Source organism: Podarcis gaigeae, assembly GCF_964106915.1.
Source record: "Podarcis gaigeae genome assembly, chromosome: 11".
Lineage (NCBI taxonomy): Eukaryota > Metazoa > Chordata > Lepidosauria > Squamata > Lacertidae > Podarcis > Podarcis gaigeae.
Window position 1 is genome coordinate 26,501,859 of NC_139687.1, and position 144,179 is coordinate 26,646,037.

At 41.6% G+C, this 144,179-nt stretch overlaps 1 protein-coding gene across 1 annotated transcript; it reads left to right on the forward strand.

Moving 5' to 3' along the window:
• The first annotated feature begins 15,082 nt into the window (after positions 1-15,082).
• ST8SIA4 (ST8 alpha-N-acetyl-neuraminide alpha-2,8-sialyltransferase 4) lies at positions 15,083-99,745 on the forward strand. Its single transcript, XM_083702427.1, has 5 exons — positions 15,083-15,478; positions 25,991-26,122; positions 37,664-37,921; positions 48,787-49,080; positions 92,745-99,745. The coding sequence occupies exons 1-5, from the start codon at positions 15,366-15,368 to the stop codon at positions 93,022-93,024; spliced, it is 1,077 nt and encodes a 358-aa protein (XP_083558553.1). The 5' UTR covers positions 15,083-15,365; the 3' UTR covers positions 93,025-99,745.
• Positions 99,746-144,179: the final 44,434 nt, after the last annotated feature.

Consider the following 144,179-nt stretch of genomic DNA (forward strand, 5'->3'; position numbering starts at 1 on the left):
TGAATGGGGCAAGGCCCTGAGGGGAAAATGCAAGCTCCTTTTCTCATCTGTTGCATCTTAGCACTTCTGCTGGAGACCAGAAGTAGGAGGCTAAACGTCTGAAACTTCAGACTGAACCTGGAGACCTGGCAACCCTTGGAAGGAATAGCATAGAGATATTACCCTAGATGTGAGACTCTTCCTCCAGCAAAGTTGGACTAGAGAATTAATGGTAGCAAATCTAAGGGAAATGGTTCAGGCTTAAATAAATAAAAGTTATATGTAATGAAGATTCCCCCCCCCCAAAAAAAAAATTCAATTTAAAAAATGTGGAGGTAGATTATGGTATTTTTATTCAGACATCTGAGGCCCTGGGCCACTATCCTTCACTTAGCATTCTTCAGGTTCGTCCAAATCTGACTTGTATCTACTGAGTAAAATAGCAACAGTTTAATCTCTTTTGATTAGTAACTGAACACAGCTACTAACTGCAAAGCAAGATGCTTCAAGGCTGGGAGAACTGCCACCATTTTATTTCTTCTAGGTGGAGTAGAGGGTAATGTTGGAGGTCACAGTGGCAGGGTGAGCAATTCCCTAGCTTAAATGGGATTTTGATAAGCTTATAACCTTCCACTAAAATAACATATCATGTGGCTCATTTTTCTTTCTTTCATGTTACACCAAACACTAGGCAGGAATTGGTAATAATGCCCCCCCCCCATTGCACACCCTTCCAGTATTGATTAGCATGGTTCCACACTCAACAAAGATCCCTGAAAGGCCCCATCTGTCTGGCAAGCAGTGTTTCACCCCATGATTCGTATCAGTTTGTGCAAAGCTGGGTAAAGATTGGAAAGGTTGGATACCTTGTACAGTGGTACCTCGGGTTACATATGCTTCAGGTTACAGACACTTTAGGTTAAAGACTCCGCTAACCCAGAAATAGTACCTCAGGTTAAGAACTTTGCTTCAGGTTGAGAACAGAAATCGTGCTCCGGTGGCACAGCGACAGTGGGAGGCCCCATTAGCTAAAGTGGTACTTCAGGTTAAGAACAGTTTCAGGTTAAGAACAGACCTCCAGAACGAATTAAGTTCTTAACCCGAGGTACCACTGTATGCACAATAAGCCCTGAAAAGTCTGTTTATACTGCTCATGACTTAGTTTATTATCATTTCCTGTTGTAGCAACACCTTCCACCCTGGCCTAGTTATACCTGGCCTTCCTCATTGGGTGCCCGGTGGGTTTATAAGTCATCTGATTATTTAGCAAAAATTATATACTGCTTATATGAATATATTCTAGGGGCAGATTTATGGCTGTGTGAGCAGTTTGCATGCACTAGGTGCTGAGCTGAGGGGACGCCATCTCAAAACCCAGTGAGTGAGGCACTGAGCTTTGAGAAGGAGGCATGAGGCTCTTACACAGTCCCCTGCTTTCCTAAAGCCCTATATATTGCTTTCCCAGCTTTGGGAAGGAGGTGGGAGGTTTCTAGGACCCTGCCGGAGCCCTCGTACCTTCTTCCCAAAGCCGGACACCTCCTTACTCACCTTTGGGAAGGCAGTGCGAGGACCAGGGGGGAAGGGACAACCAAATTTTGGCTTTGCACAGGACACCATAGTACCACCACTGTCACTTCCCGGTGGTGTTTTAAAGGAATGAATGCAGAACCGAAACAAATGGCCGCTACTATGAATTTTCCCATTTAGTTCTCTAGCCAAGTTATGTGTGCAAAAGAAGGGCATCTACTTGGGTAAAGTGTGTGTAAAATGCACATATTAGTGAAAAAATAATACCAAATGTCTTAGGAATACAAAATGTGTATACGGGATTGTGCAAAATTGCATGCAGAAATGTGTATATTCTGCTTATGAACTTTCATCAGGACTTTTCAAACTGAAGAGGAAATGGTGGGAACCAACCTTGAGATTGGAAAAATGAGAAAGTGAGGAAAAACCCCCAGATGACAGATTCATCCATCTCTAGTAGGCAGGTAAACTGCATCATTCCTCCTGGTAGGACTCACTTGCTAGGAAATTAGCATAGTGACAATGTCCCACCCAAAGATCTGATTCTGGTGGCATGTGACCAATGTTCTCAGCAGTCCCTAATTTGTGGACTGTCACAGTGTCTCTGTAGATGCTGGCCTTATCTTTTTGCTATGTTCATATTTTCTGCTTGTGTTCCTCCCCAACCTTCTACCCCAGCTAAGCACACATAGGATTTGGTGGGATATCTCAGGACCTGGTATTAGGTAACTATAGGATTGCTTGGCTTAACAATTAAATTCAGGACACTACTAGACTACAAGAATATTAGCATATTCCTCATTGGTCATTTCATCAACTGTGTTTGTAAGAAGAAAGAGTCAAACATGGATTTTAAGGACTGATATTTCAAAAGTCAAAGTTCAAATTACGCTGCCAATTTGTTAAGTCGTGTTAGCTTCAAAAAGGACTACTGCGTTCAGCTATAACTGCTTCTAATATTATGCCTTCCTCCATCAAAGGAAGTATTTATATGTGACAGGCATAATTATGCTAAGAAATAAGCAAAAATATTTTTTAATTTTTTTAAAAAGATAAATGTTCTTTATAAAGGAAGAAAGTACAACCTTCCCTAGTTGTACTTAATAAAAGGGTATTTGAAAAGTTATAAAAGTGCTCTGAAGATGATACAGTATTTATTTTTCTCTGACGGGGAAAAAAAATATTTCAGTACTGAATAGCTTCTAAAAGACTTTGATACCTCTTTTATCACTGTGGCCAGTTTAAACATTTCCATGCTTTAAGTTAACAGGATATTTTAAAATACAGTCTCCATTTCACTGGGGGAGATTGAAAATAATAGGATTAAGATTCTGATTGAAACTTTTCCAGTCATGGGATACGTTGGTGATTAATTCACTTTTGTTGGAAACTTCTGGCAGCCAAAAGATAATATTCAGTACAACTAACCCTGGTTGTGTGCATTAAAACTCTGAATGCAACCCTATGTGTTTGAGACCTAGAACTGGGTTTTTCACTCTTTAGGGATCTGGCTCATTAACTGCACATCTTGAAGGCCTAGTTCTAGTATAACCAACAGAAAAATATAGCCGTATCTCTTTGTTGTTATTATTTTGCTAAAGTTAAGCCAACACAATTCCTGCCATTCCTTCTCATTTTTAGAAACCACTAAATCGTTTCTTCTTCTTTTCTTTCTTTAATCGGGATTGTGTGTTTTAAATGTGGCAATTCATAACCTCCTACAGCACCTCAGTTGCTTCATCTTCCTATCACCCCTTTCTCCCACTGACATAGGGTGTACTGACATAGGGTGGGGAAACTCTGGCTCCGGCTCCAAATGCAACCCTCCATGTCTTTCTATCTGCCCTGGGGACATTTCTCAGACTATAACCTTCCTCAGAGGGACATGGGTGGCACTGTGGTGTAAACCACTGAGCCTCTGGGCTTGCCGATCAGAAGGTCGACGGTTCAAATCCCCGTGGTGGGGTGAGCCCCCGTTACTGGGTCCCTGTTCATAATAATAATAATAATAATAATAATAATAATAATAATAATTTATTATTTGTACCCCGCCCATCTGGCTGGGTTTCCCCAGCCACTCTGGACGGCTTCCAACAGAGATGAAAAATACACTAAAATGTCACATATTAAAAACTTCCCTGAACAGGGCTGCCTTCAGATGTCTTCTGAATGTCAGGTAGTTGTTTATCGCTTTGACATCTGATGGGAGGGCATTCCACAGGGCGGGCTCCTGCCAACCTAGCAGTTCAAAAGCACATCAAAGTGTGAGTAGATAAATAGGTACCACTCCAGTGGGAAGGTAAACAGCATTTCCATGCTCTGCTCTGGTTTTGCCAGAAGTGGCTTAGTCGTGCTATCCACATGACCCAGAAAAACTGTCTGCTGACAATTGTTGGCTCCCTTGGCCAGTAAAGCGAGATGAGCACCACAACTCCAGAGTCGTCCGCGACTGGACTTAATTGTCAGGGGTCCTTTACCTTTTTAACCCTCCTCAGACTATACCCATCCATGTCCACAGCAAAACACTGAAAGGAGACAATAGTGTGTGAGAGAAATAAGAACATTGCCCTATATCTCAGATTCTGCAAGTGCTAGAAACCTGTCTCTTTTCAATGAAAGGTAGGAATCTGGGAATTTACCCCATGTGGATATCCATGGTCATCACCACCCTACTTCTCCTGTTCCATGTCCTCCTATAATACTGGTTGGAATATGTCCTTGAGCTGTGGTAATACCTTCAGCTTGCCTAGATGGATTGTGGATTATTATTTTTTGTACGGAGCAGGAAAAAGGATGCAGAAACTTCTAACCTTTCTATGGCTGGTATGTGCCCTACTGTACATGGGCAAATTATGTATCTGCTGCTCTTCTCAGTATTTGCCTCTGGCCATGTCCATGACTGGCACATGGCCATTGGAAGGCTGTTCATGAGGGAGTATGTCCCTCAGACTGAATAAGGCTCCTCACAGTTGTGCTGATGATCATGTTGTGTTGCCAATCATGGAACCTCAGACCCTCCAAGTGTCCTTATTTGCCAGGGACAGTCCTGGATTTACAGAAGCCATCCTGGTTTCTGATTTGATCCCAGAATGTCCCGCTTTTCTTTAGGATGTCCCTATTTTTAATCAGAGAAATGTTGGAGGGTGTGGAGTTATGCAACTCCCAAGCCAAGGAGATAAGATACCACCTTTAGAAGAAATCTGAAGACAGTCCTGTGTAGGGAAGCTTTTTATGTTTAATGTTTTCTATGTGTTGGAAGCCACCAAAGTGGGTGAGGCAACTCAATCAGATGGGCAGGGTATATGTTATGTACTGAAGTTCTCACCCTGGGCCAGCAGGGGAATACTGTAGATAGTTATGCAAATGAAGGATTGAAAGTGACGTTCAGGGATTGGATAGTTTTAGAAAGTTGCAACAGTTACGATTGTTCTGGAGCTCTATATAAGCAGGCTGACTGAGCTCCTGAGTTCAGTTCTGTTCCAGCTTACAAATTCTTTGGAAGAATCGCTGTGTCGTCTGATATGTTCGCCCACAACTCAACAGTATAAATAATGTTATTATTTATAAATATATTGTTTGTCTGTTTGTTTGTTTTGGAATAGGACATCCCTATTTTCATCGGAGAAATGTTGGAAGGTATGGGACATGCCTGATACCTTTACAAAAATTACCGTAGACGTATGGGGCCTTTTTGCACTCTCCTGAGAAAACATACAAAAGGAAAGCCGAGCTTGCTCACTGCAGCACTTACTTGGGCATCTTGTGTGCAGCCAGCAAGCTCTTGAAGCCTGGAGAGAGTATTATCCTGTCAGGATTATGGATGTTTCCACTGCCCCAGAGACCAAAGGAGACTGCCTGGCTGACCCACAAAAGACAGACTCAGTCCCTTTCCAATGCTTTATTATTACACACATAAGTATAGGTTCCCCTAGCACACAAATCTTAACACTAATAATCTAGCAGCCGATAATATAAATTTACTCGATCAGTCTGAAAACACTCTGGCTAGTTGCTCAGACCAACCAGAGGGCAGACATCTTACCAAACGCTGCAGTGAAATGGGTGCCAGGAGAAATCTGAAGAGCTGTTTCGCAGCAAAACACAGGGGGCTTTTAAAGGGTTAGAGCTTGATGTCCCCAATAAGTTGGTCAGATGATGACATTCAGTCTAAATTGCCTTGGGCTTAATGGAAAAGGAGATTCCTAAATTAATCTATTAATTATTATCTATTTATTATTATTATTATTATTATTATTATTATTATTATTATTATTATTATTATTATTAGGATGCGGGTGGCGCTATTAATTATTATCTATTTATTATTATTATCATTATTATTATTATTATTATTATTATTATTATTATTATTATTGTGACGCGGGTGGTGCTGTGGGTAAAAGCCTCAGCACCTAGGGCTTGCCGATCGATAGGTCAGCGGTTCGAATCCCCGCGGCGGAGTGCGCTCCCGTTGCTCGGTCCCAGCGCCTGCCAACCTAGCAGTTCGAAAGTACCCCCAGGTGCAAGTAGATAAATAGGGACCGCTTACTAGTGGGAAGGTAAACGACGTTTCCGTGTGCTGCGTTGGCTCGCCAGAGCAGCTTCGTCACTCTGGCCACGTGACCCGGAAGTGTCTCCGGACAGCGCTGGCCCCCGGCCTCTTAAGTGAGATGGGCGCACAACCCTAGAGTCTGTCAAGACTGGCCCGTATGGGCAGGGGTACCTTTACCTTTACCTTTTTATTATTAGTAGTAGTAGTAATAATTTAGTTGGAGTATTAGTAATAAATGGCCGAGTTGCCCTTCAGTAAAGCCCTCTTTAAAATACAGGTATATATAACAGACAAAAGTCCAAACTTGGACTGCTGTAACACAGAGGAGGTGTTTATTGTGCAACCTATAATCATTTGTCTGTTGCATCAGCAAAGACTGGTTCCAAGGGTGGCTGAATTATTTATTCACGAGTCAGAAACTGCATTGTAAGCCACAGAGGGGGAGAAACGGTCTTGAACAGTAGCCACCTGGAGAAAGCACTGTTATTGCATGCATACCCAGGAGAGCTTCATTTGCAAATTGGGAGGGTTTTCAAAAGCATCATGGGAGTTGAGTTCAGGTGCTGTAAGCTGCCTGTCTTAAGAGTTAGCTGATGTTTTGGGAAATTAATTTGGAGGATGTTTGGAATGTGGCTCCGCTTTCCCCCCTTTTTCCTTTAAAAGGAGGAATCTGCCTAAGAAAGCACACAGCCTTTCTTAAAAAGCACAATAATGCTTCTTTATGAAACAAAAAGCCACTATTCCAAACCAAAAAAAGAGGGTGAGGTTGGGGGCTCTCTTATCTGACAACAATTGAAAATTGACTATGGTTGTCACAAATTCAAATGCAAAGCTTACTTCTTTGAATCCTAATCCACGGTATCAAGTTGGGCTTCCCACAGAGGATTGCTAGCAAAATGACAAGAGAGAATCCTTGCTTATTAAAAACGCAGAACAACCTTGCTAAGCCATACACCTTATGATTCACCAGACGAAAGCTCTCTCTAATTCTTAGCAAATACGGTACAGCTAAAAAATCTAGAAAGGTGTTCCATTTCCAACATGCCCTCTTATTGTGGTGTCCCTCTCTTTATTCAAAAAGTTCAAGCACTCTCAACCTTGGGGTGTTTTAACCCACCTGAGCGTGTGACACTTGGCTTAAAGTTGTGAGAATCCAGAAGGAGCCACACCAGGTTTTTGGAAGGTCACCCCTTCTACTGAGGTGGGCATGGTTCCCAGATTTATTACGTTCTTATTCCAGCTTGTCTCTAAGAAGCTCAAAGCAATGAGCCATGTTATCTTCACAATCATCCAGTAAAGTAGGGGAGGCTAAAATTATTCTTTTTTGCTCTGGCAAGCCTGCTCAGATGTGTACATCTGACATTTTATATCTAATTTTATTTTATAGATGTGTACATCTGAAATTTTAATATCTAATTTTATTTTATAGATGTGTACATCTGACATTTTAATATCTAATTTTATTTTATAGTGTATGCGTTTTTAAAACAGCTGATTTCATTAATATTTTGTCATTTTTTAAAGATCAACTTGTATTTAAAATCTTCTTTTTTTGGATTTTTAATGTATATTCTATGTAAACTGCTGAGGGGTTTTGATTATTAAGCGGTGTTTAAATCCTGTTAAATAAAATAAAGATACTGGGGTCACATTTGCACATTATGCTGAGCTATAGTTAAGACACAACAAGCTTTGTAAGCTAAACAAACTGTGGCTTATGTTAAGCTGCAGAGCTAGGCTTGGATGATCAAACAAACCATGTGTATTTACTACTTAAAATGTTAGTAAATCATGGCTTAGTGTTATGTGCAAACCAGTCCAATGACTGTCCATAGGTCACTCAAAATAAAAATAAAAATCCTCCCAGTAGCACCTTAAAGACCAACTATGTTTGTTATTGGTATGAGCTTTCATGTGCATGCACACTTCTTCAGATAAACTGAAACAGAAGTCACCAGACCCTTATATATAGTGAGAAAGTGGGGAGGCGTATTACTCAGTAGGGTGATGGGAATGGGTGATTGGCTGATAGGTGTGGTAAACCTGTTGACGACTGTTAACGACTGCAATTGGTCTTACAGGAAAAGGGAAGGGGTGAGATGCCTCAAAATAGCTTTATCATGTATAATGAGATAAGAATCCAATCCAGACCAGGTCTCTCCATGGTTTTAAATTTGGTAATAAGTTGCAATTCAGCAACTTCTCTTTCCAGTCTATTTCTGAAATTCTTTTGTAATATGACAACTACTTTGAGATCTTGTACAAAATGTCCTGGGAAATTGAAGTGTTCTCCTCCTGGTTTCTCTGTCTTGTGATTCCTGATGTCCGATTTATTTCCATTTATCCTTTAGCATAGGGTTTGGCCTGTTTGTCCAATATAGAGAGCTGAAGGGCACTGTTGGCATTTGATGGCATACAAAATGTTAGAAGATGAGTAATTAAATTGTCCTGAGATGGTATGTTTGATGTTGTTGGGGCCAGTAATGGTGTTGTCCGGGTATATGTGGCAGCAAAGTTGGCATCTGGGTTTATTGCAGGTGTCCATGTTAAGTCTGGTTGTTGTATTATTGTGGGTGAGGAGTTGTTTAAGATTGGGTGACTGTCTGTAGGCAATGAAAGGTCTTCCTCCCAGAACTTGAGAAAGAGAACTGTCATTGTCTAGGACAGGTTGTAGATCTCTGATGATGCATTGAATTGTTTTAACTTGGGAGCTGTATGTGATTACTAGTGCTGTACCACTCTCCACCCTCTCACTATATATAAGGGTCTGCTGACTTCTGTTTCAGTGTATCTGAAGACGTGTGCATGCACACAAAAGCTCATACCAATAACAAACTTAGTTGGTCTCTAAGGTGCTGCTGGAAGGAATTTTTTTATTTTGTTTTGACTACGGCAGACCAACACGGCTACCTACCTGCAACAAAGGTCACTCAGTGAGATTTATGATCAATGAAGATTTGAACTTGGCTCTCTCTACTCTTAGTCCAATACTCTAACCATTATGCAATAACTGCCTCTATTTGTGTTCAATAAAATGTGGTAATAGAAGTGCAGTTAAGGCTTTTGCATGATAATGCTTTTTCTTCTTTTTTTACGAGATATGTAGTGCATTCCCTAAAACGCACACTGGCTGTGCTAATTAGCACATTGTAATTTGAATAGCTTAAATGTACAATTATTTCTATTATTCACATTTGCTCTTTCAGGACCACTTCATGAAGCAAACTGTGTCATCTTTAACGGCCATGAAACTGGATTTTTCTCAGCTGGTGTCTTCATTCCTTTAATTGAACTATTTAGCATTCATACATAGAAATGATTCATTTGACACAAGCCACATAATTTATATTTCAATAGTCAGCTTTGCTATCAAATAACTGGCGTTGTTTGGAAACAGGGCTTCCATTTCTTGTCACTTTTGTACCTTCCCACCACTGGAACACAACTTAAAAATCAGAGTCACACATCTCTTGGGATACTCCACTTCACAAGTAACACCCACCCGCCCACCCACGCAAGCAAACATATCTCACAGCTTTTGGAGAACTATTTTTTTTAAATAATATTTATTAAGGGTTTTTTAATTACAACACAAAAAACAAAACATAGAAAAATATCACCTTTTATAACATATTTTCTTATCCTCTTTGGACTTCCTCACATCTCCTGCTCCTACGTTCCAAAATTATAAAAAATTAGTCCAGCAATTTATCACCTTGTCCCCACCTTACAATCTAGTTTTCCAATGTTATATCTTAAATTTTAGATATAGTCATTTCGCTCTTTAAAACATTTAGCTTAGCCTAATCATTATCTAAAAAATTGATTTTTTCATGAATTTAACTTATCTTCATAATTCACTTCATCTGATTCGATGGTGCCAAATTGTTTATGATCAAGCATCCTCCTTAACATTCATACAGTTTACAATATTTTTGCAAATAGTCCTTAAATTTCTTCCAGTCTTCTTCCACCGTCTCCTCTCCCAGGTCTCGGATTCTGCCAGTCATCTCGGCCAGTTCCATATAGTCTATCAGTTGCATCTGCCATTCTTCCAGTGTGGGTAGATCTTGGGTTTTCCAGTGCTTAGCAACGAGTATCCTTGCTGCTGTTGTTGCATACATAAAAAATGTTCGATCCTTCTTTAACACCCCTTGGCCAACAATACCCAAAAGGAAGGCCTCTGGTTTCTTAAGGAAGGTATACTTAAATACCTTTTTCAGTTCATTATATATCATTTCCCAGAAAGCCTTCACCTTGGGGCAAGTCCACCAAAGGTGAAAGAACGTTCCTTCATTTTCCTTAGATTTCCAACACTTATTATCAGACAAGTGGTATATTTTTGCAAGTTTGACTGGGGTCATGTACCATCTATATATCATTTTCATTACATTTTCTTTCAAAGCATTGCATGCAGTGAAATTCAGCCCAGTAGTCCACAACTTTTCCCAGTCCTCAAACATAATATTATACCCAATGTCCTGTGCCCACTTTATCATAGCCGATTTGACCATTTCATCTTGTGTGTTCCATTTTAACAGCAAGTTATACATTCTTGAAAGTACCTTAATCTTAGGCTCTAACAGTTCCGTTTCTAACTTCGATTTTTCCACCTGGAATCCTAACTTTTTATCAAGTTTAAAAACTTCTTTAATCTGAGCATAGTGTAACCAATCCCGCACTTTGTCTTTCATTTTCTCCTGACTCTGCAATTTCCAGTTATCTTCATCTTTTTCTAAGATTTCCCAATACTTCGGCCATTTGGCCTCCATATTGGGTCTTTTCCGGGCCTTAGCTTCCAATGGTGAAAGCCACCTTGGAGTTTTATTTTCCAATAAGTCTTTGTATTTTGTCCAGACATTAAACACTGCTTTTCTGACAATATGGTTCTTGAAATTCTTATTAATCTTGACCTTGTCATACCATAAATATGCATGCCAGCCAAACGCATTGTCAAAGCCTTCCAAATCTAATACATCAGTGTCCTCGAGAAGCAGCCAATCTTTCAACCAGCAGAAAGCTGCTGATTCATAATACAGCCTTAAGTCTGGCAGGGCAAAGCCCCCTCTTTCTTTCGCGTCAGTTAATATCTTAAACTTAATTCTGGGCTTTTTGCCCTGCCAGACAAATTTGGAAATATCTCTCTGCCACTTCCGGAAACACTCTGTTTTGTCCACAATCTGTAATGTTTGAAATAAAAAAAGCATTTTCGGCAATACATTCATCTTTACAGCAGCGATTCGGCCTAACAAGGAAAGTTTCAATCTTGTCCAACTTTCTAAGTCTCTCTTAATTTCTGCCCAGCATTTCTCATAATTATCTTTGAATAGACTCAGATTTTTTGCTGTTATGTTTACCCCTGGGTATTTTACTTTTTTAACCACATTCAACTCTGTCTCTTTCTGAAACCGTTCTGACTCTGTAACTGTCAAATTTTTCCCCAATACCTTGGTTTTCTGCTTGTTTAACTTAAATCCCGCTACCCGACCAAACTCTTGAATCAGTTGTAATACTTTTTTCGTACTAGATTCTGGCTCCTGTAGGGTCAAAACTAGGTCATCTGCAAACGCTTTAAGTTTATATTGCTTCGCTCCGACCTGAATACCTTCCACCAGCCGGTCCCCTCTGATCATGTTCAAGAGCACCTCCAGGATGGAAATAAATAACAGTGGGGAAATCGGACAGCCTTGTCGTGTTCCTTTTTCAATTTTGAACTCTTCTGTAATCACATTGTTGACTATCAGTTTAGCCTTTTGTTCTGAATAAATTGCGTCAATCCCATTCCCAAAACTCCGTCCCACCCCCATCCCTTCCAAATTTCCCTTCATAAATTTCCAAGAAATATTATCAAAGGCCTTCTCCACATCTATAAAAATTAAGACTGCTTTTGTATTGATATTTGTTTGCAAAAGTTCCAAAATATCAATTATGTTCCTTGTATTAGCAAACAAATGTCTGCCTGGGAGAAAGCCTGCCTGATCTTTATGAATTACCTGATTCAAAACTTTTTTAAATCTACTTGCTAAAATGTCTGCAAATATTTTGTAATCCACATTTAGAAGAGAGATGGGGCGGAAGTTCTTAAGTTGAGTCTTTTCAGTTTCCGATTTTGGTATCAATGTGATAAAAGCTTCTTTCCACGATTCCGGCGCCTTCTTCCCCTCCAAAATTTCGTTGCTAACCTCCAACAATGGTTGTATCAAATAGTCTTTCAATGTCTTATAGTACTTGGAGGTGAGCCCATCTGGCCCTGGAGATTTGCCCAATTGCATGTTCTGAATGGCTTGTTCAATCTCTTGTCGTGTTATTTTAGAGTTCAGGATTACTCTATTTTCTTGTGACAGTTTTGATAGTCCGTTCTTTTTCAAAAATTGTTTTATCTCAGTCTCATCTTGCGGCCCTTGAGTGTATAGTTTTTTGAAATATCTCTGGAAGCACTTTCTAATGTCCACAGGGTTCTGAATGTTTCTTCCTTCAATCTCTAAGTTTGTAACTGTATTTAGTTTTTGTCTCTTCTTCAACTGCCATGCTAGCAGTTTCCCACATTTATTCGCCGATTCAAATGTTCTTTGTTTCATTAGTTTAACTTTCCACTCTATTTCCTGTTTTATCAATTTGGAATATTGTGCTTGATAGAGTTTAATTTCTCTCAGAATCGGCTGTGACTTCGGATTAGATCTTAACTTCTTCTCAAATTCTTTAATTTTCTCCAAAATCTTATCTTTTTTCTCATTTTGTGTCCTTTTCTTTACAGCATTCTGTTGTATCAAGAACCCCCTCATCACGGCCTTACTTGCATCCCAGATGATTCTTTTTTCCACTGTAGTGTTCAAGTTTATCTCAAAATAATCCTTCAGAACTTTTTGGGCTTTCTTGGTAGCTTTTGGAGAACTATTATTGATTTTATTATAGGCTGAGTTTGGAGATGGCTTGTGCAGTAGATTATTCTGCCTGGATTATTTTTTCCTTCAGTAGATGTGTTTTGAATTGAAATAAACATTATCTTTGAAAATTAACCATATATCTTGTGTATGAATGCAATGGGACTCTTATAAGTGCATGTATAAAATTGCTCCAGAAACATGTCACTGGTTAGATTAGCTATATAATTTGACGTGGAATTTTATTTTGAATTAAAGTTGAAAATACAGACAGACAACAAATACTCAAAATACATGTGTTTAGTACTCAACTATGCCATGGTTCAGAAGTAATGTTAAATCAAGGATAGCCAAAATGGCGTTCTGAAGATGTATTGGGCTACAACTCCCATCATCCCCAACCAGTCAGTATGCTGACTGAAAATGTGAGAGCTGGAATCAAAAAGGTCTGGAGGGTACCACATTGACCATCCCTGTGCTAAACCATAGTTTCGTGTTACCTGCAAGAGTATGGCCATGAGGAGGAGACAGGACACTTTTGCTTCTGTTTTCAGTTGACTGGTTTCTTATTGTTTAAATTGGGAACTATGGTCGGTGCCACCTATAGTTTATTGAAAGAAGGCGTAATTATCATTCATGGTTCAACGTTGGCTTATTTCAATCAATAGCTATTAATTATCTCAGTTGGTCCAGATTTGGATGGAACAAGAAACTGTGGTTAGTTGAAAATAGAATCAAAGCTTCCCATCTCCTCCCTCTTGCAGCTGCAGTAGAAAAGGGGAGAGGAGGGTGCAACAGTCCAAGGCTCGTGTGCGCAATGCTAAACTCTGGTTGGGTTTTATGTTGAATCTAAGACACAGATGCACCCATCTCAGACTCTACTAATAGTCCTCACAGCATAGGAGCCAATTTACAGGGGCTGTGGGGCCCCCTACAAAGTTGATGGGCATTCCCATTCAAATGGTGTGTGTGCACTGTGTCATTTGATCAGTGCTTTTCTTCTGGGGGTACAAAGGGGTACGCATACCCCTAAACATTTTGGGAAACTAGGTTTGGCCTCATTGAGGGGCAGTATTTCAATATGAGTAGGAAAATGAGAGTACCCCTAAACATTTTTTTCCCCAGAAAAAGCCCTGCATGTGATGGGTTATGTGGGGCGGGGCTTACCTGGGCCCCCACAATATTTTATTCAAGTTGGCACTCCTGCCTCACAGTTGTCCAGTTAACATCGCCAGCCAGAAGAATTGGGTTAGGTATTTCTAGAATGGCCCTGCCTTTGAGCCTGAACTATTTGCTCGCTTGTCTTTGAATGTTTTTCTATACCACTGAGTCCCAGCTATAAACAGCCTGGAAGTTTGGAATGCAGCTTAATCCAACCTAAAACGCCCTTGAAACCCGTCCTGGGTTGTCTGTTGAAGCTTGACATTCAAAGTCCACGCACACAGATTCGTTTATTGAACACGGTTATATACAACTCCAAGGAAGGATTTCTCCTAGTGGGATGGGAGAGAGAGAGAGAGAGAGAGAGAGAGAGAGAGAGAGAGAGAGAGAATGGAGGCTGTTTTGTACCTACAGTGCACCATTACTTACTGCACCTAACACAGACCCAGCCCTGAGTCTGCTCCAGGCTGCGTTGACAGCACAAGCTTTCGGCACGATACCATTAACCTCAGGGTCGTGGGTTCGAATCCCACTTGGGGCAAAAGATTCCTGCATTACAGGGGTCGGACTTCAGATGCGTCGTCTCCAACCATCAGTTGTCGTTCACATCTTTCGGGTCTCTACGAACAAAACCGGGCAGCGAGCTGCAACTAAGGATCATTCCTCCCGAGTGCAAGGCAGAAATTCTTCGCACGCTCCCTAAGCCCCGTTGCACTGATTTAGAACTTATTTTCCAGCAAAACTGCGCCCCGGGACTGAATTGCAACCCCTTAGATGGAAGAGATGCTGCTCGCGTTCTAGAGATCCTTTTTCCTCTCCGCTTTGCCGAGCAGCTCCGAGCCGGGAGCTGTTTTAAAGTTCGGGCAGGCGCCGTCTCCGCCTCCTCTGGCCCCCTATTGGCCGGGCTCGGCTCATCATTTCACCGCCAGGAGGAGGGCGGCGCTAAGTGACGCCCCGGAGACTGGCGGCTGCCGCCTCTGCTGTTACCTAAACTGGAAGGCAGCGTGAGAGGAGCGCGGAGAGGCTGGAGCGCGGAGCTCGCGGGAGCGCGTGGGCAAGAGGACTTTGCCCAGGGGAAACAGCCGCCGCCGTCGCCTTTGATCCCTCCAGCATCCCGCCGGCTTTTGATTTTTTGCTGCTGGTCCTTAATTTGATCCCTTACTCTTTTTCTCCTCTCCTTTTTCAAAACCCATCCTGCCAAACAAAGGAAACAGAAGGAACATACACACAAACGCGCGCACGCCTATTTGCCGGAGGAAGGAGACATGCGTTCGATTCGGAAGAGGTGGACTATCTGCACGATAAGTATCCTCCTGATTTTTTACAAGACAAAAGAGATTGCGAGAACGGAGGAGCACCAGGAGACACAAGCCAACGGGTAAATGCAAAGGGTCTGTCTGTCTGTCTGTTTGTGCACACCTTTTATTTTATTTTTCTTGACCAAGGGGGAAAGAGCGGGTAAGATGCAAGCGCCGCGTTCGGCTTCCCCCCCTGGACCTCGCCGCTTCCCATTCATCAGACCTGCCTCCTTTTGATGATGTTCGCGTGCTTTGATCTGTAGCCTGAGAACAACCCCCCCCCCCCGCCGCCTAATTAAGCGTTCCGATGGGATCCAGGAGGAGATGCCTTGCAAAAGGCAGAAATAAATCGCGGGGGTAAAAAAAAAACGTAGTCTCAAATGATTAATGCCGGTTGGGTTAATTTGCAATTGATGCGCTGAACAAAGCGAAGGGATGGGGTGCGGTTTTTTGCTTTTTAGAAAATAAATAAATTTCTAGCTTTTGGTACGAAAGTAGCGGGAGGTTTGCAATGCAGAAAGCGGTGTCACGCCGGCTTTGTTATGTTTCTGTGTTGATAAAGGGGGAGTGGCATTTCTCCGAAGTTTGGCTGGCACCGATCTTTTCCCCGGAACTCCTAGCCGGATCCTTGCCTGCTGTGCACTGGGAGTTACTCCCAAGTAAGTGTGCACAGGAGGGTGGGCTTTGCCATCTCTCTCTGCTGTCCCAGAGCAGCGTTCCTCATAAGTCCCCCTTATACCCCGCCCACAGTAGGGGAGTGAGCCTTCCAAGAGCCGTTGCGCAGCACGATCCTAAGCGTGCTAACTTCGAAGTAGTTACCCTTCGCAAGTTACCCTCAGAATGAAATGAATGGGTCGACTAGGAGGATAATAAGGCCGGAAAGGCGATTTATCTCCAGGTCCGACTGACGATTTATCTTCAGGTCCGACTGACAGGACTTGCTTCTTAGCGAGCGTGTTTTAGATTTCGGCCTCTCTTGATCCCCTTGAAGTTTTATTCTTAGCTAGTTCAATGGCACGTAGGATAAGTTCCCTGGGACTCTAAATACTATTCCCTCTCCGTGTTTGTCAGTGACTCGCTATAGAAACACGCGCCTCATCTCTGACAAAGATCCCCGTCTGTTTCTTTCTTGTCGCTCTTTTTTATTGCCCCAAAACAAAACAAAAAACCCAAAGTCTCTTGCGGGTTCCCACTTAGGGCTTTGTTGTCCTTTCTCGTCTGTCAAGCGTGGTGAGTCGTTTTGTTGGTTTTTTTGTTTCGTTTTTAAAAGCTTTAAAACCTGTGGAAAGTTGCTTTGGAATCATAGAATCGTATCATTGCAGAGTTGTCTGAGTCTTGGAACAAACCCCCCACTTTTTAAATTTATTATTTGATTTTCGCAGGCTTGCCGAACTAGCTACACCAAGGAGAGAGAGGGAGTGGTGGGGATGGTGGAATCTGGAGGTTGTTCTATTTATGTCGGCGGCGGCAGCAACAAACCGGAGAGCTTTGATAGCTCCGCGGAGGGTATTTGTTGCTGCATTATTTCATTGACGCCTGCAAGCGTTTCCAAGCGTGGCAATAATAGGTAATGCTCAAGCAGGCTGGTTTGGCGTGGGGCGAGTTGGGATGTGAGTGTTTGTGTGCTTGCCTTGCACAGATGCTGTGGAGAGGGTATATGAGGCGCCTAGGAAATCCAGCATGGATCATTGTGCAGGAAAAGAAAAGCAAGCCTTTAGGAGTAACTGCAACCCTCTGCCCATCCAATGTGCGATTTTTTATCCTTCCTGCGCGTTGTCCATGCAGCCGGTCACTCTGCATGTCTCTCCCTCTCCCTCGCCTTTCCATGCGTGGCTAGGCGAAGTGGTAGCGCCTCGTTCCGAGAAGGGAGGGATTGGAGGCTGCCTGAGGCAAGCGTGCGCAAGAGGGCATCGCCTTCCCTGTATGGGCAGCCTCATCCCCGCAGCATCTTTCCTCGAGTCTAATGGGACATGCTTCCAAGAAGGCTGCAACACCCCTCACTTACCCGGGAGTAAGTAAGCCCCGTGAGATTCAGTTGGATTTGCGCCTGTATAGGCGCCTTGAAGTTTATGCGCAGTGCGTTTAGGATCGCGCGCGGCGCTGCCCCTCCCACGCGGCATCATTGCGCACCTGAGCCCAGTTCCAAAATTTGCCGGCGAGCTACGGATCGTGTAGTCTGTGCTGGCGCTCGCGCTCTCTCTCTCTCTCTCTCTCTCTCTCTCTCTCTCTCTCTCTCTCTCGGCTTCACGGCTTTCTAGGCAGCCGTGCCAAAAAGGGGAGGCGCGTACGTTTGACTGCCCACCGCTGGGGTTCCTCCGCTGTCTCCATCTCTCCCGCCTGCTGCTTGCATCCCGGGGCTACGCCAGGCCAGATGCGCACAACTGGTTCCCAGCGGAGAGCACGCAAGCAGCAGAAGCCAGCCCTCGGCAGTGCTTTTCCGCGAGCAAAAAGAAGAAAAATAGGCGGGGGAGGGGGCCTTTGCACTTCCTCTGCCTAAAAATCCGCGCGGCGGTTTTGCGAGGTTTGCACAAACAGGAAAAAGACTCTCCGCTTGGCTTTAGATCGGCGCTGACTTCCCGTGTACGAAAGACAAAAGACGAGACTCTTTGTTCCACTGCCAGCTAGATAGGAAACCTCCTGCTCCTCGTCTCCCGCGAAGAGTTTGCGCAACCCATAGAGCACGAGGCCTCTTCCTCTATTAGTCCACTCATTACAACTCTGGAGGGGGTAACACATTGTGCAGAGAACCCTTCTTTCATTTTTCACCCATCCTTCCTGTTTTGAGTTCGTTTGCAAAATCAAAAACTCCCAAATAAGACTTCTGGAGGCTATTTACTCATTCCAACCCAGAAATGAGGAACTTGTGGTTGAATTAGTTGAATTAGTTCCCATTATCTGTGGCCGTTGATAATGCTGGCTGGGACTGAAGAGAGTTGGGGTTCATGAGTATCACAAGTTCTCATCCCTGTTGGCTTTCCTGTCCAAACTTTGCTTGCTTCCAGGTGATCTGTTTATTTGGCATTCAACCTGATGTTTCTGTCCAACATTTGCAGGCGGTTTAGATGACCTATGTGATCTACTGATTCCTTCCAATTTTGTTTGCAGGGAGGTTATATGACTATGCAAAAAACCAAAAACATTATCCCACACTGCAGTACATTTCCCCCCTGCTGTTTCCGACTTTGTGGAGTGCCAAATTGGCTTTAGTTGTAACACCTGAATTTTCCACTATGTGATTGAATCCCACCTGATAATAGCGACAGTTTGAAAGTGCCCTTGATGTATTAAAAGCATAGGTTGAGTGCATATCAGAGGGTTTTTTTTTTTGAGGGGAGGAGGTCCTCCAAAGCTTTTAAAACGACCTTCTGTGCGCAAGATCTCTTTAGCACCCTTTTACTATTAGACGCATAAAGGCCATCTGCTTTTCCCATCCTTTGACTGCAAGGTTTCAAGAGAAGGGAAAATAGGGGCAGAGATATAGAATCAAGAGTTGGTTGCTCTTTGCTGGGTACTTGCGATGCTACTTAACTACAAGACGTAATTGGCAGGGCAAGGACTTGCATAAGGTGATGGGACCTTTCAGTGGAGCTGCAGCTAATCTTGTTTCCATCTGTGACAAAAAAAACACAACCACATTGTGAAACACATGTGCCCTAAATCACAGCAAAACCGGAGTCTGTATTCCCTGTCTCCTTGTTGCTTGTAAATGGAGCAATCAATACTCTTGGTTTTTTTGGAAAGCCTTTTGCTCCCCTGCTAGCTTCCTCCTGGATCATGTATGCTGATGTCACTTTTCTGTGGGCAGAGGAAAACAACAATCCACCTGCCTCTTGTTTACTAACCAGAATAGTGGATCTTGTTACTAGCTCTCCAGTCTGAAGCCCTTGGCTTGAAAGTTCCATGAACACCAGGAAACTTCCTTCCAAGTCCTTTAAATATTTGTTTAAAAGATTGGCTTATTAGAGAGCTGCAGCTAAATAATATTGCAAATAGGAGCATCGGCATATATTCATCCTTCGTTTAGATTTTCTCATTTTATATCTGCTGCTGTAATTCTTTAAATGCTTATTTAGTATCTGCTTGAAAGATTTTATGGAATTCATGGAAAATAAGCCTATTTTTATAACATGAAATAAAAACGCATTGAAGTAAAATAAATGTATTTCATCTGTAGACAGCTTTAGCATCTTCTGAATGAAATAACCACTATTTCCTCTTGCATAGTTTTAGTCATAGCTTGCTTCCAAACTTCTGTTTGCCTTTGAGATATTTTGTAGTGCATCTTGGGGTAAGAAACCAAGACTTCCCTTTTTACTAAGATACCTAATCTCAGTAAAGGCTGTCTGCTAGATATAAAACCTACATTTTTTTTTTGCATGTGGTGCAGATGTTGAACCTGGTACTGTTTTTGGCATGATGACATCTGCCTATCTCAGGAGACAATGGAGGATGTGACTTTGGAGGTCAAGTCAAACTGTTGGACCTGCTATTTGAGAAGTAATGTTACATGGTATCCCTCACTCTAGACTTCTGATTAAGTAATGTGCAAGAGCCTTTTGAAACAAACATCCATAGCAATTAGTTTTAACGGTGTGCTTCTATGATTTGTCTTTTAAAAGTTAATATCCTTTATGTTGTAGAATGTACATATGATGTTGTAGAAGCAATGGTCAGGGCATTGGTCCTAATCCTGCAGCCATAGCTTGTCAGCTTGCATTCCAGGGTTGTGTTCTGTTCATTTAGTTGTTGAACTCAGGGACACCTATTTCTGAGTAAACGTGCTTAGAATCAGGCTGTAAAAGTCAGGTTCAGAGATGAGTGGAGCATAGGGTAGCTCGATGCAGACGAAGCAAGGACTCCTGCCCCTTTAATAGTTGTATAGGAGAGGGAATTTCAAGCAAGTGTAGATTACGTGAGAATCTACATGGGTTAAAATCCCTTCTTCTATGCAGCTGTTATATATAGCCCTATGGACCATCAAAGTAGCACTTGAGTTACTTTTTGGACAACTTCCTTACAAATCTGGAAAGACATTCTTGTTCTGTGTATGCTCTGCCTACTTGCCACAAACAGCAAAGCATGCTTTCTTGTGTTAAGAGTGTTGTGTTATGCTCACTGCTGATAATATGGATGATGCGTCTAGATGAATTGTCTTACTAGATTTGCCTTGGGTTTAAAGCAAAGCCTGGCTTGCCCTTTTGTAGGATAACAGAAGCTTGCTTTTAAACTATGGTAAGGCTTTGCTGTGGTGAATAAAAGAAGAAGAAGAAGAAGAAGAAGAAGAGAAGAAGAGTTTGGATTTGATATCTCGCTTTATCACTACCCGAAGGAGTCTCAAAGTGGCTAACATTCTCCTTTCCCTTCCTCCCCCACAACAAACACTCTGTGAGGTGAGTGGGGCTGAGAGACGTCAGAGAAGTGTGACTAGCCCAAAGTCACCCAGCAGCTGCATGTGGAGGAGCGGAGACGCGAACCCGGTTCAACAGATTACGACTCTACTGCTCTTAACCACTACACCACACTGGCTCTCTAAGCAATACATAAAGAGAGATTCTGCTTAAAAACATTGGTGGGGTCATAAAAATTATGCTCAGTAGCTCAAGTAAGAGAGGCATGATCCAGCTAACATTAAGCACAATGAAGTCCCAGTGGGATTTAAAAGCAATCAGATATTGCTGAGATCCCAAGGACAGTGTCACAGTTTTGCTGGTTGAAAGAATGTCTTTTAAATGACAAAGTGAAAGTAAACATGAACCAAATGCATCAAGAGCATCTTCTTGAGTGGGGATTTGGAGAAATGTCTTAATGATAAACAGTTGGGACCTGGAGTGCCCACAACAGATTTAAGGTTGCTTTCATGTACTTTAAATCTGTTGGTGGGCACTCCAAGTAAATTGTGAGCTCCTGGGTCTGCTGTATTTCAAGCATTAGCACTTTTAGGGACAAAAACGTTGTGAAAAGCCAACCTCTGCTCCCCATGCCATTCACTTCCTGAAAGTTCTAATGGGCTACACTTAGTCCAGCACAAGCAAGAATCCTTTCCATTGCAATTTAATGCATCTTTCTTTCTTTCTTTCTTTCTTTCTTTCTTTCTTTCTTTCTCTCTCTCTCTCTCTCTCTCTCTCTCTCTCTCTCTCTCTCTGTATATTGCAATGCGGCAGAGGATAAAGAGGGAAAATCAGTGATGGTTGTTTTGCGAGGGCTTTTTGGAATATATTGCGCATTGAATTAGAAGATGGAAAAACATCTTGTAATGAATCTCGATGTTGCTCTTTCCCTCTGGATTCATATAAGTAGTGTTCAGTGAAGATCATATAATTATTCTTCACGGCATGACACTTTAAAGACCATGGTTTTTAATTTGAAAACCTTCCCCATCCCACAAAAATAATTGTGTCTGAAGTGAGGAGTAAAGCGTGTTTGGTTTTTCAGTAGGTGGCACTCTTAGCTGTAAATCAATACTGCATATCGGATGAGGTGCAAATCCAGTATATATTAATGTATGATCATTGATCCTATAATTTCTTCACATAGTCAGGTTCCTGGATGCTTTTGAGCAAACTAAAGCCTCTATGCATACCAATGTATTGGGAAAGATTTCTACCTGCAGTGCACAGAATTCCACTGACTTTTAAAGTGACTTGCGATCTGCTGATGAGAGGCTGCTTGTGGATGTTCAGACCCGGGTTTGGTGTTCTCCTTCATTTGCCAGCACAGGAGCTGCTGGGCTAGTGGAAAGGCAATAAAAGTGGTTGAGCAGTATGAACTCCACTGCCACAGCTGAACTAGCAGAAGCTGGTTGTGCAACAGGAAGTATTAGGGCTAAAGCAATCTGTTGAGCAACCAGCCACATGAACTGTGATGGCTTCCTGCACTTTCTTTTGCAGACGTCATTCCACAAGCACAGCTGGTATACTGCTAAAGGACATTAACTCGAATCCCAGTGTAGTGTAGTGGTTCAGAGCAGTGGACTCGTAATCTGGTGAACCGGGTTCACTTCCCCGCTCCTCCACATGCAGCTGCTGGGTGACCTTGGGCTAGACACACTTCTCTGAAGTCTCTCAGCCCCCCTCACCTCACAGAGTGTTTGTTGTGGGGGAGGAAGGAAAAGGAGATTGTTAGCTGCTTTGAGACTCCTTAGGGTAGTGATAAAACAGGATATCAAATCCAAACTCCTCCTTCTTCCCTCCCTAAGTGTGTGTGTGTGTGTGTGTGTGTGTGTGTGTGTATATATGTCGTGAATGTTTGGAGAAGGCACCACAGTTCATGTTCCAGGTTGAATAATCAGTGTCTCTAGTTAAAAAGATCAGGTTGCAGATAACAGAGAAGACTCTCTTGGATGCTACTGGCAGTCACAGTGAACAATAGTAGACTGGATGGACCATGTAGTTAGACCTGGCATGTGCCTCCCTAGAAGTGGCTGGACTTTCTCAATTGGCAAAGAAATATTCCGCGTATATATTTGATAAGAAAGAGGAGGTCTTTTTGGTAGGAAGAGTTTTCTATAGGTAGGAAGGTCAGTCTTACCTGTTCTTGCTCATTCTACTAGTTTTAAACATTCTGAATTTAAGAACTGCTCAGGTTAGAATGCAGAGAAAAGAGAGAGAAAGAGAGAGAGAGAGAGAGCTGTGTTGCCTAATGCATGAGACTCTTGCCTCCTGTGGTTAATAAAGGAAAATAAGAAAATAAGAAGTTTGTACGTTGTTAGGAAGTAAGCCAAACAGGACTCCTACTCATACAGCCTAGCCCAATGATTTCATACAGAATAATTTCAGAAAGCGAGGCCATGTTAGTCTCTTGTGGCAAAAGACAGCCTGTTAGCATGCTATAGGCTTCTGCTGCAATACTATGCAGGCTTGGGAGTAAGTTCTACTGTGTCAATTTGGCTGGTGAGGGCATGAATATAGAGTGGAGACTTAGCTAGTTTATTGTGACGTGAATTTCCAGGGGAAGATGTCAGCCAGATTTCAAAAACAGTTTGGCATCAAGGTGGGAACTGGGAAGTTGCTGTTTGTGTTGTCAAAATGTACGTTCAAGTTTGGGGCCATTGATTTAGAAATAGATAACAAGATTGCAGAATAGCTGTATGAATGCTTTGCATCTGTTTTCACTGTGGAAGTTGTGTCAGTTTCTCAACCAACTTCACATATGGAGTGTCTTGGTTCACACTAGCTACAAGTTGTTTCTTGGTGATAAAACAAATCATGGCTTGTTTTCCCCTCAGAATTTTATTGTTTCCCAGCTGCCGTTGTCTCATGTCATTATAATTTGGCAAGCACCTGCGGTGTGATGGTGAAACAAACCATGGTTTGGGAAGAATGCTGGGTTTACACGTAACACCAAGCCATAGATAAAACAAATCAAAGTTTGTCAGCCAGCAACATACTGGCTTCAGAACACATTTTGTTGGCAGGAAACAGACAATGGAGTTATGCTGCTGGGCAAGATTCACAATAAAATGCAAGCAGAACTGAATTTTTCTCCCATCCCTTAATAATGGTATTGTTGCTAGAATAGTGGTTGGTGGCTCTTTGTTTTTGTGGCAGATGAATGGGCTGGAGTATCCTTTCCCTTTGCTTCTGCATTCCCAAAAAAATTGACTGTTGGAGCCAAGGATTCTTCCTGGCAGGGAGAAAGAAAGCAAGTCTCTTGTAGCCGCTTCTTTCTGGCTGATGGATGGAACCATGTTGGTTTCCCCTGTTCCATTCCATGTTATTCTTCCTGGGAGTTCAATCATCCAGTGGTCTTTGGTCCCCTTGGCCAATGTCTGAAGTCAGAGTGTGCTTCCTTTCTGCTCTGCAATCCCAGAGCAACGTTGGCTGCATTCAGACTTCACATCATTCTGCTTTTGCTGATATTTCCTCACTTTGTGTGTTATGTAATCTTTCACACAATGTAGAAGCTACCTACAGAAATCTATCAGAATCTAGTGGATGTTCAGAGTTTAAAAAAATACGCAGCCTTGTTCTTCCACCGCAGCAGGGAAACAGCCAACTTTCCTATAGTACTTGGGAAAAAAACCAAAAACAGTTTATTGTAGCAATAGCATTTTGTGGGCAAAAAACTAATATTTTTTTAGGATGCAGTGATGCTAGAGGGCTTGAGGGGCAACACCCTAGCAGGAAGCTTATTATCTCTTGGGAAGGTGGGGCCAAATGTTTCTGAGGGTTGTTTCAGCCAAATAGAAAACAGTTTGTTTCTTTGAAGGAAGAGAGAGGATTTTTGGTAAATTCTGTCTCTGTAGGACAAGGAGCATAGGAAGCTGCCTTATTCTGAGCCAGACCATTGGTCCATCTAGTTCAGTATTGGCCACACTGACTGGTGGTGGCCTTTCAAAGTTTCACACAGGGTACATTCCCAGCCATACCTGATGATTCTGGGGACTGAGTCTGGCAGAAGCTCTACCACTAACCTACAGCCCTTCGCCTGAGTAAATTTCACAGTGAGTAGGGCTGGGCGATATCAGCTTTTCTACATCGCAGTGTAACACCAGCCAAACATCACAATATAGTGATACATTACAATGTTGAAAAGCGGATGGAGGAACAAGCTGCATCCTCCCCGGCCCCACGGGGTGAAACTGCCTCAGCTCCCCTCATGGGGCCAATGCATCTTGTTCCTCTCTCTGGGTGCTGGCGACAGAGGGAGTCAGGTGCAGGCAAGCCCCACCTGTGATATACTGTGGAGTGAAGGTGCCATCACACTCTGGCCCTCAAACTAGTCCTGGGCAATGTATCAATGCATTGCCCAGGCCCAACAATGAGTACAGAAGGATTTATTCATTGACTATATCCGCCGCAAACATATTTATTCATTGTGTTTATATACTGACTTTCTGCCAAGGCACCCAAGGTGGCTTACGAATCTTTAAAGTCCTAAGATAACATGCAAACTTGGGAGGGGGTGGGGAAAGAAGGAGACAGTTTGGCCAGAGCACGCCTTGATGTTGTCTGTGCCTGCCTCCCTGACATGCTTCTTCCTCATCACAGGGCAGGTAGTTACCGTTGGCCTTCAACATATAAATAGGTCTGGTATCAACAGTTAGCGTTCCAGACCTGGTACTCTGGTTGGGACTACAGTGGTACCTCGGGTTACAGATGCTTCAGGTCGCAGGCTCTGGTAACCCAGAAATAGTACCTCGGGTTAAGAACTTTGCTTCAGGATGAGAACAGAAATCATGCTCCAGCGGCGTGGAGACAGTGGGAGGCCCCATTAGCTAAAGTGGTGCTTCAGGTTAAGAACAGTTTCAGCTTAAGAACGGACCTCCAGAACAAATGAAGTTCTTAACCTGAGGTACCACTGTAGTTGTGATGTTGACACCTGCCCTGTTCTTCCCATGTGCTCTCCTCAATACCTTAAAATGACACCAGGTAAAGTGCCCCAGGGCATTGTGAGAAATTGAAAGGGTGGCTCTCAGTTACCCTTGGAGTAGGAAGTGATCCAGTGGGTGCTTGGTGCAGAGCCATGATCCTACATGGATATAAATAAAACACCACTGCTGTTTGTGATGTAGATAGGGCAGGAAAAAAAGGTTTCTGGATGGCTAGTGCCAAGCTAATTTTTAACGCTCTCTTTTTGTATTGTGTTTTCAGAGACGGTGAGCTAAGTTTAAGTAGATCAATGGTCAATAGCTCTGATAAAATAAACCAAAAGAGTGGCTCTTCAATGTTCCAGCATTCCGTAGAAAGATGGAAAATCAATTCTTCCTTGGTACTGGAAATAAGGTGAGTACCTTAAATAACGCACAGAACTCATTTATACATTGTGGTAGCTTGTAACTGGGTATATGCAAGTGAGGACTGGCAAATCTTTACAGCTGTTGGTCTTTACCAATGTGGAAGACAAAAGTTTGGGGATTCCAGTGTAAAAGGTGTCTCTTTAATTTTGAACAATCCTTCAGTAAAAACTGAATCCTTTACTAAACTGAATTCTTCATGCAGAATAGGGTCTGTATAGTGGCATCCAGTAAGTTTGACTGGATTGGTCGCAGCATTTCAATGTGCTGTATAATAAAGCACAAAAAGATATTAATGGCATACAGCTAATTAATATGTGCAGAGTTGCATTAAAAGAAATCTGCAGGAGGCCTCTAGTTTGGTAGCTCTTGGAAGGCTTCGCCTGTGAATGATCCCACTGTTTCATCACTGTAAAAGCAAATGGCCAACAGTGATTCTGACAACTTGTATTTCAGTACACTTGACTGACTGATCTTTTCTTTTATGATCATTGTACACACTTGGTTAAGAAAAAAGTATCAGCAAATCACTTCTGTTAAAATAAAGTGTAGTTGCTTGCTTTTGAAGAGTTTGTGTCTCTGAGTCATATCTTTCATTTTCCGTTGCATCAGTCTAAAACCACAATGGCAGAACGGGGCTGGGGAGGGGGGATTCCATTTTCTTCTGTGAGAAAGAAAAGGGACATCTTTTAAAGTGAGAAGTGTTGGGGCTCACATCTGGCTGCAAGTCTCTCCCTGGATACATCCACACATTGGTTTATTCTTTTCTCCTAATTTAATTTCCATGCTATATGTGAGCTTTCGCATGGAAACCATTTCTGGAAATCTAATGAAATATAGTGGGAGTTTAGTTCTCATTTCCATGTTAATTTCTTCCAGAAAACAATTCCCTTGCAACCCCATTATTTGCAGGAATAAAGTGACAAAATTTGGGGTGGTATATTAGCATATGGTTCTTTCCTGCTTAAAGCAGCATCATAGCACTTTAAATGTATGGTGTGAAGGTGACCTTGGTTACTCCTACAGTAAACACGATCAGTTCTTAGTGGTGCAGATTATACCCTGTACAGGACTCAGGCCACCAGGCATTGTGCAGCCTGATGTTTTACTATGATCTTTTCCATTATTGGTTATTTTTAAGGGCAGTTAAGGACTGTTTTCTGCTGTGCTGGGAGCGTTCAAACCCTTTGCTCTGGGAAGGCTAGTGCGTGTATCTTTTAAAGGTGGTTCAGGGTCAGATTTCAAGCGTGTTTTGGTCATATCTTCATCTGGGATTGATAGTTCATGCAATACTAAAGACTAAGACTGTTGTTTTATTATGCTTTTGTATTTGTTGGAAGCCATCTAGAGTGGCTGGGGAATGCAGTTGAGTGGGTACAAATATAGGAAGAAGGAGGAGGAGGAGGAGGAGGAGGAGGAGGAGGAGGAGGAGAAGAAGAAGAAGAAGAAGAAGAAGAAGAAGAAGAAGAGGACGAAGAATCTTTGTGGATCTTTGTGTAGGCAAGACTGGGCCATCCCCACCCAAGAAGGAAGTACTGGCTGACTTAGAGAAACCTCAAAGTTTGCAAAAGTCCAAAAATACTTTACTCCCCTTACATTTCCTTATAGCACCCAGCAAACAGTTGAATAAGCAGAACTGAGCATGCTTATTGGTCATGGAATGTGGGGGCAGTAGGGTGAGGAAAAGCAGGGTGGGATGGACTGCCCTACAAGAGGACATAGCTGTGTGTATGGAACCCCAAACTGGATCACTGCACACAGGAACCTTTTGTTTGTGGGTCCCACTTATCCTTTTAGTTTCAAAGCCAGTTTGAGTCAGTCATAGGATGGCTGTATCCCAGGAGGAGTTGCCCATTTAAAGACAGTAGGGGCCTGGCAATTCAAAGGACACAAGCCATGATTGCTGTCAGCAGACGTCTTTTTAATTCCTGCCATTATGGATTCACTTACCTCCTTTCTGCCTTCTTCGTTCTCCTTCACACAAGAAGCAGTTTGCAAAAGTCAAAGTTCTGGAAAAGAAACCAGGCTGGGCTGAAAATGAAAATCCGTTATAGCAATCTGTTCATTTGGCATAATTTAACTTAATTGTAGAATTAGTTTCGATCATTGCTGGGTATTGATAGGTGTGAAATATCTTGACTAAAGCTGCATGTCAGGCATTCTCTTTTGTAGACATTGTGAACAGATGGCGTATCAGTAACCAGGCAGTCCAGATCAGTAGTGGCAGAAGAAACATTGCCTCATGTTGTTGCACGGCACCTTTCACAGCGTCTTGGACCTGACAAGTGACAGCTCACCTGGATGTTACAGCATAGTCACTACTCCTGCCACACTTAACAGTGATGGTGTGAGCACATCACGGTAAACCAAACTTATTGGTTTACTATGCATGGCCTGATTGTGCCTGCTCCATTCCTCACTGCTAGTGCTGGTTTAGCATTTTGTCTGAACAAGGGGTTGTGATCATCATGGTAGATGAGCCAAAATCAACTCCCAGCTTTTCATTATGGTTTGTTGGGAGGAAAACATGCCCCTGAGTCCGAAAGTAATGATAAGCCATGAATTGTGCTTTGTTTCCTCAGTGTGATGTTGGGGAGGACCATTAAGTAGCTTTACTGTGGTGTATGAACTGCATGGCTCTGCAGCACTGTGTGATGGCTTGGGGTATGTGCAGACAGCCTCTCGGTTGAAACTATAGCCTGATACACTTTCCCCTAATGGGTGCTATTACAATGGGTGCTGATTTCCATTGATTGGGGTTATAGGATTAAGCCACTACGAGTCTCTGTCCTGTGTTGGGCTGGAGTGAAGTTTTGCCTTCCATGTATAGAAGGTTTTTCATCCAGTGGAGTGATCTTACTGTCTGGGAATGGGTGACTTTTGTTGATCTTTATCCCCCTGTCCCCATTAAAGGTTTCATGGAGATGGGGGAATCACTGGGACTAAAGTCTTCATACAACCTGTATGTATATTGTAAGCAGTTCTGTTCAGTGACCTCATACAGACAAAAAATAAAATAAATAAAAAAATAAAGCATTAAGACCAACTAACTGCCCAGGCTGCAAAGGTTGGGTTCAAGTAAAAAAGAAAACAATTCACACATTTATTATTTGGGACCTATTTGGTTCAGAGGAAGTGATTTCAATTGTTAGAAAAATGATCAATGAAGTGAAGACTTTGTTTACAAAGGTGCCTCATAGGATAAGTAAAATAATGTGGAGTTAGTTATAATAGTGGCCATTTGTCTTTTGCTAATCAATAACTCCTAGGAGAATCTAAACATAAATCTTCCATTTTCAATCCTCACAATAAATTAACTGCAACTCCAAAATACGGGAGCTTTCCTAAATGCATCATCCGTAAAGCAGTTGTTGGGCCGTTTGTCTTCTTGGCAGTGTTATAGGGGTACGTACTAAACTTCTGATCTGCATAGCATACGCCTTTAAAGAAGGAAATAATATCTTGAAACAAAAAGCCGATCAAGTTAAATGGTGCATTTTTCATTTAATGAAAAGCATTACCTTAAATTGTTAAAAGTCACAAATTTCTTTCATTTGGATGCTGAAGACAGGACAGTTGGAATGCATTACCCCTTAATTATTTTCTTAATGTAGCCTCTTCATATAAACATATAAACAGTCAAACTGAAATTGTAAGATCAAGAGCAACAACAAAAAGTCGCTTTCTGCACAACTTCCTTTTTCATTATAGTATGCAGGAGCTGTATCTCTCTGTGTTTCAGAACATAATGTTATCCCCCATTCATGTTTGCATAGCAATGTGCAGTTAGAAACAAAGGTAATTTAGGCTGCAATCTTGTGCACACTTTTTCTTGAACTTATTGGGGCTTGCTTCCCCAGTTACACATCATATTGCATTGCTAAGATCTCTGCAGTTTTGAGAAACTAACGTTTAATGGAGTACTTAGCTGTTTTACCCAAGACTGGCTGCACACAAGCCGGTTAATCTGCAGCATTTCAGTAGAGAATGAAGGTCTTGTGTATGCATGTTTGTTGTATCTGAAGTTGAACAACAGCACAGTTGTTCTTGTTGAAATACTTTTAGAGGCTTTAGAACCAGCTTGGAGCTTTCCCCCCAGGCAGAAACTTAGTGAGTTTCTTTTGACTTCTGGCTACGGAAGCTACTTTTAAGAAAACCAGATAGAGGCAAGACAGACAACTTCTAAAATAACTGCATACAGCCCATTTAGAAACTTTGTCAGCCCAGTTGAGCTTTCTTTAGGCGGTAGGCAAAAACATTCCTCTTCAACCATGCCTTTGGCTGATTAATATTCTACAGCCTTTTAAATGTGTCTGTGGGAGGGGGTGGTTATTGTTTTGCTGTTTTGCTTTACTCATTTTCATGTTTTTATCCTGTATTTTACTCTGTGAATAGTCCTCAGTAGACCCGCTGCATGTTGTTCCCTTTTATAGTGCAGGCATTTGCAGAGAGGGGGCTCTGTGTAGCTGAATCCATAAAGGCTTCCATGTGATCTGGGACCATAAGTGAGTGAGTGCAGATGCACGTGCAATTCCTCCCTTTCCCCACAGTTGTTTGCATTGCATTTGCAAATGCCAGGGTAAGGCACTACTTTCGTACCTTGGAAGTCGAAAGGAATCCGTTCTGAAAGTCTGGTTCAACTTCCGAAACATTCGGAAATCAAAGGGGAGCTTCTGATTGGCTGCAGGAAGCTCCTGCAGCCAATCAGAATCCGCGGAAGCCCCTTTGGACGTTCGGCTTCCAAAAATAGTTCGCAAACTGTAACAGTCACTTCAGGGTTTGCAGCGTCTGGGAACCAAAACGTTCAAGAACTAAGCTGTTTGAATTACAGATAGGTAGCCGTGTTGGTCTGCCATAGTCAAAACAAAAAAAATTCCTTCCAGTAGCACCTTAAAGACCAACCAAGGTATAAATGTACTTAGCAGTGTGGGGATACTCAGCACCTTCTGGTCATACCAGTATAACTTCTATATGTGTGTCAAGGCCCAAATGCTAACCAGACAAGGGAATTAAACTTTACATCCCATGAGAGGTCTGGGTTGCAAGTCTATCAGGGTGTAAGGCTGCCTGCACTGTGGTTCCGGCTGATTAGCTTCAACGACTTGGTACTTCTGTTGAACATTTCAAATGCATGACCTTGGAAATCTTCAAAGCATCCCCATAAGACAGGGCAGCATGCTTATCACCATCACCATCTTGCCGACGGTAGGCTGAAGGAACTGTGCCTTGCCCAAAACCACAAGCAAGCTTGAATCTGAGGTGAACTGTGGGGATTTCCTAGCTCCCACTCATATCCACCATGCTGCAGCAGCTCTCAAGATTAAAAGATCAAAAAGTCATTGCCTTCTGTGAGCCTTTTGAGAAGCTGTGCTGTGTGCTTCAGCTTGCAGAGCAAAAAGGCCTGTGCTCTGTTCGTAACTTGATCTAGAGATAAGGTTTTCTCTGAAACTTATCTTTGATGCTGCACAGGTGTTCTGCTATATCAATAGGCCTCATTTCCTCCTTCGAAAAGCCACAGATCTAAGGCTTCGGTGTAACTATGAATCAGAGGGGTGTTCAACAGTGTTTCACTGTCAGAAGAAGCACGGGAGCTCCCTTAGAGTTGGGGAGAAGCCACGGATTGGTGTTAAAACTTGTGTGTTGTGATCCTGGGTTCAGTCCTAGGCATCTCCAGATAGGGTTGTGAGATTGGTGGTCTTTAAAGCAGCTTCCTATGATGATCTTCTTCTCTAAGAAAATATGGGTTATTTTGTTAGATGAGATCAATGGTCCATCTTACTGATAGGACTGATATCTGGTTTTCAACACCGTGATACATCACCAGCTAAGCATCGGGATATACCAATACATATATCACAATGTCTAAAATAAGGATGGAGCTATGTAGAGGCATTAGGGACATGGGTAGCGCTGTGGGTTAAACCACAGAGCCTAGGACTTGCTGATCAGAAGGTTGGTGGTTCGAATTCCCGCGACGGAGTGAGCTCCTATTGCTTGGTCCCTGCTTCTGCCAACCTAGCAGTTCGAAAGCACGAAGTGCAAGTAGATAAATAGGTACCGCTCCGGCGGGAAGGTAAACGGCGTTTCCGTGTGCTGCTCTGGTTCGCCAGAAGCGGCTTAGTCATGCTGGCCACATGACCCGGAATCTGTACACTGGCTCCCTTGGCCAATAAAGCGAGATGAGCGCCGCAATGCCAGAGTTGTCCACGACTGGACCTAATGGTCAGGGGTTCCTTTACCTTCACCTTTATGTAGAGGCATTGGTGATTTTTGCCAGTGCCTGCTCTTGTGATTTGCTGCCCCTTGCATGAAGCAGGGGAGAATTCACCCGGCAGAGTTAACAGGAGCTGCAGAAATTGAAAGAAGCATTGACTGGCTTTGTGGTTTTTTGCATCGCATGCACACACACACACACCATGATTCGCGATATATTGCCAGATCAAAAATTATGAAACCAATGTCACGATATGGACTTCAAACCGCTTTGGGACAGTGTATCAATATATCGCCCAGCCCTGCCAACTGACAAGGCAGACTGTTGGCCCATCATTCCCACAAGGATTGCTTAGGGCAATACTGTGCTTGGCCTGACTCAGTTTAGAGCAACTCAGTTTAGTATGTCTGACCCTTTATAGCATGGACTCCTACTCTCATGCGCTCTGATTGGGGCTGATAGCAGTTGGAGTTGAACAGTATCTGGAGAGCCATAGATTCCCAAGCCTTGCTTTATAAGGAAGTTTATAAGTCAGGAGTTGGCAATCCTACACAGTTCTCTTGCTATCTCATGTATTGTCCTATTTCAGGTCTTTAGTGCATTTAGATCAGTTCATTTCCTTCTTAATGTGTTTTCTCCAATATTTGATGGTCTTGGAATATTAGGCATGAGCAGCTTTTAAACCCATCTGTGTACAAGATTAAAAATACGATAAAAAATATAGTCTCTAGGTTTCAGAAAAGCAAAAATCAGGGAAAGGGAACCTTTGCATTGACTTATCATTTATCTGATGCTCTAGGCACTTTGCATCTTAATATATCCCATTCTGCTTCATTACTATGTTGTCACACAAGCTCAGTTGTCAGATATTCTCTTCTCCAGCACGGCTTCAAATCTACACCAATATCCTAAAGAATGTGTTTTCCCGCTTCTATTTTACTGAAATGTAAGTTCCAAAAATCATGGCTCAGTTCCCTTAGGCTTAAAAAGTAAGTGTAGCATCCTCATTGTTGTAAAACCAAGTATCAGAAATCTCTTTGTGACTTGAAGCTTTGACTATGGCTTGTATGATATTACGATGCCATTTCCCTCTTTCCCAGAATGAACAAACACACTTAGGAAGTTTGTAGAGCCACTGGAATAGTTAGGAGAATTGTTAGGAGACACCAATTGCCCTGACAGATCTATAGTTCCCAGAGTGGTTTAACAGTCAACCCCTCTTCCCAGGGAACTGTGGAAAGTGTAACTTTCTGAGGGGAATTGGGGTCTCCTAAGAACTCTCAGCACCCTTAACAAGCAATAGCTCCTAGAATTCTTGGGGGGGGGGATCTGTTTAAAGTGGCATCACGGTGTGAATGTGGCCTGACTCTTCATGACAGCAAAGGAACTGTTACTATGGGAGGTGAACACTGCTGTCATGTTTCTAAAGACATCATTCACCAACCTATCTGCCTCTCTCAGCTTCTCCTATTCAGCTACCCTGAAGGGAACAAACTTGTTTTATGAGAACGTGGTCTCTTTATTAGGGTTGCCATACGTCTGGGTTCCCCCAGATATGTCCTGGTTTGGGGGGGCATCATGCCCACCTGGGCAGATTTTTATTTTGTAAATGAAATGTCAGGGCTCTTTGGGAGTGGGGGCAGACACATGCCACTGAAGGGTGGGAGAGGGCAGGCACTCTTCAGAGTCAGCCATTCTCCACTGCCTTTCTGCACTGCGGCTGTGCCCCAGAAGCGCTGCAGTGGGATCTGGAGCTCCACCACCACCACTCCTTTCCAGTGCCCGGTCCTGGCTGTGCTGTTTGCCAGACCCTATTTGCGCGAGGCTCCAGCTTGCTGGTGCCGGGGGTGACTCTGGGCCGCTGAGTGGCTCCGCTGTGGAGCTGCCTCTTCCTTTCAGGCCTCCTAGTGGTCACTGGCAAGGTCATGTCCAGGATCTGGCCCGGGGAGGAAGGCTCATTGCTTTGCGGCTTCTCTGGTCCTGCCTGAGCCTTCCCCAGCAGCAATGGCCCCCCAATGGTTGCTCAAGTGTGGAAGGGGATGCAGCTGCAGGAGCTCTATGGTCTCTCGGGTCCTACTCAATGCGGTTTTCCCTTTTCTTGCGAGGAATCCTATTTGGAATAAGGGACTTTCCCTTTAAAAATGGGAAGCGTTGACAGCTATTGTTAGGGGTGCCACTGCTGGGGAAGGCCCAGGCAGGACTGGAGAGGCCACAGTGCTGACATAGCTGCCGCAGCCACCATTACAACTGCCGATGCAGCTGCTGGCCGTGACCCCTCTGACATGGCTTGAGCAGCCTTTGGGGGCCGCCGGCGGGCCTACTCCTGGATATGACTTGCTGACGGCCATTTGAAAAGGGAGAGGCGGAGCCTGCTCAGTGAGGCACCAGCAAGCGGAAGCCTCTGCGCGAAGGGTAAGTCTGTCAATATGGCAACCCTAAGAGAGGGGAAGGGAATGAGGGGGAGAGCAGGTGGGTGAGGAAGGGGTTAGCAGTAGGGAAGGGGGTGAGCGACAGAGATGCAGGATGGTGGGGGGTGTCCCAGTGATGGGAAATACCCACATATTCTGTCCAGCTGGCAGACAGGCTACATATAGATAGTTCTGCAGTACATTGGAAGTCACCCCCTTTCAATGTCCACCTAACTGTTTATTGGCCTCATTTATTTGGAAAGTTGGGTTATGAAAAACTCAGTTATTTTCAGTGTCATTCTGTGGAAAATGTCCCACTACTATGTCATATCAAAGAAATGCTTCCATTTCAATAACCCTTTTGAAAGTAAAATTTATTAGTAATAATTGATAATCTTTAGTCTCTTGTCATGAATCCATGGGTCTCATCCTTTTTCCTGAATGAGTGGTTTTTCACCCCCTTCATGGAATAAGCACCTCTTTTTCAAAAGCATGTTTTAGAGTGCGGAATTTTCTGTTAGGTCTGTAGGCCAATCTGGAGTTATGGGGACAACTTTAAAGGTAGAGGATAAGCCACTGCTTATCTGTGAAGCTGTCTTCTAAGTAGGATGTTAATTACTAAGGTGCCAAGGGAGAAGAAAGGAATAACTGTGCTAAGACATAGATGTTCCTTAAGTATCTCTACTTGATGGGACATTTATCAGGTGGGCAGGATCTGTACTGTGTTTGAAGAGATAATGTGTGTGAGAGACAGTCTCCTGGGGCACTCTGTCTGTTTCCTAAAAAGTGACGTACCAGCCCGTTCTCACAGAAATCTCAGGCTGGTCTTTAATTTATAGATGTCTGGAATATCAAAAGGTATTCAAAAAGGCATTTCTCTTTCAGAGACCCTAGTTGCTTTGAGCAGTGACGTACTGTGGGTTGCCATGTTCCGGGGCCGCACAGAAAGGGGGGAAGGAGGGAAACGGATGGAGCACACCTGCGCATTGATCTGCCTAATGGTGTCTGGTCACCCAGGAGATCTCAGCTGCAGAGATAAAAAGAGCCATTCCATTGTCTGGAGGGGTCACTTCCTGGTTCACATGGAGAAACCGTTTCCCAACAGAGCCCAGCAATGGAAGCACACAGCTGTATTACTGAGGCATCACTGGCTGCGCCTGACAATTTTGCACCGGGGGTAACCTCCCCTGTGCCCCCACCAATGCTGCACCACTGTTGTGGATAGTTTGTGTGTATTGTAGCAGAATAAATTGTGCAGTTAGCTCACGGCAGAAGGGAAGAGTCTTTCTCATCTTCCCAGAGCGGCTGAATATTTAATACAATGGCTGTGCCATCTCCTGTCTTCAACCCCAAATCCACAGAAATGTCACGGGTCACCTCAGTGGTACTCAAGGACCTCTGGTGGTCCAGGGCCCACAGTTTGGGAACTCCTGGTTTAGGCCTCAGTGCTAATGTGCAGGATTAGCTTAAATGTGACCAGCATGTATCCATGCCTTGTGCTCATAAACAGTGCACTAATCTGCACCTCTGGAACTAATGTGCATATTGAAATTTCGTTATCCCTGGGATTTTGTGTTTCTCTGAATGTTGCAATATAGTCATCTGGTGTTTAAATGTATCATAATATGCATTCACAGACACATTTTGAGAGAGAACTTGAGCAAGCATGAACATTTTTATAGGTACTCTGAGAGGACTTTTTTAAAATTGCAGATTGATTAGGAAATGGGTAGAAATGTGGAAGTGGCCAGACCAGAATTTAATTCACCTATCTCTTTCTTTGCACAATTACTTAATAAGATGAGAATTTCATACAAGCCTATAATTTAGAATATTATAACCCTGCTAAAATCAATGACCATGTTGCTGCTGACTTCTATGAGTTTTTTTTATTGTGCCTTATGTGATTAGAAACCATAAACATGCTGGTTTTGAGCCTGGGCTCCACTAGTTACATTTATTTTCTCAACAATATTATTGAACCTGATTCTTGCTCTAGAACTGTTGATTGCTGTTTTGATTTTAAAAATAATAATCAATATTTTTGTATAAAAAAATCAGTAAAGATGGATCAATGGAAACTGAGCTTTGACATTTTAAAATCAAGTGGTGGCTTTTAAATCATAGGTTTACAAATGCAGTCTCATAACAATTTAATGAAACCCACAAAGTAACAGTTTTCATGCTTTGTTTTGTTTTTAAGATGTGTCAAGTGTAACTGGAAAAGGGAAAGTGCTGTTGCACATTGAAGGCTAACTTTGAGGAGGCCAGAATTAGTGTGATCAGATGGATGAAGTGTACCTATGAAAGGGTGGTTGAAGTGTACCTATGAAAGGGAGGTTGGAATGCCAAATCATGGATTGGTTTCATTTCATATGAATCAACAATCAAGGATTCTCATTGCTGCCCCTACCTCCTGATTTCCCTATGGTGATTCCTTCCTGGTTTTAGCAAAACATTTCATTTCTTTCAAATTGTAAATCTTCAATTGTGGCACTCGCCTTGGATATCAGTACCAAGCCATGGTTCAATGTTGCATGTAAACCTTTCTAAAAGTCCATGCAAGATTACGCTGCAATTTTGCTCCAAGGAACAGGCTACTCTTTTGGAATACAGTGGTACCTTGGTTTTCGAATGTAATCCATTCTGGAAGACTGTTCGACTTCCAAAATGTTCGAAAACCAAGGCACAATGGGTGGTCTGCAATTTCAGTGGAGAAAATTGGGGGGGGGGGAGGAACTCAGCAGAAGCTGTTTGACTTCCGAAAAGCGTTCAAAAACAGAACCAATTAGTTCCAGGTTTTCTGCGTTCAAAGCTGAAACTTTGGCTTCCAAGATGCTCGGAAACTGAGGTACCACTGTATATTTTGCAGAGGTATCATAAATTTGCATTCTTGTTTTCAATACAGGAAGAACATTCTTCGTTTCTTGGATGCAGAAAGAGATGTCTCAGTAGTCAAAAGCAGCTTCAAGCCAGGAGATGTAATCCATTATGTGCTAGACAGACGCCGCACACTAAATATTTCTCAGGATTTACACAGTCTTCTTCCTGAAGTTTCACCGATGAAGAACCGCCGATTTAAGTCATGTGCTGTTGTAGGAAATTCTGGTATTCTCCTTGATAGTGGCTGTGGAAAAGAGATTGACAACCACGAGTTTGTTATAAGGTGAGCATTCATCTCTCACTTGACAGGTTGTCTTTTACTTCAACAGTAATGAACACAAATGTTTTAACTTGGAACAATGACTTGGAATTGCTAAATGATAACTTTCACTGTGTGGTGCCCAGAGTTAAATATATTTCACAATAAAAAGAACAGGTCCGTCTTTTATATTGCAAATGAGAATTTGCACTGTTGGAGACCGCAGTGAGATTTGTAATATTGTTTTGTAGGTTCTGGTTTTGCTCTTTATGCAGGCAAAAATCACTATTCCAATAGCAAGCTGGCTCTGCAAAATGAAAATGTTTTCATTTTCTCCTTCCTGCCAATAGTCATAGCAGAAAATCACCACCTTTACTTATTATATATGCACTGTATGGGGTACAATTTATGTGAAATGCATTGAGGATTAGCCAGATAGCTCCCATTAAGGGAATTGGAAGTCACACATCTAAACCCTTGTGTGCTGCACCGAAAATATATTCTGGCTGCATCTGCAAATGTATTCACATATTTTAGTTTAAATAATTAGTTTGTTTGTCCAAAACAAAGTGTTCTACTTTGTCAAAGGTCAGCGAGAAATTGAAAGGAGTTGTGGGCACTGTTTAATAGACTGTCACGTACGAATGTAAAACAAGTTTTAGTTGAAAATATGAGGCATTGGGTGCCATCCAGAACCATTAAAAATCAATCTGAGTCTTGCTGTTGGCTTGAGTGGAATATGGTTTATGCCCACTATGCTTTTAGCAAGTCACAGTTTCCCATGCCTAATAGAATGGACAAGATCCTGCCACTTCCATCTGTCTGAATAGCATATTCTCAGCTCTTGTATTGAAATCAGTGGGCCTAAGTCTGCAGTCCTAAGCAAGTTCAGTATTGTGGAGGCTCGAGTTCAGTGGGACTTACTTCTGAGTATGTATACCTAAGTCATAGCTGTCAACGTTTCCCTTTTTTTAAGGGAAATTCCCTTATTCCAAATAGGATTCCTCACAAGAAAAGAGAAAAGTTGACAACTATGACCTAAGTACTTACTATGTAAGTAAGCAAACACTATTGAAATCAGTGTGAATTGTTGCTGTGCCTCATTTTTGTGAGGTTTGGATTTTGATGTGAATGTTGTTGTTTCAGACTATAGAATGAAGATGTCTGTGAAAAATTCAAAACTTGCTCTTTGCACATTTATGGCACCTATTTACTGCTATTGTTGCCCTAATATACTGCTGCTTCATCGCCCTGTACGTTCTGGCCCAGTTAGTCATCTACGTGTGACTTGGCTGGGGCAAGGGGAGAACAGCCAGATTGCCTTGGTCATGGTGACACATGCCATATTGGATGTCCTGTCCCCTCTGCCTCCCGGAACAGTACCCGTGCTTTCACAAAAGGCTGTATGTTTCATAGGAAGTAAACATTTTCTTGAAATATGCCCCATGCTATTTTAGCTCAGCTTTACTGAAATCATGCATAGGATTTCGCTGTTTAAAGTGCTGATGGATTGAACCTCTGCCCTCTCTCATCACTGATAAGTACATACAGGTCTAAGTGCAGAGAGAGATGGAATGATATCTCAAAATATTACTGCACCTTTCTTTTCTTAATTGTGGAATGCTGCTCTTGATTAAGGGACTTTAAAAAGATCAAGAATGCACACCCAGAACCCTGCAAGGCACTCCTTAGTCTACATGCTTTCTCAATTGTTTGTTAAGATGGGTGCACCTGATACCTTTTAAGAGTTTTAGACCTTAAAGCATGTAAGATAAACAGAATGTACTTGCTTTTTCTATGTATACAGTGAAAGAAACAGTAAGTGAAACAAACATTAAATAGCTCCAAGACATGCGCTGTTCATCCATCGACTCCATCTAGGGTGTTTCACAAATACAGTAGATTTTTTGAGCTTATATTAGAATAGCACAGGGGTCAGCAAACTTTTTCAGTAGGGGGCCAGTCTACTGTCCCTCAGACCTTGTGGGGGCCAGACTATGGTGTGTGTGTGTGTTTTTGGGGGGAATGAACAAATTTGTATGCCCCACAAATAACCCAGAGATGCATTTTAAATAAAAGGACACATTCTACTCATGTAAAAACACACTGATTCCTGGATTGTCCACAGGCTGGATTTAGAAGGCGATTGGGCCAGATCCAGCCCCTGGGCCTTAGTTTGCCTATCCATGGAATATTTGAGGCCTGGGTCTTTTATTAGTTCCACCACCTGTTCTCCTAACTTAGGTTCTCATATTGCTCTATTTGGACACGGAATGCCCTGTGATTTACTCTTCTTTCATCTGTGACCAATGCAGACCCACTCCTGCTAGCCATAATCTGGGAATGCTCTTCTTATTTGCATGTGTTCAGAAAGGGGACAGACTCGCAGGAGTCATTGCTTGTCTGAAAAGCATAATGCAGGCAGCTGTCTTGGGATTCAATTTTGAAAATAATATCACATTCAATACACTGGATACAAGTCTCTCAATGTGTTAGTCAAGTTAACTGCTATAGTTGGCATGTTGGAATCCAGGGATGTATAAACTTTTAATATCTGCAGAGTAATTCCAATTTATCCAGCAGTGAATCTGCTAAAGCAAGATGAATGCATAGTATAGGATATTCAAGGATGCAGTGTGCGAAGTATTTGAAATCAGCAATGTATGCATTTATTATATTCTATTAAATGAATCTGGATTTCTATTTTTAAAGGGGCTAGACTTGATAGATATTGCACTTCTGTAAGATAGCACAAAAATACTCCTGTACTGTTCCTAGGGCAATTCTCTGGAAGCGGTCTGTATTACAAAAGATAAGAAAATTTATTGCTAAGTCTCTGTGCATCTGTAAATGGCATGGTTCTACTTCATGCTTTCGCTGCATGCTCATCTAGTCAAGAACTGACTAGATAGTTAAGCTGAAATACCTACCATTAAATTGATCAGATAGGTCACAACTGACTTTATTGATGAATTATATGAATAAAATGATAGGAATGTTGCACTCCCCCACCAGAAACGGCAATCAAACATTTGTTCAATTGATTAGAGCATCCTTGCTAGTGTGAGCAAAAATCAGCTACTGACTTTCTGTTGTTCTTCTGGCTCCAATGTAAGAATTGAATCAGGCATATGTGAAAAGCCGTAAGGGAGGACAAATAAACCTGTATATAAGTAGACAGGAATGTAGAATAAGAATGTGAAATAACACAGAGATGAAGTCAGAGATGTAGATTCCATTTGGATATACTTTCTTTCTCCCTCTCTTTCTCCACTCCATCAAATTTCCTGCCCACTATTACACAGGCAGAGTTTAATAAACCTGATTCCTTAAGTGGTCTGTGTACCTCAGAAGAAGCCATATTTTTCATTCTCTAGAGTGATGTGTGGTCAGTGTTTTTAATTTTTTTTAAGGAGTGGCATTGTTGTGCTAGCTAATGATGCCATTGCACTCTACATGGTGGGAGAAACTTGCTAGTATTATTCGAGATAGTTTTAGTGTCTGCCACATGGCCAAGTATAATGTCTAGATGGGCTTAAGCCTTCTTGACTCAGGAGGAAGGCCCATAAAATAGCCATACTTAGCCAAGACTCAGCAAGTAACAGATCCCTTCTGAATAAAGGAAATTGGTCTTCAGCATATTTGGTTGCAACCAACACTGGTGCTCTGCCTGCGCAACAGATTTTCACTCATACAGTGGGACTTCCCTTTCCTCTTGATTGCAGACACCACCACACCTCAAACCCTCAATATCTGTTAGGGAGCAGATTAAGGGGGGATGCAAGGAGAGGCGGAGAAGGAGGAAAGTTCTGTTGTGTGCTCATGCAGTGTTCAATATAGCCCATTATGTCCGTGTCTAAATATCACTCAAGAACAAGCATGCATGCAAAAAGATGGTAATTTGTTGGTTATGTAATTCCAAGCAAGTAGTTTATCCCTGCTTCACAAAATACTATTGAACTAGTAAAAGGTAAAGGTACCCCCTGACCTGTGGACAACTCTGGGGTTGTGGTGCTCATCTCGCCCTCCCATTAGATGTCAAAGAGATAAAGAATTACCTGACATTCAGAAGACATCTTAAGGCAGCCCTGTTCAGGGAAGTTTTTAATATGTAATGCTGTACTGTTTTTAACACTGATTGGGAGCCGCCCATAGTGGCTGGGGAAACTCAGCCAGATGGGCGGGGTATAAATAATAAATTATTATTATTATTATTATTATTATTATTATTATTATTATTATTATTATTACTATAGGCCGAGGGAGCAGGCGTTTGTCTGCAGACAGCTTCCGGGTCTTGTGGCCAGCATGACTAAGCCGCTTCTGGTGAACCAGAGCAGTGCATGGAAACGCCGTTTCCCTTCCCGCTGGAGCGGTACCTATTTATCTACTTGCACTTTGACGTGCTTTCGAATTGCTAGGTTGGCAGGAGCAGGGACTGAGCAACGGGAGCTCACCCTGTCGTGGGGATTCGAACCACGACCTTCCGATTGGCAAGCCCTAGGCTCAGTGGTTTAGACCACAGTGCCACCCGTGTCCCGCCACTGTTGAACTAGGTTATATTTAATAAGTATGCTTACATTTTTATTATCAGTAAACATACCTAGAATTCAATGTAACACCAATGAGACAAAGCGACAATCCCCTGTACTGATTGTAAGCGGCTGGTCAGAAATGTCATAGCAGCTGCTGCCCATGGTTCTGAAGTTTCATGGCTCTTCAATGGAGGAGAATGTACTATTGGAGGAGAATGGGGTGGCATGGCAGGCAGAATTTGGCCTGCAGGCCTTAAGTTCCCCTCTGCTGTACTAAATCATGCACTATTCTGATTCCCAGTACCTCTGCAATTTCCACAATACCTGTTGCAGATTATACCCCAACATCTTACATTTATATTTTGTGGATGTACGGTATATTTTCCATGCAGCATATCTTTAGCTCTCCAGTTGGTAGTCTCATGGGCATATAAGTATTATCTGTATAATCTCTACATAGCAAAGCAGATGGAAAGATAATGTGTATGTAGATTTGAAGAACTGGATTGTAGATTTTTTAAAAAAACAACCAGGAATAGAGTGTCTAGGCCACATCTGCTTGTTGAAGCAAACACTCCAGTCTCTCCTACAGAAAGCATTAGAGTAATTTCAGAAGGTAGATGTATAGATCAAGGATGACAATCATTATTTTATGCCGTGTTATTTTTGCTACCTGTTATTCACATGGAAAAACTAGCCTTTGAAGCTGTCACACAAAAGGCCATGCAGGTCCCCAAAGACTCTTTTATATCCCAAACTGAAAAAGTCACTGTAAAAAATAAATAAAAAAATGAGTGAATGTGTTGTTGGCCCTCCAAAAGAGATGAGATTTTGCAGATCAACAATGAGAGAGTGAAATGAGTGACAACTATTTTAAAAATGTTCATTTTTGTTAAAAAAAAGAAAAGAGTGGTTCAGCCTGTTCTTCATATAGTCTGAAAATTTATTGCTTTACCAGGCAGGTTTTTAATCTTGCCTAAAGACCAGATGGCAGGACTGGAGAGGCTTTCACTCTCAAGAGACTTGGGTGAAACATGGGTGAAACTGGCTACCTTATATTCTCTTTCCCCCTGAAATTTAAATATATCCCTTTTGCTTATTTTTTTCATGCCCTTACAAACTACTGGCTTCAACAGATGAAACAATCTGAGAACTATGTTTAGCATCCTTCATGCAACTCAGAACTGAGAATGTGAGTTCTTTCCCCCACTTTGTTCTTTCTTCCTCAAACTAATCAATTGCAGCATGCTGAAACCACTGCCACTGTTTTTAGCAAAGCAACACACTGTCCATTAATAGGTACTGTAAAAAGATAAAATTCACTTTCCTAAATTTGTTTCTGCACAGAATGAGTGGCCTCAGAGCCTGTAGATTTACATACTGCATGCTTGTGAAAGTGGGGACTCTCAAGTGACATTAATGAAACCTCAAAATATAAGCAAAATAAAATTTTGATGGATTTTAGTAGCTTACTTTTTGTATTGCAGAAGAACCTACTGCAGTTGGCTCATGGTATCAGGGCCCCAGAGTCACACAAACTGACTATTGAGTGTCAATGGGAAAGAAATATATTTCCTCTTTTTCAAAATCCAGATTAACAACAAGATCTATGCCAGGCTTTCTCAACCTTGGCCCTCCAGATGTTTTTGGCCTACAACTCCCATGATCCCTAGCTAGCAGGACAAGTGGTCAGGGATGATGGGAATTGTAGTCTCAAAACATCTGGAGGGCCAAGGTTGAGGAAGCCTGATCTATACATTAGGCAAGCAGCATGCACTTACAGTCCTGGTAAGGTTAGCTCAGAGATGTAGAACCTGTGGCCCTCCAGATGTTGTTGGAGCCCATCAGCCTCATACAGCATAGCTTAATAGTCAGCGGTCATGGGAGTTGTAGTCCAGCAATGAATGGAGAGTCCTGGGTTCCTTATCTGTAGGAGGATAATAATAATAATAATAATAATAATAATAATAATAATAATAATAATAATAATAATAATAATTTATTTATACCCCGCCGATCTGGCTGGGTTTCCCCAGCCACTCTGGGCAGCTTTCAACAGAACACTAAAATACAATAACCTATTAAACATTAAAAGCGTCCCTAAACAGGGCTGCCTTCAGATGTTTTCTAAACGTTTGGTAGTTATTTTTCTCTTTGACATCTGGTGGGAGGGCGTTCCACAGGGCGGTTGCCACTACTGAGAAGGCCCTCTGCCTGGTTCCCTGTAACTTGGCTTCTCGTAGCGAGGGAACCGCCAGAAGACCCTTGGTGCTGGACCTCAGTGTCCAGGCAGAATGATGGAGGCAGAGACGCTCCTTCAGGTATACTGGACCAAGGCCGTTTAGGGCTTTAAAGATCAGCACCAACACTTTGAATTGTGCTCGGAAACATACTGGGAGACAGTGTAGGTCTTTCAAGACCAGTGTTATATGGTCTTGGTGGCCGCTCCCAGTCACCAGTCTAGCTGCCACATTCTGGATTAGTTGTAGTTTCCGGGTCACCCTCAAAGGTAGCCCCACATAGAGCGCATTGCAGTAGTCCAAGTGAGAGATAACTAGAGCATGCTCCACTCTGGTGAGACAGTCTGCGGGCAGGTAGGGTCTCAGTCTGCTTACCAGATGGAGCTGATAAACAGCTGCCCTGGACACAGCTGAATAGGGTGTTCCGATTCATATCTTTTTTGCAGCCATTTCTTGATCTCTTATGATAACTGTTGTTTTTTTCATGGCCTGCTTCAAAACTTAAGAGATGACACATTTTATGATTTGCTGCATGCAGGAACTGTTAAATAAAATGTCCGTTTGTGTCCTAAGGGTCAGTGCCTGGACACTTGAAACTTTGAAGTTTAAGTTCTGTATTGGCCTGGCCCATAAGTATTCGTTGGTAAGGCTAAGACCAGTAAAATAGCAAATGGGTTTAGTGTATGTTTTTAGTTAACCTCATCACTTTTAACACAGCAATACATGCATATGTACCTCAGGCTTTGTATGGAAGAACAAAACCCGGGGGTGTATGCTGGAAAAGTGTAACTCATGAAATAGCTGGACACGGAAAACCTTGAAAAGAGCTCTCTGCTTCTGAAGAATGGTATAGAGGCAAATTTGTGCAATGATATAGATATATGAAGAAAAGCTGGGAAAGTGTCGGAGGGTGGAGAGTGGTTCTATGAGCTGTGGCTTAAGTACGTTATGTTACATTGGCCAGACAGATGCTTCCAAAAAGTGCATCTCTGTATGTTCTCTGATACAGATCTATGCACAAATTACAACATTGTACAAGTACTTATACTTTTTTTAGGGGAGAGGGCTCTATCATAATGGGAAATTCTTCTTCTCTGACTGTGGGTAACTTATAAATACTCATTTACTTGATACCTACAAAGTAACCCATGTGTTTTGCCTAACATTGGAGACAGGTCAAGAGAATGATATATAAGTATACAGAGATGGGGAATCAGCCCTTGTGTATTTCTCCCCCATCCCCCTAAAGGCTGTGGTGCAACCTGAAATCTCCATAGCACCCACAGTCTATGTAGTTTGAATGTCTGCCACCTTCTTCATAATCCACCTTAACACTCTTTCAAGATGACTTTACATCATCCAGGTTTTCTTCTCCACCCCTTTGCTTTGCTTATTTCGCCTGATGAGGAGTTCTTGCAGAAGTGCACTTAAAATGCCTCCAACCCTCCAATATCTAAAATGTACTGAAATTTTCTCCTCTAGAGAGAAGCGGCAACATAGAACCCTTATCCTTTTTCTAACTATGTTTGATAGTAGCTACAGGAGCTCCCAGTTTTTGTTTTTGTTTCATTTTGTTGCAATGCAATTTTTTTAAAAAAGCATCACTAATTTTCCCATTGTGAAACACTGATGTTAGTGAAATCTTTAGTGAAATAGTGAAATCTTTCTAAAGTTCTTTTGCTGCCATTGTTTCCTGGTTGGTCACAGACTACATTTTAAATCCTTCCATAAACATATTAATGGAAGGTTCTGCAACAAAGGTATCAGTAGCATTGCAGTCTTTCACAGGAAGTGATGAATCACCGATACTCTTGCTGTTCGTATTTATAGTCATGCACCTGCTTCCTTGAGTCAATATGCAGTCTGAAGAATGGCACTTATTTCAGATATGTGCTCATGGTGGAACGGACCATGCTGCAAATGGCTGAAATATTTACAGGAGTGTTTTGTAAGATGAAGTGCTTTTTGAAATAGAAGGAGAGGTGGCTAGATTATCACAACAACTGAGATTTTAAATAACAAAGCTGTCCAGAGAATATTTTGAGCAGATGCAAAGGAAAGCTTTTCTTCTTTCTACCTTCTGAGTAAAAGAGACATTAATTTAGATGGGAAAAGTAAAGATTAGGGTGTATCTGGACTTCTCTTATTTACAGTAGGTGGTTGGGTGTGATGATCTAATCCTTCCAGTATACTTCAGCTTATACTTGGCATTTAGGGAACTGCATCCCTGGTAGTCATTTAAGACTTGTGGACATGTTTTTTTTAATGATAATTACTGAAAACCTATGTGGAGTTTTGCAGGTTGTACTTTAGTTGTACTAAAGTAACCATGGTGGGTCCAGGATGCCAGGGGGATTGCCTCCTCTTGTACCAACCCACCTACTTCCCTAATATGAGATGGAGAGGCCCTTATCTGTGTCTCATCTAGGATGAAAGCATGGTTGGTGGTGGCATGGGATAGAGCCCTTTTAGTAGCTCCCACCATCATTGTGGAACTGTCAGGGTTCAGCCCTTCCCAGCCCTTCAACCTGAGGTCTCCTCAGAAGAGGAGCAGAGGATATGGTGAACCAGGTAGGAACTTCAGAGCTGCATCAAGCATGGATGGACTAGCTGGATGCAAGGCTACTTGAGAAACCGAGGAAGCATCTGCTCAGATCAGGGCTGCCTGAGAGCTGGGAAGGGGCAGAGCTTCCAGATCCTGTAGAAGTTCCCAGTCTGAGATGATTCATTGTGGAGGCAATAGTTCTTATTCAAACTCCATCCTGCCTGACCTGGGGAATATGGGCAGGACACAATGCCCTGAGAAGACTAGATGTACCCCAGTTACCTATGGCTTTTTAAAATGGCAATGATTTTTCTAAGCCTGAATCCAATCCTTAGCAGGAGACTTGCAGGATAGATAGCCAAATCATATGGAGAGGCTATTGTCCCTACTTCCTAAAGGAAGCAATAAGGTCAGTCCCTCAGTAGCCTTTGCCATTGATGTCAGCCTGTGTCCCCTGTTCCTATGTAGTGATGCCTAGAGTTATTCTAGGTGACCAGTATAATAAGTTTGTTATGCCCTCACGCCTGCCTTTGCTTACAAATGGCAGCACATTTGGGATTTTAAAATAGAAAGCTGCCACTTATACAATGGCATTTGAGGTTTTATGGAATATTTGACAGCATTTTACAATGTTCAAATAATAAGCAGTCAGTTTATGTCAATTAAGTAGCATGGCAACCATTTTTTTTTAAATATACATGTTTTTACAGATAAATATGTGTGCAGGGCTGCCTTACAGTTTGAAATACCAGCTGTAGAATGATTAATTTGATGGTTCTTATGACAGCATTCTTATCAGTGCATCCTGATGGCAACTGTCGAAAGGGTGTGTGTGTGAGTGAGTGAGTGAGTGAGTGAGTGAGTGTGTGCTAGGGATGAATCCTTCTATTCCAATCTGTGTCAGATCTGCCTGTGCTCATCCATAAACCCATTCTGCCCATTTCTGAATTAATATATGAAATCTGCAGGGGAATGTGGGTTTTAAACACGTTTTGACACTTTTTGAAGCCGAGAACTGTGTTGCAAAACTCGGAGAAATGCAAAACCCCTAGGATAATTGTGTGATGATTGACACATTAGTCTGGGAGGTGTTGATCAGGTTAGTCCACATTGGAATTCAGAGAAATCAATTTCCTCTAGAACCCTTTCTGGTACATTTAGAGTAAACAAACACTCTGTTAATTTCAAGAGCACTGGTTAGTTCCTTACAGCCTAACTATAAAACATTCTTCAGAAGTTCGTTGCATTCATCGAAATGGTGCTTATCTTCTAGGGAACGTACTTTAAATCAGTGGCCCATTCATTCAGCAGGTACGCTGTTTGTCGTCTTGCTTAAGTGCATCATAAAGTAAGAGGTCCTTGTTGGTTTCAGTGGGATTTAAGATGCTTCTGGATTTCACCCAATATTTTTTAGATGGTTAGATGCCACACAGTGCATTGTGAAAGCATGTGGGACGCCACAGCCTTGCACGTTCATTTTCAGCCTTTATTTCACGCACACCTTTTTATCTGAGTTAATGTTTCATATTTATTATTTTATTTTTTCCCCATTAATCTCTTCCTCTTCAGGTGCAATCTAGCTCCCGTGGTGGAGTATGCTGCCGATGTGGGGACTAAATCAGATTTTATTACCATGAACCCATCAGTTGTACAAAGAGCATTTGGAGGCTTTCGGAATGAGAGTGACAGAGAGAAATTTGTGCATAGGCTATCCATGCTGAATGACAGTGTCCTTTGGATCCCTGCTTTCATGGTCAAAGGCGGAGAGAAGCATGTGGAGTGGGTTAATGCATTAATCCTTAAGAATAAATTGAAAGTGCGAACTGCCTATCCATCACTGAGACTTATTCATGCTGTCAGAGGGTAAGTGTCTGGAAAAGACTGGCCTGTCCTTGGCACAATAGAACTCATAACTAAAATTTTCACTAGAGTGAAAGAATAGCACTGGAAAGGTTTATGATAATTCTGTTCTTACCGCAATGGAGTATGCTTTCTATAAAGTCATGCTTGTTTGCCTGAAAACGTTTCCCACTCATTTAGTCCAGGCAGAGGCAAACATTGGCAATGATTTGATTTGGTGACCTCCCTTTCCTCTTTTTATGGGACAAAGCGACTTTATGAGGAATTATTTGAAACCTTCAATTTTATAACAGAACCAGCTAATCCCAATATTAAACACTCTTATTTGAAAGTTGTGTTTCTGTCCTCCAGCTGTATGCGTTAAATTTCTTCTTCTGAAACAGGCCTTTAGTAGCCATAATTCTCCTGTACAATCAAGAAAATGGATAAGCTTAACAGGACAGTACCTCTTCGTGATTTGTTTTTCTCTCAATCCTTCTTTTACCTCTTTTTAAATCCTCCCCAAAAGTTTCTGTGTCAATTTAGAAAATATAGACAAAGTTGCTATTCTAATTTCAGCTTACCTGGTTGCGTAAAAATCATGTCTAGCTCCTATTGCCCTAGTTCCTCTGTTTATGCATTAAGAATTGCATTAGTCATCTTGTCACAAAAGTCGAATTCTTGTCTGTTGTGATGTATTAAGTCTTCCTTAGAGACACTTTTTTCTAGAATTTATTTCTTCATTGTGCTGCATTGCTGTGCTGTGTGTTTTCCTGTTTCGCTTTTTCCTTTTTTCTTTTTTAAAAAATTGTATCATAGCATATTTGTGGCTAGAATTAGCAGTTTTTCAGTCCATTAAGCATTGCTTGCTTATTAAATGGGAGATACCCTGTGGATTGAAGATGCTTTATGAAATGATAGGATTTTCATACTGAACTTGCTGTCAGAATTTGTGCCCTATGCAAATTTAACTGTCAAGTATATAGTGGGTAGGATGCAGAGAAATGCATGCATAAGGAACTGGAAGAAGCACAGTTTAATACCCCTCCTCCCTGGCAGAAAACCTCCCCCATGAGCTGTGGCACAGGGGTCCGAGAGAGCAGGGAATATCTGAAAACAGAGGTTGCCCTCAGCCATTTTTTTCATAACCCCTCTTTTTTCCTCTCAGCCCACTGCTTTATCCCATCCAGCCCGATGTCCCCTGATCCCCTGGGACGCCTTCTCCAAGAGCTTCTGGTGGAGAAGGTCCTATTAAGCACACTTTTCTCTGGATCCAACAGAATATTTTCTTCACTGATAGAACGTTTGAATGATATTAATCTAATACAGGCGGTCACCATATTGTGTGTGGGGATTCCATTTCCAGTCCCTGTGCATGTCGGGTGTGTTCATAAGCCTGCCCCATTCCACCCTGTTCTGCCCTCTTCCGAGTCCAAAATAACTCATGTGTCGGCAATCGCATGTCAGTTGGACACACCTGAAATGTTTACCGCTTGTATAAAAAGGTAAAGGGACCCCTGACCATTAGGTCCAGTGGTGACCGACTCTGGGGTTGCGGCGCTCATCTCACTTTATTGGCCAAGGGAGCCGGCGTGCAGCTTCTGGGTCATGTGGCCAGCATGACCAAGCCGCTTCTGGCAAATCAGAACAGTGCATGGAAGCGCTGTTTACCTTCCCGCCGGAGTGGTACCTATTTATCTACTTGCAACTTTGACGTGCCTTCGAACTGCTAGGTTGGCAGGAGCAGGGACCGAACAACGGGAGCTCACCCTGTCATGGGGATTCGAACTGCCAACCTTCTGATCGGCAAGTCCTAGGCTCTGTGGTTTAACCCACAGCGCCACCCGCATCCCATCGCCGTTTGTATAGATCAGCTTTCAAAGCTCATTCAAAACATTGCATCGATTTGGAGATTGACTTGGCTCTGCCACCACAGTTAGAAGCTTCCACATGCCCATTGCTGGAAACGGCAGGACAGGAGAGTGTTCTTGGGCTGGAGTCCTGCTTGCAGGTTTCCCATAGGAATCTGGGTGGCCGCTATGAGAACAGGATGCTGGACTAGAATGGCCATTGGCCTGATCCAACAGGCTCTTCTATGTACCCCATTAAAGCCATTTTAAATATGTACCAGAAGGTTTTGTCCATTTTCAAGTGTCCCTGATATTGTTATGATGGGGCTCTTTCTTATATCCGCATACATTCACAAGTCATTTCAAAATTTTAAGTATATTACACAAGCACAGCTATCAATCAAATGAACAATCTTTTTGAAAAAAAAGAGCTCTAATGCAGTAAATGTTTTTTTTTTTAAAAAAATGAAATAATCTAGAAACAAATCAAGCATACATTAACTTCCACGGAGAACTCTCCTTTCAGCTTTTCTGTCATCTTCCCCAGTCTATAGTTACCCACAAGCAAACAAACAAAACCCTTCATATTTTTCCTGTGAGAGTATTGATAGAAGTTCAACTTCTTTCCGCTCGGATAGGGATTTGATTCAGTTCTCATTTAAAGGTAAACCTGCTTAATTTCTAAAACATTGCATGAACTGAAATACAGCCATCCTTTGAAATGGCTGTACAGTGTCTACAAAAATGCCTATGTGAGGGTAAAGTGTGCAAAAAAACGCATATATTCATGAAAATGACATACCAGAATGCATTCTATCTGGAGAAGTAGCTTTGCAAAAATGAGTGGATTTGGAGAAATTTGCACTAATTAATTTTCATGGCAGCTGACATTGAAATGGGGAGAACTGAACAAAAGATTAGAGAAATGAGCAACTTAGAGAAACCACAATTGACAGATTCTCTCATCCCTGTTCTTGATAACACATGCTGACTATATTTGCATTATACTTACATCCAAGGAAAGACTGCACTCAGAAGCAGAGAGTAGAGCCAAACATCTGAATGCCTTTTCCAATTGTTCTCTGTGTGACTTTTCTCACAAGTAGTTGAAAGGATTCAAATGCAGGCCCTGTTTTAAAAGGCTGGGGTTTTTACTCAGCTGTAATGTTTAAGCCAGTCTTTTAAATTCAACTTTCCCCGTCTTCAGATCTTCCCAAGAAGAAAAACTGTGACATTCCATGCAGCAACATGAATGATCTTTTCACTCTAGCATCTGAACATTTTTCAGCAGCACTTTTCTGGGGCCCTTGCTGCCCATAGCTTTGTTGATTACTCTGTTAAATAAGCTCATATCACCTGTTAGTTACAGAGGTAGAGAGTTGCCACCATTATACCTGGTAGGACTCCTATGGAGCTGCACAAAAATCGAGACAAAAAACCAGAAATGAAACAGTTGCAGGGTTTTTGGGTTTTTAAAAGTCTGGTTCAAAGATGTAGTGATGGAAGAAACCTATACATGAAATTCTGTATGTCATGCAGTTATTTTGTTTGCTGTTGGATTGTTAGGGGAGAATTTAAGACCATCAGAGCCATTTATGAGGGGGGGGGGGAATACATCAAACAACAAAGCAGACAGGCTTTCAGAATTAAAAATCAGGATTAAAAACTAAAAGGCAAGGATCTTTGCCTCCTTCTGAAAGGAAAGGAAATCTGCAGTTCTATGATTCTATAATTCTTGGGAGAGTCATGGTGTTCCATTGGAACAGGTCCGGTCCTTGCTTCAATTTCAGTTGTGAAGGGACCATAGGGGGCCATTTGAGGATGGTCTTAATTCAGAGATGCTTGCAAAGTTTTCATGAGCCAGGTTTAGGGAAGTCTTTTAGGAACTCATAAAAAGCACGCTCCAAAGGCAAGGCGAGCTTTACTGACATTATTCTGTTTGGATGAAAATCCATGGCAGAAAAGATGGGCCAGCTTCCCTGGCTGATGAATGCTTTCCATGGCCAGAAGAGAATTGTTTCCTGGCTGAGCAAAGCTTTATCAGCCAGGCATCATGGCAGCAAAAGATCCAGTTGAAAATAGTTTTGGCATGCTGAATATTCGGCTGCCAGAACCTCTACCAGCCACTTACTTCATTACTGTTTAATGTGATGGAACAAGGTTGCTCCATCCCATTAAATATTACCAGAATCAAGAAGTACAGGGGCATTAGAGAGAGAGTAGGGAAGCCAAACCTTCATGAAGGACCTGCATAGGTTGGTGTTACTCTCCCATTTTTGGACTTGTGTCCCTGCCCCTCTTTTTCCCAGCCTTCTCTGATGTACTGAGTTCACTAATTAAGTGTTTATGCCACCAGATGAACCCACAAAGACCTATATTTTCCTAGCTAAGCAGAGGGAAAGTGTCTCTTTAACTTCTTGTTTAAAAGCAGTGATGGGGCACACCAGCAGAGCTCATCTGGCAGGCCTGCTTGGGTATCTGTTAAACCCTGCCCCAGTTCTGTCCATGTAAGTTGTAGCAATGCCTATGTGAGGAGTGCAGTCCCACATCTTTGCCCCATCACACCAGCTGCTACTGAAAAGTAGGCCTTTTCTGATATGGTGCTATAGGAAAAGAATGCAGTGACTAGAAAAACTGAGAAACCTGCTGGCTCTGATTGGGAACAATTCTTCTTTTTTTGTATTATTTTTTTATTCATTTTACAATACAAAAATATAAAAACACATAACACAATTTTTCACCAATACATTTTTTTGGAGTTCCCTCAGCTCTTCTGCAAATCCTCCATTTTAGTCCTTCTTCCGCGTTTCTTAATCTAATATTGCCTATTATTAAAAACATCCTCCTTCTTATTCCCTTTTTTACAATATTTCTGATATTATTTTCACAGAGCCTCTTGCAAACCTACAAACGTTAATTGTTCATCGCAAATACTTTTCAAATAGTCTACAAATTTACTCCAGTCATTAGTGAATCTGTGGTCTCGTAGGCCTCGGATCCTTCCTGTTAGTTTATCAAGTTCTGCGTATTCCATTAACTTCATTCTCCATTCTTCCATCAACGGTAATTCTTCTTGTTTCCATTTTTGGGCTAGCAGTATTCTTGCCGCTGTTACTGCGTATAGAAAAAGCTTGTAGTCTTTTCTGTTTATTTCATTTCCTACCATTCCTAACAAAAATGCTTCTGATTGGGAACAATTCATGGAGTTGATACTACAGTTGGGTATAAATGATGCTGGGTCAACATGGCTTTGGTTGAGGCAGTTCCCTTTTCCTAATTGGACATATTTAGTATTTTTAGTGTCATATTTAGCAGAGTGTACAACAGGACTTTTCAGAAATAATGTTGCCTAGAAGAAAATATATGAGTATTATGTGGTTGTTAAAATTTAGAAAAATGTAATATTTTAAATGAAATTGTACATTTTGTGTGTGTGTGTGTGTGTGTGTATCCTCTTCTCTTCTTATGGAAACGTTTAACAACAACAACAACAACCTTTATAATTGATCTGCACTCATCTGTAAGAGCTTAGAAGTGCAAAACCTATTAAGCTATGCTGACTTTAAAGAATATTTAAATCAAATGATATTATATGAGTCTTGGATTCTTGGGTACCACACTTTCTGTGGGCAGAACAGTAAGAACAAACTGGAAAGTACTACATACATATTGCCCTGACCACAAAAATAATGGAACTTAAAAATTGTATGGCCTAGGGGAAACTGTTTCAGAAAATGTTGCACATCCCTATTCATTTGTTAAGCCTTTCCTCTCCCCTTTGGAAGAAAGTAGGTGTGTGTGTGAGAGAGAGAGAAGCAGAGGGTGTGTGTGTGTGTGCGCGCGCTTTATGCTGGGTTGAGAATTTCCTCTGGGATGCAATGCCTGAACAGGCACAGTGTTGTGTTGTATTCTATTACGAATCAAGCCTCGTATGCACTTAATATGATCTGTGCACGTCAAAGCAATCTTGCTCTTCCGACAAAAGGGAGTGATATTGTTGTCAGCTTCAGCTGCTATTGAGCACAGCAAGATCTTGAAAACATGAGCCATTAAGTTACTATCTAATAAGCAAATTATGGCAAATTAAGGAATGCAAATTTAGCAGAGGCATAAGAAAAGAGTACAATGGGGAACTGAAGATTGCTGCTAGGCAGTGTGTGTGTGTGTGTGTGTGTGTGTGTGTGTGTGTAAGAGTCAGGAAATAGCAACATACTCACACTGAGGCCTTGCCTTTTAATTGAAGAAGGGAGGAAGCTGTGAAAAAGCTTCTTATGATGTTCCCATTAGATAATACCAGTTATCACTGGCTGCGCAACAACACCAAGAGGAGATAATGTGGGTGCTACTGTTGAAACTAACGGCGTTCTGTGTGCTGCGCTGGCTCGCCAGATGCAGCTTGTCACGCTGGCCACGTGACCCGGAAGTGTCTTCGGACAGCGCTGGCCCCCGGCCTCTTAAGTGAGATGGGCGCACAACCCTAGAGTCTGGCAAGACTGGCCCGTACGGGCAGGGGTACCTTTACTGTTGAAACACAGATGAATTTGATTTGTGGGAAATACGAACCTATGGAAGTTAGTCTAATGTATATACTCTTAGACCACCCATCACCATGCCTAGTTAGTAGATGGCTCTGCGTACTATGGGAGGAAGGAGGTGCAGATAAGACTAGAAGAGCTATAGCTCCATGGTAGAGTGCACACTTTGCATTCAGAAAGCCCCCAGCCTCTTCCATTAAAGTAGGACTGGCTAATATTGCTGTATCCCAACTCACATCATTCCCAGACAGCATGGCCAGTAGTAGGAATTACTGTTGCTTTTCCAAAGCCATCACTACACCATTAGAGGCTGTGTTAAAAACTGAGATATGAAAGCTAGGAGCTAAATGGGACCTTAAACCTAGGTTATGCGTAAAGGCCACAATCCAGCCCACCCCCCTGTGAAATAAAGACACAATGACACATGATTTAAGTTTAAACGTTAATGGGCAAAATTTGGTCACAACTTTATTGATTACAGAATGTGAGCTGTGTTGGCTTAGGCATTGGCATCCAAACTGTAACTGACTCCTGCCCACCTTGCAGGGAGACTGGTAAGGGTAACCACCCAAAGAGGGAGCTCGGTCAATGGCAATCAACCGATGGCATCAACCGATGGCTCCTGGTGGGACGTGGCATGGACCTCAGCCCTCTGCGGGCTTCAGATGAAATCCAGACCCCCGGATTCCTTTAACGGAATACCCTTGATCATGGAGGGACAGGTGATGGCTGTACTTCCCCCCCCCCCATACACCACTAATCCAATGCCTAACTGCCACACGAACCACTTGCTCACTGCCAATACCTCACACCTGCCAGATATGAAAGCTAGGAGCTAATGGCACCTTAAACCTAATTTATGGGCGCAACAACAGAATGTCCAGGCACGCTTTTTTAATAACAATAATACAAAGCTGAAAATGAATGAACTGCAGCCAAAATATTATGTTCATTTTTCACATGGTCTAGTCCTTCCCCTTCCCCTGCCCACTCCCCTAATATTCTTAAGAGGGTCTCTCCTCCAGTCTTCAGAGAGTATCTGAAAGTGGGGAGGCAGGAAAAGGTCCTCCTTTCCTTCCACTCTGCAGTTATAATCTGAAATCTTAGGTGCAGTACTGCGCTCAGAGCTCAGAAACTGCTCGCGCTAATGAAATTTTGTGTCACAAAATGCGCCTCAAACAATGGCAGTTTCAAACACTGATTGGAGGTGCTCAGTCCATAAACCACGGGAGCTGTCTCATAGCAAAGGTACTAACATATTTATAGACAGTATTGCATATTTATAGACATCATTTGGGAGAAGTTGTTGGTGATGCTGGGACACCTTGGGCCTGTTCTTTCTACAAATCAAAAGCACTCTAGTCTTACCTCATCGATCACTGAAGGGATGAAGTTTAGCCTTTGGGAAAACAAATCCCCTCAAGTCCACACATGCCTGCCCTGGGCATGGACACAGCTGCCACTACCTCTTCCAGCCCAGGCTGTGTGGAAGAGGGTTCCCAAGTGAATGACTGGCAATGTCACTTGCCTGTTCAAGCTTAAAAAAACCATACACAGCCCAACAAGACAATGACAATAATCCACCAACAGCATACAAATCAATATGGCTAACCTGATCCAAAACACACACCCACCCTACTCACACATGAAAAAAGATCACCACAGCCAATCACAAACAAACAACCACACCCTAGGCCAACCCCAACCTCTCTCACCACCAAATAAACGCAAATGAACAGCAGAGAACCTGCACGAGCAATGCTGACACCAAACCCCACATATATTAAGTAAAATAGAAACATCGCCACCCGACCCCCCATCTTCCCCCTCTCCGCCCTCCCCCCCAATGTCTCAACAAATGAAACTGATTTGTAAAAATGTTACATGGAAAAAATATGAGAGACATTGCACATACTTCTGTAAAACAAGAAAATCTAAATAAATAAATCCATCCATCCATCCATCCATCCATCCTGAGCTAGGTAATAGTTGCAGTAGTGGTAGCAGCAGTGCCTGCTGGATTTCTGTGTTTGTGGCACAGTGGAAAAGGAACACAGGGCTGCTCTGGAAATGACTGAGTAGTAAAGCAAACAAAGGGAGCAAAAAGATGGGCGATTAACAAAGTGGAGAGTCTGTGCCAGCCAGAAAATGGGTGAAGCCCCTCGCTGATCTCAGAGTTGGGTAAAAGAACAAAGGCCTGTGGCAGAGTTCCAGGACTGCAGTTTGTCCTTGGAAAAATGTTAAGACACCAGTCAGTTTGGAGTTAGCTCAGCAGTTTATAATTTTATGGAGGGAAATAAAGATGTAACATTGCTGCAGTTTAAACGGCAAGTGGCCACGCCCCAGTGATGCGGGTGGCATCCCTCCCCCTCCAGCCGGGTCACTAGCTGGTCCTGGATGCCCTCCCGCAACACCCCCCCCCCCCAGGGAAGGGTAGCGGACATGTAAGATTGAATATGTAGCAATAATCGAAGGAAACCATGGAAGGAAGGATGGGAAGTCAACTAATTGTATTTCCCCCCTCCTTTTTGTGCTTATTTCTTTCTTTGTTTTTTCTTTCTGTATTTACCAATCAATAAATTAAGGTTATAGCATTAAAAAAAAGCATTGCAGTTTTCCCTGGTGTGCTCTAGAGCAGTGTTTCCCAACCTTGTGCCTCCAGATGTTTTTGGCCTACAACTCCCATCATCCCTAGCTAGCAAGACCAGTGGTCAGGGATGATGGGAGTTGTAGGCCAAAAACATCTGGAGGCACAAGGTTGGGAAACACTGCTCTAGAGGAAAGGTTAGAAGTTAATCTGTGAGCAGGAGAGCAGGGCAGTCTGCTAGGCAACAGACAGGACTGTGCCTGTGGGAAAAGCGAGACCTTCTTGAAGCGTACAGCTGGGAGCCCTTCCATCCTAGGTTCAGGCTGTATACAGTGGTACCTCAGGTTAAGAACTTAATTTGTTCCTGAGGTCCGTTCTTAACCTGAAACTGTTCTTAACCTGAGGTACCACTTTAGCTAATGGGGCCTTGTGCCGCCACCGCACAATTTCTGATCTCATCCTGAGGTAAAGTTCTTAACCCGAGGTACTATTTCTGGGTTAGTGGAGTCTGTAACCTGAAGCGTCTGTAACCTGAGGTACCACTGAACATGTGCAAATAAACCATATATCATAAAGATACCACATTTGTGTGCCATTTCCAAAGGAAACATGAACCCTTGAATGCCTGGAAATCTCTGGCATCTCACACTGCAGTGGAGATTGTGGGTGGCGTGTAACAATATATAGTAGACTGTACAGTACTTAGATTTTTTTTTTTAAAAAAGCAGTATATAAATGCTTTTGCATGCATACATACATATATACATCCACTCCCGGTGTTGTAGATCACATCACCAAGTGTAGGCTAAGAGATAGGCTAGCAGTATTATCACCTATGGCCCAAAGATCAGGAAAGTCCTCAGATGTTGAAGGAACTTGTCTCCAATACCACCAAGATAGCAGGTAGGTAATCATGTCATCTCTAATGACGTCCTGATGATACAGCAATTGCCACTTTAGTAGCAATGTTGTGCTAACATGTAAGACATACCCTCATAAATTAATATATTTTATCTGGAAGGTAAAGGAAAGCTTCCCTTTTTAACATTTGCAAACAGTTTATTTCATTCTGATCCATATTAGCAGCCAGGCACTGCCTTGTGTTTTATTTAAAATAGGAACATTTGCATAGAACATCCATTTACAAAGAGTGTTGTTGTTTTTTAATTAGATTTTAATGATGAGGCTGTTAGTCAGCAAAGTCACAGAGGCTGTTATGGCACTTTTTAATACATAGAAATGAATCCAGTGTCATATTTTTTTTAGAATAAATAAATGCAGGAATCTTTCTTTTTAAGCTTTACCAGAGGCACATCATTAGGAACATCTCCTCAAGTAGCAACCTGAACTCAAATCGATATAATGTGAGTAGGGAACACATAAACAGGACAGTATTATATTTAATAGCCTAAGTGAGTCCATTAAACTGTTTTAGAGTAAAGGAATATTTATCTCCAATAGTAACATGTCCCTTTGTGCCTGTCTAACAGGCTCTGTTTTACCTTCTGAAAAACACAACTGCTCAGTAGATACTCTGGAAAAGAATAGAATTCTTTTTTCACCCTGTCTTTATATAACATTTTATTATGAGTTCTATCTCTAAAAACTGCCTGAACACACACAATTGAATTGTTTATTATTTATATCACAGTAATGTCAAAGTTTCCAGCTGAGCATATGGCCCCATTGTTCTACATTTTGTATAAAATACAGCTCAGGATATTAGTGGCATGCAGTCAAAGCATGAAAATTTCATTGTCAGCAACCTTTTATATTCAGATTATTTTGCATCTGCTTCTATATCTAGAGCTCTTTGGTGTGACCTTGAGTTGACTTACTGTAGCTTGAAGTTTGGAGGCCTTTTCTGGCTGAAAAGGGATATACAAATAAATTGGAAAAATAATTTATTTGATTTGATTTGATTTCATCAATTCTTGATACCAGCACATGCTGGAGCATACAGTATCATTAAGACAACCAGAAAAATCTGTTCAAACAAATAACAAATCAGATAAAACATGCGAAATTGGTATAGATAGATAACATTTAAAATTAAAAAAATACATAATGAAACACCAATTTACAACTTAAACATCAGGTGCCCTCCATAAAAGCTGTCACCAAAAGGCTAGATGGGCTGACTCCAGCCTTTCTGCAATGAGGAGTGAATTCTGCAACCAGGGGGCCACCATGGAAAAGAACCTGTTTTATGTTGCTGCACCATGATATATTTTAATAGTAAATGTTTATCTTAAACAATCTCTTTGTTTAACTTTAAGTTATGCACCTCTCTTGATTAGAAAGATCAATAGTTTATGCCCAGTAAACTATTTTGCAGACAAATAAACACAGTTTCTTGTAACTATTGTATTGCAATAAATGCTGTGTGTTCATTCCCTTTCTTTTTCTTTTTTTGGGGGATCAGAGCTGTGCTCTGGATAACTGCGCAACGTGTTTGTGCATTGTTTCTAAATAGTTTTTGCAAAATTTTGTTACATAATTGTGGGTACATTGTTGAAAACATAATTGGGATAATCAGTGCACTGCAGTGTTCATTAACAGTTGAAAGCAGTTGCTGAAAGGTGACATTAAAATTATTACTTTCTGCATCTAGACTTCAGTGTCAGGTTAATTGCAAAGTCATTCCAGTTTCCAGGATAGAAATGTAACAGTGAAACATAAGAGGAATTTGATGGATGTTTTTAGGGACGTGAAATCCAGACTTCCTTGAACGTAGATCTCCTAGCCGAATTCAGTGGAAAGAACATAACATATATGTATAGTAGTATCCCTTAATACTCCACAGCCTTCCATAATGATACAGCTTGCTTTGAGCCAGGAATCTCAGACACAGTGGTGTAGTATGGATTGCTGACACCCAGGGCAAGGCAAGTGTTGCTCCCCTTGGTGGACTGGGCAGCTGTTGTAGGGGTGCACGCTGGGGTGGTGGTGTGTGGAACCCGCGCAGAGGGTGAATGGATCCCGCCTCCAACAGGCTCCTCGCCCGCTGCCTCCACCCACCCACTAGACCAACCTGTCTGCCACTGCGCTTCAGCTTCCAGGGCTCTGTGATTCTCGTGGGAGCACTCCATTTTGCCCCCTCAAAAATGTGTGCCCAGGGCCTTGGCTTCCCCATGCCACACCTCTGTTCACACAGCCACAGGTCACTGAGGCGTCAGAGTTTCAGTACCACTAATATGCCCTGTATAGTCCTGCTATTTGGCAAGACACGAGATAATTCTGTAAGGGCAAACATGTATCCTTTTGTTACATGAGAATATTTTGTGTCCTTTTATCTGCCACCTATACTTTGCCAGGGGTGAGGGACTTCCTTGCATGCCTTATTTTAAATGGAGGAACCCATGATGTTTGTTTGTTTTTATAATTTTGCCTTCAGCAATCTAGGAGGACCCTTTGGGACTTTCCTACTCATTCCTTTATACAAGGAACTGCACAAAGAGTATCCTGTTCTCCCCCTCCACACACACACACACACACACACACACACACACTACATTTCCAACTCTAGTTTGTGAAAGACAATAGCGTTATGCCTCCGTATTTCCTACCAAATGCTGGGAATAATTTAATTGAGTATGTGCTCAGGAAGACTATGGCTATTTATGATTACTTTTCCAGGGAAAATTCTTTCTCCCCCCCCCCCTTTTTTTTGGCAAAACTTCAGTTAACAGCTGTGCTACAAATCACCCATCTGAGGAAGTTTAGCTGCCCCATTTTTACATAGGTCTTTGTAAGTTCTAACTAAAAAGAATCCCATCCTTCGACTGGGTACGTCATTGCCATCAACTCTCTGTTTTGCTTTATTTGTTTATTTAGTTGGTTCATTTATGTCCCATCTTTTCCAGAAGGAGCTCAAGGTGGTGTAGATGGTTCTCCCCCTCCTCATTTAATCCCTCATTTAATCCACAGCAATGTTGTGAGGTTGGCTAGGTTGAGAGGCAGTGACTGGTCCAAAGTGGCCCAGTGAGCTTCATGGTTGACCAGGGATTTGAACCCTGGCCTCCCAGGTCCTGCCCTGACACGCTAACCACTGTACCACACTGGCTTCCATTCCATTCCATTGTTTTTTTCTTCCAAGGCAGAGGGTGTCTTTAGGAATATGGCTGTGGGGAGATATTTAAAGACTGGTCTCTAATCCACCCTCTTATTTTTTGTGTGCTGGGCTTTCCAGTCTCCTGGTACCCACTCTTAGCCAGATCTGTGTGCTGGTCCCAGGGGGTTACTGTGCGGCGTGGTCCGAGTCTAGTCCGAGGTTGAGGGTGTGGTATGAAGGCTGTCCGTCAAGGCTGAAGTGGGGTCCAAGGCAAGGAGTCGGGTGTGGTCAGGAACTCTGGCAGAAGAGCAGGACAGAGTGCCGGCAGGAACAGGTTACCAACAATGTTGCTTCCGCAACCTGGGACTGGGCTGGCTGGCTTTTATCTGCCCCGAGGCATAGGGCGGTCCCGGTCCACAGGTGACTCACCTCTCCTGGCCTGGAGGCGAGCACTCCTCCTGCGGGAACTGAGTTCTGTCCTCTTCTCTGCCCTGAGCCTCTGCAGCTCAGGAGAGGCTGGAGGGTTACTGGACCCTGAGGCAACCTCACCTTCCCCTGACGGGGCTGAGAGTGGAGCACCTGCAGGCCATGGGTCCTCGATCACCTCCAGAGCCAGAGCAGATTCAGCTGGTGTCTGCTCCTGAGGATCCGGCACAGGTGAGGGCCCTTCAGGTTCAAGCCCCAGCCCTGGCTCAGCTGGTCCTGGAGGCGGGGACTCCTGTGCAGGCTGGGATTCCTCAGGTTCAGCCTCTGAATCTGATTCCCAGACCATCACAATCTGTCACTTTGCAGACATCTGGGAACACAGGATTATTCTTGTGCTGCAGTTTAACGCCAGACTTAGAGCAGTTAAACCACCCTTCTTCTCCTTTCCCCCCTTCAGTAATGTACATGTTTGGAGGCATCAAGCAAAATAGACAATTCAGAAAGGAAGAGGTACAATTCCTTTTCTCTCATCTAACTGCCTTGGTGGAAAGGTGGGATACATACATATATACATACATGCCTATCTATCTGATAGTTCCTTGAAAAGCTGGTCTTAAGATTAAATTTAAAGTTAAGATGCAGACACATATTGATGAAGGACCTTCTTCTTGAGATGTTTCCACACCATCCCCGGAGGTGAAACCCTCTCTTTTTCCGAAAGACAATCTCCTGTGGCCATGTATCCCACAAAACAAGTCAGGTATGAGGTTGATGACTGAGCATCATGTAAATTTTGACCAGCTAGTTTTTGAAGTTGTGCTCTGGAGAGAGTGTGTTAATTGCTGCAGGCAAATGAGATCAGGAAATGACACCCAATAGAGACTGCTACAGAACTGCTGATACATATTGAGCTTTTAAACTGTTTATCACTTGGGGGAAAATGCACAAGAGATGAAGGTAGAATAGGGGTGAGACCTTGAGACAACTTCACTATTTCCTGAAATATGAGGTCAATTCGAGCAGATGAAAGATGACTTAAGAGCTGTTTCTTTGTTAGTCCTACGCACATGTAGAATACATATGAAGGGAGGAGCAGGACCACACTCTTTGGCTCTGAATTTGGCTCCAGCACATTCAGTGGAGTCAAACACGAGAGCCTAGCCTGTGTGCATAAGGTCTCCATTCTGGCATTCTTCTTGCAGACATCAGCAGTAGGAAGACCGCACACGAATGCACAAGTGGAAACAACATCCTGTCCCTCCTCCTTATAGAACTTAAAACATGGCTGCCATCTCTTTCACACTGAGCTCCATAGAACAGCATTTCACCCAGTCCAGGCACAAGATTAGGCACATGGTCGGTTCTCTCACTGAAATATTTCAATTGAATATATTGATTAAAAAACCAGGTTTCAAAAGCAAAAACTACCAATGACAAACCACCCCCATCTCCAAGCAGTGAAACATTTCAGGGATTTCGGTTTCCATGGAATGAAGGCCACTGGAGAGTGTGGTGTCTTTTCGATATGCGATTTTTATTTACACTGATATACAACCAGAGCATAAAAGGGAAGAGCTTACAGCATTATCACTTTAACATATCTTGCTCATTGGGTCTCTAGGAAGGCCCCTTCCCCTGAAAACTATAGCAAGTTAAAGGTAAAGGGACCCCTGACCATTAGGTCCAGTCGTGACCGACTCTGGGGTTGCGGTGCTCATCTCGCTTTATTGGCCGAGGGAGCCGGCGTACAGCTTCCTGGTCATGTGGCCAGCATGACTAAGCCGCTTCTGGTGAACCAGAGCAGCACACAGAAACACTGTTTACCTTCCCGCCAGAGCGGTACCTATTTATCTACTTGCACTTTTGACGTGCTTTCGAACTGCTGGGTTGGCAGGAGCTGGGACTGAGCAACAGGAGCTCACCCTGTCGTGGGGATTCGAACCGCTGAACTTTGTGATCGGCAAGTCCTAGGCTCTGTGGTTTAACCCACAGCGCGGGCATCCCTAAACTTTTGCCGTGTGTATTCCCAACTCCTGTCATTCTCCTGCTAGACAGATATGGCATCCAGCCAGGTCAGTGCTGTGGGGAGGTCTATCTGCTCCTTCTGAAGGTCTCTCTAACTAGTTGTTTCTATGGCAACACATCTGCACCTGACTAACTGTTTAAAAGGCTATCAGCAAATAAAATGGTTTGACTACTTCAGGAGTTCCTTCTACCACAACCTATGATATTGCAGATGCAAAACTTATTGTCATGTTCTTATGTAGAAGAAAACAACTTCTTTCCATTGTACCTTTCTATCTGCATTAGAACAAAGATACATTAATTAAAACAAGAATTAAGACTTTCCAAAGGGAGAGATAAATTAGTGTATACTGGTAAATGTATTAATAGCTACCTTAAGCATTATGTGCTCACTTACCAAAATAGAAATGGATAACCAAGTACTGCCTTCTGTTTTGAGTTTCGGGTTAAGATGCTTTCATTCCTCTTCCTTGAATTTTCAGCGAGCCGTGAAATAATTTTTGTTCTGCTTGTGTAGCGTTGTTGTGCTCATGTGTAAGTTGAAGATGGCATAGCATGTAAGGTAGAGATGCACACCAACAAAGCTTGTGGACATATAGATGTTGCTGGACCATAACTGCTACCACCTCAGGCCTTGCAAACTGGGGCTGATAGGAGCGGAAGCCCACAACATCTAGAGGAAACCAACTTGGCAATAGTTGGAATACAGCATCAATTGCGGTGGCTATGAGGGACAAGAATTGGGGGTGGGGGGGAAGACAGAGCCAGGACATACTTTTTGATGACAGCTGCAGAAAACTGATAATCCAGCTTCTTACGTTTTCCTTTCACCTTTGAAAATTTCATATCGGGTTCCGAAAGTGTAGTGTTGGTTACTAAATAAATATCCTTCAATATTTCCTCTCTGTCTCCTGTTGTGGAGTGTTTCGCCATTGATTTTGTTGAAGATCAGGCTGTGAGTCTGATTAAGTAGAACGGTAGTGCTTGACATCCTGTTGTGAATTTGGCACCTTACTATTAGTTTTCTTTTTTTAAAAAAAATGACCTCAAAGTTTGCTTTCTAAATACTTGAGAGAAGTTCAGTGACAAAGCTCTCTTCTTCCAGGCAGTTGCTAAGAGGAACATGTGACATACCCCAGGTGACGGCCCACCCTGTATTTAGCTGTTTAAGAGAGAAATGAAGTGTGCAAGCCGAAAGCCATTTTGGTGCTCCTTCGTGAACTGTAGGGTTCTGAGTGATACCTTGGTGCCTGATGTGGAAAAACACCAGTTCCTCCTGGCCTTGCAAGCATGCTTGACTTCCTGACTGAGATAGTAACCAGGTAACCAAGGCCTTAGCTCAGAATGTGGGGTGGGCGGGGGACAGAGAGAAAAGGTTTTAAGGTCTGAGACTAGAGGAGGAAACATACATGTGTACTCTGCCTGCCTGCAATCTAGTTGTCAGATTTTATCAGAAAACGGAAATTAATTATATTTTCAGGGAGGATGAGCCAAATTGAGAAAAAAAATGGTACAGGGCTTAATACGTTGAAAAACATAATGGAAAAACTGATAACAATACCATATACAGTGCAATCCAGATTCAGCTAGGGGCCGTAAATGTACACACCTGTAAGGTAAAAGGACCTCTGGATGGTTAAGTCCAGTCAAAGGCAACAATGGGATGCGGTGCTCATCTCGCTTCAGGCCGAGGGAGCTGGCGTTTGTCCACAGACAGCTTTCCAGGTCATGTGGCCAGCAGGACTAAACTGCTTCTTGCGGAACAGGGCAATGGGGCAACGGGACACTGTGATGGAAACCAGAACGCATGGAAATGCCATTTACCTTCCCACCGGAGTGGTACCTATTTATCTACTTGCACTGGCGTGCTTTTGAACTGCTAGTTTGGCAGGAGGTAGGACAGAGCAATGGGAGCTCACCCCGTCACACAGATTTGAACTACCGATCTTCCGATTGACCAGCCCAAGAGGCTCAGTGGTTTACACACCTGTATCCCAAGCTGGATAGGAGATCAAGCTCTGCTTGCACAATTGCCCACCTTTATCCTCAGCTGGAACAGAATTTTTGTGACCGTGTAAAAGTTGGAATCACCCAAAGAATTTTTCATCACTGCGTGGATACATTGTTTATTGTGTAGTATATAAGCCTTTAAAATAAATAAATGTAGAAATAAATTGCCAGAAATAAATTGCTGTTGATACTGGACTATACACATACTATCCTGGCAGCTTTGTGACGGATTCCCAAGTTTAAGTTCTATGCTTTCATGATAATTGATACTTCCTTTGTTTGCTTAAAGGGTTATCTTTTATATTAATGCACTGTGGTTCTTCTGGCTGGCAATTGTGCCCAGGCACCAGTGGGATACACAACGGTAAAATCAATAGCTTTTATATCTGATTAATCTAACCTGTTTAAAACCTAAGCATCTGTAAATGGATATTTGATATGATAGGGCTTTGAAAAGGATGTTTTGCATTACATTGATTGAAGGGGAAAGAGGTCAGAGTTTAGCGGCATGATAAATTAATATTAAATATGTGATTTTATCAGGAATACAAACCACAGTTGATTCATAGCAGTGTGCCTGAAGAAGAGAATCCTGGGTAGAATTTAAGCCCCAGAGTTCTATCATTGCTTTGCAATTATATTGAAGCAGTGAGCATTTCTCAGGTCTCATGTTGTCTATAATTCAGAACCCTAAATGTTTACAGGCCTCCCACTGCTGACAGAGATTATGACTACCCTTTCCTTCAATGAAAAGTCTGACTTGCAGATGCAGGACTAAATTGGTGGGTTGCAATTTCTGTCATTGGTGTGCCCAGTGGTTTTTTTCATACAGCCATACCTCATGTTACGTTTGCTTCCTGTTACATTTTTTCAGGTTGCGTCCCGTGGTGACCCGGAAGTACCAGAATGGGTTAATTCTGGGTTTTGCCGCTCGCGCATGCTCAGATGCGCAAAATTATGTCACGCACATGTGCAGAAGCAGTGAATCATAACCTGTGCGTGCACAGACGTGCCTCTGCGGGTTGCGTTCCTTTCATGAGGTACCACTATATAGATAGATGTTTAGGGGTACTCTCATTTTTCTACTCATATTGACATACCGCCCCTCAATGAGGCCAAACTTAGATTCACAAAATGTTTAGTGGTATGTGTACCCCTGCATCCCCCCAGAAAAATGCACTGGGTGTGCCTGTATTCTATGTTTGCTTTAACTAATAAAGCTGGTGGAAAATAGAATGGGGACCAACCTCAGGAGAAAAGACTTGATTTAGTGCTTTTGTGCCTGTTCCCTTCAGGAGGCAGGTGGGAAATTGCACACTAGAGTGTTTCTTTCATGTCAAAACCTTCCTGGCTGAATCGTTGGCACATTTGGAAGAAGAGCATTAGCTTAACTTTTCCTCTGAAATGCGAGTTTTCTAAACAGCAGTTCATTCATTGGTAACCTCAAGCCTTGATTACTTTAACAGGTTTTATGCAGAGCGGCCCTTGTATCTGATCCAGAAGCTGCAACTGGTACAAAATGCAGCAACCAGGTTGCTCACAGGAGCAGTTTGCCAGCACCATGTTATTCCACTGCTGAGAGAGCATCACTGGGCCAGGATCAAGGCACATGTGTGAATTCACAAAAGCCCTAAACAACTCAGGCCCAAAATACTACAAGGAACACCTGATCCCTTATGTTCCACCTTGATCACCGGGATCCTCTGATGGGGCCCTTCTGGTGGTTCCCCATACCCCTGAGGTTTGGTTGGCCTCTGTTAGGGACCATACCATTAGGGTTGCTGGCCCTGCCCTACAAAACTCCCAAACCCTCCAACTTTTGTCTTCTGATGAAAATAAAGCAGTCCTATTCAATAATAATAATAATAATAATAATAATAATAATAATAATACCCCACCCATCTGACCCACTCTGGGCAGCTTTCAACATATATAAAAACATAATACATCATTAAACATTAAAAAAGAAACACTTTCCTATACAGGGCTGCTTTCAGATGTTTTCTAAAGGTTTACAGTGGACGCTCGGGTTGCGAACCTGATCCGTGTGGGATGCACATTTGCAACCCGCAGCGGCATGTCTGCACATGCGTGAGTTGCAATTTGACACTTCTGCACATGCACAAAGCATAATTTAGCACATCTGCGCATGCACGACCGCCGAAACCCAGAAGTAACCTATTCCAGTATTTCTGGGTTTGGGCAGTCTGTAACCCGAAGTGGCTGTAACCCGAGGTATGACTGTATAGTTACTTATCTCCTTAACTTAGGGTTCGCATAACTCCATGCCCTCCAAAATTTATCCGATCAAAATAGGGATGTTCTAAGGAAAAGCGGGACATACCAGGATCAAATCAGGAACTGGAACAGCTTCTGTAAATCTGGGACTATTCCTGAAAAATAGGGACACTTGGAGGGTCTGAACTCCCTACTTGTAGAGGTTCTTTGGGAATTGTCCCTGCCTTCTTTTGAAAACTATTGTGTAGATAGGTATTCGGAATATGATTTCTTTTTCTTTTTAATTGACCATTATTTACTGATGTTTTATCGATGCTTGTATTTATGTTTTTACTCTGGCTTTTACTGGTTTTATTACCTGTATATTGCGTACTGCCTTCTTGTACTGGTAATGAAAGCGCAGATTATCAATACTTCAATGAACAAGTCAATTCAGGGAACTTTTCATAAGGGAAAGTATACAGAAATGTGATTCCCGTATATGCATATCCCCCTCAAATAATGCAACCCCAAGAAAGTTCTTTTGCACTTAATATATGTGTAGGTTATACCATTTTTAGAGCAACACTGGTAGTTGTGTGTGGGACCTATTATTATTATTATTTAATTTGGATAAGTTCCTTTATTATTTTTAAGGCCCTTAACATCTTGGGTCCAGGACACCACTCCAAACAACAGTTTGGCTATAAGCCTAGGACTTCCATCAACGTCTAATGATTTTCAGCCTTCATCACTTAGTCTTACATTTCATTATTTTCACTATTGCTTTTAATAGTCCATAACTTAAAATCCATTCTCCTAATTTCCCCCTGCAAAATTTCATATAGTTCTCCTTACAAAACTTCTTGTAATCCTACAAGCATAATCAATTGATTACAATTGTTTCTCAAATAGTTCACATATTTGCTCCAATCTTTCAAGAATTTCTGGTCCGCCGGTTTCAAATTCTCTCTGTCATCTTATCCAGTTCTGCATAGTCCTTTAATTTCATCTGCTACTCCTCTTTCATCGGTAGTTCTTCCTGCTTCCATTTCTGTGCCAATATCCTTGCCTACAAGTAGAAATGCTTCTGGATTATTATTTTTTATAAATGTTGATTTCAACATCTTTTTCATCTCATTATATATCATTTCCCAGAAGCTTTTCACCTTCCTACATTCCCACCACAAATGATAGAAAGTACCTTCTTTTTCCTTACGTTTCCAACATTTATTACTTGTTTTGTGCATTTTAGCTAATTTCACTGGTGTAATACACCATCTGTACATCATTTTCATCACATTTTCTTTCAAAGCATTGCATGCTGTAAATTTTATTCCTTGTTTTCACTGTTTCTCCCAGTCTTTTAACTGTATATTATAACCAAAATCTTTGGCCCAGTGTATCATGACCGACTTTACTTCTTCTTTACTTCTTTACTTCTTTACTTCTTTACTTCTTTACTTCTTCATCAAAGTACCAACTTTTAAAATGCCATTTGTATTTGTCCAGCACCACATATGTCAGGGCTATCATTTCCTCTTTTGTGTTATCGTTCCAGTGCACAATGTGAACTTCCCTGTAATGTGTTTGTGCATGCCTGTGTGTGTGTAAAACATTCCTTGATGGAGAGCTGAATGAGACAAGCTTTGTGTTTCTTAGGAACATTGGATACCCACATTGTACTCGTGAGTGCCTCATGTTTTCAGAGCAAATAATCGGTTGAAATAGGCTTGAGAGATATTTGTGTAATACTTGCCTTTCATTTAGCCTTTATGCTTCCAAGGAGATTGGCCGCATGCTTGTTAGTTCCACAACTCTTAACTCAGCTGAATCACAGCACTGACACCCTGAAATCGAGACAGAACACACTAGTCTTTTAACATCTGGCAATTGTGATTTAGATTGGTCGTTCAAACAAGCCTGGAGGTCCCTGATGTGTGTTTATCTACTTCAAAATCACAAGTCTGTGCCATTTACAGGCTCTGACCTCAGATCTGCAACCTAGCAGTATGGATTGATTGAGGTGTTGCAGTCGAGCAAAGGTGTGTGGTTCTGTTCTGTAATATTTTGCAATAATGTGTTCTGTCAGCAGGGTACATATATATGCAAGAATCTTAAACTCCCACCATACATATGGCGTGGTGCCACTTTGCAGCTTTTCCTTTCCTCAAAAGGCAAATTTGTCCACAGCAGTTCCAGCATTCACTTAATCCTTTGGGTAATTGTACCCAGCAATTGTACCCAATTGTTGTATTCTTAGCAACAGAGGGTGTCCATGTTAGCAAATCACTCCTCCGTTGCTAACATTGTGGCTGCTGTGTCACATGTCTGTGTTCCCTGAGCTGGGAAAGTTCTGAGGACCGAAGTTACGTCTTATCTCTTACGTCATGTTGTGCTGTTGCACTCTTTCTTTCTCTCGCTCTCTCTGTTGCTGAAGAAGAGAGCAGACGCCATTATGATTTGTCCTGTAAATATCGTAGAATAAATCCTTAGGATGCTCACATTCACACTTCCAGTCATTACTGCTATCTTTGCTGATTAATAGCGTGCACAGGATCAGCCAATCTGTGTCGCTGGGTGCACTGGGATGAAGATTGATGGCCATCCTGGGGGAGCGCAACACCAGAGGACTCCCAGAGAGGTTTGTCTCATACTGGGGGCTGCAGGTGCCCCCAGCTTCTCTGGACAGTCCATGGAGGGCAAGTGGGGCTAGTCCCTATGGAATTTCCTCCCACAAGAGGCAGTGATGGTCACCTACTTAAGATGGTGCAGGAAGAGTTTGGATTTGATATCCCGCCTTTCACTCCCCTTCAGGAGTCTCAAAGCGACTAACATTCTCCTTTCCCTTCCTTCCCCACAACAAACACTCTGTGAGGTGAGTGGGGCTGAGAGACTTCAAAGAAGTGTGACTGGCCCAAGGTTACTCAGCAGCTGCATGTGGAGGAGCGGAGACGCGAACCTGGTTCCCAGGAAGGTTTTGACACCCACCCACCCCACTTTGCCAGAACCGCACCATTCCACAATTGCCGCCGCTGCCAAGAATGGCAAGCAGTCCCCCCCCCCTTATTTTGAAAAACCAGGCTGTTGATAGAGCAATTATCATCTATTTCATAAGAAATCTGCCAGTGTATGTTGCAAAAAGGATGTTTCTGTATTCAAGTATGCGATGACAATTTATTTATCTATATAAAATTGCCTGGAAATAGGATGAAAGGTTAATTTATGACATCGACCTTTGCAGAAACAAGTTTCTGAATAGTTGATCAACCCATCTCCTTTCCTAATGCATTGACGATAGAATGGTACCAGTTTATTTAAGCTTTACTTAAGTAATTTAAATTTCATTTGAACACTCCTGCCAGCTGTACTACAAGAATCTAGAGAGCATACAGTATATGCTGTTTGGCATTGGTACACATTGGCAAATCATATGGCAGGAGGCTGATTGAACTATCTCTTGCCTGCAGATGTTCTTAAAGGAGCTGATATGCTTTAAAGAAATATAAAACTCCTCCCCCCAAAAAAAAATATTAGAAGGCAACTTTGTTCTGAAATACTTCAAAGGGCCTCCTTAAAACCCACTGTGATGTTCTCACAAACTAATGGAAATTCTTTATGAAAGTAAAGTTTTACCTTCTTGTTTTGTTTTGTTACACAAGCATCAGTTCTTGGCAAGAGCAGAGTATATTTTGGTATAGAGAGTGAGTCCATTGTGCATAAAGAAATGCATACAGTGTACTGGTAAGAACTGTGCTCTCATTTTTTATTATTTTTGTATGGAGAACTGCAAAGCAAAGATAAGTGGGTTTGGCACTCATGCCACCCAGAAGTCGCAATACATTTAGCCTAACAACAATGGTACTGAGTTGCTGTGCATGAAGTTATAGTAAATTGATGGGTAGCTTAATTTTTGTGTGTGCGCACACATACAGTTGTGTGTGCGTGTGTTATATTCTCCAATATAATATTGGCATGAACCAGTTTCTAGCCTACTCTCAAAATTTATTCCCGTGCCTACTGTCATCAAAGTCTCTTCCCTAACTTAACAATAATCCTAGTATTCTCAGAGGGACCGTCACAATACATTTATCAAAGCAGGAGAACTTCAGAAAAGCAGTGACTACTGAAGGCTTGGGCGGGTGTGCAGATAATGAGGAGTGACAAAATTCCAGGCACAGAGAGCACTCTGGTATGGCTTGAGGCACTGAGCCATGCTTGAAGCTCCAAAGGCATTTCTGAAAAGCTGTGTTCTGCAAACATAACTGCTCTGAGGGAGCAACAAGAACTCAGAATGGCCTTGGACATTAATGATATTATCTATTAAAGGCATGTTATAAGCACTTGCCTCCCTTTAAATGTTAATATTTCAAAATACACAAAGTGTGGCTTGGTCATTAATGTCTGAAGCCACTGAAACCAGATGAGTTTCATAGCATTTTCAGGGGAATTCACTTGTTGAAGCACTTGCAAAGATAGGCAGAACAGCTGCCTATCCATCATTCTCAAGGCATTCAAAGGCCTATTTGAGTACTAGAATCATAGAATCATAGAGTTGGAAGAGACCACAAGGGCCATTGAGTCCAACCCCCTGCCAAGCAAGAAACACTTCACACAGTTACCGTTGTGTGAAGGAGAGAGCAGGGCTTCACTTGCTGCCCCCTCCCTTGTCATAAAAGTCCTTACCAATATGCCCACCACATTCCACATGTTGCGGGGGGGGAGGGGAATCTATATTTTTGGGCTTTCAGACCATGTGAGGAACCTACATACAGAGAACATGTTCCCCTATTCAGGCCTAGCCCAACCCAAGTGGGTCGGGAGAGTGGCTTATGGCTTGGAAAAGGTAGTCTTACTCTCTGCATGATGTAATAGTGTTTGCACATTGCTTTACATGTGAACATGAGACTTCACCCAAGTCCAAGTGAATTTTGCAAATGACTGTACCCATGTTGTTGTTTTAAATCAACACTGATTCTTGAGCCCTCAAACTGTGGGCACTTCTGTACTCACATTGTATGTGCTTGGATTTGATCATCTGCAATGTTGGTGTGTGAAGCAATAATGTCTGAAATCGAAATATGACTATTCTTAAAATGCTTTATTAGTTCTAGTAAGAAGAATGTGCAGTGCACGTGATGAAGTTTGTGGGTAATGAAATATTATGGGTAATCACATTCAAAGCAGTGCCATTGTAACCACACACTGATCCATCTCCCTTAAGATGGAAACAAATATGTATATGTGTAATAATATTCTCTACAGTTGGCTCCCCTTTTTGGGGTAACTTGGCTACCATACTTGCCCAAAGCAAACCTGTTTCTCTTCCAGTCATCTCAATTAAAACCAAAAAATGTAGGAAACAAAAAAGTGTAGGGGAAATCTGCAAAATATTTATTGAAATTGGGCTGAGGGCCACATGCCCTCAGTATTGTGTATTTGTTAAGAGTGTCAGACCAGGGTTAAAATCCTTACCCAGCCCTGAAGGTCACTGAGTGACCTTGGGGCAGTCATGATATCTCAGGCTGACCTCAGAGAGGTAGAACCATGTATGCTACCTGGAGTTCCCTGCAGGAAAGGTGGGATATAAATGTAATAATGAGGATGCTGTTGTTGCTGAGACTGCCATATAAAAATGCTTGATAATGTGCTTCTTTCTGAAATATATGATGAAAAATAATTCTGTTTCAGCATTGTAAATAATGCATTCTGTAGGGAAAGGGGAGGGAAACAAATTATGTTGCTAAGGCACCATAGTTACAGATGAATAGCCAATGTAAGGAGTTCCACTTTTGTTGGGGGGTGGGAGTGTTTCCACACTCTTATTATTTACAATGCTATTCCTGAGTCCTTAATCCTAATTGCCATATTCTCCAAAGAAAAATGTTTTTTGTGTATGTGGAGAAATAATTTAAGAGCTGCTCCTTGCTAATTTTTTTCAGCTTGTGTCATTTAATTTCATAGGTCTTTACAATGCTTGAAATATTTATTTTTAATAAGAATAGGTAAGTTTCAGGTAAATATGGAAAGCAAAGGTGTTGGGGGAATTAGTAACAACCAGGTTTTTGTTTTTTTTTAATTGGGAAAAAAATACTACTTTTTTAAGGCTGCCAAATTCTATGCCCGCATCTTGACAGAAGGTTATCTTTTTAAAGAGGGCACATACATTTGCAATGACGGATGTTGCAAAGGCACTGATAACTCCCCAAAGCAAATGAAAGCAAGGAAATTTCCATGGAGAGAGTAGCTCTCTGCCAAATGAAAGGCATTAGGTTTCCCCAATGGTCTCATCTTTCTCTACCTCTCAGCTTCCAAATAGTATCTCTCCTGCCCATTCAGGGGCAAAGGGTGGACATATGTTTCCTCTGTGAGTCTGTCTCTCCACCATCTTCTTCTGAGATGTGCTTACATGGACCAGTATTTTGAGTGATGAGACTGAGATACAGTGTAATTACATTGTTGAAGTCATCCACTTATTTTTAGGGAACTATATCCATTGCTGTCCATCCATTTGTGGACAGCTCATTGATCCAGTTGAGGATTCCCAAAAATGGAAGGGGGAGGGATACAATTTTTGCTGATTCCCTTACACCCCCATAAAAACCCTGGTCTAGAGAGTTGGGGTGCCCTCTAGAATGTCATGAGAGGTGGCATAGAGGACTGCAGGAGAAAGGTGAAATGTGGAAAAGTCCTTTTGAGGATGACAGGACAGTGTTGGCTACAACCCAGTGTTGTTGTTTTTAAAATGACTGAATAAATGAAACCATCCTTGTACCAGGGATTTATTTAGGGAACAGTCCACTGCAAAGCAGCTAAAATAATGAGAGATGTGCAGAAATGCAGTTGTGCTCTTGTGCATATCCCATTTATTTCACATTTCAACTTCTTTCTTTCTTGAAAAATAAGAACACTTTATTTTTGTCCTGGGGATGCAAGTCAGAGTGATTTATCGTGCCCTTAAGGTCTGTCGGATGTTGCTCATTCAGTCAGATGCTTCAGTAGTGCTGCTGACACAACTAAGGAGAGGGAAATACCTACGAGAGTGGGGGGAAACATTTGTCTGCCTCCCCCCCCCCCCAATATAGATAAGAAAAGTGGTCATATGAATTTAAAATTTTACCTATTAAAATGTATTTAATTTTGGCCTGCTACCATGCTGAAACAAACATTTACGTAGACATATGTGCATCTTTCTCACACACATGTGGAACCCACCAGTTAATAACTTTGTCATGATGATCGCAAACATATTTATTGTCTCTCGGTTTGTTTTGTTGCCATATATATATATATATATATATATATATATATATATATATTAGTACATTGTAACATAAAGGTTGTAATCCAACAGCCAAGTAACACAAATGCCTCTGGTACTTTCCTGTCGTCAGCTATGAAGCAACTTGTAGCAGTGTCTCCATAGCTATTGATGCTTTTGGTCTCACACATCCTGAAGTGTACTGAGTATACATAAATGCTTTGTCTTGCCATATGACAGTTACTTGACATGACACATGAATTACACTCTTTGTCATGCAGTTTTCATACCGTGTTTGGGGGAACCCTGAGGTTCCTTGGAATAAGCATTGGCTGAGTTCTTGAGAACATTTTTGTTCTTTGCAAGCTGGGGAAGAAGCTCTTGTCTGTGCATTCCACGAGCTCACTGTATATCTTAGAATATGCTCATGCAACCTGACAATCTAGATTTCCATGGGCCATTAAGCAGACAAGTCTATGTAGAACTGGATCCCTGAACATACTGTTGCAATGTTCTTTTTACAAGCAAATTCTCACACTCTCAAGTATTGTGTGCGGAATTACCAATAAAGAAAGTACAGCTGTACTAATATGAATCAAATCACTTGAGAGAAGGACTTTATAAAAGTGTAGTTTGCTTTAAAACATTGGACCATATTTACAGGGTAACAAGATACGAAATGAGAGCATAGAACATATATTTAAAAAAATCCATTAGTGGTAGGTGTAATAGTGGAAACACATTTCAACAGCTTTTTAAGCATTCTTAAAGAGTAAAGTTAAGGTAAAGGTACCCCTGACCATTAGGTCCATTCGTGGACGACTCTGGGGTTGTGGCGCTCATCTCGCTCTGTAGGCCGAGGGAGCCAATGTTTGTCCACAGACAGTTTTTCCGGGTCATGTGGCCAGCATGACTAAGCCGCTTCTGGTGAACCAGAGCAGCACATGGAAACGCTGTTGACCTTCCCGCCAGAGTGGTAACTATTTATCTACTTGCACTTTAACATGCTTTCGAACTGCTAAGTGGGCAGGAGCAGGGACCGAGCAACAGGAGCTCACCCCACCACAGGGATTTGAACCGCCAACCTTCTGATCGGCAAGCCCTAGGCTCTATGGTTTAGACCACAGCACCACCCGCGTCGCATTCTTAAAGAGTAAGCCTTTCTTTAAAAAGTCTTTCCCAGATTACCTCTGAGATTGCCCCAAAGGAAGAGAAGAAGCCAAGGTGATATGAGGGGGCAGGTGTCAAAACCATCCTGACATATATTGTCTTAACTGGCTCGAATATGAGCTTTGCTAGTTTTATGTCTGACCTATAAGGGTCTCCTGTAAGCATTCTTTAACACTAGATTATTTAAGTTACAGGATATGACCTATAGTCCTATAACCTAATATTTCCTGATTATATTATTAAGCAATGTGAACCTTCCTGATGATCCACAACAATCCACCTGCCAGGAATGTAACACTGGAGCTCTACTCCACCTGGTAAGCTTCTGCTTACATTTCAGCCTTTGAGAAACAAAGAGCTTCCAGAAACAGAACACTTAACCAGCAATATCAACATTACCAGCTTAACCAAGCTTCTTCTGCCTGAAGCCTTTCTTGACTCTTTCTGGAAATAAGACTAGAGCAGACAAAATTCAGATGAATAGAAGTCTAATCATATTTTAAACTGTTGGGCTGAGAGTTCAGCGGTAAAAAGTACAGTAGGTTTCTAGGTCAGAGGTTGCAGCGTGAGTCAACCAGAGTGAATGAGCCTGCTCGAATCAAAATTATTTTAACTCCTATTCTCACTTTCCCCTCTTAATATCTCTGCAAGATCATTAACAACACTCCAGTCATTAATAATAATAATAATTATTATTATTATTATTATTATTATTTATTATTTATAACCTGCCCATCTGGCTGAGTTTCCCCAGCCACTCCCAATTAAGTGTTAAAAACAATACAGCATTGTTTTGTTTGTTGAAGCAAAGATTACCAGGCAAGCTCCTGAGCCAGCAAGAGTTTACAAAAGTAGTTTTAAACTAAGTGAAACAATATGCTGGAGAAGAAATTTCTGGGATAGGAAGTCTATTTTTGTCTCCTGTCCATTACGCTAGAAAGTGTGAAAATGATTGGTGTAGATCATTGCTGAACTGTTTCACAACTCATCTCTTAATTGCTATTAGATTGCTGTCTAAAAGGCATAACTGATGACTCTTAGTGCTTGGCAGAGAGTCACATCTAACTATTGTGAAATGACATGTTCATGCATACTAGAAGGCAACCTTAAGGTACATGTATCTAAAAATAATTTCAGAAAGAACCATGAAAACTGAAATCTTGTCCTAACAGTGAATTAAGTGGAGTTAGTATTGTGCTATGTCACTAGAATAAAAAGGAACATTCACGTGTTAGTGGAGAACTTAGAATTGTCCATACATATGATTGTCTTACAACACAGCTCATTTATCTTGGTATTTATTTATTTTGAATTATTGCTAACATGCTCTTCCTCACAAAGAACCCAGTAAACAAAACTAAAATCCAGTGTATCGCAGCACAGCAATATAAATAAATACAGAGAAGAAAGTATCTAGCTGACTTTATGTGACTTGCTTACATTACACAACCACAAGGAGGAATAAGGGTGAAATTCAAATCAGTGTGCATTTATAGACAAATCTGCCTAATTTACATTTTCTGAAGCACAGCCTTCTTTTGAAATGTGCTCTTCTCTGAATATTGCAATGCGGTATTCAGCTATGTAATGTGTACAAAAATGCATATATTGAAGAGTGCATATGAATGCATATATTAGTGAAAATTACCTATATAAAATTTGTGGGTTTTTTTAAAAAAATGAAATAACATATAAAATGCATTATATAAGGGGAAATTGTTTTGCAAATTTGTGCATATTAGACAAAACTGCATACAAAAATGAGTATATTAGGAGAAATCTGCATTAAATGCTGCCACGTTTTCATTAGGACTTGAGGGGGTGGTTCCCTCCAAAAAAGATTGCAAACTGAAGTGGAAATGTGGAAATCTGAATTTAAGGGTGGGAAACTGAGAAACTGAAATTGATTGGCCCATACCTAACCACCAGTGTTCAGTTAAGATTCAGCTGCCAGTCCAGTTGCCTTAGTCATGTGGAACAGAGAGAAATGCCATACTGACTTGCAGCAAAATACCTTGGCCCAGCTCTGCTTAGGCCACAGTTCTGATGAGCACACTTATTCAAAAATAAACCCATTGATTCCAAAGGGGTTTACTTTCTAGTAAGGACTGACTTCCTCCTAAGCAGACATAGGATTGTGCTACATGTTCTAATTGGCTGTAAAGCTGCAGTAGCTGAAGCTTCTTGTTCTGTAGGAGAACAGGGGACATAAAATTAAAGGCCATACTAATGGCCTTTTCATTGAATATCTGCTTTACAAACAGGAATCTTGTTGTTCCTGCAATATTTAGCAGAAACACTTAGCATTGACTGAGGTCAAAGTGGGAAGGAGGAGGAGGAGGTAGTATTGATTCACTGAGTGGAACTTGTCATTAAAGGAAGATTGAATGTTTGACTCTTATCTCCCTTTATTACAGTGTGTTTTTACCTTGCATAAAACAGCTGTTTGTCTTATTTTATGTTACCTACTTGAGAATGCTCTTTAGCTAATGCTCATATGTTGACATTATACTGACACATTCATATGGTGCAGTTTGGCACACACTGGCTGCTGAAACCGTCACTTGGGTGACACATTATCTGGACCTGAACCAAAGACCATGATAGTGAGCTGCATATATGGAGTGTGTGGTGGTGGACTTTTTGGAACTGGGTCCACCAAGCCAGTAACTCCAGATATGATACAGTGGTACCTCGCGTTAAGAACTTAATTCGTTCCAGAGGTCCGTTCTTAACCTGAAACTGTTCTTAACCTAAGGTACCACTTTAGCTAATGGGGCCTCCTGTTGCCACCATGCCGCCGCCACGCCGCCATGGTAGACCTTCTACGTTTTGACACTCCTTAAATACTGTTGTGCTGAGCTGATTTCTTATGACTGTGAATATTTGCTTTTACAAGCATCTCCCCCACAGTTCCTTAAATTTATTTACCCTTCCACTACACAGCTGACCAATCTACATGTTCCTCATCTACAAATGCCAATAACATCTAATCTGACTCTTACATGTCAGTTGTTAAATAGGAAGTAACAATGCAAGCATGGGACTTCAGTGTAATAAGGTGGAAAGTTATGTTTCAGGAATGTCTACTTCTTGAATCAGAAATGGTGTGACATGATGCATTGTCTCTCTGGATTATGTTGCATAAATGTACATTCTGGGCATTCAATATTTAACCAGCATTTCTCTAAAATTGGCTGCTTCCCCAAACCTGCTCATAGCTGCCTGTTATGTGTAGATGGTGCTATTTTGGCTACACAAAGGACTGTGCTCACTCTTAAATTTTAGGATTCCTTACCTCCTGTTTTAAACTTAAACAAATATCTTTGCATTGCTACCAAGGGAAGCTTTTCCACTTTTCCACAGATCCTCTTGTGAGGAATGCGTTCCAGAAAGTATGAGCTTCTGGTGCGTCTGCAGAGCCAGATATAGCACACACACACACACACACAAAAATTCACCCATCTCGCCCACCTTAAAACAATAAAACAGGTAAACGCAATTTGGAGAATTTCTAACAAATTTATATTCCCCTCTTTTTAGGGTGATGTATGTTTAGGACTTCCCCATGCAAATTGCTAGGAGGAAAAAATCGGTCAAAACCTCAGCACAGCTCAAAATTTTCTCTTGTCTCATGTGCCATGCCAGATTTTGCAGTATCTGAATAGTCCTTAAGGTGAATCATATTGCAAAGCATTGCTCTAGATTAGTCAGAACAAATCTAGTCAATAATGGCAGTGTGAGCAATATCTATTTTACTTCACCAGCACCCATCTAACATAATTCAAATTCACATCAGTCATTCGGTGTTTTGCATATGAAATCTCACCAACAGAGCTTGGACTCAGGATATTTTTTCTTTAAGGGGAAGAAAAGTGTCTAAACTTTCTCCTTGGTATTTGTTTGCATTTTCCTTGCTTGCCTGTTAACTGCTGCAGGCTGTATTGATAATGCATTCTTTCCCATTAATCTTTTCTGTCCAGAGGAATATTATGGGTTCATTTGTCATTTTAGGGAGGAACTAGGCATTACGCTTGAAACATGAGTGCTCAAACTGAGTTATCTGCCTTCCTCTTCAAAATATTTAGGCACTCTGTGGTGTGATTTTACATGCTTTTCCATACCCCCAGGCAAAAGCAGGCAGTGATATAGAACAAGTGGTGACGTCACAGCATGCATTACAGAGAGAGGTAAAAGGTAAAGGTACTCCTGACCGTCGTGGACGATTCTGGGGTTGTGGCACTTATCTCGCTTTATTGGCCAAGGGAGCCGGCGTTTGTCCACAGACAGCTTCTGGGTCATGTGGCCAGCATGACTAAGCCGCTTCTGGCAAACCAGAGCAGCACACGGAAACGCCATTTTCCTTCCCACTGGAACAGTACCTATTTATCTACTTGCACTTTGACACGCTTTCGAACTGCTAGGTGGGCAGGAGCTAGAACCGAGCAACGGGAGCTCACCCCGTCGCGGGGTTTCAAACTGCTGACCTTCTGATCGGCAAACCCTAGGCTCAGTGGTTTAGACCACAGTGCCACCGCATCAACCAGGTTCAGTTCTCCTCTTAGATAATGAATGATCGGCTTGCTTATATTTCTGAAGATTTGATAAAGACTGATACAAAATTCTAGAGTCAACCATAGTCAAGTCTGAGGTGGAGTACCTAATTTTTTTCATAAAACAAACTGTTTGCATATAAAATGGGCATCTATTATACATCAGTTCTAAGTTGTGGTTGGTGGTTGGCATGTGGTCTAAACCACACAGCCTAGGACTTGCCGATCAGAAGATCAGCAGTTTGAATCCCTGCGACGGGTTGAGCTTCCATTGCTCAGTCCCAGCTCCTGCCCACCTAGCAGTTCGAAAGCGTGCCAAAGTGCAAGTAGATAAATAGGTACCGCTCCAGCAGGAAGGTAAATGGCGTTTCCGTGTGTTGCTCTGGTTTGCCAGAAGTGGCTTAGTCATGCTGGCCACATGACCTGGAATCTGTCTGCAGACAAATGCCGGCTCCCTTGGCTTATAGAGCGAGATGAGCACTATAACCCTAGAGTAGTCCGCGACTGAACCTAACGGTCAGGGGTACCTTTATCTTTGCTAAGTTGTACATAATGATTACTTGATCATATATGGATCATATGTTGTACATAATGATTACTTGATCATATATGGATCATATGTTTATATACACAGATTTGTATATATTGAAGGCACAGCATCAGTTCAATTTACATGAATTTGGCATCCTTTTGAGATGCTGGAACTAGTTTTGAAAACTAGTAGAGGACTGTTGGTATCTTTTTCATCTTCTTTTAAATATCATATGGCAGTTGTTTGACACGCTGAGACATTTGTGTTTCCCAGAAATAACATCAACATGTGGCACATTCAGCCACCCTGTGGCATTAGAGCCTGATATTTTCAATCTTCTATGCTCAGGATAAATCGGTGCTATCAGTTCCTAAGAATAAGACTTCAGATGATAAATAGTCCAGGCTGCATATTTAACCTTGTCTTCCTTACAGTCCTATTCTGGGAAATAGATCCCACTCCGTTTGGTGGGGCTGCTCCAGGGTCATTATAAGTTAGGTTTTTACCTTATTCTTGCATATAGTGTCGGGCACATTAATGGTGGATCGCAGCTTATTCATTCCCTTCTTCTGGTTCCGGATATTCTGTATGGCACAGTGGAGTCTTGTTTCTTCCTTTGTATTGTTCACATGTTATTTATATGCAGAAATACACAAGCTGCATTCAGTGAAGGCATGTGCAACATTGGGATCTCAAGCCAGCACTTTGGGACAATTAAAGCCAGATGAGAATTTCTGCACTTACCATAAGTGCTCAGAGGACAGAGTAGAGACAGGTACTTAGCATCCCTGGAAGAAGTCCTTTACTTTCCTTGACATCAGCAAGGACACCTACCAAGTGAGCATCTATGCACCTGCATGGTGCTGAGTGATTTGCTTCCCAGTTCTTAAACACAGAGCAGAGAATCTTTCCGGCCGCCCACCCTTGGCCCTGCGGTGGTGTGTAGCAGTTTGGCAAACTATCTCACCTTTCAAAGAATCACCTTAGACTCATGTCAGAATGTAAGTGAAGTTGACAATGGGAATGTGAATTCCTCCTGGAAGAGAAGTACGTAATTTCATTGTGTATTGTTGGTTTGTGTCAGTTATTTTCATAAACTTCTGATTGCTCAAACAGGCTTTAAAATTGGAGGCACATAAGGAAGCCTTAAGGCCTCAAAATGTTACTTTTGGGCAGTGTTATTAAAAGGAGGCTGGCTCAGAGTAGTGACTCGAATAGTGCTGCAACAGGCATCTTCTTCAAAGGTGAGATAATTCTGCCATGTCTTTGGATCAGCAGCAGGAACCCTAACTTTCCCAGTGTTTATTGTTAGTGAAGGGATAAGGTGATACAAATCTCCACTAGGCCTGAGCAGCAGTAAGCTGTGGTTGCCAGTTCTCCATTGTTAGCAAGGAGAATAGTCCTGAAGTGGAAGGAATGCCTGCTTTGACATGCCTGCAACACTACAAATTCCTTCAGTGCAATCCTGAGCACACTTACTTGAAGTTAAGGGGACAAGGGGTTGTATTCAACTAAAGCCAGTGCTTCTTCAACTTGGGTCTCCAGTTGTTGTTGGACTACAACTCCCATCAACCATGACCACTGGTACTGCTAGACAGGGATAATGGGAGTTTTAGTCCAACAGCTGATGACCCGAGTTTGAGAAACACTGAACTAAACTTTACCTAGAATTGTTGTTGTTTAGTCGTTTAGTCATTTCCGACTCTTTGTGACCCCATGGACCAGAGCACGCCAGGCACTCCTGTCTTCCACTGCCTCCCGCAGTTTCAAACCCATGTTAGTAGCTTACCTAGAATAGACCCACTGAAATAAATGAACATGACTAAGTTAGGTCCATTAATTTCAGTGGGTCTGCTCTGAGTAAAACTTTGTTGGATATCACTCTTAATCTTGAGTAAGCAAGCTTTGGATAACATAAAGAAAACTCTTCCAAAAACATCTTTCCCCCTGGGGAAAATGAGATCAAAGACAAAATGAGGCTTGTGCAGTGACAGATGTCAATTATATTACTTAATGCACTACTTGAGGTCCATTGAATAGATTAACAAATTGTGACAAAATGACAAGTACATTCTGTGGTGATTGATGAATTGATGTGTTATCAAGGTCTTCAAACTGCCAGACCCAGAAAAATAGAAATGGTGTGAGATCAGTGTGAAATCATTGCTGAGCAAATGCTGTTACTTATTTTGTATGAATAGGCTGGATTGTTTTATCTTTTCCTGATAGTTTTCTTTTTTATTTATTTTGTTTATATTATTCCTTTTGTTCCTTGATAGTCTTATGTTTAAGGCAGGGACCAGACCCAGTGCCTTCCAATAATGCCCTGACATTCCCCAGCTTGTACAGTAATCCAAGGATGTACGAGGTGGGCTATGTTTATGGTGGTTGCCAACCAACAAGGAAAGCTCTTTGTGTACAAGTGGCTATGTTTCCCCTAAGTTTCACAGATAGAAGACAGCTCACAATGGCTTCAGCCACACCAACCTGATCCTTCATCATATCAGCCATATGGGCAATAACAACTGGCAAAAAATGGCAGGCCTAGAGTAGATCTGCTTGAGGTGGACCTGCAAGTTCTTGCAAGTGAGGTGGCCCCACTTCCTCCTTCACACCACTGCATTTACACAGATGGATTCAATGTGGTGTCCATGTTTAAGACTTGGAAAACTTAGTTTTGTTACTAATCATAGTTTTCACAGATGACACCATTTCCATCATTTTTCTCAAAGGATCTGCTCCAAAAATACTGCTTTCATTATGAGAAAATAACACATGTGTAATGAACAGCTGTGGAGCCATTTAAAGGCATGCATAATGTGCGCCCTTTACTCCCCCCCCAACACAATCCAGATTGTTCTCATCCAGATATACTCTCATGCATCTTGTTAACAGATGGTCAGCAAGGATTGGGAACTGCATGGTGGACAGCCTCTTGTGTGTGTGCATGTCAGTAGCTAATGTGCAGATAAAACAATTGCTGGATCACATGCACAGGAGATTTTAAATGGGACATTTTATCAGATAATTCTAAAGTGCTTGCTCCATGCCTGTTAAAATTTATGTCCACTGAGGCCTCAAACTGCTTCTTTCCCCCTCCCAACCCCCAATTCCTGTTGGGTCATTGTCTTGGTAATTGTGGTGGGAAGGATTTCTATAAGTAGAATCTGTGTCTTCAAAGAAACACTGCCATGTCAGGATTTCTTAATGACCAAGAATTACCTGAATTTACTCACCCATAGGACAGAAACAATGCAAGCAGACTATTAATCAAACAATTACTTTTCTGGTTAAGCAATTTTCCAATAATCAGATTTGACTGATCTCTTAGGCAGCAATGCTGTTCACTAACCGGTTCAGTTGCATGATCTAGGAACAAATCATAGAAGCCAAATAAACCCACAGGTCAGTTTTAAAATCATTTAAGCAGAAACTGGAAGCCAGGGATTTACTGGGATGAGATGTGTTATTGACTGATTAATTACAAATTCAGCCTCTGGAAAGGGATTTAAGTTCTAAACTGCAGGTTAAATGCCTCAAGTCATTTTTGTTACTTGGATGCACTTGAATTCTCTCTGAGATGGTTAGAAGCTGCAAAATTTCACTGTGAATTTCAAGGTGTCCTAGATTTATAGAAATTGAGATTGAGCCTGAGCTCCTTTCTCATTTATAAAGTACCCAGCTGTTATTTTTGGTTCTGCCTTTTGGCTTAATATCACCACATCAAGACTTGTGCAGAATGTGGGAAATGTGTCTTTTGTTTGTTCATTTCCCCTCTTATTTTCTAAGGGTCAACTAAAACTACTGAATTTCTTCATGCAGTTGTGTATACAGGTACATAGCCAAGTGGAGAAAAGGGTAGTGTGAACCAAGCAGGCACAGATGCGATGAGCCAGCATGCATCTGTATTCATTTCAAGAAAATGCAAATTTCGTTCATCATGTGTGCCACCCACTCATATATTTTAATGAGTGGATGTGATTACATTAGACCCATCAATTTGGGTTTGGGTGGGTCTGTTCTAAGTCTGTTTTAGTTGAATACCATTCCATTTGTGGAACACATTTCCATTCTCTCCTTCCCATGCAGCCACAAATCTGTCCTGGAGGGTTGGGGCACCTTCCAGAGCACCTTTGAGGAGGCATGAAGGACTACAAAGAGTAGGAGAAGAAAGGAAAGTCCCCTTGCGCAAGCCCTAAAAGTCTCACCCCTTTTTATAAGGAAATTGTGTTCATGGTAGCTCACAATATACAAGATAAATGGTCAGTTACACCAGTAAATAAACATGAACAATGCACATTTCAATGGCAACACATTTCTGATCTCATAAGGGCATTTCAATGATGTCCCAAATAACAATTCATAATTTTATTTAAAAAATAATCAAACTGATATTTCTTCATAGTTATTAAAAATCACCCACAATCAGGAGTTGTAGAAAAGACTGAAAACAGAGGGGGGAAGTCTCCCCTCTGGTCTGCTTCCCAGGCCACGCCCCCTTGGCCCACCAACAATTGGCTCAAGCCATGGGTGGGCTCTGACAGCCCCCGCAGCCAAGGAGGAAATGACATCATCTGCCAGCTGTGCAGGGCCCAGAAGGCTGCTTCGGCCCAGGGGCAGGCCACCCTGATCCGCAACCACCACTCCCTGGCAAGAACAAGGTGACTGGTCTTTCTAGAAGCAGCTGCCTCTTGGAAAATCCTGAAGCTGAGCCATAAGGCTGATGGTAGCCAAAAATAGAGACTTCTCTTTCTTCCACTCTATACTTTCTCCAGTTAGGTCTTTGTGTCTCCCCATGTGGACACCATGAGCCAGGATTTATTGCTAGGTTATTGGGTTGGTGTTGGTTGGCACTTGGCAGTCCTATAACTTTTTTAAGCAAACGAGAAAACATTTTGTCCATTTTCAAAGGCATTGTCTTGTTTTTGGAAGCTCTGTGGGCAAAATGTTGACTAGGAGGGCCTACTGACAAGGATTTTCTTTCGCAAGCACCCAATAAAAGCTGGAACTGGTTGTGCTAAGCATATGCCAGCATAGCAAATCTGAATTTGCAGTAGGCACTAGAAATCTAGTCCAGGATAAAAAAAACTCAGCAGATGTTCACTCTAGGCATGGGTCCAAGCAAAGAAAACTGGGCATTGGCACCAGTCTAACCAAGGAAGCTAGCCCAAGGCAGGGCAGGACATCTGGCAAATCCCAGATGCTCTATGAGATTCATGTAGAAAGAAGCTGATACCAACTTCCAGCTGATAAACCCAAACGTCTGTATATGGGACAGTGCGTGTGAGTGTGCCATCTTCACCTTTCATTTTAAAGTTGCTTCAGCTCCATGGGACCAACTCCACTTGACTACAATGCAAAATGAGGTTGGGTTATTTCTTCTTTCCCTGTGATATGAATGCCAGGGTTATTTGAGCCACAGAAACATATTCTTCTGCATTCCTGGAAAGCTGAGACTGTTCATGTTACAGTCACAAGATTCTAGTTTCTGCTGGCTAAAGCTGATCTTTCCCAAAGCAACTTCTGCTTGAGAATTGAATGCCTGGCTTGGGATCCAGAGTTCCATTTCCTTGCTGCTCTTTATTTCCTCTTTATTTCCTTGCTCAGGGTTGAATGCAGGTTCAGTACAGTGGGCAGCCAGTGCTGGCATGAGGTTCTCCTGCCCCACACAATGCCTGTTGAAAGAGGGACCATTGTTCCATCCCCAACAGCCAAAGAAGGAGCTCTGTACTATAGGCACATGATGATCAGAACGTCTGTCCAAGCAGGACATTTATAGAAGCCTGCAATCTATTTCTCTAACACTTGTAGTGTTTCTGCACACAGTGGCGAAGTGACAATGTCTCAAATATATGCAGCTGTTATTTCATTATTTCTGCCGCTGTGCTTTTATTCAACTCTTTTAGTAGGCCCAAGGAACAATTGCCAACAGAGTTTCCTCCCAGTGTTGGAGGAGCGCTTCCTGACATGAGCTTTATATAGCAAATGGGTTGTTCAGATCTATTTCCCTCCCCCCGTGTGTACAACTGGTGTGTTTGCATCCACACAGTCCATTCTTCTCATTCCTTGGCGTTCACTGCTATTTTGCTGTTTGCCATCCGCACCAGTAGGGGGAGCTTGACTGTTTGTCTTTACTCTGTTACTTTCTTGCTCCTCCACCTTCTCTCATTCTGGACATGTATACAGTTCCCAAACTCAATCCGTTCTGAAAGTCCATTCGACTTGCAAAACCTTCGAAAACCAAGGTGCAGCTTCTGATTGGCTGATTGGCCCTGGAAACAATGCCAACAGCCGGAACAAACCAGAACACTTACTTCTGGGTTTGCGGCATTCGGGAGCCTATTTGTTCGTCAACTAAACCGTTTGGGAACCAAGGTACCAATGCACATGTTATTTCTGTACCTGTGCATGTGTACTTAAAAAAAAAAAAAAGATCACCAGAAACAGGCAACTACTACCACCTCGTAGGTATCATTTTTCACAATGGACAAAGTGGAGGCTTGAAGTTTTGGCCCTTCAAGACCCATTTCTATGGAGGTTTTGTACATGCTTGATATCTGGCTATATTTATCTGCTGTTTAATTTTGGGGGAGCAGAGAGGCAGTATAAAAGTCCCCAAGAATACCTTGAAGGACCCCGTAACAGTTGACAGACAATCACACACTTTCCCCACAAAAACGGGGGGCGACAAAATTAGTCTTCCAGAAAATAATAACTTTTTTAAGGCCAGTGTATGTACTGTGATTACTGACCTTGAGGCAACCATCAGTTACCCACATTTATTGTGTTGAAATCCTCCTTTGAACTGGGTTGTTGAAATTCGGAGGTGCCATTACATTGCAGCAATCGGTGGAAGTAGGTGTCAAATAGACAATTCGGAGTCACATTCACATCATTTAGTATTGGGGGCTAACTAAACCAAATGGATAGGCTGTGATTTGATGGTGAACAAATGGGAGTAGGAGACAGTTCTAGAGAACACCCCTCAAAACATCGCCACACACATATCCTGCCCCCAAAATGAGGTGGGGGCTTTCCCCCCAGTAATGAGTTCCCACACCAGCAGTGACTATGGCAACATAATAGATTTTTCTTTTTCTTACAAATTGGATTTTTCACAGTAAGGGAAAATCCGGATTAAAAAAAGAGTTGTGCCTGGCATTTTGATGACGATGATGCCACAAAACCTGTATACATGAGCTGCTGAGATTGCAGAATAAATTCCTGGCTGGAAGCATCCAGAGCCTAGTCTGGAACCAAAATATGTATAGCTTTATGTGTCTCATATTCTGCTTCTAACAACAACAAAAGAACTCCTGGTTGAACTTGTGAAATGGTAAGAAGCTTGAATAAAAATCAAACTTCGGTAAGACAAGTGTTTTGGCTCAGTGTCTGTTTTCAGACTACATTTCTTTTAGGTTTATTCATAGCATACCAGAAAAGTGGCCCTTAATTATCTACTGAAGGATTTGCTGCGAGTCAGGATTCTCCCTCCCTCCTCCCCCTCTTAACAGACAAGAAAATAACTCTAAAATTAGCAAATGCTTCACATATTCCATCCCCTCCCCAGGTCTGCTACTGTTGCTTCAACATTTGCTTTTTAGAGGTTTCAAATCACAACTAATGTAGGCTTTGGAAGAGGGGAAAAAACCTGCCCAACATGTGACTGATGACAGCCAAAGCTAAGCCTGGCAAAACAGATTTTAAAAAATAAAAATAAAAAAAATTGTTGCTAAATTCAGCTATATTCAGAAGGAGATTTTGCTGAAAACCAGAGAAGGGCTGAGGCGCAGCATTAACAAAAGAGATAATCCTGTTTGATCGTTTCTATTTTGCACAAATACATTTCCATGTGCTTAAGCCTTCATAGAGTGGGAATGGCATGAGCAAAAGGCTGGTTCTGAGTTCTGGACTGATCATTCTAAACTAAGCAAGGAATTACAGATTTGTGAACTGATCACCCTTCCCTTAAGAGTTGTTTTTCTAAGTAGCATGGTGGAGAGTAATGATGGACTGCATTGCAGCACAACAGGATGGGTGGGTAAATCAAATCTCCTTGCCACCTTTATGCCCCTCTTCCCCCAAGCTGCTATTTGCCTTATTGGGGAACCCATATTGCATCCACATACAGAGGTACCTCTGGTTGCGAACAGGAATCATTCTTGAGGCCCATTCGCAACATGAGCAGAACGCAACTCACAGTGGCGCGTCTGCGCACACGCGGGTTGTGACTCGCCGCTTCTGCACATGCACGTGACATCATTTTGCGCATCTGCTCATGCACGAATGGTGAAACCCAGAAGTAACCCTTTCCAGTACTTTCGGGTCACCATGGGACGCAACCTGAAAAAACATATCACGAAGCAAACATAACATGAGGTATGACTGTACATTTATCCAAAATGAGTAGGAGGAGAAATTATTTGCACATGAAAACAGTGGGGGAAGGGTTAACACCCTTCTTCGCCCAGTTGGCTTTGGTCTGTCTTGGGAGACAATGGAGGGGTACACCTTTGGGGTGCAGTCAAACTGTTGGACTTTACAGTGTTTTGTGTTGTGTATGAACCTATTAGGTCCGTAAATTACCATATAGCATACGTTCAACACACACAAAAATGACAATTTGTTGTTGACAAAGGACAGCTGGACATATAAAGGACCTCATTACTTTCAGTAGCTTAGGGTCTCATCAAACCTAAATCTGGCCCTGTGGAAGAGACATGTTTTGTTGCAGTTGAGGCAGATGAAAACATCCAGTTGTGCTGCTGCTGATGCACCCTGGTGTTTCTAGCCATCATTCCTCCTCTGGTCACTGCTGTGGATAGACAACCTGACTGTTGTTGTACTGTGGTCATCTGCAAGGAATTCCCACAAGGTGGTTCTGATTCAATTTGGGGCTGGAGGCATGGTTGCTATAATATTTTTATGGAAGCCGCCCAGAGTGGCTGGGGGGGCCCAGCCAGATGGGCGGGGTATAAATAATAAATTATTATTATTATTATTAATAGATGCTAGAGCCAGTCACATATCTCAAAGGTTGCAACTCGTTCATCACATACATACACAGCACCTGATTGACAGTTGCCACTGTCAGCTGGTCACTTGAGCTGGAAGGAGGCTCACTCCAGATTCTTTCTGCCCCTCCACTTTTCCTCCGCTGAGCAACAGAAGGCTCAAATTCAATCTCTGTGTTTACTCACTGCTTTGAAAATACCATTCACCCAAATAATGATGATGATAGCAATAATGCACAAGGCATATATTGTATCACAAGTGCCTGCTTTACTGGTGCAACATTTCTGCACCTGATTATGGGCAATTCCCCCTTCACACTGCAGCCCTCTGCCACATAGCTTGTTCAGGAAGGTCCTGCAGCTCTGGGAAGAATGTTTTCAGGGCCACACAGGACTGCAAGGGACAAAACGACAAGGTATCTTCAGCTCATGCAACCGTTGGGTACAAACTGTTGCTGATATTGTAAGTTAGCCCAGATGATCTGTTGATCTCATATCCATACTTAGCAAGATGTACAGTGGTACCTCAGGTTAAGAACTTAATTCGTTCCGGAGGTCCGTTCTTAACCTGAAACTGTTCTTAACCTGAGGTACCACTTTAGCTAATGGGGCCTCCCACCACCGCTTCCGCGCAATTTCTGTTCTCATCCTGAAGCAAAGTTCTTAACCAGAAGTATTATTTCTGGGTTAGCAGAATCTGTAACCTGAAGCGTCTGTAACCTGAAGTGTCTGTAACCCGAGGTACCACTGTATAGTCATAATTGATTCTGATGGTTTGTTGGGTTGTGCGTGTGGGAGAAAAATATGGAGGTGTTATGCCTCACCCCCAGGAAAAGAAATAGAATGCCAATCAACGAAGAAGCTAAAATAGTAATATGCTTGGGAGGTAAGTGGCCTTTATACTTGAACTGTGTACCTGCAAAGCGTATACTCCTCCTGGACTTTTCCACTAGTGATGTGTGAGTAATTCAGTCTTTCTAGATTTCAATATGAATTGACCTGTTCTGCACCTCCTCAGCTACTATTTGGATTGAACTTTTGTTATCTACCAGCTTTCTCACTTCTCAAATGTTCCAATGCAGTTCTCAGCTCAAAATCTGTATCAAAATGCTCCTTTTTAAAAACAACAACACAAAGTTTACTCTAATAGAAAACACATTTGCAAGCGTGTTTCCTAAAAGGAACTATGTTTAACAATACATAATTAATAGGTTTAATTATTTTTTTTAAAAATTAAAAATCAGATTAATGCAGAAATAGGATGGGATGGGCCACAGAAATAGGATGGGACTTTCATCTCCATGGTGATTACAACATTTGTAATTATCAAAATGCATTCAATGTTGTTATAATTTTATTTATTTTATTTGAGAGAGAGAATTGTGCATGCTGAAGTGGAAACAAGATATCCGAATAATCAAATGTGCATCTCTTGTTTTTCACTTCCCTTACAGTTATTGGCTGACCAACAAGGTTTTCATCAAGCGACCTAGCACAGGACTCCTCATGTACACACTTGCTACGAGGTTCTGCGACGAAATTCATCTCTATGGATTCTGGCCCTTCCCGAAGGATATAAATGGCAAGCCAGTCAAATATCACTATTATGATGACTTAAAGTATCGATTTTTTTCTAATGCCAGCCCACATAGGATGCCATTAGAGTTTAAAACTTTAAGTATGTTACATAACAGAGGAGCACTTAAATTGACGACGGGGCGGTGTGCGCAGTAATAAAGCACAAGTCGAGGACTAGGAGAAGTGCCGGATCTGGGCTTCGCCATGCAGATTTTATGGAAGAGCAGTGGGATCAAAACAGTGGATTTATCCCTGTGCGCTGTACCAAGCCATTGGAGAACAAGGAAGTGCACCGGAACTCCCGTACCAGCGAACATTTTTACCTGTTGAAGTGCTAAATCTTGAGTGCAATGGTTCGAGTAAGTGCCACTTTCTCTAAGAGCAAAGCTTGAATGTATAAAATCAGTAGTGTTTACAAGATCCAACGATGCATTCATCACCTGTTAAAGAAGCAAATAGTCCATTTACTGCTCATTTGCCAACACAAAGTCTGGCAGCATGTAACGAAATACCCAAGAGGTGGGGTCTGCCCTGAAGGAAATACTTTGCATTTGGCAGCAACAATCAAGGCGGAATTGGCAGAGCAGTGGATAACATCACCAAACATCAAGCAAAATACCTTCAGCCGGGGCCGTCCCTGGCTTTGTATTATAACCTTTCTCTTTTTCCTCCCTGTTTTTAAAATTGTCATTCATTTTCTATGGTGTTTGGGTATTGGAGCCCCTTAAGGGATTTTGACAAGATAATACTATGAACATTTTAAGTAATCTTCAAGAAGTGGTCTTAGAAGATCTTATTTTTTAAACAAAATCTTCATTGCATCTTATTGCTCAGCTTACGCATCACAGCTGAAGTTGCCTCCACATGACAACTTGCTGCTGCTGTAACACATAGAGCCAGTCATCAGGTTTTGCCCCCGCAGCCCCATATCTCAGCACCAGCCACTGCTAGGAACATGTTCTGCTGGTGAAGGCGATGTCGGGACGTGTATGGGAAATGGGAGTGGAGAGGGTCATCTCACTAGGTTGTTCTGGATGGTATAACTTGTTGAAAAAAGCTTAGGATCTCCCAACTGCTTTTAGGTGCTTCTTTTAGGGTGAACTGCATGTTACAATAAACACACGACAAAAGTGTGCTCAAACATCTGAACAAAAAGCAGCTGTGTAGTCACAATCTGGACTGTGTAGTCACAATCTGGACACATTCCACATCGGGGCTCCAAACTACCGTATTTTTCGCTCTATAAGATGCACCAGACCACAAGACGCACCTAGTTTTTGAAGGAGGAAAACAAGAAAAAAAATATTCTGAATCTCAGAAGCCGGAACAGCAAGAGGGATCGCTGCGCAGTGAAAGCAGCAATCCCTCTTGCTGTTCTGGCTTCTGTGATAGCTGCGCAGCCTGCATTCGCTCCGTAAGACGCACACACATTTCCCCTTACTTTTTAGGAGGGAAAAAGTGAGTCTTATAGAGCAAAAAATACGGTAATTTTTCTGCTAACCTCTTCTCTCCAGCTGCTGATGGCTCCTGAATGTATTTAGGAAAACGCCATACGAAATACACGGTGTGTACAAACTTGTATAGAGTGTACATTTTTATCTTTGGGAGACAAATCGCAGGAAGGGCAAGGAATTTTCCACAGGCTACTGTCCTGATATAGGTGTGTGTTCCAGATCCCAAAGTTGCTTTTCCTTCAAAACAGAAGTTAGTTTAAACATACTTTTTTTCCTGAAAGTGTGTTTATTGTAACATTTAGTCTGGCCTAAAGTACAAAATTAACAGAAGCTAAATTGCAAGTTAGCACTTTTAAACAATCTGATGTTTTGAGCTGTCTTTAAGACAAGATTTTTGTTATGAAGATGATATTGTTAACAAGCAGGTGCCCTTACATTTGGTACCAAAGATTATGCTGATTTTGTAATAGATGTACATTTGTTTTCCTTCAAATGATGAAAACGTGTAAAATTTAGTACTTGTTGCTGTGCTGCTTTAGAAACTGTTTTCAGTCAATTTTTGTTTGTTTATTTGTTTACTGCTAACTTGGTGTCTAGATTTTGTTTGAAGGACAAATTCCTTAACGTGACTTTGCTTTTTATATATGCCTTGAAAATCTGAAACAGATGTTTTCCCTTTAAAAAAAATCAGACTATGACCATAATATTCTTGAATCAAGATATTTAATCAGAATTAATGTAAATTATAAATATCATTGAAATGTCAAAGTCTGTATAGTTTAGTTGGCATAGTGGATTTTGTTTTTAGTTTACAAAACCACTTTTAAAATGCAGATTCTTCATAGTGCTGGACAATATGTGCATTATTCCCGTTCTATAGCATCCTGATGAGCAATATGTGAAAATGCCACTGACGAGTTCCCTTGCCTTTTCCCTTCTTTGAAGCTCCACTTTCTATATGGGGCTGTGTTTTTTGTTCTGAGACAGCAGTCAATGAGAATTATTAATGGTTTTGTATGAACAGAAAGGGTTGTAAACAGAATGGCTGTAAATCTAGAGTATCAAAGCACAATTGATGGAGTGACTTCAGAAATGCATGCTGGGGGAACAACCAGTGGTTCTCTCGTGTGGTTTCACCTGCAGATTTCTGCCATATAGAAGCAGAAGAAGAAGAAAACAGAAGAAAAACAAATGCAGAATAAATCTTCATATTAGCCCTTTTCAGATATTCAGGGCCTTTTCACACACACTCATATGACCTTCACATATTTAGTGTATTTAAAGGAACAGACAGGACCTGCACAGGTTTTAGTGCTCAATGCATAATAGTCTGAGAGGGACCTCGAGACAAAGGGAGTGTAGCCTATGTGCATCTCACTACTCTTTTAACCCTTATGTGTTCAGACCAGTGCCTGAAGAGAGTGATACAATGCTGTGTAGAAGGAAGGGTGGGCTGATTATGCCATTCCCAAATGCATGGAATAATCTGCAGGAACCTACCAGGCCAACAAGTCTGTACCTAGTCCAGCATCCTTTTTGCTGCAGTGGCCAACCAGATGTCCACAAACAAGACATGAAGGCAAAAGCCTTCTCTTTTCCTTTTCCTAGAGTGCATATTCAGTGGCATTCTGCCTCTTTTCTCATCAGGATATTCATACATTGGATGAAACGGATAAACCCATAAAGGAATGTGATTTCCCCTGCCCACAGGAAACTATGAATAGTAAAATACTGCTTGTTGATTTTTGCAGCATAGGCAGTGAGCTTCCCCATTGTTATCATTAATTTTTACTATTCTTTTCCTTACAAAAGGAAGCCCATAGCAGAGAGAGAGAACATTTTTTGAGGAAAGTGTAGGCTTAAGGATTGGTTTTGTAAACTCCGAAGATATTACTGGAAAACATATGGTGTTTAGGATGACACATACACAAAATAGTCCAAAATAAAAATTTCTTAGGCTGCTTAATGACCATAATAGTAATGTTGGCATGTTTCCTTTTGAAATAGAGTAATGTTAGAGCAGTCTAGCTAAACTGATTTTCCATAAAAGGTGTTAGATTTCACACAATCACCTTAAAGAAGTTAAGACTAGTGCCTTTTTCATCCTCAGGCTTAACTTCAATCCTATTACTTAATTCTTTTGTGTCATGTTTTCCTCCCCTTATCTAGACTATTTCCACATGTCTATAAAGGGCTAATAAACTAGTTAACAAAACCACTTTTATGTTTTGCATCTCAGGGAAATATCAGTTTTCCAATATAAACACAACAGGAAAAGATAGAATTGAAATTGGATGAAAGCCTATCATATTACATAAAAAAGAAGAAGCAAGGTTTTCATGTAATGAATGAGGCTGCAGTCCTATGCACCTTGGAAGAATTCAAGGGGACATGTATGGGATTGCACCATCAGGCTGCAATCCTATGCAAGTTTAATTGAGAGTAAACACCGCTGGGCACAATTGGACTTACTTCTCAGTAGAAGTGCATAGAGTGTGGGAAAAAAGGCACTTAGATGAAGAATAAGGATGATTTAAAAGATGCTAGTAAAGATTTAAATGATGGAATGGTCTGCTTAAAATACAACGTTGCAGTGTTTGGCTCAGCATTTCATTTAGGTCTTGTTTCATTGAAAATCTAAAATGACAGTAATTTTAAATCCGGATGTCATAACTGTCTCTTTTTATGCATACTACCATTTTGTGTCCTCCAGCCCCTTCATTGTTTGCATATTATGCAGAGATCATGAGCTTCTTTCTCTTTGTCAGAACTCTGTTCTTAGTTACATGAGCACAGATTTTGGAATTTTCCCTGGATGACAGCAGCCCTGCATTTCACCAATGGGATGTTGGCAAAAACTTATCACATCCTGCCCTGTGTCTTTGCCTTGAGCTTTTACTATATACCTCTTCTCTTGAGTAGTAAAAACTATCACCATTTAAGATCTACATTCCCCATTGAGATCAAGCCCTAGATTAGCCATCCACAACCCAACACCCTCCCAATGTTTTGGGTGACAACTCCCATCAGCCTCAGCCAGCATGACCTTGTTGCTTGGGTCTGATGGTAATTGTAGTCCAAAAAACCTGGAGAGCACCAGAATGGGAAAGGCTGTCCTAGAACTTAAAGAGTCAAAAAGGTAGCCTATAGAAACTTTTGCAAGGTTACAGTTAGTGGGATTTACATTTGCTCATCACATTGCAAAAAATTACAAGTGTTCAAATACAGGTAAGGAATAAATGGCTTCTTTGTTTTCATAATTTTCTCATAACATATATTTGTTGCTTGTATCACAGCTACTGTGATAGAGAATCATAATTGACCAGCACTATCTCCAACACATACCCAGTGGTTAAAATCTGATCCCTTAATGCAAAACTGTAGGAACAGTCTCTTTAGAAATGCACAGTAAGAAAGGGAATTTGTTTTCATTCAGATAATTTTACTTGTGGAGACTTGTAATTCATAAAGCGGTGTTTTATAATTTGTGTTTTTCTTTTTGTTTGGAGCTCTGGAGCTCCTCAGATTAATGAAGATAAATGTATAATATATTCATGTTTATCCTTTGAGGAGATTCTCCTTCTTATTCCCTTTCTAAAATGTGAAGACTACTCAGCGTTTCAATTGAGTTTGGAGTCTCTCTCTTCAACAATGCCAGAATAACATCCCACGAAAAAGAAATACAATGTAATGGAGCTAAATGAAAATGAATGCAATTGCCAGCTAGTATTCTGTTTGCATGTGCACATTTGATACCTTGAAAGACCATAAAAGTGAGGATTCGAATTAGTCTGCTTTGTGGCAACTTTCAATACTGGTTACCCACTGCCTTCAGCAAGTGTGGAAATTATGCAGCCTCCTAGATCCTACAAGGCTTAGGTAGGCTGTGATCCTATGAGATAACATCTATTCATACAAGTAATAGTGGTGTGTGCACTGACCACAAGTTTCCGTTTTGCCCTTCAGAAAACAGTTCAGGGACTATCAGCTCAAGGACCACCCAAATACCTGGTGTTCCAGTCCACCACCTCCACCCCACCATCTGAATTCACTATTGGGAAATTTAAAAACAGCTACAACTCATTTTGACAGTGGATGAAATTTGCAAGTCCCTCCAGAGTGGATAAACCCTTCAAAATTACTAGCACATTGGTTTTTGAGCTTTTGTGCTGGGCACAATTCCTTTTGTAAAGGAGATATCTATATTATTTCATTTGGAGGGCAGAATTGGAAGAAATTTACAGACAATATTGCCCCTTCTCAATGTATTACTCTTGCCAAATTTCAGAAGAATTTCGCTTAAAGTTTTAGGATAGGTAAAAAACGAATCCCTTAATCTCCCAGGCTAGTGTCTTGAGGGCAATAGGTCTGAAAACTGTAGATATGAAAGCTGCCTTTGGGTAAGAAACCGACCAAATTCCAGGGGAATAGGTCTGGGGCTTTTGTGTTAAGCACCTGTGGCATTTATTTGGGGGGGCAGATGAACAAAACAGTTTTCACTTTTGGGGTAAAATCACTCCCTCTGATTATAATCTTGACTTGACATTCATAGCAGAGCTCCTCCTCTGCCTTCTTCCCACCATGGTGTCTGCTGTCCATTTCCCCATCACTTAGAGATATTACTTTTGTTTTTATCAGATGCTTGTCCTGCAGCATTTTTTGACATTTGGATCGCTGAGGTGCCATGAAATGCGTCAGGGGTGCCTATTTTTATTCATGACACCTTGAACAGAGCCTGCTTTGCTTCTGTAAAGCTCAAAATCTCTCCAAGGCATCCTTCTTGCACACCCCTAATATATTTCACAATTAGCCTTTCCGTATATATTCCAGTATCTCAACTGCTAAACCTCCGGTCCTTTTTCTTTTTTTGTAAATGACGTGTGTTGTGGGGTAAAGAATGGGGCAATTGACTTTTAAAAATACTGGAAAGTTTCATTATAATTTAAAAATATGTGCTCCAATCCAATGGGAGGGGACAGTTACAAACAAGTATTTGCATGTGTGTTTCCTGGGCCAAAAGGTTCCAGTATCTGGATCAGACATTGAGCTCTATGAAACAGACACTCATTATCTGTTTCTCCTATTAGATTGAGATGGTGGACACATATCTCTGGATCTTGGTGCAATTTCACTCCCCCCCTCCCTTTCTTTTTTCTTTTTAAGAGCACTGTTACCCTGGATAGGCAAAAGCACAATTGTTTTAACTGTATATACTAAAGGAAGCAAGTTTGCCAAAACCAGCCTTCCTGGACAATACTACTGCTATTGAGCATACCCAGCTCCCATTTGTGTGCACTGTTGAGATGTATTCTGTCAGGATCATCTTGTCTGATGCTTTTTTTATTATTATTTTGTGTACAGGAGTTGTTGTTAATTCTTTGTTACTTGTACAACCTGTAAAATAAATTAAAACTTTTTTTCCAGTACTTCTTTTGTTGAGGTTTTTGTACACAATAATTTCGTTTCACCAAAAGCCATAAATAGAAAATTAACACATATCAGGATCACCTCTCTCCGTATGAAACTTCCCATCCTCTGAGACCCTTTTTCATGTGCCTCCTCCATGAGAGGTCCAGAGGGTGAAAACACAAGAACTGGCCTTTTCTGAAGTGGCTCCCCATTTGTGGAATGCTCTCCCCAGGAAGTTTTGTCTGGCACCTTCATTATACACCTTTAGGCACCAGGCAAAGACATTCCTTTTTAACAAGGCCTTTTGGGCTGATTGACACTTGATGCCTTTTAAATGTGTTGCGCGCTGAGGTCCCCCAAAACACCCCTACCCCAATAACTCACACATCACACATAATTTTTGTTTAAGGTTTTTGGCATAATTTTGGCCACAACTTTATTAAACATACAAGATGTGTGGGGTTGCTTAGGCATTGGTTATGACTATCTGCCCCCCCCCCCCCGCCTGGGAACAGAACTGACTCCCAGATTCCAGCGAAAGCCAGTGAGGGGAAACAAGATCGGGGATAACTGGAGCTGCGACACAGACCCTAAGCTTCTTCCCACATGCTCCCAGGGGCTTATGCAGCCCAAACCCGATTCCAGGGGTTTGGACGAAAGGATGGTAAGCCCCTGAATTCCTTTAACGGAATTCCCTTGCAGCAGCAGCATTGGAGGGGCAGGCCCAGCCAATCCATGCCCCTCCTCCAACCAATTTAAACCAATGCCTAACTGCCAACCTTACAAATTGTGACGATTTGCTACGCAGTAGGCAAAAAACCAAATGGCACTCACTAATCAGCCAGATGGCAAAATTCCTACCGGGCCCCTGCCCCAAAGCAGACGACCCCATGACAGGCATAGCAAGGTCAAAGCACAAGCCCAAAACAAGGGAGGGTGGGCGGGTGATCCGGTGCCCACAGCGAAAGAGAAAGCAGATCACTGTGACCACTGTTTAAATAATCTCTGTTCCCACCCCCAAATTGGCAACATCATTTTTACCCCAGCAACACAAACAACCAATCCTTGCCAGGTCCCTCAATCCTAACCTGCCTGGCAACTACAGGGTGTCTTGCTTGGCCCCATCCGCAAAACGCGCTCTCTTTTAATGAGAACACACTTTATGGGAGGGGGCATTATGGATTCATTTTTTGCTTTTATTTCCATTATGTATATTGTGTTTTTCATATTGTGATTTAATGTTGTGAATTGGCCTGAGATTTACGGCTATAGGACAATATACAAATTTAATAGATAATAATAATAATTATCCTGTTAGATTTTGTAACACTTCTGTAGAATTCTAAGGCCTAATATATAATGAAATTGACATATTTATCCAGTATTCATTGGCTTTGGTGCCACCTACTATTGACTTCTCTGCTTTTCACCCTAGTGATCTCAGTGGCCACCAGTCACCATTGCGTAAAGGTGATTTGCTGTTAGGAAAAAATGGGCATGCAATTGCATAGTTTGGGTTTTCTGCTTGAAGCCATTCAGTACAATGGCATAGGTGTCACTGAGCACAGCTGCGTAAGACTTTACCAAATAATTGCCATCATTGCAATCAAATGGTACACATGACTTGACATTCACTGTGATAGTATTCACACTGAAGGCAAAAGTGTGAGAAGCATTACTTGCAAGGAGACAAGTGACACTGTGAACACACACACACACACACACACACACACACACACAAACACACACTTACCATCATGATCCATCCATGCTTTCCAATATAAACAAGCAGGGTATCTATACTGGCTTCAGATGGTAAAACCAAAAGTGTCTTCTAAATGACTCCTTCAAAATGACCTTCATATTGCTTCTTAGAAAGCACCCTTCCACATGCTTAGAACAACCCCTCTTTGTCCTTTCTTGTTTGATACCTCCATTTATGTGAGGGATCAGAAAAACAACTGGAATACTGAATCATCTTCCTGACCTTCAATTTTCCCTTTTGCTTCTATTCTCAGCTTTTATTTATTGATTAATTGACTGACTGACTGATTGATTTTTAATGATTTGATTTGATCTTATTTTAATGCACCACACCATTATGTTAATTTATACCAGGCTTCCTCAACCTCAGCCCTCCAGATGTTTTGAGACTACAATTCCCATCATCCCTGACCAGCTAGGGATCGTGAGATTTGTAGGCCAAAAACATCTGGAGGGTTGAGGTTGAGGAAGCCTGATTTATACCATAAAGCTGGGGAAGAGACATGTTATCTGGGTTCGTCATTGTAAGACACTGCTTAGGGGTGAGTTCATTCTGCCAAAAACAAGGATTAAAGAATGACCCTGAAAAAATATATATTTCTCTGATATTCCAAATCTTTATCCAGAATCAACAGTTGATTCAGCCTGTGCTAGGTCCCTTTCATAACTCCAAAACATTTGTTTACACCAAAGCTTTATTTAGCAATAGAGGGAAATGTTTAACTATCCATTAGGCTGACAAATGCATGAACACCATAAAAAGACAGCTTGCCTCAGCTACCTCTTAATTTGACAAAATTAGAGAATTAATGTAGCCTTTCCCCTCTAAAATACATGATTCAATCAGAGGCCCCCACCACCTACAGCTTTTTCCAGTGCATAATGCTTTTTCAAAGAAATTATCTCATTGTAGCTGGCTAGTTTGGAGGGAAAAAATTACAAAGCCATCCATCACTGTCCATGAATGAGATAAGAGTATTAATGTGGAACCTGTTTATCTCCATTCAGGTATAAAATTACAATTATTTTAACATTAATTCTTACCATTCTGTGTTTCTCTTTGCTCTCAAGGGTTATCAGTTCACAAATTTGCTCCTAATGCATAGCTAATAGCAAATCTTTTTTCCTCATTAAAATAGGCCCGTGATATTCTCTCTCAGGAGCTCCTGTAGGTATGGGCTATTACGCAGAGTGCACAGCATGCTAAACCGCCATCTTAAGTTCACGTTGTTGGTGACAGCAGAGCTTGACAAAAGGAATACTGCCAAAAAGTAATAAAATAATGCCCAAGAGAAAATATGCAGTCAAGAAAATATACTGCAGCGCCACAAAGTTACAACAAACCACCATCAAATAATGCAAATCATATTTTTGTGGCTGCTTTGTAAATCTCAGGCAAGACTGGGCCCACCATCAGACACAGTGAGGAGCTAATTTGGGGTGTCGTGATAGGCTAGCTATTTTTTTATATTAAAAAACTCTATCTTTTATAGATATTATACAAAACAATAAGATTCAATAAGCTCCTCTCTGCCCCACTTGGAAGAACAGATTCATACAAGAGATACAGAAAAGATATCATTTGAAAGTCATCCTACTAAGAGATGTTAAATAAAAGTATCTGTCCATAATTTGCTGTGAGTTGCAGGTGGTTGACAGTCATGCTCTTTGTATAAGCATATGATTTTTTTTAAAAAAAGAAAATAAAATAAAAATCAAATCATGTGTTCTGGAATGTGTCTCTTTTCTCTATTCTTTGTTCACCTAGTTTCCAGTCAATTTATCCATTAGTGCCATGTCCCCGATTTGATTCAGACACATTTTATATAAGTCAACATTTAGAGTTCTTCAGTTCCTGGCAATGGCCAAGTGAGCAGCTATTGTGAATTGTAATATAAGCTTTTTAGATGAAAATTATTCAGCATCTCCTTCAAACATAAATAATAAAGGAATATTGGGACTGAGAGCTACCTGTTGTTTACTTACGGTACTTATTTCACAAAAAAACATTTTTTTCCAAAATGAGAAGACAAATTCACCACATGTAGGCAAACAAAGCTACATTTTTAGAGTTTCTCCAGCATGTTTTTGGGAGAGCGTCATTGATTTTATTGAGTAGTACAGGGTGCATAAACCATCTATGAGTGAGTTTTAGTGTGTTTTACCTCACTTTATCTGAAGAAGATCTAAGAGAAAACTTCTCCCAGATTCTATTCCAGGAAGCCTCATTTATAGTATCGTTCAAATGTCTCTCCCAGTGGAGTTTCAGAGCATTTAAAGGTTTGGAAGAAAAATTGGCCAATGATCTGTGGTATATATTATATTTCCAGGGGAGTTAATGACTAGGTTGCCTGGGGTGTGATTCCCCCCCCCCCCACAAGCACATTTTAAATTTAAAGTCTTTAATAATAGGTTTAAACTTTTCAAGTAAGTTTCTTGGAATCAATGTACCCAGATATTTTGTATATGTTTTCTCAGTGCTAAGTCCAGTAATGTTGTGTAATTTAGCTCTTAATTCCTGTCAGGTGTGAATACCTAGCAGATCAGAGTTAGATACATTTACGATAAAGCCCAAAACAGAGCCATACAGTTTTAGTTCCTGCATCACTGCCAAAAGTGAGATTTCATATTTAGCAATAATCAATGCTATATCATTGGCAAACAGGTTGATGAGAAAGGCTAACTAATTAGTTCTTTCATGTATTGTCTTGCAGGGAGAGGAATAAGCCCTTGTGTAACATTTTCTTCTCCTGCCTCAGCTGTCATAATATCTTGATTGGCTTGGGCGCTATATACCTTGACTTGGAAACAATGAATTCATTTGCTGCAGCAAATCTCTTCAGCACAAAATGTCTTGAGCCAACCTTGCTTTCAGGGCAAAAATACAAGAAATGTCCTTACTGCTACTGGCTGAGAGAAGCACATTCCTCTTAGTTGTATTGGTCCTAACTAAGGATGATCAAATATGTACATCTTGGTTTCTCTCAGTTTTCCATTTTTCCAGTTTTTAAGCTAAGTTCTCCACATTTCTATATCATCTTGTAGCCTGAGAATGAGGAGCAATGCCAACAATGAAAGAGAAGAAGAATGAAAATAACTAGATTCATGTGGAAAGTTTTGTGGGGTTTTTTTTATTTTATATGTATATTATTAGTTTTCCGATATAGCCCCAATAATAGCCAAATTATAACAATAACAATTAATTCCCAAATTATACAATTATCAAAATGCCAGTCAACTTCCAATTAGCACATTTTAGTTAAAGTCGCCCCCCACATGGTAATTTGTGTGCATTTCCGATCTTATATTACTGCGTTCCATAATCTTAATTAATGTCAGTTACATTTCAGTTATAATAATAATCCCTTAATCAACAGCTACATAATTAATGATTTCCATTCATGATGTTACAGTATATATATTTTTAAAGCTTTAAGTGAGGAACTCAAACTATTATCTTTATTCTGCCCTGTGTGTGAAAACTGTTATGTCCATGGAGATTCCTTCTGTCCATTTATGGTGTTGTCCTTTTCACTTCCTAGCTGTTTTCTTCCATTGTGGTTTGGGATGGAGCTGAATCTCGAAGTTTCTCAGAGGTCTTATCGTCTTATCTCTCCATCCCTTGCTTCAATGTCTCAGAACAGGCAACAGTCTGCTAGAAACCATTCTGTCTCACTAGTAGACAGAATGGCAGATCTTTACAATTTTCCCCTCAGCCTAGGAAAAGGTGGGCAGTTTTTGAACACACTGAAGATTTAATACTTCTTTCCAACCCCCAGAATTTCTGCAGCACTCTCAGGACAGCCCGCATTTTTTTCTTTCCAGCAATAAATTTATGGCCCAATTAAAATTTATCTTAGATTACATTCCATCAGTAGCACACACAAATCTCAGTCTCTTTTTCCTCGTCTGTTGTTCATAAACGAAGGTGAGGGAAGTTACTCTGTCTTTCCAACATAGTCATACTTGAGCTTCCCCTCCCACACCTTTCTTCATTTCAGATCACACACAGTTTCCACTTTTGCTTGTTAATATCAATATTACTCCAATGTCCCTTCCTCACTTGTAAATATATTTTTATCTTATATTCCAGAGAGGGTTGTTGAATCATAGATATACAGTGGTGCCCCGCAAGACGAATGCCTCGCAAGACGGAAAACTCGCTAGACGAAAGGGTTTTCCGTTTTATGAGCTGCTTCGCAAGACGAATTTCCCTATGGGCTTGCTTCGCAAGACGAAAACGTCTTGCAAGTTTGTCTCCTTTTTCTTAACACTGTTAATACAGTTGCGACTTGACTTCGAGGAGCAACTCATAGAACACAGTGTACATAGTAGCCTTTTTTGAGGTTTTTAAAGACTGGTGATTTTTGAAGCTTTTCCAAAACTTCTTTTGCAGCCATTTGGTAAGTTAAGCTTTTAAAACTTTTGGGGGGGGTTTTGGATTTTGAGTTGGGGTGTTTGGAATTCAAGGACTTGGTGTTGGGGAGGGGTTTGCAAGAATCTGGAAGCTTGTGGGGTTTTTTCTGCATTTTTCTGATTTTCTGTGAGCATTGGGCCACTCTGCTGTTTTTTTTAAAAAATTCTGGATTTGAATTTCTGTGTGCTCGGTGGCTGGGGGAACAGTTGGGGAGGGGTTTGCAAGAATCTGGAAGCTTGTGTTTTTTTCTGCATTTTTATGATTTTCTGTGACCATTGGGCCACTCTGCTGTTTTTTTTTAAAAAAATTCTGGTTTGAATTTTGAAATGCTCTTTACAGTATGTGTGACTTTAAAGAGCACTTAATAAACTCTTGTTGTACCAATTTGGCTTTGTTTGGACTTTTTTTGACCATAGGAACGCATTAATTGATTTTCAATGCATTCCTATGGGATTTCGTGCTTCGCAAGACGAAAAATTCGCTAGATGAAAAAATTCACAGAACGAATTAATTTCGTCTTGCGAGGCACCACTGTATAAAGGTTAGAATAAACAAACCATGGGCGGTTTCCCACTCCTCAACCAACTCTCATGCCAAAGAAAATCTTATCTCAATTCAAACGTTTGATCCATGTAGCTGGTATATTCCGAAGTATGTTGTTGCAACCTTTTCCCATCATGCACTGGTACTTTACAGCCAATTAAAGATCCAATTAAATGGAGAATTTCTGTTTCTTAATGGCGGTGTAGGAGGGGTTTCACCATACGAAGTGCTTTTGCACTCAGCACCTCCCTGCCTCCCACATTCCATGCCGGAGCCATCTCTCCACAGGAGGTTGCCAGCCATGTGCATTTTCCCTTGTTCCTTACAGGAACCTGGATAGATATTCTTGAGTAGTTTCTTGAAAGAATGAAATTCCTGCATTCCGCCACATTGCTGTGAAAAAGCTCAGTATAAAAACCACTGCTACTGTTTCAACCTATGCATTTTTGGCCTTAGTGTGAAATGGGCCATAAATAAGAAATTAAACTCCTTTCCAGAATGCCACTTTCCTCACCTCAGAACATTTCTTGCTTTGAAAGGTTAAAATATAAATGTAAATACCTGAAAATACCACTATTGTGATTTTTGAAACAATTACTGTAATGCCAGTTATCTGCTAGGTACTAGGGGTGTGCATCAATGACAAGATTCAGTTCAGAACCCTCTTTCATACCCTCCAGCATTTCTCCAATGAAAATAGGGACATCTATCATCATCATCATCATCATTATTACCCTGCCAGGGCCGGATTTAGGTTTGATGAGGCCCTAAGCTACTGAAGGTAATGGGGCCCTTTATATGTCCAGTTGTCCTTTGTCAACAACAAACCAGTGATATTTTAGGTAGCAGGCTAGCAGACCTACATCATAGGAGTGTAGACAACACAAAACACTGTTGCTGTATATAAGTTTTATTTTATTTTATTTTATCTTATATTTTGGAAATGTGCATCCAGGTTTTTTCCCTTTAAATTTTTTTTGGGGGGGGGGGCAAGAGAGTGGGGCCCTAAGCTGTGGCTTGTTTAACTTATACGTAAATCCAGCACTGTACCCTGCCCATCTGACTGGGTTACCCCAGCTACTCTGGGTGGCTTCAAACATAGTTTATAACATGCATGCCATGGAGAAACTGGATAGAAAACTTTTTTCTCCTTCTCTCATAATAATGGAACTCACGGACATCCAATGAAACTGAATGTCAGAAGATTTAGGACAGATAAAATAAAGGATTTATTTAATGCAGCACATCGTTGAACTATGTTTCTCATTCCTCCAGGAGGCAGTGATGAGCACTAACTTGGATGGGTTTAAAAGAGGACTGCACAATTTGACGGAGGAGAGGACTGACAATAGCATGATGATTATGCTTTACCTCCACAGCTGGAGGCAACAAGTTGCTGGAAATCACAGAAGGGGAGAGTGTGTCAGTGTTTGAAAAAGAAAAGGTTCTGACCTCCTTTTTACTCCTTTGCCTAGTCCTCAGACCTTAGTTGGCACAAAAGAGTCTTTGAGAAAGAGTATTGTGCTTCGAGCCCCAAAACCCATCCCAAATGGAAATAAAGACACAATGGAGACAGAATTTAGTTTAAATGTTAATGAGCAAATTTTGGCCACAACTTTATTAAAATACACAAATGTGACTGGTATTGGCTTAGGCATTGGTATCAAACTATATCTGGCTCCTGCCCCACCCTGCAGGAAGCCTGGAAGAGTAAACAACCAGCAGGGGGACCTCCGTCAGTGTATATTGACTGGTGCTCACCCCTGGGGTTCCCGGGGGTCCTGGCATGGCCCTAGCCCCTCTCCGGGCTTCGGATGAGGTCCAGACCCCCAGATTCCTTTAACGGAATACCCTATTCATTGGAGGGGCAGGTGATGGCCGCACCTTCCCTCCCCACATTCCCCTAAACCAATGTCTAACCACCAAACCTTACAAAGTTGTGACGCTTGCTAAGAGGTAGGCAAAAGCCAAGTGGCCAAAGCCAATCTGCCACATTGGGGAAAAATTCTATCTGGCCCCCATTCCAAAACAGGCGACCAACCAAAATCCAAAGCAAGGCCAAACATGACCTAAACACGGCAGGTGTTCGGCAGCGCAAAGCAAAAGGAGGTCCCTACATCGCACTGGCAAATAGATACCCCCAACCCCCAACCTTGCCACGCTGCTGATTGGCTAAAGGCCATTGGCATAACTGTGGCACCACCGGCTTGGAGCGGGGCAAGCCCCACCCACAAGCCGCTTAGGGAAGAGTTTCAGGGCCGAGCACAACATGGACCCTCTATTAGGAAGATCCATCTTCTTGCAGAGCATTGCTGCTTTTATTCTTAAAAAGTCTTCTTCTCCAACCATGACCAACAACTTTTACACACACCATACACAACCAGCTTTCTACCATCCAACCAACCCACCAACCCAACACTAACATTGACCATTCTACATATACAGGTACAATTTGGTGAAAGGTTGCATGAGTCATTGACTCATGCTGACTTAGTTCTTTTAGCATTAAAGAAACAGAGGCCAATTTTTAGCCGTGACAGAGTGCTCGAGTGCAGCTCCCTAGTTTCCCATTGACATCTGATTGGCCACTGTGAGAACAGGATGCTGGACTAGATGGGTCATTGGCCTGATCCAGCAGGCTATTTTTTTGTTAACATGATTTTTTAATATCTATATATGAAATGAGGAAGAGCGGAGGACAAGTACAAGTAGATTCAGAGCTGATGAAGCGGCTGGGCCAAAGCCGAAAGGACACTCAGTTGCGGATATGCCTGGAAGCGAAAGGAAAGTCTAATGCTGTAAAGAAAAATATTGCATAGGAACCTGGAATGTAAGAAACATGAACCTGGGTAAGTTGGATGTGGTCAAAAATGGGATCGCAAGAATAAATATTGACATCCTGGGCATCAGTGAACTAAAATGGACGGGAATGAGCGAATTCAGTTCGGATGACCATCATATCTACTACTGCGGACAAGAATCCCGTTAAAGAAATGGAGCGGCCCTCATAGTCAACAAAAGAGTAGCGAAAGCTGTACTGGGATGCAATCTCAAAAATGATAGAATGATCTCAATATGAATCCAAGGCAGACCTTTTAACATCACAGTAATCCAAGTTTATGCACCAACCACTGGTGCTGAAGAAACTGAAATTGACCAATTCTATGAAGACTTACAACACCTTATAGAAGTGACACCAAAGAAGGATGTTCTCTCATTATAGGGGATTGGAATGCTAAAGTAGGGAGTCAAGAGATAAAAGGAACAATTGGCAAGTTTTGCCTTGGAGTTCAAAACGAAGCAGGACAGCATCGAAATCAGATTGATTATATTCTCTGCAGCCAAAGATGAAGAAGCTCTATACAGTCAGCAAAAACAAGACCTGGAGCTGACTGTGGCTCAGATCATCAGCTTCTTATAGCAAAATTCAAGCTTAAACTGAAGAAAGTAGGAAAAACCACTGGGCCGGTAAGATACAATCTAAGTATGAATACTTATGAATACACAGTGGAAGTGAGGAACAGGTTTAAGGATTTAGATTTGGTGGACAGAGTGCCTGAAGAACTATGGATGGAGGCTCGTAACATTATACAGGAGGCAGCAACTAAAACCACCCCAACAAAAAGGAAATGCAAGAAAGCAAAGTGGCTGTCCAACGAGGCCTTACAAATAGCGGGGGAGAGAAGGCAAGCAAAATGCGAGGGAGATAGTGAAAGATACAGGAAATTGAATGCAGATTTCCAAAAAAATAGCAAGGAGAGACAAGAAGACCTTCTTAAACGAGCAATGCAAAGAAATAGAGGAAAACAATAGAATGGGAAAAATCAGAGATCTGTTCAAGAAAACTGGAGATATGAAAGGAACATTTCGTACAAAGATTACCATAATAAAAGACAAAAGTGGAAAGGTCCTAACAGACACAGAAGACATCAAGAAGAGGTGGCAAGAATACACAGAGGAACTATACCAGAAAGAAATTGATGTCTCGTATACCCCAAGTAGTGTGGTTGCTGACCTTGAGCCAGACATCCTGGAGAGTGAAGTCAAATGGGCCTTAGAAAGCACTGCTAATAACAAGGCCAGTGGAAGTGATGATATTCCAGCTGAACTGTTTAAAATTTTAAAAGATGATGCTATTAAGGTGCTACACTCAATATGCCAGCAAATCTGGAAAACTCAGCAGTGGCCAGAGGATTGGAGAAGATCAGTCTACATCCCAATCCCCAAGAAGGGCAGTGTCAAAGAATGCTCTAACTACCACACAATTGCACTCATTTCACACGCTAGCATGGTTATGCTTAAAATTCTACAAGGCAGGCTTAAGCAGTATGTGGACCGAGAACTCCCAAAAGTGCAAGCTGGATTTCGAAGGGGCAGAGGAACCAGAGAACAAATTGCAAACATGCGCTGGATTATGGAGAAAGCTAGAGAGTTCCAGAAAGACATCTACTTCTGCTTCATTGACTATGCAAAAGCCTTTGACTGTGTTGACCACAGCAAACTATGGCAAGTTCTTAAAGAAATGGGAGTGCCTGATCACCTCATCTGTCTCCTGAGAAATCTCTATGAGGGACAAGAAGCTACAGTTAGAACTGGATATGGAACAACTGATTGGTTCATAATTGGGAAAGGAGTACGGCAAGGCTGTATATTGTCTACCTGCTTATTTAACTTTTATGCAGAATTCATCATGCGAAAGGCTGGGCTGGATGAATCCCAAGCCGGAATTAAGATCGCCGGAAGAAATATCAACAACCTCAGATATGCAGATGATACAACCTTGATGGCAGAAAGTGAAGAGGAATTAAATAACCTTTTAATGAGGGTGAAAGAGGAGAGCGCAAAATATGGTCTGAAGCTCAACATCAAAAAAACGAAGATCATGGCCACTGGGCCCATCACCTCGTGGCAAATAGAAGGGGAAGAAATGGAGGCAGTGAGAGATTTTACTTTCTTGGGCTCCATGATCACTGCAGATGGTGACAGCAGTCACGAAATTAAAAGATGCCTGGTCCTTGGGAGAAAGGCGATGGCAAACCTAGACAGCATCTTAAAAAGAAGAGATATCACCTTGCCAACAAAGGTCCGTATAGTTAAAGCCATGGTTTTCCCTGTAGTGATGTATGGAAGTGAGAGCTGGACCATAAAGAAGGCTGATCGCCAAAGAATTGATGCTTTTGAATCATGGTGCTGGAGGAGACTCTTGAGAGTCCCATGGACTGCAAGAAGATCAAACGTATCCATTCTGAAGGAAATCAGCCCTGAGTGCTCACTGGAAGGACAGATCCTGAAGCTGAGGCTCCAATACTTTGGCCACCTCATGAGAAGAGAAGATTCCCTGGAAAAGACCCTGATGTTGGGAAAGATGGAGGGCACAAGGAGAAGGGGACGACAGAGGACGAGATGGTTGGACAGTGTTCTCGAAGCTACAAACATGAGTTTGACCAAACTGCGGGAGCCAGTGAAAGACAGGAGTGCCTGGCGTGCTCTGGTCCATGAGGTCACGAAGAGTCAGACACGACTAAACGACTAAACAACAACAATATGAAAAAGCTATGCCTTCATTACTCTTACAGCTCTCTTGAGAGGCTGTATACTATGTGAAAGTAAATAAATAGGAGACACAACTTGTGGTATAATTGGCTCTTAAAACAACAACAGACTACACTTGTGATACTATTAAAGTTTAAAGTCTGACATAAAAAAAACTTTTGGTGGAAATCTGGAATAACTGGTTTCTAGTTAGGATTAGCACTATATAAAAAAGACGTGCTAACCCTAATTAGAAAGTACAGCATTAGGTCTCTACTTCAGGCAGCAAAATGTATCGGCCTACCACTGTGGTGATAAAAAAATACAGACTGAAATATGCTCACCAGCAATCCCAGAATCAGAAATCTATGAAATAAGTGAGCAGCCTTTTCTTCAGCTTCACTAGGATCTACACTATTTCAACAAGATGCTTGGGGAAGTTTCATCCAACATTAAAACATGTGTTAATAAGACCTTAACATAACGTGGCCTTGAAATGAGAGTGCTTTGATTGTATTTTCATTTACTTTTACTGCCCCATCGTTTATGTTGCTGTCTGTAGCACCCCATCAGCAATAAATCTGTTCTGCCTCAGTTCCTTAGTTAGTATTCCAGAAAGATATCTGCGTTTAACTGAATCAGACCCTTTCAAAGGCAAGCAGCCATATCCCGTCTGAAGCTCTGCAGCTGATGCCTTCCTAACAAAACAATATCCACTTTTTAATCAGCGGCTCGAACATATGATTGCATTTCTGGCTCTCAGTCTATAATTGCACTGTCGGCTGTGAGTTGTATCATAGGGGACTGTGCGAAAGACATGGCATCTTGGGGAGACATATGTGTGCTCCAGCTGAAGCAACAATAAGACTGCTGATTACAATCTTAGCCTACTATGGAGTGATCCTGAAATGTAGTTTGATATAAAAATAGCTTTTTCAGCCGTTGTCACATAATAGCATGCCAAAGTTGCAGGGCTTGGACAACCAGGGCGAGTGTGAGCTTCTGGCTTGCCATTCTATCTGCCGCAATTCACAGCACAATGTGTGGGAAGACAACTGAAGTCTGAAGATGTCTCTCTTTTTTATTCAGTGACCTGCTGAATAAAAGGAATGCACTTTGGGGGAAGAGATTGCAGCTTGGCAGTACAAAATATGGCTCCAAAGGCAGTAGGTTTATTTTGGTTGACGTATTATTACTTTTTACAGGAAACTATGTGAGCATATGCATGTGTGTGTGTGTTTTAGTGGCATTTGGAAGTGTGCTATGTTATAAGCAGGGAACCTCTTGGTCAACAAAAGAGGTTTAAAGATTGTCTCAAGGCAAATCTAAAAAAATATAGTATAAGCACCAACAATTGGGAAACACGACTGCCAGCACTCCCATTGGAAAATAGCCTTTACCAAAAGTGTCATGGGCTTTGAAGACACTCGAACTCAGGACGCAAGGGAGAAATGTGCTAAATGGAAGACATGCTTGGCAAATCCACACTGTGATCAACTGCCACCCAGAAACCAATGTCCCCACTGTGGAAGGATGTGTGGATCCATAATTGGCCTCCACAGTCCCTTACAGACTCATTATTAAAACTGTATTTATGGAAGACAATCTTACTCGGCTATGGGTGATCAAAGAAGAAGAAGAAGAGGAGGAGGAGGAGGTGGGGAAGCACTGCAGGGAAAGAAACAAGGACCACAAGTTGGCAGCTCTTGTGTACATCTGCATCTACGCATACATAGATGCTCCCCTGGTTTCTTCTAGGAACAGGGAAGGTTCCCCACATGCAATACAAACTCAGAGATGTTTGTAGAGTGCTTGTTTTTATAGAAGACACAGGGAAGCTCCAGCATATGAGTTTTGGGGCACATCAACAGCATTTTAAAAGAAGAGATGCATAAATGTTTAAGCATCTACTTGGACCTGGGTGTCTGTGTTGATGGAGATGATAGTGTAACACCTCATTTTGCGATGCCTGACACAGCAAATGGTATCCGATCCTCTGCATTTACCAGGTGGCCCTAAGAAAAACCTCTTTGTGTTGTAGCCTTATCCTTTTTTATTTTTTTTTAAATAATATTTATTAAAAGTTTCCAATTACAACCAAATAAAAAACAAAGCATCCAAATTTAAAATCTTGTTTTCATAACATCTTTCCAGGACTTCCCCTCCCCTCCCCCTCTTGTATTCCAATTCTTACTTATAAATTCAGCAATTTCTTATCCCAAATTTTGAACTTATTGTCATTGACCCAATTTAAAAATATTTTCTCATCTCCTAAAATCGACCTGTTCCCTTCCACGCGTTCCTCCCTTTAACATACATTACAAATTAAAATATAGTGAAATAAAATGTAGTTTAACACCCTTTGGATTCCAAATTTCCCTCCCCCTTTTCCCGGTTGCGTTCCCAAAATTTATCAACATCTGATGTCTTCCTGGAGCTCCCACAATTTATTTAAGCCATAGTCCTTTACCAGTCATCTTTAATTTCGAATGTCCAATCTTGGAAGGAGTCTGTCTCAAAAAGGCCCATTTTTTCCATCCAGATTTTTATACATTAGGAGTAAAAACTCCAATTTTATTTCTTTAAACCTTTCAGGTCTGGATGTCCCAAATGTTCCCTCTTTCAACTTTATCCAATTCTTGTTATTCTTGTTATTCTTGTTGTTCTTGTTGATCTCTCTCCTTTTCTTTTTTCTTTTTTTTTTACTGTTTTCCTGCACAAATGTTCTAATTCCAAAAGCTTCAAATTCAGCTGCAGAGGCTCTGTTATTCAGGAACGAAACATAATGCCAAGTCCCTTCCATTTTTCCAATAGATAAGTCTATTGTCTTCTTTAGTATGTCAGCCTCTGTAGTCAAAATAGTGTTCCATTTCTGCAGTTTCCCAGGAGATAGAAAGTTCTATTCAAATTCCATGTCAACAACTTGTAATATCCCTCGGCTCCTCTAGGTGGATTGCAATAACTCAGTTCCCTTCCAGATCACCCCAATCAGTCCAAATAGCTTGTTATTCCTTGTTTTAAACAATTTGTATCCAATTTATAACAAATGTAACCGGCAAAGTCCTTGTAACAAAGTTCTCATTTTGTTCTTCTGCTTTGACAGCTCTTTGACAGCTGTCAAAAACCTCTCTTTGTCTTCTCCCGGCGCTCTCACAAAACGCTCCCAGGGTTTCGGGGGGGGGGGTTGCTTTTAAATCAATTCCACTTTTCTCCTCCAGCTCAGTCTTATAGTTTTCCGTCACGAAATTAATATCCTTGTAAAAATAGGGTTGCACTCGATCTTAGATGTCAAATCCTTTGCTTTAACTCCTCTACAACAGGGGGGGGGCTGACTTCCTTTTTGCGCCTCCCCCGCTCGCTCCGAATTTTTTTAAAAATTTGTCCCCCTTTTTAGTCCAGGTTCCAATTACTCACGGGTTATTCTTTTAGGTCCAGATTTTCAATAGATGAAGTCAGCGCTCTCCGTCGAATGGCATGCGGCTTCGCTCGGCAGGGGAAGCGGAGGACTCAAAGCACCACCACCCCCTGTCACCCGTTCTGTAGCCTTTAAAAAGGCTCCTTCGCGGGCCGGGGGGAGCGCAAAAGGTGCCAGCCAAGTCACCATGTCCATGGATTTCAGCGCCCATGGTTTTTGAGGGTCCCCGCATCGCCGGCGCGGTAGGACCCAGCCCCTGCCGGGCAGGCTCCCTCCGGAGCTCGGAGGGAGTCCGCCATTCGGCGATGGCGCCAACCCGGAAGTGCTGTGTTGTAGCCTTATCCTGCATCTGGTAAATGATTACAGAAATCATCTATGTGAAAGATTTTAAAGATTTGAAATGCACTGTAAAGATGTATGAAGATGGGTACTTTCACAATATTGCAGGGGTAGCCAATGGGGTGGTTTCCAGATGTTTAGTGTTAAGTTGTGGGCGAACATATCAGACAACACAGCGATTCTTCAAACAGCTCTCGTTTATTCAGAGGCCAGAACCGAACTGAGCTGAAGGGCTCAGTCAGCCTGCTTATATAGAGCTCCAGAACACGTAACTGTAGCAACTTTCTAAAACTATCCAATCACTGAACATCACTTTCGATCCTTCATTTGCATAACTATCTACAGTATCCCCCTGCTGGCCCAGGGTGAGAACTTCAGTACATAACATTTAGGACTACAACCCCATCATCCCCAGCCACTGGCCATGCTATTAGGAGATGATGAAAGTTCTAGTCCACATTGGGGATCTAGAGTATTCTGTGAATGGAACTTCTTGGGTTACTTCATGATGCACCAATACAACAAGTTGTGATGTTGGACCTGAAATGGGGGACATAACAATTTGTTCTGACTGCTGCTTGGCTCAGGTAGTGGCTTCAAGGTTCAGATTACTGACTTTCTGGCATGAAATGAGAGATCCCAGCACCCATTATCTAGCGTAATTGTTATGAAAATGTGTTTATCTGTGTATTTACTATTTGTTTAGTACAGTTATGTACCACCTTTTCAATTAATTGTCCAGGACTGTTTACAGCAAAAATATAAATCCCCAAAACATATCACAAAATGCCATGTGACAAAAGCAGTCATAAAACCACCCGCAGTAACATAAAACAGAATATCAGTTTCAACAGAGAAAACAAGGGGAAAGAAAATAGCCTTTACATGGGGACTGCAAGAGAGCAAAGTAGACATCTTGGAGGAGGGCTTTTAAAAAGCACTTAATTCTTTGCAATGATTTCCACTGTAATTTTTTGCCATGGGTTTTACAGCATAGCATTGGGTAGAAAGATCTAAAAACTCATTTATTAAGCAGGTATGATAGTTTTGGGGTTGTTGTTTTGTTTTGGTAGTGGCACTCACCCTGTGGAACACCCTCCCACCAGATTTCAAGGAAATAAACAACTATCTGACTTTTAGGAGACATCTGAATGCAGCCCTCTTTAGGGAAGTTTTTAATGTTTGATGTTTTATTGTGTTTTTAATATCCTGTTGGAAGCCTCCCAGATTGGTTGGGGAGGCCCAGCCAGATGGGCGGGGTATAAGTAATAAAGTGTTGTTGTTGTTGTTGCTTAAAAGTATAATAATGTAGACAGGAGGCCATATCTGGATCAGGAACCTGGTGGGCTGGCAGCACTAAAAGGGCTTTAACCATTTTCTCCACACTATAGTCCCAGTTCAAATCAGGGTCCCACCCTGCCTATTAGGAGCAAACATATCACTGGAACCCTTTACAAATTGTGTGAACAACCTCATATATACTTTGCCCCTAACAAAGTAAGTCTGAGGATCACACTGCATGTGCTTTCCCATTTTGAATCTACTCAATCATCAGAATATTTTTCAATTATCTAAAGAGTTGGATATAAAATAATATATGTTGCCATATTAAAGACCTCATGGCATCCCATTTTTGAGTATAGAACAGGACGTTTATATTCGAATGCCATTTTAAGCCTAGACAAACTGATATTGTATTTACAATTTACTACCCTCCAGTTTTTATATGCCTCTTCTATAAAACAAAAATGCTAATGACCTGCAATCTCAAGTGATTGTAGGGATACAGAATACAAACCGCTTCTTACACCTAGGAAATGCTACATAAAATATTCATAATACAACAAACATTAGGACTTGTTTATGCATTTTGAAAGCATGGTATTTTCATTCCTGACTTTGTGTTACAACTCAGCTGTCATTTTGAAAATATCTAAGTGTTAAAACATCAAGAAATGTCAACAGGGACAATTAATCTTTGTGAAATGCTCCTGAAAGTCACATAGGTGAAACATTGCCATGGCGTATCCAACCTGGGCTGTATTGCAATGGATTAATATTGAACTACTACTAAAACTGTGTGAATTTGATGTTTGACAAGAGACGAGGCTGAATGAAGAAGAAAAATGCAGAAACAAATAAAATATAATTAAATGACACCCCACCCACATTCTAATCTTGAATTTGACATCTATGGAATTCAAATATACATGCTTTACTTTGCTGCATATTTTGTGATTTTAAATCTCTGCTGGGGTACTTGCCCCAAACTGGATCTTGGCAACCAGGAATTCTCCTTTTATATACCTCCTCAGGATCTTTCTCCCTGAGTGGCTCCTTGGTTTCCCCAAAGACTGGATAAAGATTGATGATGGGCGCTTCGTTCTTCCCATCATCCACAATTGGCCAACAGCCCCTGCACTCCACAATGTCTCCTTAGAACCCATGGCACTTATTGACTTTGCTGCTGGCCCACCTCTTTGAGTGTCTTTGCCTGGCTGGAATGTGTCCTTGATTTAGGTGAATGCCTCCAGACTGGCAGGATGAATAGATGTAGGCCTGGAAAACTCTGATCTACCCACAGCCCTGCCCGCAGCTTCCTCACACATATCTTGCCCTTGTCTCAATTGTGCCACATGTTGAGAAGTTTCCTCAAATTTAGCAGGTTTCTCCTCAAGCTCCTTCACTTTTTTATCCATCCTTTCTATCTGTTGTGAAAGTTGGGCTGTGCTATCTTCTATTTTAACATTCGTTTTTTGGAACGGCTCCACCATCTTTAATTCAAAATCCTTCCTTTGTTGAACAAATTGCTCCATTGCAAACTCTGTCAAATCTGGTTTGGGGTCTGTTTTTTCAGTGTGTTTTTTTCTGTGCAGAGCCTCTTCTGTCTGCTTTCCCCCTAGGCCTGGAAACCTCTGATCTGGAGAGATTTGTTTCTCTGTGTGTAGCAATATCTGGCTTTGGTGTGCTTGGAATGTAGTCGGCTGTACAAGGGAAGAATAACCCCTGTGGGTGCACTAGCTATTACGTCTGACCCCACCAATCACCAGCATGTAGGCTACAGAAGGCTTCCCATGGGAGAATGGAGCCAGACTCTGCTACACAGAATCAAGAAGATTGTTCTCCCCTCTGTTCCATCCTCTTGTGCTTGGACTGGTTCCAAACTCCATCTTCTCCATAGCATTATCAAATACCGAATGTCAAATACAGAACATCCAAAATTAGATACCAGGTGCAATGTTAAATTGGGCAGGATGCAGCAAGCTTGCTTTGGCAATCCTTTCCGATCAATGACTAGCTACCCTCTTCTGCCACGGTATTGTGGTGCGATGGATGTTATTCTTATCTCGATATAGTAGGCTATATTGAAACGTCAGAGGTAGGAATAAGTCACAGTTCAAGGAAACAGTCCAGTCAGGCAAAAGTACCTGAAGAGGATACAGATTAAGTCCGGTGAGGGTTGTGGCCTGGAGATAATCCAGAAAGTGAGAAAGGCCTGGTCTTGGGCTGCATTATTTGGCTGCAAATAATGATTTGCTGCAATGGAATCCTTGATCTGGACCTTGTGCAGAGTAGAAATGAATGCTCTCCACCACAAGAATGAGTATGCAGCCCTATCTTCTGTTTAGTCCTGAAGGCAATTCAATAAACTTACTTCTCTCTGGTCCCAGAGAGAAATCCTAAGTTACTTGCCTGTTTTATAATTGCAGAGCATAGCTTCTGCTGCTACATGCTGCAAGCTCCTTCTCCCAACATGCTGAACTGGGTCCCTTCCGTGCTTGATCCCTCAGACTACAGGGAGACACTGAGCTCTCTTGTTTCATTAGACACTGTTTTGATTTCCAGTGATGATTAATCAATTAGCCTAAATGCTCAAACAGGAAATATCCAACCTTTCCTTACTGTATTTGCTTTAGTTAAAACTCCTGTCAAACGTAAACCTCTCTTTATAGTGGTTCATATACAATGCATGCAAACACAGCATTTTATGCTTATTAACTTGTAACTTTAATATGAGATGCCCATCCCCTGATCTGGGTCTGATGGAGAGGTCTATTCACCCACCTACTAGTTGTTGCCAGGGATTTGAATCAGATCTTCTCTACATGTAAGAACATAAGCAGGACCTAAGCACAAGATCACTTTACCCTCCTGCGGTTTCCAGCAACTGAAGAAAACTCCCTCTTACCACAGAGCCAGAACATAGCCTGTCATGGATGTAAGTACAGTCATACCTTGGGTTACAGGCGCTTCAGGTTACGTTTTTTCAGGTTATGGACCCGCCGAAACCCGGAAGTACCAGAACGGGTTACTTCCAGGTTTCGGCAGTCGCTCATGCGCAGACACGGTGCTGTGGGTTGTGAATGCTGTGGGTTGCGAACGTGCCTCCCGCACAGATCACGTTCACAACCCAAGCGTCCACTGTATAAGTGGCCCCTTGTTGAGCGGCCATTTTTAAGACTTATAATGCTGTTGGACTTTTACCTGAAATTACCTTTATAGGAAAGCTCAGAAAACTTCAGTTGTCCTCTGTGTTTACGCAGTACTTGTGCTAAAAATATTGCTTTAATTGAATTTGATCACTGAAATCTTAAATTTGCTTATAGTTTGCTGCAAAATGTAGGTGCTTTTGACAGATGGTGTTCTTTTGTGTTTTTTAAAAAATAATTTTCACAAGCAATTCAGTGGAAATGCTCGTGGAGCCAAGGTGAGCCCATTCACCTGTCAAAATGAAGTTATTCTAACTGGTAGTGGAAATAAAGTGGGGGGGGGGAGAGAAAGGATAAAAGACATCTAATTCACCTAAAATTGCTTTTGTTCTTCTTGGATTTAAAGTAAACTGTGTATATCAAGTAATCAGTTTTGGTACAGCGCATTTCATTGTTGGAAATAATGGATTTTTCTTTCTGATGAATAATTGGAGGCCAGACTATTTTTGAATAAAATATATATTTTTATTTTTCTGAAGAAACCCTAGAATGACAGCTCTTAAAATCTTGTCGTATATAATGAAAGCTGAAATTGCTTCTATTGTATTATCCTGGCTGTACTATGAATTAAGAACATATACCGTGTCAGAATAAATAGAAAAATTACTTTCCTGTCCACTGTCTTTTGTTTAAATGATGACCAATTCACTAAAACCATAATTGGCTCTTGTTTTGCTAGGCATAAAGAAGATGCCATTCATCGATAAAGGCTATAATTAAGAATTCTGCTTTATTAATTTTATTTCCAGGTCCCTTGTAGTATTTCCTTGGTCTGTGGTTTCTCTAAAAATTAGACAGGAATGAAATGGAAAAAAGAAAGAAAGAAAGATACATTTCCACTGGAATGTAGCCATGATCTGTATGAAAACCATCCGAAAAATAATTTCTCACCAACAGGGATTCATCTATCTCCAAGTCCCACCCCTATCCTGTTCAGATGTTTTTACCAGGGCATTTCAGGTTTATTCTGTGTGATATGCATCCTGCTTGCAGGCCTATCAGCAAGGTCAGTTAAGTTGGTACATTCAAGACACAGGGCCTCCTCAGTGTTGGTCCCATATCTATGTAATTTTCTCCCCAAGAAGATACAAATGGCTCCTTTCCCAAACTTGTAATGCTATACTATTCTTCTATTGGTCTGCATTGGGAATTGCTTCATGCTGCTGTTTTAGTTTCAAAAATTGATATACCGGTTTTAAAAATTTTATGATACTGATTGTACAGTGTCTTGTATAAACTTTGGGTTTTCAATGGTAGCATAGAATCCTTATACATTTTATGAGGTTTGTTTGTTTGTTTATATTTTTTCATACAACCTTTTAAACAAACCTGCCACCTGAAGTTAACTGTGATTTAAACACAAATATATTCCCTTAAAACCAATGGGAAATGCTCAAAAGTCATGTACTGTAACGTCCATATTGATAGCTCTGGAACTATCTTTTCTGCCAATTATTAAGTTTATTGTCATTCTCAGAGCCATTTTTTAAAAACATCTTTTTACTAGTCAGCAAACTTGGGGATATATGGAGGCAGGCATGTATACATGTGGGCTGCTACTTTTGGATCTTTTCCCGTCACTTCAAATTCTATCACTGTGTAATTCCTAAAAAATGATTTCTCCATTATCTCGTTGTGTGCTCAGACACAAATTGGCACAGATGGGACAGGGTGGAAAATGGATGCATCAGTTGGTGGCAATTTTATATTTCCTTTCATATCTTCCGTTGGTATCAAACAACTGTATGTGGTTTGTATTTTTGCTTGAGTATATTTTCTTTATCTGTTGGCTGCAGCTGCTGGAACTCAACCAAATCTAACCTTGTTTTCTTAGGGCAGCTTTGGAGATGTGTTGCTCTAGCTCTAGTCTGCAATTCCAGGTGTAGAGGAGAGATGAGTCTCAACGGTGTGTTGCTTTCAGTATGTTATTAGAAATAAGAGCTTGTTCAAAGCATTGGACTTTTCAGCGTGGCATGAAGAACCATGCTTACACAGAAATATGCAGCTAGGTCAGACTGTATGCAGAGAATCCATACAGGAGTCTGGGCCAAGAAAAAGCCATAGTGTAGGGCTGGTTTCATAAACTGAATCTCAAGCCAAAAGGAGCTGGAGGGCATGGCAGGATACCCACAGTGTAGTATCCAATTGCGACATTCAACATACAGTAAACAGCTGAATGAGGAGAGAAGCCATTTTCAGCAATCCACCTTCCCCATAGGTTAAAGAAAGAAAAATAAGTAAAGGACCCCTGGACAGTTAAGTCCAGGCAAAGGCGACTATGGGGTTGTGGCACTCATCTTGTTTTCAGGCCGAGGGAGCCAACATTTGTCCACAGTTTTCCGGGTCATGTGGGCAGCATGACTAAACCGCTACTAGCACATGGAGGACCCTGACAAGTGCCAGAGCGCACGGAAATACTGTTTACCTTCCTGCCGCAGTGGTACCTATTTATCTACTTGCACTGGTGTGCTTTCGAACTGCTAGGTTGGCAGGAGCTGGGACGGAGCAGCGGGAGCTCACCTTGTTGCGGAGATTTGAACTGCCGACTTTCCGATCAGCAAGCCCAAGAGGCTCAATGGTTTAGACCACACGGCACCTGTGACCTCCCGAACCCTGTTCTGCACAGTCCTCCAACCCTCTGAGGCTGATCTGGGGTATGGGAGTTGTAGGGGGCAGAAGGAATCAACCCAAAAATGTTTTCCTTTCCATTCTGCTGATAGAACCTTTTTCATCAGCCGAGCAAGACTACTGGGGTATAAAAGGCAGGAAACAGATGAGAGAGAATTTGGGAATCTTCCTGAAAGTTGGTGGGGATGATTTAACCATTCCCATTAACATCTGGGAGAGTTCTGGTGTCAGGAAGAAGCAACAGAGATTAGTAAATCATTTCCTTCTTTCTTTTGACCGAGATCAGCAAAAGGATAAGGGGAAGTGAAGACATTGTCCCTAGTGAAGTACCATCTCTATGGTAGTATCAACACAGTATATTCAGAAACAGTGGCTTTTCCAGATTTAATAAGCCTCCCAAATAACTGTCCTCTTCTACAAAATAATGCTTTCAGTACATATTATTTGCATCATGGGTCATGCAAATAAGCTGGTGGGGGCTTGTTTTATTTTAGTGTGAAGACTCACTCTTCAATGGGTATTGCTGCCCCTTCCATAACCCACTCAATCCATAATTGTCTGTATATGAATGGTATATAAAGCCATATAATCTTACTTTCCCCCATCATTCTTAATCATGTAGATAACCTTTTATTCCCTTGCCTACACAACAGAGATCTCCAAGGCACCTATTGTGTGCCTACAATAGGTTCACTGGATGGCTTTGAAAGAAGATTAGACAAATTCATGGAGAATGAGACTATTGATGGCTGCTAGCCATGATGGCTGTTTACCATCTCCAGTATAAATTATATGTTCATAAGTCACACTTTTGTCCAGCAAATCTTGCTGTTTGTTGCCACCCCTTTGAGTCATTTAAAAAAAATGTGAATAGCTATAATTTGTGGTGAGGGAGAGAAACAAGAAGTCCAAGTATTGCGGCATATAATATCATTTTAAAATGCTCTCTCTCTCTCTCTCTCTCTTTAATTGACTAAATTCTACAGTTCTGTCTTTTTAAACATTTCTAGCTGCTCTGAAGAAAATGGAATTGAAAGGGGGAATAAAACTCTTGCTGTTGAGCTGACTCATTTGGGCTGTCGCCTTCTTGGATTGGCTCAAAATGCGGAATGTGTGAAAAACTTGAGTGTGAGTCCGGGGGTGGTGCGTAAACCTTAATACTACTGCATCAGATTAGATCTGAGAGCTTAATTCAGTTTTGAGAAACACACTTTCCCATGACGACTCCTTTTTGTGTCCCCAGTCGACTAGGGTTTACTAAATTATTTTCCTTAGCTCTTGTAGGCATCTCAGGACAAATGCATTCTAGAAGTGGAGAGCAGATGGTTTAGAATAACACATTAACTAGTTTACAGCAAGGATTGATTGCTTCAGACCAAGAAAACAGGTTGATTAGTAGAAGGGTGTTTGTTTTCCAAAGACTCAAAATGTAAAATATTTCATATCCATGGGATTATTTTAGCTAGAGGGTAGGCCATGGGAATCTAAACAACAGCTTTTGCTTTATACTTGGGCAGAAAAAGAGTGCTCTATTGCCTCCCACTATCTGACTTTATTTTCATTTTCATCCTACTAAGTAGAATACTAATGTTTATTCATGAATCCAAACAAAGGACAATCTGCCCATCATTTGGACATCAAACGATATTTCCCTGCAATGAAGAAAAAAATGTTTGAATCAATGGAATCAGGAATCTGCTTTGCTAAGAGTTTTGCCTTGGTATTATTTTTTCTCTCTTTTTAACCATTTCATGATGTATTTCAGTGCGCAACAGAAGCAAACATACAATCTAGGGTTAAGTGCCATTCAAGGTAGCAGCTTCTCATCTGACCACCAGCTTTGTAACCAGATACTTTCTCCAAAGGTAGGAACAAGAATAACCCCTCTGCAGCACAGCTGTACCACACAGGAATATGTGGGGAGATTGGGTGGGGCATGCAGGCTCACCAACAGTTCCTTAAATCTGTGCAATGGGCAATGTGCTGCTTACTACAAAGTTCAATGACTTATTAGGGACAATAACATGTTGGTGGAATCCAGTGTCAGTGGGTTGACGTTTGCTTATGCAATTGGACTTGTGCTTCCTCTCACCTGCAGCTCCCCAAAAATGCTCCAGAAGATTGGTGCCTACAATGGGAAGAAAGGAAGACCAGACCTGTTGTGCAATTAGAAATCCTTTGTGCAATCATGTGGTCATCATTGGCTATCATTCATTGAGTTTTAGCAGCTTACTGTTTGCATTTCATTTTCATGTCTCCATTGTGGCATCTGTCATATAGCCTTATCTTCTCACTGAGTTGGGTGTTTTCATTGTCAATTGCCTACATACCTCTTCACCCAGACTTTTTCCTCATCCTTAATATTATTAATACTTCTTCCTGATGTCCATGGTCATTGTGATGATTTTAGTAATTGCATTGACCAATACTGATTTTTATGAAATGTTATTATGCTTTATTATAGGATGAAGTGCTTTGATGTTTCTTTTTGTAAATGGAAAGTGCCATAGAAATCCTTTAATTAATTAATAAATGTCTGGTATTCAGTGACTGTAGACTCAAAGACATACCCTTGATTTTGAAAATAGCCACATTAACAATGTGTACGAAAAGGATGTATAGAAAGACTGAAGTGTGTTTTGAGTGCAATTTGTGCAAATAGGTAGAGTGCTGTAAATTTTCCACTCTTACTGAGGAGAAAATTTCAATTCACCTGTGGTGGAACAACAAACCAGCAACCACTGATTTTATCTTTCAAATGCTAAAATTCTATTGGCAGGCTGAAGATGGAGAAGGAATGAAGAGGAGCAGGCATCGCTTATCATCTAATCTTAGCATGAATGGAGTCCATATGATCTTCAGTGGGAACATTAATTGCACAAAGACTGACAGCATCTGAAGATTACTTGGGCAACTGCCTGCATCAAAGGAAAAGGTGGCACTGTGCAAAATATTGATTAGGTCTATAAAATAATATTGGTCTTTGTTGAAATAGCCACACAGAGGCCACACAGAAGCTAATATGTTACCTAGAAATTGCTGTTACTCTCACACATGATCACGCTGGTATTCTAAAGATAAAATGCCCCCACAAGACATTGAAACGTCATTTTTAAAGCAGCAGTTCTATAATTTACTTTCACTCACAACATTCCTTTTATTTCCACCCCTGCCCCATATTTCATCCCATGTACCTTTCGTGACTTTTCCAAATACAAGTATAGTAGTTATAAAAATGTGATTTCCTCACTAAAATTGGAATGACATACATATCACCAGTTAATTAAGGTATTGCCAGCCAAGAAAACTGGATTAGAAGATGGCTGTATGATGTTAGCAATGGTATGGAAGAAAGCAGACACAGTCCTTAAATTGGGGAAATGTTGTAACTCAACAGATGAACAGATCTCTGTTTTTCTGTTCCTTCTGGGTTTCACATTTTTCAAGTTAAATACCATTTCATTTTAAAAATGTGGATTGTTAAGAATTCTCCACGTACAGGTTTGCTAAATTGTGGATAATATATATATATTTTATTAAAGAGTGCAAAGAAATATTAATTCAGGGAAGCAGAGATAATTTAATCCCCAGTGCGAACTATTTCCGCCATTTACTGTGGGTTACTTTCCTTACAGAAGAGGGAAGGGTTTCGTTTGAAGATAATCTAGAACTATTACAAGAGTTTATTAAACACAAACACAAAAGAACTAGTGAAGCTTTCTAAGTGGTTAATTAGGAATAGCTGGTGTGTGTCTAATGCCTTTCTGCACAATCTTTTGAGCAGCAAATCATGATAATATATGTTTAACTTTTCTTCCAGAGGCATAGAAATGCATATCGCATAGGTTTGTCACAGATAGCTACGTCAGGATTACACTACAGATATTGTAGGTTCTTTTAAAGAATGCAGCTATTATGTATGTTTTAATATCTCACTCAGTTTAAGAGGAAATGTACATAGCACAATTAACCGTAGATATCTTCTCTGGACCATATGCTTTTAAGATCACCAAAATAAAAATGAGATCTCACTCACGTAAGTGGGAAAAATAAGTTTTCTCTTCCTACATATTACTCTGTAAAGTACACTTCACTGATACTTATGAATGGCCCATCAATGTCAAGCTTTTCTTGGCACTAATGGATCAACATCATGACTGATAAGTTAGAAATCTGCTTTCTCTCTTAAGTAAGTTCTCATTCACATCCCAAGAACTTCACACAGACAGCAGTTGGCAATGTTAAAATTAATTTTACTCAAAATAAAATTGCAGATCCGAATGTAATAGATGGGTAATAAGTTGCATGGAACTCATTCATGAAAGAGATATAATTAAAATGATGGATAGAGTTAATAAAGTATAACAATGAAAGAGCCCTGAAAGATCTTTCAGTATAAGAAGCCAAGTGTTATTCAAATGAGTTCTGGTTTTTTGTATTACGTTTTACTAAGTTTTACTCTCAGTAAACCCACTGAAATCAATAGACCCAAGTTAGATTATTTCAACGGATCTGTTTAATGAGCAATGGGGAATACATTCCTAGAGGAGACAATCTGATTGCCTAGCATAGGATTGTCTAATCCTTAATATGGTGTTTTAAATTGTTGAAACCCACCTTGAGACCTTATGGTAAAGGGCAACTAATGCCTAAAATTAATAATGTTAATAAAATACTACTAGTGGTAGCAGTAGCAAAAGCAAGAACATGAACCTGACTGGCAACAGCTCTCTCTCTAGCAGAGGAAGATGTTTCTCTTCATTAAGGCTCCCTGATTTGACTAACTGTAGATGCCAGGGACCGAACCTGTGACCTTATACAAACAAAGCAAATGCTTTACTACAGAGTTTAATAAGGCTGGCTCCTAGTTTAGTGAGTATAGGCTCACAACCCGAAGCAGACACAACAGCCCAGCAAAAAGGGAGGAGAATATTTGCAAGCAGCTTCTCAGAAAAGAGAAGTGACTTCTCAGTAATGCTACTAGGTACACAGTCTGAGGGAAAGAGGTTTTTTTAAAAAAGGTAAAGGACCCTGGACAGTTAAGTCCAGTCAAAGGTGACTATGTTTGTTGCCGCCCTCATTTTGCATTCAGGCCAAGGGAGCTGGCATTTGTCCGCAGACAGCTTTCTGGGTCATGTGGCCAGCAGAACTAAACTGCTTCTGTCGCAATGGAACACCATGACGGAAACCAGAGTGCACGGAAACACAGTTTACCTTCCCGCTACAGTGGTACCTATTTATCTACTTGCAATGGCATGCTTTCGAACTGCTAGGTCATCAGGAGCTGGGACAGAGCAACGGGAGCTCACCTGGTTGCGGGGATTCGAACCACCAACCTTCCAATCAGCAAACCCAAGAGGCTCAGTGGTTTAGACCACAGCTCCACCTGCATCCCTAAAGGAAAGAGGAACTACCCTTCAAGCCACTGGGAGTATAAGCAAGAACATAACTTACAATCAGAGTGTGACACGCTGCCTTTCTTAAAGAACCCTGACTACCATTGTGTGATATCATTGCTCCTAAGCTGAAGCTGTTTTTCCTCGTAAGAGTCCTGGAGCGATTGAGAGGCTTGTGCCTTCACTGATGATCCCTTCCCTTCTTGATCACCTGCTGGGTCATTGTTCAAAGCTGAATTGTCTCTGATTTCTCCATGAAGACCTGGTGATAAAGCTTCCTGGAACATATTTTTCTGACAAAAGTTTTCTCCAGCTGCTTTTGTAACACTGAGCTTCCTGCTAAGTCTACAGCTCCTTTTGAAGTTGGATAAGGAGTTTACATATGGTTTGTGATGGGGAAACAGGCAAGATGTCTGAGTCACTAGGAGTATGATGTGCTCTTCCAGGGCACCAGGTGTGCTGAGCTGCTCTATGGAATTCCACACCTTTTCCTTGAGGAGGTCTCTCTGGAGTCTTCATTGGTTGGGCTCCTGATGACTAGATGAGCCTCACCAGCAATTTTTGGCAGTGACTACACGCAGGTGGTGCTGTGGGTTAAACCACTGAGCCTAGGGCTTGCCAATCAGAAGGTCGGCGGTTCGAATCCCTGGGTTGGGGTGAGCCCCCGTTGCTCGGTCCCTGCTCCTGCCAACCTAGCAGTTCGAAAGCACATCAAAGTGCAAGTAGATAAATAGGTATCACTCCGACGGGAAGGTAAATGCCATTTCCATACGCTGCTCTGGTTTGCCAGAAGCAGCTTAGTCATGCTGGCCACATGACCCGGAAGCTGTACGCTGGCTCCCTCGGCCAATAAAGCGAGATGAGTGCTGCAACCACAGAATCGTCCGCGAGTGGACCTAATGGTCAGGGGTCCCTTTACCTTTACTTTTTTACTATTCATTGCAACAGCATTTACTTCCAAAACATGCTTAAAATCAGGATGTACATGTAGAACCACCAGAATAAGCCAAAGGGTTTAATTTTGCCATCCTGAATCATTTCACTGAAATACCATTTAAAAAACCCTTTGCATTTTCTTATATGTAGGTCATAGGAACGAAGATGTTGGGACTTATTTTTTTTACCATCATTAAGAAACTTTGCATGAGCAAATAATCTTAAACAAAGTTGTAAACATGGATTTCAAAAGGCAGAGGTTGCTCTTACCTTTCTGTGTTTTCAGTTTGGTGGTGAAAGGTGGATGAGAATGGCGGGGACATAGTATCAGGAAAACATGATGGAGTTTTATCAAAACATTTCATTCTTCAGTTGAGAGTATGAAATCACAATGTTATGGGCATTCTATGGCGAAAGATGAAATCCACTCTATTTCTCTCCCTTCCAGTTGTCCCTCTCTTCTGGGAAATACAAACTATCTCCTGTTTTTATTATTATTATTCATATATTTTCAAGCCTTGTGTGATTTCATTTAGACATTTGATATTCACAAATGCCAATTTATTCACTCTGTCTTCCACATTATTCACTTCTTCAGTTCCACTGACCCATGATATCACTTTCCTAATCTTCTTGTTAGCTCCATCAACTATTTCTACAGCATTCATCAACTGGCTTAGTAATTTCTTATAGCCCCATCCCAAATTGCTTTTTAAATGCCATGTAATGTCAAATTGTAATCTCTCTCCACAAAAGTTATTATTTACTGCAACATCCTCATGATTGATTTTGGTAGGAGAGGAAAAGACATTGTCGGGTACACATATTTTTCTGACAAAACTTTCCTCCAGCTGCTTTTGTGACTCTTGAAACCATCATTTTGATCTCAATCGCAAGAATGTGATTAATAATGTTCCTTCTCCTTGATAAGTAAAGCCAGCTTCATATTCTGTCTGCATTTTAAATGAAATCTTTAATAGAAATGCACCCAGGAAATAGTGAATATCGGTTTCTCCCACGACAGGAACAATGGCCTAGATTATTTTAGTTTCTGGCTGTTGCAAATTTTAAAACCCTCTTTCTCACATTCTCTTTTCAGTGTTTTTAGTACTTTACATGCAAAATATAAACACAGAAACTTCTGCCTTATACAGAGTTAGCCCAATGGTGCATCTAGCTGAGTATTATCTACATTGACTGGCAGCAGTCTCCAAGGTTTAGACGGAGGACATTTCCAATGTACCTGGAGATGTTGAGGACTGAACCAGGGCCATCCTTCCCCTATGCTGTTTTGGAACGTGGGAATTAGATAGATTCACCTTTGAATGCAAACCGAATCAAATTTCTCCTGTATCCCTTCCCAAAGTTAACCCCTGTACATTTTTCCATTCTTTTAGGAAATCACTGACAAACACAGGCAACTCCCAATTTCAGAGAGGTTGTTTTCCAGATCATTGCATGCATAAATTCACCCGTCCCCATTCCACCCCCATTCTGCCTATGCCTTGTCTCCACCATCACCACCCCAGTCCTCTTCCAGGTCCAAAAACGGAGCAAATGTGCGCGGTCAGGCATGCTTTGAGCACATGCAAAATGCTCGTTCCCTGTGCTCAAGTTATGCTCTGAGTTTAGCTGAAAGAATGTGTTGCCCCTTCTGTATCCAATCATCAGCCATGAGTGTCATTGCTTATGTAGCCAAAATGGCAACAATCGTGAAAAATGGGACATGCAAGAAGGCATGGGGAAAGCCAAAGTTTGCCGAAAGAGGGGGGAAAACGCTAAAGAGAAGAACCTCTAATACAGCCCGTTGAGGACTGAGCAATCTTTTTGGCCGTGAAATGCTGGCTGGCTGCTGAGGGAAGAAAAGGAAAATAAGGGGCAGAAAAGAAAGGAGCAGCTGTACTCCTGAAGAAGATCACTCCCCTTGATCACATTTTGTTGCAGGTCCCCCTTGCACAATTGAAGATCTGGTGCTGGGCTTGTATAACCGGGTTAGGGCTGCCATGTCCTACTTAATTTCACAGAAACATCTGCTTGGCTACAGCTGCAATCTGAATGCTAGGCTAGGTAGTCTGATTGAGCAGCGTGCTTCTTATGGGCTTACAATTTTATGTGTATTTAATAGAGTTCCTACCGATGCGTGAGATTTGTCCTATTAAAGATGATTTGATGTGCTGCAAACAGGATTTGAAAATACTACAAGGATACAGTTATTGCGAAAAAATATCAGATGAAAACTGCAGCAGGGTGAAAAAGTAATGAAGCACTAGGGTTTGAGAACAAAACACATGGTGGATTGCAGTCAGTCTCTCACAGTCTTCAGAATAAAATCTGGAATCACCAGAACCTTTGTATGCCATCCAAACTCTGCTCTTTAGTCAATGCGAATTGCGAAGGAACCGGGTTCAATTTGTTTTGGTGCCTCTACTAACATAAGATGCATTGTTGCTAACGTAGAAACAATCACACTTTAGTTTGGGTGAGTTTAACAAGTGAAAAATTCCTGCCTCTTAATTGCTTCCAAGGATGTTTTAAGGTTAATTGCATTGGGCATGTCAGAGAAGTGAAGAAGTCTAGGAAATACAGTAGACCGGTGGTAGCAAGAGGGCAAAATTGACAGTACAGTATTTACTTTTCTGGTATGCTAGGAAGAAAAGAGAAAGTTGGCCTTATTAGCCAAAGGGGCAGAAGGGAATGACAACGCGCTCTGTTCAAACAAACAAGGGCAAGTCAGCCTAGCCACAACTGAACACAAAATAGGAATGTGGTAGAAAGTCGGTTCAGATTGCAATTTAACATGAACCAAGCTAATCTTCACTTCCTCAAACAACACACCAACAGAAACTGAGCTGTCCTTGGAAACTCACACTTGTCCTCATGGGCGTAGCCACAAAAAATATTGAAAAGCATTGAAAGTACTCAATTAACTGAGGTTCTGCTTCCCTCCCCAGCAGAAGCCTGCCCCCCCAAACCTGCCCCCTGTAATGTCCTCCTCTTGGGGTGACCTCAACAATTTTGGCTGTCCCCCCAAAAGAAAAATCTTGGCTATGTCAATGCTTGTAGGGGAGACTGCATATTAGGGGGGAGTACACATCAAAATACATTCTGTTAGGGAAATTGCTGCAAAAAAATGTGTATTTTAGAAGACACTAAAATGCTGGGGAATTATCATGAGGACTTTTAAAAACAATATTTGCTAACAGGTGTGGTAAACTGAGTTTAAGATTGAAAAAACGAGAAACTGAAATTCACCTGTTGTTCATTCCTGTAGCTCACCACTTAATTTGGGCCTTGAAGTACTAATCTCCTACCTCTACTGTTTCTTTCCATTCCCCATCTGTCCTCTTTTTTTTTTTTCTATTGATGTGAGTAGCTCTAAGAGACCAGGTGTTTTTTGCTCAGATGTCCATCAACCTGGGATCAAGGAGTGCCACAGTGGGTAGCTCTGACCCAAAATCTCATGCTCCTCCCCAACATCCATTCATACAGCATGAACAACTCCATGTTTATTGTTCTAATTTGGGTTGCTTTTCCATGAACCACTTCAACTCATGCGACTTTCTTGCTTTCTAGGAAGGCCTCGTTGTTTCTTTGAAAAACTCTATTGCTTGCACAATTGTGGCACATAGCTCTGTTTATCTTCTGAGGTCAAATGACACACAGCCTGATGATCTTCAGGATTTGAAATAACATGGTTTAGCACCGTGTGTTTCTTTGTAACACCCAAATTAGAAGCTGCATGGCAGAGGGGAAGATGAACAAGGCTGAGACCGGAGGGTGCTGGGGGCAGAGTTTAATCCTTTCCCATCATACTATGTCCTGATAAAAATCTCTCCCTTTTGAAGTAGGTCCAAGCTAAGCCTCCTCAGAAAATTGTCATACCCTCACCCACATAAATCCCTCCCTCATAGTGGACAATACTGTAGACAGGTGACCTATTTGCCTGTTCGGCCTGCTGTCCAAAGGCAACCTCAAGACTCCTGCTCTCCCTTCATTTGTTTCTTCATCTTTAAACCAGAGTTCTTCAAATAAATGAATGTCTTCTGCATATTAGGACACATGCCCACCCTTATTCCCAAGGAACAGGCCCCCTGCTGAACTTTCTGCTCTTACAAAGATGGCACCTTCTTCCTCTGTTTTCAGAGGTTGCACTTTTGTTCATTGTTGTTGTTGTTTAGTCGTCTTAGTCGTGTTCGACTCTCTGTGACCCCATGAACCAGAGCATGCCTTGGAAACTCTTACTTTCTTCTCAAAGCTTCTGCTGTTTTTTTGTCCATGGAGTTTTCTTGGCAAAATACTGGAGTGGTTTGCCAGTTCCTTCTCCAACTTTTGTTCATAGCACATATTTAATTCAGGTAACTTTTAACCTTCAGCAGAGTGGATGCAAGTCATCAACCAGCTTCATTGTTCCACAGCATATTTAACTTTTGAGGGAATACCAAGGGGCTTCAACACTGTGGGACTTTTTTTTTTTTTTTGGTTCATGGCTCCATCTATCCTCAGCTTTTTTGTTATTTAAATTCTCTCCACATAGGGACACTTACTTTGCCATTAAAGCTCATCAGACAGATCCAGAGAGCTCTCATTCACTGTCCTTTATTTCTATGGATAAGTGGTTAAATAGCAGGCAGGAGGGTTGGCAATACCAAATGAGCCCAAGATTTGAGAAGGGAGAATGCAAGGTGGTTGAAGTACTTAAATGACAGCAATTAGAACAATAATCAAGGGATGAAATGGGTTTTTTTAGTGCAAACGGAGACACTAATATGCTTTTCTCCCCCTCTCCAGAGTTGTTTTTTAAAAAGAGAAATACAAAAATACAAAGGATAAAATGAACACCTGCTGAATGCTTTCATCTCAGATTGACTTTAATGAGAGTTGTAAGCACTCAACATCTCCTCTGATTGGCCGAAGGAAACCATAAACACTTTAATTTTGATCCCATGACATCCTTGCATCTTCACATCTCAGCAAGAAGGATGGTTGATTACTGCTGCATAAAACATTTAGTGCTTAAAGACAGCATTTTGGGCGGAAAACAACATTTTAGAAAGTTACTACATTTCCCTGTTTTGTATTTGTTATCATCTCTGGAAACAATCCCTTTCTTTCCTGATTAGTTTACTGAAGCTCACCATAAAAAGTAATAATTATCCTCGAAGGCAACATTTTTTTTTAAAAAAAGAATTGGTTCAAGTTATAGCTTATGATAGACATAAGCAAAGCATTACACCGTTTCACTATCCATAACAATTAAAGCCGAGAGACAGATGATGTTCTCCTGTAGAGATACACATATACCGTACATACATATATATCTTTCCTTCTGTGCCTCTAACAACTTCACAGTAGGCAGAAATCACACAGGTGAATCTTTGCCCATCATTGTATTGCCACTTGGGGGCCTGGTGCATTTATTGAATTTCCAGCTATTACTCATGCAACATATAGTGTGTGTGTGTGTGTGTGTGTGTGTGTGTGTGTGTGTGTGAGAGAGAGAGAGAGAGAGAGAGAGAGAGAGAGAGAGAGAGGATGGATGATGATAATATGTGTAATGCATTGCAATAAAAATGTTTTGGGAGTTTCATCTGGTCAATATAATTCTGAAGCATATGAATATAAAAACTGGATGTGTCTGTAAAGGAAAGAGACACTGAGTTCTGTGTACAACAGATACACCCTCACCATTGCAATCTGGGACAAAAAGAGATGGGGTACAGTTAAATGAAATACAGAATCCACTGGGCAATCTCATTCCAGCTGTTTAATGCCTGCTGGCCACAATGTTTCTAATACCTTCTGGCACTTGCAAAACTTTACATGGTCTATGAGCATGACACGTCATCAGAATGAAAAGGACACATCATGGAACAATGGCGGCAAAGAGGCCCAGATCACTCAAACAGCCTATTAGCTGTAACCTCGCCATGGGACAGGTGCAGAGCTGCCAAGAAAATTGCTTGAGCCATCAGGTGAGATGCTAGATGCTGCTACTGCGAAAGGAAGAAAATATGTCATCCGCCACTCTTGAGTTCGGTGATAGTTACTGCCTTGGGAGAAAGAAAATTATGAACAATACAATAAGGAGGATTTGTGGCAGCATCACTGAAAGATGCACCTGGTGTATGGGATTTGGTACATGTAGCTTCTTGACCATTCTTTTAAAATAATGTTTGTGCCTCATTGTCATGTTTGTAGGAGGCTTCCTGCTGCAAAAAGAGAGAGGGATAAAATAAATATAAGCTTCTCTATTTTCTCAACTAAATCACTCTACTTTTATAAATGCCCTTAATAGGTTCCCAGCATGAGGCTGTTGCCAGCATTCACTGTTTGGTGCAATCAAAGCTGTCAATGGTGTGAAGAGCTGGTTACTTTGCTGGCCACTTTTTGAAACAAAATATGAACAGCTGCCCTTATGGATTTCTGTTGAAGATCTGAAGGAAATAGCTTCAGGCCACTGTTTCCTCTTCTTGCACGCAATCAGCAAAGCAGTGTTGGGATTTAAAGACCCCTGGTTGAATTGGAGTGTGTAGCTGTGCCTTCAAACCACAATAGGGTAGCAATTTTTAAACAGCAACTTATTTATCTGTTTACATTGTTTGCATGCTGCCTGATTAACGGTGTCATCTGGGTCAGTTTATCATAAAAGGTCTTTTTAAAAAATCATAAAACCAATCAATGAGAATGAAATATACTCGGAGTCGAGAGTAGATTTCATGCTCTTTATTCAGCTCATAGTGGTGAGGAGGAATGGAAGTTCCCCCACAATATCTGCTTTATATACATTATTTACACAATGGGCTGCATGTGATTGGCTAATTCTGGGATTCTCCTGTAGGCCAATCAGGTTGTGGATTCACTTCCACCTGGAGCTGGATTGGGTGGCTCCTGCGGACCAATCATGCTGCTGCATTGTTCTAGGACCAATCAGACTGCTGCATTCTGAATCCTATTGTTCTAGGATCAATCAGACTGCTACATTTTGGATCCTATTCAACTCAGTACATAACAGAGAACCATAATAATCAAACAGGGGGGAAAACCCCAACTGCAGCACAAAACTAACTCAATAAATAAAAACAGCAAGACAATACTGCAGCGCTAACAATACTAAATATCTTAAATCAATCTTAATATACTTGGAAAAACACTAAGGTCTTCAACTGGTACTAAAAGACCACAACATAGGTGCCAGGTGAGCATACCTTGGGAGCATACCAACTGGGGCACCAACAACAAAAAGGCCCTTTCTCTGGCAACCACTGACCATACCTCATTTGGTGACACTGCTAAGAAGGGCCACTGAACAAGATCTTGGAATCTGATTAGCAAGCCTCCTCTATAGACACATGCCTTCACATATACACATACCAGGAATCTCATGAATTAGGATCTTTTGGCATTAGCAATAGTGCGTCTTGGCAGATTTGCCCAGTAATTTATAAATGTATGTATAAAGGTCTTATCCTGCCAACCTAGCATTTCGAAAGCACGTCAAAGTGCAAGTAGATAAATAGGTACCACTCCAGCGGGAAGGTAAATGGTGTTTCCGTTGCTGCTCTGGTTCACCAGAAGCCACCTTGTCATGCTGGCCACATGACCCGGAAGCTGTCTGCGGACAAATGCTGGCTCCTTCGGCCTGTAAAGTGAGATGAGCACTGCAACCCCAGAGTCGTCTGTGACTGGACTTAACAGTCAGGGGTCCCTTTACCTTTACCTTTATAAAAGTCTTAAATACTGGGATGTTTATTGAGAGCACAGGCAGAATCAAAATGTGTGCTTTCACCTTCTTGTTTAACTTTTCAATGTTTTCAACTTTTCAATGAGGAAAAGCGCAGTAGCAATATGCATATATTTCTGAGGTTTGAAGAGATTAGTGAAATAATCATAACTACAGCTAAGTAACACACACACACACGCAAGAAGGTACAGTGGTACCTCGGGTTAAATACTTAATTCGTTGCAGAGGTCCGTTCTTAACCTGAAACTGTTCTTAACCTGAAGCACCACTTTAGCTAATGGGGCCTCCTGCTGTGCCGCCAGAGCATGATTTCTGGTCTCATCCTGAAGCAAAGTTCTTCACCTGAAGCACTATTTCTGGGTTAGCGGAGTCTGTAACCTGAAGCGTATGCAACCTGAATCATATGTAACCTGAGGTACCACTGTACTAGCACACAAGGAATACTGTAAAAGGAGGGGGTTGCTTTCAGCACAAGCCTTCTCTCTCTCTCTCTCTCTCTCTCTCTCTCTCTCTCTCTCTCTCTCCCAGGTTTCAGACTAGGTCCCAACTATAGGAGCCAACTCCTAGGGGCTGAGGTCCCTTCAGTCCCCCCATAAAATATCTGAGGGGGCCAGGCCCTCTCAAAGATGATGGGCATTGCCATTCAAATGGTGTGTGTGCACTGTTTATGTGATCAATTTTACCAGGTGGGGCATATCTGCCCCCCTCATATTTTATTCAAGTTGGCACCCATGAACAATTGCCAAACTGGGGGAAACAAAACAAAACTGATGCTTGCAATATGATACAGTGAATTTGAGGACCAATTATGACACTTACTTGCACAGATACTGTATATGCATATATATTTAACGATGTTTTATTGATGTGTTGTTGATATGAATTGTTAATCATGGCAGGAGGGAGATGCAGAGGGAGAGTCACTTTTCTCTGCCATTTAGCCTTGCACTGAGCATGCTGTGCCTTGACTGGCATTTTAAAGGGCAGTCAGTACATGATGAAACCTAGCAGACTAACCTCATTTCATTTCACATTCTGCTCCCCATTCTCACTTGGAAGTTCTTGTAAATCTTTTTAAGTAGACAATTCTGGGAATATTAAAAGTGCCTTGTTATGTCCTCCTTAAAAGGCATGGATGAATTGGCTGGCTGTGAATAAAGATAAAGTGATGCTAGTATTAGAAGGGTTGTCATCATGGCATCAAATTTACCACCATCAGTAACTAACTATCACATGCAATAAGCATCTTAATTCCTAGAAACCTAGAGCTACCAGAAGGCAGGCAGTGTGTAGGATTATGAAGGTAGAAATATTGAACTATGGCAGGATTCTGTACTCTCATATATGTCAGACACCAGACGCTTACCTAGGGTGGTCTTAAACTACGATTTCCCACTAGGGCTTTCCCCTCTCCTCTTCCCATGTGTGCCCCATGTCCTCCCCAGAGCTGTTTCAGAGGACAAGCATAGTCAGGTATCATCATCAACATCATTTCCAATACTCTAAAACATTTCCCCTTGGTAAAACGAACCATGGATGGTTATTGTCAGAGTTATGTCCAGTCAAAAGTGACTATAGGCTTGTGGTGCTCCTCTCGCTTTTCAGGTCGAGGGAGCTGGCGTTTGTCCACAGACAGCTTTCTGGGTCATGTGGCCAGCATGACTAAAACACTTCTGGAGCAACGGAACACCATGACGGAAACTAGAGTGCACAGAAATGCTGTTGACCTTCCCGCCACAGTGGTACCTATTTATCTACTTGCACTGGCATGCTTTCGAACTGCTAGGTCAGCAGGAGCTGGGACTGAGCAACAGGAGCTCACCCCGTCATGGGGATTCGAACCCCTGACCTTCCAATCAGCAAGCCCAAGAGGCTCAGTGGTTTAAACCACAGCACCACCCGCATCCCCTTGGATACAAACTTGAAAAAGCCCATGAGAAGCCCAGATCTCACATGCTGTAGCAGCAGACTTCTTACATCGGCAGGACTTTCGACTGGATGACCTTTGGTTACCCTCCAATTCTTTGTCATGGCAACAACTGCAGACAGCTGGGATCTGCTGCAGTTGCCCAAAGGGCAAGTTAGACAGGATGATGGCAGAGTCGAGGTTTTATAATGCAGCTTGCCACCAAATTAATTCCTATAAAAGCAGGGCTGGGTAGCAATATAAAGAGCAGACAGGCTGGTACAAGAAGCATGATGAACTCTTTCCTTCCTATACTTCCCCCTTCCATTTCCCCTCCTAACTGGAGGGAGGTGATTACTGCAACATGCTATACATGTACTATGCTGGCTCTTCAAAGTATGCATAAGCCTAGCAGGGACACTTGGCCTTGATGGACCTGATGTTGAAGAATGCTTGCAGCTAGTCCCCTGTATTTTAACCTAAGCCTAGCATTTTGTTTATAAACAATTATGTATATGCATTTTGTGTGTTTCTTTGCCAAGTTCCCAGATAAAATCGCTGGAGAGGAAGCAGCATCTGAAGACAGCCCAACTGGGAGGACAGGCATGGCAAAAGTGAAAAGAAAGAAAAGATGGAAAGTATCGGTGAGGGAACTGACTTTTCTCTGCATGTGGTCCCACAGAGTTGGGCTTGCTGCTTTTTGATAATGTTTCGAACAACAGAAGGACAGCTCTATTCAGAGCGAAGGTCAGCAGACTCTAAGATTATGTACATCAATTCCACTTAATTAGCTTCTTATGTGTTTCACATTTCCAATACATTAACTAATTAGTCGCTCTTCCAAACCATTATTTTTATATCCTCATGAGTGAGCTCAGCGTCCCTTTGCATTTCCCATCTCGTTTCATGCAGTAACTCACTTTTGAGGCCCAACTCCCTTGTGACATGCGATAACTCTCCTTATAGCATTGTGCAATAATTCTCCCCTGCCCCCGTGAGAGGCAATTTAATCTATGCAATTAACTGGAGTTTGTGTAGCTCTCTATCGGAATGACTGCATGCACACAAGTCAATATTTGAATACATCAATGGGATTTTATGATTCTTGTCAGCCATTTACAACATGCATGATCTTCAAATTAAAATAATGGCTCACCCTTTTGTTAGGCAACCGAAAGGAAGATGCTGAGGAGATAACATCACTGTCCAGCTGCAACCTCTTAAACAAAACCTACAAGGGAGTAAGCCTCATTAAGCACAGCAGGGCTTCCTTCTGAGTAAACATGGATAGAATTGCAGTGCATGAGACTCCGGCAGGGTCAAACCTAGCTGAAAGAATGAAAATCTACTGGGGACTTAGCTACTTACCTAACTGCCATTGTTTATTGTGCCAAAGTCAACCGCTTTTCCAGCATTCAAGGGATCAAAGCAACTTAACAGCATGAAAAGTAAAAGAAGCAGCTATCAATAAAAGCTAATTAAGCAAGAGAATGGCATGGACAACAACAGTGTGACTAATTACTTTAGCCACAGTTGTGTGACAGTCATCTCCCTCCCCCAAGAACGCTATGGAAAGACACTGTCCCCGGAACATTCTGGAGAACACAAAACAGTGGCCAGAGCAGTTTCTTTCTTGGTATCAGTGGACATGCCAGGCCAAAGTATTTATCTTCTTGCCTTATCTCTAGTTCTTTGAATACCCTAATGGACATCATGAAGTCTTTGGGATAGAGAGATGGCCACCCTCCCAAATAAAGGACACCATCGTGGATAATCATGAGGTAAAGGCAAAAAGAGTACAAAATCTATGGTTGATTCAAATTATGGGTGCATTTCACCACATGGCTTCCATTCATACTTATTGCATGAAGTATCTTCATTATCCTTTGCTATGGTATATCTCCAGACTGTGGCCCATCAGATATTGTTGAACTACAACTTCCATCATCTTTTACCACTGGCCATGCTGGGTGGATATTGGAGCTCTGGAAAGCATCAGGTGGGGGAGGCTGGTATATATGTTTGATGTATGAAATTGCCTTTGCCATACTTTTAGGGAACCTCAGGATACTCTCATATAGCATTTAGAATTAAACTGGGGTGGGCCCTAGCTGGCGCTCCTTCAGGAAATGTGTTTCCATCCAAATCATAGACATTACATTGTAAGAAGGTGGCTGAGGCATAAGGCAGAGCAATAAATTTACTCTGGATTTGCAGCTTCACATTCTAATAATTTTCAAAAGGTATGCCATCCCTTCTTGAGTTACAGTAGGTGCCCACAACATGTCATTTCCGGAAACAACTGAAGACATTTTTGTTTCGACAAGCTTTCCCAGCTGTTTAAAGATAGTTTTAGGTCTCTGCCTTGAGTATTCTTTAAAAACTTATATTTAGTTTATATGGGATGTGATTCAAGGTAAACTAATTGTCTGGCTCTACTTCAGCAAACAGTTTTCTGTTTCTATCGAACCAGCTTTGCAGAATTTGTGGGTCTCTGTATAAACTGAATAGCAACACCATACAAGTTTTATATTCCCCGGAGCCTTTATAAACCTACATTGCATTGTTTTTATTGTTTTAAAAGCCATTTTTAGTTTTTAATATGGGATTTTCAATTGCCTTGAAATTTATATGAAAGGAAAGTCGTAAAATAATTAAATAATAACAATTGCCTGCCTCTACTTCAGGAAAGAGTTTTCTGTTTTCACCGAACCAGTTCTACAGAAGTTGAGGGTCTTCTTTGTATAAATTTAAAAAAACAACAATAAACATGCTATATATACTCTGTGGCTTTTATATACTCTTCAAGAGTGTATAGAGTACAAAGTTACTTGAATTGCTCCCTCTTCAACCGTCTTAGCTTGATTTAAGACCTACAGGATAAAGCAGCTGTATGATCTTGAAGCCACTGCATCTGTTTACTATCCTTATTTATTCTTGTTTGATTCGTGTTCTAAAAAATCACTTCTGAGAAGTTCTGAGCTGTGTAATTCCAATCAAACACTTAACAAGCCTTGGGGCACTTAATTCTTATGACATACTTTGCCTCCCTTCCCTTTGAAAACATCGTTTTGCCATTGGCTGTTTAGTGGAGGCATTAAATGTTCAACTCTGTCTTTAAGCAGCAATACATTGGATACCTTTGTTCATTGTCCATAAGGCACATTTATTGATTTGCATTTCTTAATTAAAATAGGAGAGATCTTTCCCACCAAACTAGTTTCCTAGCAACATAACTTCATTTCATTAGACTGGTCTGCAATTTCGCCCGGACTGTGTCCTCAAAATGTAAACTAGTTTTTTCCTTCTATTAATGTTTTTATATGTAAAGCTCCATTTCCAAATCCCCATTACCTAACTTACATGGTTTGTTTATTTTTAGTGCTGTGACAAAAAGTTATCCCGCATTTTCCCCATGCATTCTTAATTGATTAATGAGAAAAGAAGTTGCATTCAAAAACAGGAACAGAAAATGTCAGTGAAATTCTGGAGGGTTTTGGTGCTGCTTAACTTATTTGCCAACAAAGGTCCGTATAGTAAAAGCTATGGTTTTCCCAGTAGTGATGTATGGAAGTGAAAGCTGGACCATAAAGAAGGCTGATCACCGAAGAATTGATGCTTTTGAATCATGGTGCTGGAGGAGACTCTTGAGAGTCCCATGGACTGCAAGAAGATCAAACCTCTCCATTCTGAAGTAAATCAGCCCTGAGTGCTCACTGGAAGGACAGATCGTGAAGCTGAGGCTCCAATACTTTGGCCACCTCATGAGAAGAGAAGACTCCTTGGAAAAGAACCTGATGTTGGGAAAGATGGAGGGCACAAGGAGAAGGGAATGACAGAAGACGAGATGGTTGGATGGTGTTCTCAAAGCTACAAACATGAGTTTGACCAAACTGCAGGAGGCAGTGGAAGACAGGAGTGCCTGGTGTGCTCTGGTCCATGGGGTCATGAAGAGTCGGACATGACTAAATGACTAAACAACAACAAAACTTATTTTTGAGGTGACCAAGGAGAGTTTGTGAGTCTCCATTGTTGTTGTTGTTACAACAATAGCCACACTTTTAACATGGGGGGGGGGAGAGGTGCTGGTACTGCAAACCCTTGAGTACCCCCAGAGAAAAAGCACTGAATCCTTCCTGACCCAGGATTTTTACAGACTGGAGCTGACTGAGTTGTCCCATCTTGGATGCAACAAACCCTGTGACCAAACACAGCAGAAGCCTCAGACATTTCACTTTCTGGTCCAGAGTCTTGACTGTACAAATATGAGATCCGGCATAAGGCATGCCTGGCAGTGAAAGCAACATCTGCCTCAGAGGTTCGCTCTGGTTTTATCTTTAAGTAACATATGTTAATTAAGTAGGTCAGACAAATGCATTAAACATGCTCACCAGTTCAGCCTCAAGTGACAAGCAGGCAAATCTGTGTAGCAAACCTACTTGCACTGGCTAACAAGAGAGAAGCCGCTGAACTAGAAATAACAGGAGTTCAGATCAAATTCTTCCCACTGAATGTTGCAGAGACGAATGAATATGCAAGCACTTGAAAATCTAGTACCTGCAGGGGACTTCTATTATCACTCACAAAGAGAGGTGTGGGGGGAGCCTTCAGTGTAGTCACTGCTGAGATACGGAAACTCTAACAGACCATTTACGGCTCTCCGGAGTGTATGATGGCAGCTTAGCCCCATCTAAACCAGCACTACAGGAAGATGAGCTGTACAATGAAGGTCAGGATTTCCTGAAGAGAAAGGACATCTTTTGACCTCCGCCCGCCTCACTTTCCACATGTTCCTTGCAAAGGAAATGAATGGCTGATTAGGAAGTGAAAGGCCATTAAAGATTTCCATGTCTTTTTATTCCTTTAAATTGTAACTGTGTTTAGGTAGTTGTTTGCTCTGTTTCTGGCATAAGAAACTTCCACATTATAATTCCACTTTATTTTATTGCTTAGCATACTTTCATCTTCTGAACTTGTGCAAGTTTCCATCAAAGTTTCCATCAAGTTTCCATCAAATCAGTGGGACATCTTCCAAAAGGAAGATCTTAAATCCCGCTAAAGTTGGGCCCTTTCTGCTGGATATTTACTGCTGTCAAACCAACTATTAATGTTTGGCCACATAGGTACATGAAGGGGCTGAGGATCACAGAGCTGTAAACTTGCTAGAGAGAACTCTGTGACATCATTTCCCTTTTATGCCCTGACAGGAAGAGGCATAACTTAATATGCTCCTCCCTGCCTAGGCACACTATATTTTCCACCATGTCTATAACATGAGAGCTTCTGTAAGTCTGAGCTCCATCTCAGACTCCATTTTTAACCTAGACTTTAGTATACATAT

Bases quoted from the DNA above. Each gene is read 5' to 3' on its own strand.
- ST8SIA4 (XM_083702427.1), top strand. From the start codon at position 15,366: ATGCGTTCGATTCGGAAGAGGTGGACTATCTGCACGATAAGTATCCTC. The intron at 15,479-25,990 runs GTAAATGCAAAG...TTGTGTTTTCAG, and splicing joins CAGGAGACACAAGCCAACGG to AGACGGTGAGCTAAGTTTAA. The intron at 37,922-48,786 runs GTGAGCATTCAT...CTTCCTCTTCAG, and splicing joins AACCACGAGTTTGTTATAAG to GTGCAATCTAGCTCCCGTGG.